We start from the raw sequence: 135,854 nt of genomic DNA, 5'->3' as shown, positions 1-135,854 counted from the left end.
TCTCAAATAATTATCTAAAATCATTACATTTGTATTAATTCGTTTAACAAAGTAATTGTAATTGTTATATGTAATAAGTAAAGTATATAAAAATATTGTTTTTAAATTTTTAAACTTACAATCAAGAAATTTCTGTAAGTTTGTACAAAAATAAAAACTTTTGGTCATATTTAGTACATATATGGTCCATAAATGTAGGACATAAAGCCATGATTAAAGACCCAAAATATCAAAACCATCAAATCTATGTATTACTATAAAAATGTTAAAAACACAGAAATATGAATTTAAGGAAAATAAGTCTTTTGTGGCTTTAATTCGTGGTAATGATATCACAATGGTGACACAATAGTATGTCACTTAACAAAAGAAATTAAAAAAAAACCTTGATTTTTTTTTTGGACGTTGTTTGTTTGGTGTAACAAAGATTCTCATATCTTTTACATAGTCTTCAGAAAATTAGTGAAGGTCAATTTCAACATTAAGCATGGTCACTATTTTTCCGACGCAGTCTGTACAGTTTCGCTTTTTACCCTTTGACTTTAAAGACTCCCTTCCATGGACACGTAAGTCACCTGATCTAAATTTTTTACTCGATTGGCCCAATACTGATAACTTAGTTGTGTTAGAAAAAACTGTATCGAAAATTAAAATTGCGTGCCATGTGTTATTTCCTGAGTGAAATGTAGAAATTATAAGTAAAAAAGAACAAATTTTACTGCGTCAGCTATCGTTTTTTTAAAGATAGTACTTGATTAAAATGCCAACCCTTCCGGTACATTTTGATTCTCTTTGTTTGTGATGTAATGTTTCCCTCTCTGGTTTCCTTGTTCCATATGTATCGTTGTAATACTATCTAACCGGCTTGTTTTGTTTTCACATTAAAAAAAACTTCATTTGACACTACTGTGTTATGTTCTTAGCCTTCAACATTTAATGATATTCTAAATCAATTGATTTTTCTTGATTTAAAGGTATTTTTATCAAATGCTGGCTAATATTGTTATCGGCAAAAAAAGTTTATTTATTATTTGTCTCAGGATTATCTTTCTTTAACATATCTTTGATTATTTTAATATTATAACACACACTTAATATTTATTTGATATGTACAAAACAAAGCGTAAAGCATAACACATATCTCTTCCCATGCATAATGTCATAATTAACACACATATCATAAAAGTGTCAATTCTTAAGCATTTTTAAACTACTTTTACATTCTTCTGGTTACCGCATTAACCTTGGTTCTCTTGATTACACTTTAATAATACGATTTTGCAATCATATTGTAATGGCGATCACGTTATCTAAAAGCTTTCCTTGTTTTCAAATATAATATAAAAATAGGAGATGTAGAATGGCTACCAATGAGTTAGTCATCCATCAAATGCCAAGCAATGGATAATTAAATTTCTACAGGTCATCATACTCCTCAATGATAAGCAAACCCCATGCCTTAAACAAACCGTATAATGCCAATTTTAAATGATGCGAAACTATTCATCAACTAAATATAACTGTGAGCAATCCTCAATAGATCTATACCCCACTACCCCCAAAATGGCCATATGTACTGAAATCTTAATTGTAAGCCAGATACAGTACAAAACGATCAAAATATATAAAACTGTCAAAGAATTCTGATATTTTTTTACTTTAATTGGGTCATTGTCTCTTTGACAAATCATCAAAATCCATTCCTGTTATATTAAAAAAATGAAATGTACATGTAACCTTTTGAAGTATTGAAGGTTGAGAAAATGTCCTCAATGGTGTCTTGCTAATAAAACAAATTTTATAAATATTGAATAATATGTAACATAAAGCTGTATAAAGAATTATCTTAAAAGCTCATCTAATCACTTTATCCCCGAATATCTAATCATTCCTGCCAATGGGTGCATGTACATTACATGTAAACATTTAAAAATGTCTCATAAAAAAGGAGTTACATGACCTAGAAAGCTGCAAAAATGATACGGTACAAATCAGCATGCTTAAGCGATATACAAAACAGCTGAGTGCTGAGATTTCTGCGATGGACAATTCCAAAAATCCGCACATGTAAACATTCTAAGTCGCTCAGAAAACAATAATTACATGACCTACAGAGTTAAAAAGGCACGACACGATACAAGTCATCATGCTTCCGAAAAATACCAATATTCTAATAATTCTTTCAAATGGATGCTGAGAAATCTGCGACATACAATTTCCAAATAATTTCAGATGTAAAAAAAGTCGCTCGGAAAACAGGAAATACATGACCTAGAGACCTGAAAAGGAGAGACAAAAAAATGTAATCATGCTTCAGCAAAATACAAAAATTCTTATATATATATACAGAGGAAGATGTTTACAAAATGCTGGAATTTTTAATCGACAACATATTTGTCCAGTGTGGTGGACGTGTTTTTCAACAAACGGTCGGCATTCCAATGGGAACAAATTGTGCTCCTTTACTAGCTGACCTATTCCTTCACTCATATGAGGCTGACTTTATAGCTGATCTGATCAGAAAGAAAGAATATTGTTTGGCTAGATCCTTCAATTTCAGTTTCCGCTATATAGATGACGTGTTATCTTTAAACAATCCTAATTTTGGGGATTTGATACATCGCATCTACCCAAAAGAACTTGAGATAAAGATACTACAGACACTGTGAAGTCAGCCTCATATCTTGACCTACACTTAGAAATCGATGGTGAAGGAAAACTATTGACCAAACTTTACGACAAACGTGATGACTTTTCATTCAGAATTGTCAACTTTCCTTTCATCTGTGGCAACATCCCTTCGGCTCCTGCGTATGGAGTGTTCATATCACAACTCATACGTTATGCCAGAGCTTGCCGAAACTACGCAGACTTTTTGTATCGCGCTAGAACTCTAACAAATAGGCTTCTGGAACAGGGTTATGTTACTACAAGATTGAAGTCATCACTACAGAAGTTTTATGGTCGTCATCATGAACTCGTGGATCGTTATGGTGTATCCATCAGCACAATGAAAACTGATTTATTCAACGGGTCATAGTTTTCCTTTCCTCGTTTGTATACCCCGGACTTGACGTTATATGAGCAACTCGGCGGGTGTTTCTAGAAAAGCAGAGGACGCTTACCCTACCGGTCCACCTGGCCCATGCTCCCAGTTTTTAGTGGAGTCCGAGTTGCTCATTTACTTTTGTTACTTTGTATGTATGATTTTAGTTACTTTATGTTTTTGTTGTGAATGTCTGTTTTCCATGTCTGGTCTTTGTCCTTGGATTACATTCTTTTGATTACCGCTATAACCTTGGTACCCTTGATTACTCTTACCATTCCTTTCAATAGGTGCTGAGAAATCTGCGATAGACATATTTCCAAATACCGCACATGTTAAAATTCTAAGTAGCTCGGAAAACAGGTAGTAGAGGACCTAGAAAGCTGGAAAGAGTAGACACGGTAGAAATTATTATGCATAAGTCATATACCAAATATCTAATCATTCCCTCCTGTAAAAAAATAATTCTGTGACGGAAATATTTGTTACGGACGGAAAGACGGACGGACGGACACCTCCATCAATAATAGCCAAAGCCTCACTTTTCATGTTAGGAAAATAAATACAAATCTTGATCTAATCTATGAAAAACGTAAAACGAATAACAATGAAAGTAAAAACAACGACAACTACTGGAATACAGGTTCCTTGGTTTTGGCAGGCACATAAAGTATGTGACTGGGTTTACCATGTTTGTGAGCGCTCACCCTTTCCTTATCCTGGGACAACGGTGGGAAAATACAACAATAAACGAATATTGACATTTTGCATACCAAATGCTTAAGCTAAGAAATAATACTATTTTTATCTTATGAATGTGATAATTCAGAGTCTATGTTTTACTTCAACCAAGTGTATATGAATATTTGTGTTTGAAATGTCAGAAAATCAGGTTCTTAATAAAAATACAGGTTATCATTATTGTTTGAATTATTCTTTCAGAAAACCTGGTAAACGGATATATTATACTTCATATTAAATTCTAGAATTTTGATTGGATGAAAGGATAAATGGTATTCCAATATACCACCCTTCCTTCGAGTATACCACACGCTCCGACCGGAAATGTATCTTGTCCTCACCGTTGCGCAGTTCGGTATTACTGTACATTTTCTAGTTTCTGCCTAAAACAAAAACATCAGACGACATTTTTAAGGATGGTTTTGCAGAGAAAAAAGACACTTCACAATGTGAAATATTAATGGATCTTCTGATATTTGTTTATCAATAGAAGGGTGGTATACTGGTTAAAAAGATATTCAGTATAATATAACACATACCGCCTGCAGTTGAGGGTGGTATACTGAATCACCACACTTAGGAAAGAATGTCGCCCTCGACTACGTCTCGGATGATATCCTACCTTCGTGTGGTAATCCAGTATACCACCCTCAATTGCAGTTGGTATGTGTATAATCTCACCCAACCTTTAGACAATGTAAACGACTTTCATAGTTTTTACTGCTTCTGTGCTTCAGTTGTTTTTTTTTAAGATGAAAGACGGTAAAGTAAACAATCAGTATTCTGGAAGACTTAGCGACCACAATGTCACCATATGTTGTGAAGATAAATTGTTTGAATTACTTATTCATATCAAGCTAAAATATATCTTATAGAAGAGTTCTTCACATCAATAGTATAGATAAATTGACAACTCCTTCTATCAGAATTTGAAGAGCTTCGATAACAAAAGATCTGTTGCACACTTATCTAGCCTTGACTTAATCAGTGGACAGATATAACACGCGTGCTCCATACGTATTAGGTATGCCTTTTTATTATGTATTATATTATGTCTCAACTATAATTTTATTGATCGGTATTCCATCATTAACGCTATAAGGTTCTATAAGAGTTGATCGGTTACTATTGTTTTTCTGTTATTTTTGTTACATTAGTTTCTTTGTTGTGTGTATTTCTCTATTCATGGTCTAGTCACAGGGATAATGTTCTGGTTGAGTACCGTTTGAATCTTGATTTACTTGATTTTCTTTCCATACAGCTAGTTTGACTATATAGCTCTATATAGCTCATTTCTTTGATAATGATTAAGAAAATGAAACTAAGTCTTGAAGTAACTTTTTTGTATGAGAACCTTCCTTTAAAAAAAAACAAAAAAAAAACAAACAAAAAAACAAAAAAACAGATATTTTCTAGAAATTTGATAATTGTTAAGGATTACAACAGGGTGGGAAATTAATTTTTATTCCTGCACAGGTATTTAATCGCTGTATTTTGCCACTGCCACAAACCATCTAGCAAAATGAGAACTTGTATACTCACTAGTTGAAATGAAACTTTATAAAATAATTGCACCCATTCATCCCTTCCGATTTGTAAATGTCAAATACATGTAAGTGGTTCCCTAAAATTTTACACAAACTGGCGAGTGTGTAGGCGCTCCTCCCAGATATATTACTTTCTTGCAAGCAAAGCAACCAAAAAGGGAAAAAAATCAGTCTTTTTAAACACTAGAAGTAAGTCAATTCAAAGCAAAAATATTTAATTACCTTTGAACAGTTTTATCAGGAATTTCAAACTGTATTATTTGGTTAATCTTAAATCATGCTGATACTGAACTACATGTAAAGTGTTGTTTGTTTTCAGAGATAAGTTTGTATGGGAATGCAGCTACTAACAATTACATATCAAATTGACTATTCGAAATTCATATTTAGAAATGTGATTAAGAACATGCTACATGCATTTATATCCACATAACATGTTATGCTTAACAAGTTTTTAATTCAACATAAAGGTATGGACACCTAAACCAATAGTGGCCACCTTGCGGAATATACCTTTATGACAAAGCATGGTAATATTTTATATTAATATATAACGACACCTATCGCGCACGTATACCTCGTCGTATTGATAGTATTCATTATGTACATGAATAAAGTTGAAGTTTCCGGAATCGGACTAATACAATAAAGATTTAAAATGGCAGATATATAAACAAGAACCAACAAGATAGATTATGCATTTGCTGTAGCATGCAGAGTATTGAAAATGAGTTGTTAGTGCGCCCAGCATACAGTGAGTTACGTTTCAAGTACATTTTTCCAGTTATTATTGTTCGTGGCCAAATGTAAACAAATTGTATAGTCTACTGAAGACAAAATCAAGAAAAAAATACATGGCATTGTATGCTTCTTAAAAGAGAGTTGAGATATAAGAGCTCATATATTTTCATAATTATTTACAGTATACCTTTTTGGTCTATGTAGTTATTATTCCACAATGTATGTTTTATTACGTATGATTTTTCTTCAATACAAGTTTTGTGTACGGTGTATATACATGTTGTTGCTTAGTATTGATGTGATATGTTTTGTAAATGATGCTTTCTGCTGATATGGTAGTTTCCACCATTGATAATTAATAACAATGTTTATATCTTCGTTAAACAGTATTACTCATCACCCTGATGCAATCAATTTTTTGTAATAACCTATTTTGCAGGATAAAATGAATCATCAATGCAATGTCTGCGATCAGCAATTTATGAATTTAAGTTGTCCTATATGGTGCCTTCAGTGTTAGGAATTACTTTGTTCTTCGTGAAGCAATCACCATAGCAGAGCCAGGAAAACCAAAAATCATGAGAATATTTCATTTGGAGAATATTGTAAACTACCACAGTTTATAGTTAACATCAAGGACATTTGCAAGGAACATGATGAAAAATTTCAAGAGTACTGCATAGACCATAACAAACCACTGTTCTGAAAGATATCACTGATGATGTGAAGAACTCTTCTAAAATGTCGTGTTTAGATACTGAAGTAGAAGAAATCCGAGCCATTCACTTGAGTGCTTTACAGGATCACGAGAAAAATTTGAACGAATAACGGGATTAGAGTAAATATATTGCGTCGAAGGTGGACGACACCTTCGAAAAAATTACTCATTTTTTTAATAAACTCCACAAAGAAACCTCAGCTAAAGCAAATGAGATATTCATAGAAAATGAATAAAAGGTAATTGAGGTTGTTATGGACCTAAAAGACAAGGTAAAGCATATCGAAGATATTCAAAGTCAAGTGACATATATGAAAAAATATGCCTCAAATTTTCAAACATTCATCGGTATAAAGATTGTTGAGGATATGAAAGAAACATTAAGGATGAGGTACAAAACACTGTTCGATGATGGACAATTGAATACAATAAAAATATCAATGACAGAAGCCAATGAGACTATATTTCGGTTTCGCCCTTTCGATGACATTAAAGTAGAAATATGTCCAACAGCAATATCCGATGTGAACAGTAGCAAAAAGTCGAACGTGAATCAACAAATTTCTTCTTATGAAATTAGCAGCGATGTTGAAAATATCAGTAAAAAAAGTTCATTATCGACATCAATAACATGTGTTGATTCCGACTTTTTAACTGAATGCTGTAACGATGAAGCCAGCAACAACAAGGAGACAGGGACACTTTTTTTCAAAAATGCTAAGAGTCGACTACTGCAAAAACTTGGAATTATCAATGCACCTGAGCAGGTATTGATACCATTTCGTTTTAGGATCAATTTTGAAAAAAAGTTTTATATACACAAGGGACACCTCACAGGGTGCTGCCTACTTCCCGGTGGACAGATGGTAGGAACTAATTATGATATGTATACTTTGACATTATATGATTCCCGTGCTAACATAAATTGATTTCAATGGTTTTGGCAGTGTTTTCGATGTTACAGTCTTAGACGGGGATCGTGTTGTAGTATCTAATCCGGGTACAAAAACAATATCAATCGTTCATATCGACAAGTTTAAAGTAGCCAAACGCGTTAGTACCGAACATGAAGCAACTGGAATCGACTATATGAATGGAAACTTAACTTTTTGTACACCCGAAAAAGGACTTATGAAAATGCAATTAGATTCGGGGAGAGTGGATACGAATGTCTCATTTCATTCTAGAGTCAAGACAGGTGGATTTAAACTTTGTTACTCATGTCCAAAAACCAACACAATTACCGTTCTGAATTCATGTTTTGGTGTGCTTTGCAAATTGCAAAATGACACATTGATAAAAAAATCCGTGCGGAATCGCAATAGATGACTTCATGATAAGAGAGATGGAATTGAACACCCTTTAGCGCTACTTTTTGATTATCATTCTCGGTTATTAATGATCGTCGGTCGAAGTTGCTATATTCAGAGATACAAGTTAATTTAAAAATCTGAACTAAATCAATTGATTGTGTATTGAAACTCAAACTCATTTAAATCACCAAATATAGGACTAATTCTAAAGTTTTGTATAATTCATCCATTCGATTGAATAAGGATTATGATAAAGACAGTTATTCAATTTCATTACTCATTCATAGTTACCTGTGTGGCTATCAAAATTATGAAAATAAATTCTTTAACAATGCCTTAGTTTTCCCTCTTTCTTTTCTGACGATTTGACGTCAAATAGAAGAAGGAGCAAATATGGTGAAACGTAACAAATATACCACCGTAAAACCCTATCAAAAATAGTAATTAGAGAACACCAAAAGGTCCTTAATATGTGTAAACTGACAAAAGGTGTCAATTACTGTCTAAACAGATAAGGGTACGTTTTATGACAGTTAAATGATCTCTGAGGACCATTCAGATGATGAGGGTTATCAATGATGATTGACAATTAGAAAATGAATCCCGATAGGATCTACGACTATTTTATGAAAAGCCAATCATTTATTTCAATCATTTCTACTCCACAATTAATTTGACAAATACTGTCAATTTAACAGGTCTAACATTTCTAGAACCAAGCATGTAAACAAATTATAAAGTTACCGTTTTTTTAAATACAAAATAGGTTACCTCCCCTGACGTCTTCAATTCATTTTTCACATTTTCAGTGATTTCAACAGTGCAGTATATTTGCCAAAAGTTTTGTTTGCAATAGTTAAAAGAAATATCATTTAAGTAGCGCTCCAACTAAACTTTATGAAAATGTGATTTATGGTGTTTTTTTTATATTTCGTTTGAATTGCAAAAGTAAACAGAACTTAACATTCGATTTTTCATATAACCGTGTTCTTAGGAGATAACAAATATATAGAATGCACTGTAGATTTCAAAAATAAGGGAAATAACTGCGTAAATGACACTCAAATACAATAAAATCTACTGGCTTTTAAATGTTGAATATCTTCTAAGAGCAGACAGATTGTAATGAATAATTACACATTTCATAATATAGACCCATAAAACAACTAAATTACAAAAATAAAAATATGTATCACATTTTTCACCTAGATACAAATATATAGTTCTTGGTAGAGATTCCTCATACTTTGTAAGAAATATTTCCACATCATATCCAAATAAACAGAAGAAGATGTTTTCAAAATGCTGGAATTTTTTATCGACAGCATATTTGTCCGGTGTGGTGGACGCGTTTGTCAACAAACTGTCGACATTCCAATAGGAACAAATTGTGCTCCTCTACTTGCTGACCCATTCCTTCACTCATATGAGGTTGCTTTTTAGCTGATCTGATCCGAAAGAAAGAATATCGTTTAGCTAGATCCTTTAATCTCAGTTTCGCTATATATATGACGTATTATTTTTAAAAAATCCTAGTTTCGATGATTTGATACATCGCATCTACCCCAAAGAACTTGAGATAAAGGATACTACAGACATTGTGAAGTCAGCCTCATATCTTGACCTATACTTAGAGATCGATGGGAAGGGAAAACCTTTGATCAAACTTTACAACAAACGTAATGACTTTTCATTCAGAATTGTCAACTTTCCTTTCATCTGTGGCAACATCCCTTCAGCACCTTCGTATGGAGTTTCCATATAACAATTCATACGTTATGTCAGAGCTTGCCGAAACCGACTTTTTGTATCGCCCTAGACTTCTTACAAGTAGGCTTCTCGAAGAGGGTTATGTTGCTTCAAGATTGAAGTCATCACTACAGAAGTTTTATGGTCGTCATCATGACTCGAGGATCGTTATGGTGTATCCATCTGCACTATGAAAACTGATTTGTTCAACGTGTCATAGTTTGGACTTGACTTTTAATGAACAAATCGGCGGGTGTTTCTAGAAAAGCAGAGGACGCTTACCTTACCGGTGCACCTGGTCCATGCTCCCAGTTTTTAGTGGAGTCCGAGTTGCTCATTTCCTTTTGTTACTTTGTACGTATGATTTTAGTTCTCTATGTTCTTTGTTGTGAATGTCTGTTTTCCATGTCTGGTCTTTGTCCCTGGATAGCATGCTTTTGATTACCGCTATAACATTGGTTCCCTGGATTACTCTTTCATATTTTGCATGATTCCTACAAAGACTACTACTTTTAAAATATTTATAAGATGATTTTGAAAAGTAGTGGAAATATATTTTAATATAAATAAAAATGTCTCATTTATTGTTTTGGATTATAACTTCAGAATTTCAATTAAGCTTGGAAGAATCCACCACTTAAAAGGGACTTACAAAGTCAATCTGCAACAGTAAATTCACATGTTATACAACTGAAAAAAGACCTTGAATACAGTAGTCGTTGTCTCATTTTTATTACTACAGTAAAACCCATGCAATCTGCAATTGTAATAGAGAAGCGTAGTGAATGCAATGACTTTGTCACTTTAACTAGTGTCGAAGGAGTTACTCTATTGTAGCAGAAGGTGTTATATTATGTGGGTAGATAATCCGGTAAGAGGTCGATTCTAAAATGAACATATGATGAAATGTAATGAAAATTCAAAGAACGACACGAAGACTTATTAATGACCAACAACTATTGACAGTGGGCAGGAACATGTCTTTGGTGGTTAAATACACCATAAAATTCACTCAGTATTATATCCTTTTCTTATTTAAGAAATACTTCAAAACACACCATATAGAGAAAAAAATGATATACGTGTATCCAATTTAAGAACGCTCACAGTTACTGAAAGCTAGCTATGGGCACATTAAAGAATGACAGTACTATCCAAATTACCGGCATTAGAAATAATCGGTCAGGACCATTCCGTTACAATAAATTTGGAGTAGTAACATTAGCTACTGAACATGTAAAATTAAATGTAGTATAATACTGAAGAATGACAGTTATTACATATGGTTGCAATAAAAGGCCAAAAATCTGTATTTGTGAAAACAAGGTTCAAAGAACAGACAATGATTTGAAAATCGTATCTCTTAAGAATAAATCTATTAATGGCGGTTGATAAATCCAGCGGATTTTGTTTGAAAAAAATGTGCCTTATGGACTATATTTCCATAAAAAAACCTAGTGAGCAACACCAATTTTAGTTATAAACCTGCAAGTGCTATCATATTTTTGAAATTTTGCAATTTTGAAAACGTAGTATATGTAAATGTTTCTACAAGTCTGTTAAATCGGTACCCCTGATGTAAAAGCTTTTCTGTGAGGATTCTGTTGCTTTTATTAATGTGCAACTCGGTCGTCGATGTAGAAAAGCAAATGACGCTCATCCAAACGGTGCACCTGGTCCATCTCTCGTTTTAGTAGAGACCGGGATGCATATTTAAACTTTCTTTATTAGTGAATTTTTCCAGTCAATATGTGTTATGAATGGGGTTTTGTCTGTTTATGTGATCTTTACTGTGTCCTCACATCATTGTTATCATTTGTCATGTTATAAAACTGGACTTTTCTGCTTGTCTTTACATTTATTCTAACCAACCTTTTTTTTTTTAGCAACGACTGAAGTATATACTATTTTGGATTAAGTTTACACGGTTGTGCGTTTGTTGCTTTTCATTATTCTTTTTTTGCATTAAAAAACCAAATTCAAAAACAAAAACAAAAACCAAAAACAAACAAACAAACAAACAAAAACCAACATGACCTGTTTACAATTAAGCTATGACGAGCAAAGTAAATGTAAAATTGATATGGTCATGGTGACAATGAGGCAGCTATAATTTTTGTTGTTATTGAATCTTCTAAAGCGTTGTAAAAGTTCCATTTATTGAATTGTCTTCGTATGTTAACATGGAATTAATAATCTACGATATTTTTGTGCATAATGAACTGGTGTACTAAGTTTATAGTTCAGTGGACTGATAATTTCAACTCTATCTTTTACATTCTAGTGAGGAATCTGACAATCTGAAACAGAGAAAAATCCAACATTATCATATAAAAATAGAAATAGATTAAATAATAAATTAGCATCTTTTTGAAAAATTGAAAATTTATTTTTATCCTAAATATTTCCCGCTCATGGCGCAATATCACTATATACTTCCTAATTGAATTAAGATAACTTCGTTAAAATTCAACATTTGTTATAATATTTCCCTGATTTCTTTCTTCTTGATAATAATGGTAGTTATAAAAGATTGCGATAAAGAATATAATCAACAAACCTCCTCTGAATGTCAATATCTTGTCGGGTACTAGGATGAATTTTCTTCATTCTTCGAAAGTTTATTATATAGCTGTATAATATCAGATGAAATAAATAAGTATAATGAGAACTCATAGAGAATTCTGGAATTTGAATGTGTCAGTTCCAACCGAAAATATTTAAAATTTTACATTCGTAAATTGGTTTTCATTACAAGCAGATATTTCAATCTTTACAGCGTTAATTTTATAAGAATGCATATTTCAATCTTACGAAACTTAGATTATAAAATTTGCGTGAAGACGCATTTTTATTGTAAATAAATACAGCTATTGAATGGTATAAACTTTCCATTTATTCCATTTACCACCTAATTCCCCAATACTCCCCATTTCCACCCCCATGAAATCCCAACTGCACTTTTCCTTATAAACATTTACACTATCAAATTAAATTTCGTATGTTTACTTCCTTCACATTTAAACATTTTTTTTTCAATCCAATTAAATATATTTTCCATTTAAATAAATACTTTAGAATCTAATTTTCTTATCCAACATCTACATCTCATCATACATCATATCCCCTATTCCCTATTTCAAATTCCACCCTCCCCATGTACATATACCAAAGAAAAGAAATATTATCATTACAAGTACTGTAAATATACTTACGATACACTGTCAATCTCCAACAGCGGTCTTCCATTAGGGTTTCTTGAGTAAAATTTTTCAAGCCGTATATTTAAATCCGATGAAAATTGTTTCCACTCACCATCATCTTTGTACTCCCACAAATACTTTACTGTAAATATAAAACGCTGACATTAAAAACTGGCACATGTATACATATCACCTCTACAGGGTAAATGTATCGAATCGCTTTATAATAAGACATCATAAAGGTTTTTAGACTTTAAGGCTATTATTTTTTTCCAGACAATCCAGTTATATTTCATTAATCCTCAACAAATGATTTTTTAAAGAATTGTAGCATTTGTATTGTTTTAATATAAATGGACGTAGTGTTTTCTTTCAACAAATTATTACTAACGCAATTATAAACAGGAAAATATAAGTTAATTCTCAGGCAACAAGAAAAAATCATCGGAAAAAAATTATGTGGAATTTCAAGTAAACAAAAAACTTTCTAAATAAAATTAACCATCAGTATTTGATTTGGCCGGAATGATGTATCCATAAATTTGGACGTCCTCTTGGTTGCCTCCATTGTTTCCCATCTCTTCCTCGTTGACTGTATCGGGACTTCTTTCCATCCTGTTATTACTCTGCTTAATGTCATCTTCATTAACTACATCTGGATTGATAGTGTTTCTCTTTCCCACCGAGGAAAACTTGCTACCAATTATAAATCAAAGCATTATCAAACCTAATTATGTATTATAGCTACTTGTTAGACATTTAGTCGTGGATTCAGAAAAATAACAGACTGTTTCTAGGAGAAATCCAATTGTTTTGTGTATTGTGTACATACATTTTTTCTCAAAACAAAAATATGTCAAAGAAAACATAATTTAATACTTATGGTTACTCAGCTCAATGAAATTGTTATCAATGAAAATATTTATATTTAGTCAACTTATCTGAATAGCTCACTTGAATGGTTGTATATATGTAGAGGAAAGATAAGATTTCCATATAACTACAATTTACTTGTGCTACATGTAAAACCGCATGCCTAGAACAAAAAAAAAAAAACAAAACAAAACAAAACAAAAAAAAAAAAAAAAAAAAAAAAAAAAAAAAAAAAAATTTCAAAGTCTTCAGTTTTTCCCGTTGACAATGGACGATAAAGTTTCAAAATATAAGCTTAGCTGAAAATTTGTTTTTTGAGACTTATTTTGAAAGCTATTTTTTTTTAAAAAATTCAAATCAGTCTTACCACAACTGAATTTCCATTACTCCGTTTTTTCCAATTTTGTACAGTGCCGTTTTTCTGCAATCCCATCGCACCTGTTTTTGAATATGACGATATAACACTTAAGGCCCATATGGTATATACCAAATGGTTTTGCCACTTCTTTGCCAAGCTTTAATAGAGTCCTTAATGCTCATTTACTTTTGTTTCTATGTGCGTGTAGTTTTGGTTGTTGTTTTTGTTCTTTGATGTTTGTGTCAATTGTCTTGGTATATTTGTTTTCCCTTGATTAAGGTTTTTTTATAATGTTCAAATTCTGGTTCCAATGAATTCTTGGGGCCATAAAGTCCTTCGATAAAAACTTAAGCAATGCGAGCTGTGAGTGCGGAGAATCGTTGTGGAAGTCATTTGTGTAAACACTAATTTAAAATAATTGACTTCTGTGTTTTTACTGTTTGCCTTACCGATTAAGAAAATGATTACAGAAATTTGGTTTGTTTATTGTCGTTTTACATCCTCATTAAAGATTATGTGTATGTTATATAAGACCTGTCAGTACTTATCTACATTTGATGAATGACTATGTTTTAATAAGAAATAAGCACTCGTAAAACCAAAAAAATCTTCGAAATAGCTTGCTGGAAAATCCAAGTAGCTTTTGCAGTGATATTCAGTAATAGTCTGTCGAATATACATTTATTTAAATCAGTCGTAAAAATATTTGAACTGTAATTATACATACTATTTATGCTGTACACGAATTTCTAGGATTACAATCTCAACAATAACAATAGCACAACATTGGAAGTTCAAGATGAAAGAGTAAATTATGTACAAGAGTAATCAAGGGAACCAAGGTTATAGTGGTAATCAAAAGAATGTATTCCAGGGACAAAGACCAGACATGGAAAACAGACATACACAACAAAGAACATAAAGTAACTAAAATCATACATACAAAGTAACAAAAGTAACCGAGCAACTCGGACTCCACTAAAAACTAGGAGCATGGACCAGATGCACCGGTAGGGTAAGCGTCCTCTGCTTTTCTAGAAACACCCGCTGAGTTGCTCATAAAAAGTCAAGTCCGGGGTAGACAAGGGAGGAAAGGAAAACTATGACCCGTTGAATAAATCAGTTTTCATGGTGCTGATGGATCACCATAAAGATGTGCTCAAAACCAAAAAAAAAAAAAATACCAAGAAGGAAAGCTACAACCAGCAGAGTATGTCAACGGAACTATATGTTTTATATGTTTTATATAAGAAACACAAGGGACAAAACCTCAGTATTTTATGTGTTTCAAATTGTAGAAAATTTCGATGAATAATAAATCATGTATAGTCCGCAGTCAGTCAAGTCTAGCTACTGATAGTCCACTAGCAGTGACATTGCCCAAGTGGTTTCAAAATAAAAAAAAATACAAAAGATGTATTTTTTGAAAACTGCGGTATGCTATACACACATGTGAATGATTTACCTCTCATTAGCGGCATTACAACCACGAATTAGTTAGGTTTTTAACCAACACTTAAAAGTTTCTTTGTAGATCATCTCACCTTATTAGAAAATCAAACAATGAAATATCCAAAGATTGCATAAAATGGCTTGACAGTTTTTGATAGATATGTTAAAGGTGCTAAAAGGTTATGACAGCCCCCCCCCCAAAAAAAAAAAAATAAATAAAATAAAAATAACAATGATAGATGGGCAAAAAGTTTGGTCTTGGAATAGACAGATTATAACATTTTATTGTTAAGAAATTCATGTACTAGTTAAAGGTTGTTTTGGAAGCTATTATTTACCATCGACTAATCATTGACACGGAGTTCGATCCTTACCACAGCCGTTCTGTTGTCTTTGACATTGAGTACTGTCCCCTGACATCCACGCCCTCCATCTTCATCGTCATACTTCCAATTATTACCTTTTAATTTTACATTCGGATACTTATATATATACACATTACTTTACGGCACAACCAATTCACAACTAGGTGACCAGTGGCTAATGGCTAGCATCCTGGCGTCGAATTCACAAAAAAATCGTAAGAGTAAAGTTGATCGTAAGTAATGTCGTCACAACCTAAAATAGTATTGTAGTGTCATAATTTCCGATCAATTTCTTACTTACGGCTGTTTGTGAATTCGACGCTTAGACGTCGTTCGGTGAGATAGGATGCGTCGTATGGGAAGGGTTCGTATTTCATGATTATTACACACAACTATTATCATTGTTAATTGGAAAAGATGTTGCGCATCGATAATTAATAGTAGAAAATGAATAGGTAATGCTATATAATTCCTTGTAATTCTTAAGTTCTACTAAAAAGTCAGTTGCATGTGTGCATTTAACAAAGTGGACATTCGTTCGGGTACGGTTAACATAAAATGTCAACCATAAGAAATATTCTCTTTTCGGAGACTTGTTAAGGCGGGAAATCGTGCAAGAAATTTAAACATATAGACAGACTTATATATGATAATCTACAATGTATAGGATAGTCACAATTTGGTATTGTGAAACATCTATATTTTTTGCAAAACTCATGAGTTTAAGATATATATATACAGAAAAAATTACCTCTCTCTACACGACAACCAACATCAACAGTATTGTCATATGTTTTTCTGTAGTCACTGATCTTCATAATGTTGTATCTTTCAACACTTTCATCAAACATATAAAAGTTAATGTAACCGCTGTCCCATTCAACGAAAACGTTTCCTACCCAAAATAATTTGTTGTTATAAAACTAAAGCTATTTTTGTTTACACAATACTTGTTTTTTTCTATGTGTTTGTTAAATATGAATTTAAAGCGTCACAAAAATACTTTCTGTTCAAACTTGTTTTTATTCAAATAAAGTTTTAAGAATTTTAAACAAGGCAAATACATAAATTTTGGAACCTCTGCATACTGAAATAAAAAAAATAATGTGTAAACCAGCATTTCAATTTTTAGTTCCTCTTTTACAGAAAAAAAAAGTAAATTTAATTTTATTCAAGAAGGCGTTCAAAGAAAACCCATGCCAAATTTTGTTTTCAATTTTTTTATCCATTAAAGATCACAAAGTCATGTCTTCTAAAATGAATGATGGTTTGTAATTTACAGAAATAATAGGAATATGTGTTATTATAAAAAAAAACCAATAAAATGTTCAACAAAGGGAAACAAACTCTTTGTTCTGTTTATTTAGTAGTGAACATTAAACAAACAAATTCCTGTTTTCCCTGACATAATTAGGAATTGTAAATTACTCTAAATATTAACGTTGCATTTCGCGTCGCGGCAGCTTTGTTTGTGACGTGATTTACATATGTAGCATACTCTGGAAAATTAGAATCTTGCAATGGAAGACGCCTCTTTTTTACGCCCTGCTATAAAGTGACACAACGCAAAGTCTTGACTACGATACATTTGGTGCCGTGACAAGGATAAACGAAGGATGGACGACAGAAATCCATGAGAGCAGGGAACAGAGCAGTTGTGACGAAAATACTAAAGAAACTGGATGATGCCATTGAAGAACGCACTGTATGTATAGATTAGAACTTTATTAAAAACTGTGGACAAGAAGATATCTACGTTGAAAGGTCTGGACGAACAAATTCTGCACAACACTGATATGGAGGGAATCGAAGATGAAATCATCGAGACAGATGAGTATTACATAAAGTTAGATAACAAATTACACAAATATAAGAAATGTTTGATTCCAAAGACAACCCATGTGTGTACTAGTAATCCAGCACTTCGATATAATGCTCCAGAATTCACTCCGTTTTCATTTCAAAATTAAACACCTTCACAATATTGTTCATCGTCTAACCAGAATCACCGTCTTCCAAAACTGTCATTACCTCACTTTAATGGAGATATACTTGATAGGCAATATTTTTGGGATTCATACGAGTCAATCGTCCACTTGAATCACACCCTAACTGACGTCCAGAAGTTCTCATATTTAAAATCCTTAGTTTATTGTGATGCCGCTAGTTGCATATATGGTTTAACCTGACAAATGCTAACTACCACAAAGCAGTAGATGCACTTAAAACTCGATATGGGCAACCACACAAAATCACCAACGCATACATGAGATCCCTGCCAGACCTACCCGCACTGCATAATAATCTTGAAAGCTTGAGGTCATTTCACGACACACCTGAGGCGTACATACCTGGCCTCGAATCCTTTGGTCAAGGTCAAGAGATGTTTGGATCCTTACTGATACCAGTAATACTTGGAAAATCACCCCCTGAATTTCGAAAAGCAATAACTCGACAAAAAAATGGAAATGATAATTGGCACATACAAGCACTTCGTGAAGCTATCACAAAAGAAATTTCAATCCAAGAATCAGGGTACGTAGATTATACACAAAGAACGGAAATGATTCTTTCGAGTGCAAATTGCGTGACAGGAGTAAGACGGGAACATGGAAAAAAGACCTACACCCACAGGGCATCAGTAAAACAACCAAGGTTGACGAAAAAAAAAAGAAATGCACTTATTGTGATGGAAGTCATTGGTCAAATGAATGTAAAGAAGTCGTCGACTATGATAAAAGAATAGCAATTGTAAAGGAAAAGAAACTCTGTTTCAATTGCAATGGTACACATAGAGTAGCTGAGTATAACTCAAAATATACATGTAAGTCTTGTCATTGCAAACACCACTAATCCTTATGTGAAATGACTAGATCCTTTATAACCGAGGACTTGGCCACAAAGTTGGAAGGTCGTTGGGCTCCTTCATCGCAGTTTTTCGATGATTTGATGGTTAATCTCCGTTCTTGGAATTCTAACAGCAAACCCGAGCCAAAAGCGATAATACTACAGAATTAGACGATAACGTGAAAATATTAGGCATGAAATGGAATACTGAATTCGACACATTAGGGTATCCAAGTGTAAGAATGATAGAAATGGACAAAGTAGTGACCAAACGAGAGGTTTTGAATGCGTTAGGGCTAATAACACCCGTGACAGTGAAAGTCAAACTCTTTAAGCAGCAATTATGGAAACTAAAGCTAGAGTAGGATGACGTTCTACCAGACGATCTCAAGAAAAAATGGCGTGAAATCACTATATATGTTTATGACGCCACTCATTTGAATTTTCCACGAACTCTGTTGAAATCGAAAAAGCTTGAAGACACATACCTACACATATTCACAACTGCCAGTAAATCAGCTGATGGAGCGTCCGCCTATTTAGTAATCGGAAATTCGCAACTGTACAATAGCTAACATTCAGGAGCGGTATTGGATACCAAAAATACGACAAGTCGTTAGGTCTCAACTCCGAAAATGTGTCGCAAGTAGAATGATAACCGGTAAACCTTATTCTGCCCCCGACCCTCCACCATTACCCAAAGATAGACTAAATTACGAATTTCTGTTCTCAGTCATTGGTGTAGATTTTACAGGTGCTATGATTACGAAAGGGAAAATTAATGAACTCACGAAATCGTATATATTTTCATTCACATGCGCCGCAACTAGAGCTGTTCTTAACGATTTAAGCGAAGAATCCTTTATATTAGCTTTCAGAGGATTTTGTGCCAGAAGATCTGTTCCTAGAATCATGCTTTCGGACAATGCTACTACTTTCAAAGCGGCGGTCGAGCGCATTACTAGATAAAAACAAACAGTAGAATTCGAGAAATACTAAACAACTACAGAACCGAGTGGAAATTTATTCCTAACCGTGCGCCGTGGTTTGGAGGCTTTTGCTTACGTTTAATTGGTCTAACAAAGATGACTATTAAGTGTACTCTAGGCAAAGCATGTATCAGCACGAATATGCTCGAAACTATTGTGACCAAAATCGATGGAACGATGAACAACCGAACGATTATCTACATATCGACCGACATACAAGATCCGACAAACCTCACTCCATCACACATGTTATATGGACGTAGACTAAATTCTTTACCAGACGAAGCGACTTAAAAAACAGTGTTATATCCGAGACTTACACGTGAAACTGAACAGAAACGTACAAAGACTGAACGACCTTTCACAACACTTCCGAAATAGGTGGAAGCACGAGTATTTAACGTCCCTCAGAGAATATCATCGTACAACAGGGAAAAAAAAACGATCAATCGATACAAGTTTAAGATATAGTACTCGTCCATTATGATTCAAATCGTATAAAGTGGAAACTCGCCATTGTCCGAGAACTTATAAGCGGAAGAGATGGATTAGTCAGGTCCGCCGTGATTAAACCAGAAAATGGAATTACAAATCGCCCTATTGTGAAACTTTTTTCCGTTAGAAGTGCGAAACAGCGAAAATGAACCAAAATAAACCACTGTTGGCCGGAGGAAGAAGAATCAACGACATGTTATTGTGAAATAGACAAAATTTCCATTCTTGAAAATGGAGACAATTGAGTAGCGTTTAAGTTTGAACATTTTATTACGACATTTTAGTTCACTTTGGTAATTGATATTTTTTCGTAAATACTTAAGGAAAGACCGAATTTTTCAAAATATGTATTGTATATCATGTTTGATTAAAGATCATTTTCGGCGGCCCCAGGATGTTGTAAATTACGCTAAATATTAACGTCGCATTTCGCGGCGCGGCAGCTTTGTTTGTGTCGTGATTTATATACGTAACGTACTCCTGAAAATTAGAATCTTGCAATGAAAAATCTTTTTTTACGCCAGTGATAAAGTGACACAACGCGAAGTACGATACATTACATTGCAACAAAACCAAATTTTGGTGGAATGAAATTTACTTTATGTCGCCCATAAGTTGCATAACATGGGATTTCCTTGTTTTTTCATGGACAAAAATGGAATAGAAAGAGATTAAAATGAATACATGTGTTGTTTTTTTTTTGCCTTCCTTATATTTACTAATCACCTTGATACTACAATTAAAGATCCGATATATTACATTCGTTACATCAAAGAATTACAATTATATCGTAACGTATGCATCTAATTATCATAGACATATGATGTCTATTACCATTAACATATATTATCTGTTCACATAAACATGTAAGGTTTTTTTTTTTATGAAACACCTGTGTTGCCTTTTTATTACAAACAATCTGAAACCGTTTTGGTTAAGTTTCTATGTTGTGTACGATTAGGACACTACACGGTAATGATCACTTAGAGCGTTTAGTATTTCCCGGGTGTTAGGATATAGATTATTGTCCATTGTTTTTTTTTCTCTGTCTCAGTGCTGCAGTGTTTCAGACTTAAAAATATGTTTCCGTCTTTTTCACTAAATCTGTATAAACCTACTTGAATCTCTTTGTCCAATAACTGTTCCTGGGAGTTCTGAATCTTGATTCCCAACGATCCAACGTCTTACTCTATCACCTAGACTTAATGTTCTGCAGTTAGTTTCCGTGTAAAAACCCCGGTCGGCTCGGGGATCTGCTAATTCAAAAACCAAGTCTATGCAATTTTCCTATTTCAAAATGAATACAAAGCACACTTTAAATACTTTATATAGTTGATGAAAACAACTTACATGTACATTTACAATTTAAAGAAAGTTAATTGATGTAAAATACTTGTATTACATGAAGTTCAAGGGTCTACGTCATCCCATTGGTCATATGAAGTTTAAATAATGCTTTGTGTAAATTGTTTGGTTATTCTCTTGCCGACTTCTTTTTTCGTACCGACACGTATCTACGGTGTATTTACTTAATGAATATGTTTTCTAGTATAACAAAGGCAACAGAAATTCAATTCTGTTAATTAAAAATAGAAAGTTTGTTTTTGAATAAGTGAAAACGTACATGTGAATCAAAGTTTGACCTCTGTGCTACTTTCTCTTTAACAATATCCCTTGTAAACTGGGGTCTCATAAACCTGACTTCTGATGCTACATCTGATCCTGCATACTTTAAGTAAAAAAGGTTTGACGTAAATAAATGGAACAAGGGTACAAAAACTAAAGGCCTAAGAGACAAGTTCTGTTCGATTTTTTGTCGCCCGAATTATTGCTTTGTGGTATCAAGTTCAAGATCAAATTCAAAAATTTTCAACAACAAACAATTGATAAATGGCGCACGTTTTATTGTGATTTTTCGTTGCCTGACTCACAGTTGGTCAATTTTGGATGTTTCCCACTTTTTTTCAAGTTGTCAAAAGTGTCGGTTACCGTGGATTTAAAACTTTCCTTGTCGAGGTCTTTTAGAGCTTACTTGAAGGCGTGTTTACACTTATTGAAAACTCTTTGGTGATCTCTGTAAGTGCTTACTATTTTATAAAGGTTATGCGATTTGTTGCAAATCACTATATCTGTTACTTTTTCTAAATATTAAATAATTGATTGGTTGTGATCTTGCCTCACTTGGCGCGCAGATATTTCATTTTCTGCACGATAATTTTCTACAGATCGGACAGACCCTGCTTCAAACTTGTTCTGCGTATTAAGCTTTATTTGACTGTACTAGCCCATAGAAAAAACAGCCCGGTCAGGCATGTCACACAACTCGAACACATTACTCTGACATCGATTTAAACATTCATCATTCTATCTCTTATTTGTCACGTTCGTTACGGAGAGCTAATGACTATCATTGTTAGTGTGACCTGGCTGGGAAGTCACGTTCCATTTGTCTACCGAGTCTGTAAAGACGAAGCATAACAGCATAACAACGGGGATAGAACTATAATATCGGAACTAAATAAAATATCGACTAAAGTGTTTTTCTCCTATCTAAATACGTTATGATGTTGCGTTAAACATAGGGCGAAACATAGCGATGTAGTACAAATTCATCTGTCTCACTTCACCTTTCAGTTTTAAATCAATAGCTAATTCACAGAATGTCTCAAAAAACCGGCAGAGAGGGTACGGATTTGCTATGTTTTATGTTAACAAAAAATTGCAACATATAAAAAACTTTAAAAGCAGGCTGCTATTAAGACGAATGATTCATTTCCACTGTTGTAATATATCAGGAAACAAAAGTGAGGTGTTCGTTAATTTTAGTCATGGGTTATCATTTATCGATTCCTAAGAATGAATCAAGTTGTAAGGAATGCTTGCTTTGGTTCATTTAGATATAATTCTGGCAATCAATGAATCAAATATCGTATTATGTTAAAGTTCTTATTTACGGTGAAAATTATAATGCGGCCACATTAGACGCCATTTTTAAAACTATTTGTGTTGGATAAAGTATCTAATTCCGTTTTTACTTTTTGAATAAATGTAAATAATACGTTTTCTATTTCAAATATATGAGTTCATATGATTGTATTTGATGAGCATAATTCAGACGATTTCGTATGTTAACTTACGAGTATCCGTGTCATGTTTATTAATCGATGCATTTCATTCGGTTTTATCATTTTTCCTTTCGTATCCCGAACTGCAATGTCCATGATCTGATTTATTGTACTATAGTACCTGCACGAGTTACATTGTTGTTAACATCTATTCAGAAAAGGTTTTAAAAAGTGAACGACCATTTTTACACACACTTTTCATGATAAACAACATGGTAATTGTATCGGAAGTCAAGAAAACAATTTTTTGTTTTGTATTAGTTGAGAGCCGTTTCACTTGGGGTGTATAGTAAAACAAGTACATAAATCGATATAAAGGGATGTGAAAAAAAATCCTGACATCGTATTGAAAATTTATTCCTGTGATAGAAATATAGCGACCACAGAAAGGAACAATATTATGGAGGGAAGACTGTACATATACAATTAAATCTGTCTAGGATCGATGCAATGTTGCAAATTTCCAAAAATCCATCCCTCATCAACAATCGAATAAATTATTTTTCTTCTCTGCCTCTGCCACCTGCTGTTTGTTCACTGCAAGACAACTAAGCCACCTAGGCTCTTTAAATGTTTTCATAAATAGATCAGGCAACTTTCTAAAAATATGATGTTTTAATGTATTGATTTTTTAAATACCTAACCTGGTTACGATAATTTTCTTCAACAGGAACAAAAAATATTTTTGTATTAGTGTCTGCTATCTGATTAATTACAGCTTGAGGCTCGGCATAACTCTGAAAACAATAATACATTCATTTATGTGGTATAAGCTATTGAATGCTATTGAATGATAATTTTTGATCGTTATTGAACATAAATCATTCCTTGCTAAATAATGCAAATATTTTTTTGGTTAAATTTTGGTTGGTTAAAACATTATAGGGTTTAAGTATAAGGACATCGGCGGTCACACATTCTTCTCAAGAAGAAAGGCAATGCTGTTTTGTTTTATATTTTGATATTACATTTTAAACAGTTTCAACAGAATTTGTTTGAAAAGTGCATCCAATACTTATAACAACAATTATACTAATTTTACTTACTTGAAATGCCACGAAAGCACTTTTTTATTTTTGTATATAAATTCAAGATGCAGTTACAAAGGCTTTTGTGCACTATGAGCAAATAAAAATAAAAAAAAAAAAATTTCTTTTTGTTGTCTTTCTTTTGGTGACCTTTCTTTTACTTCATGATGGTTTTTATTATCGATCAAATCGTACGAATGTTTATTGAAACGACAAATAAATCATCGTCATTTTTTATTTTATTGTTTATTGAAACGACAAATAAATCATCGTCATTTTTCAGACCTTTCTATACGTTTACAAATCTTCCTCGTATCAACAACCAAAACAAAATTAAGTACATGTAATATTGTGTTTCATGTCCAAAATGAAATTCATAAAACAAATAGTTATAACAATGTCATTGGTAAGGTAATAACAATAATGTAATGTTGCGTTTCATGTTCAAAATGAAATTCATAAAACAATTGTTATAGCAATGTCATTGGTGGGGAAATAACAATATCAGCAATAGATACATAAATTATACCATATTTTCAATTTATTTCAAGTAAACAGGTGAGATCAAATATAATGTTAAGTAATAAAGTTTTTTCTTTCATTTCACAATATAGTGAATGTGGTTGCTACAAAATCGAGGTAGACAGGCAGTCATTTTCATGAATGATGTACCCTGAAAAAAAAAAAAACAAAACAAGAAAACAGTGAGTTTATTTTAAGCAGCAAAAGTTATATTAAAATTAAACTTTTGGTTTTAAAACTGTGTGAATTACTTTTATAAAACTGAGACGTTGACTTTGTATATATATATATATATATATATATATATATATATATATATATATATATAGAGAGAGAGAGAGAGAGAGAGAGAGAGAGAGAGAGAGAGAGAGAGATCTGAAAAATTCCCAACGATGTTAGAACTGTCAAATTTGCGATGCAAATTTTTAGTCGTTCCCTTCGCGGGACTCGAACTAGTGCCGCTGTGACATCTATGGCAACACCGACCTTTCTATACGTTTACATATCTTCCCTGTATCAATTTGATCCGATGGAGCAGTGTAGCGAATAGATTCGTCACATTCTGAGACGTTGTATAATATTGATTTGTTGTGACATGCATCATTAATTTGATCCTCTATATATATATATATATATATATAAGAATTTGCGTAAAACCAGGACTTGTCTAATTTGCTAACGAATACATAAATAATGAACAAACCTTCTCTGTCTGTTGGTTTGATACTGTATTGAATTTTTTTTTTCATTCTGAAACTGGAAAATAACATGAAAATTTATTTCATTATTACTAGACAAGTGTGTTGTAATAATTTATAAATATATCAATTCAATACTCTTGAATTGGGGCTGCGACTATGGGATATCTGGTACGCATAGAAAAACTGTACGTTACATGTATGTGCATATTGCTTCGACAACATTGTTAAATGAGCATGTTGCATGATCTTTTTTCCTTCCCAATTTCTTAAAGTAAAGGACAAAACATTTCTGATTATAGGTACCTATTTTTCGGCTTCCCTTAACTGCAATTAAGAGAGAAATGAAAACATTAAAAATTATTAGCCATTCAGAAGAATTCTAACCGAAATATATATGAAACGGAAACATTTACCAGCAGAATTCGGTTTGATAATATATCTGTCAAACTGATCATCATCCTGCAGCTGCCCACACCGGTTGTTTCCCAAATCATCCTCATTGACAGTGTCTGACTTCGTTGTTCGATTGTATTCGTGTAGGGATATTTCATCCTCATTAACGATATCTTGGTTAATTGAGTTTCTAAAGCCCATTGAAGAACTGGAAGGATCGCTTGAAACATAAAAACAACCGTAAAGAAATTATATAGCTTCACAGTTACTTTGGGGATACAATATATGATCTTATTTAACTCACCGGTATATTTCAACATTATAAGTGTTGTTATCTTACAGTATGTACTTGTTCAATGACATAAACACCGCAAAAGAATTGAAACTAGTCTTTTTAATGACTTGCACATTCGTAATGACACCTAAAGAAAATTCTGTTTCCTCATCAATTGAGAACCTGTAGAGGAACCTCGTGAGCTTGCTGTCTATTGTAGATACAAATAGTTCAATATTTTTTTCTTTAAACAATATACTATATTTACTATATTCAACAGTTAATTATCAAGTTTTACTTGCTCGAAATTTGTCATACAGAATTCACACTGTTGTGGTTTAATATATTCATACCATAATTGTACTTCTATTAAGCCGTCCATTCCAACTTTGTATAATCTTGTCTCCTTGCAATCCCATCGTACCTTTAAGTGACAAAAGTAATATGTTAAAAAGAAAATCCTTTGTTCATGTACAAAAGTTGCCTAAAAGTGATTGTTTCATGCATGGTGACCTCCTAAAGTATTTACCGTTATGAATTCTAGTTATACACTGGGAAATTTGTTGCATTTTACCATATTCAATAAACATATTGAACCTTTCCATTCAATAAGTTTCGAAAATAAGGGTCCACTTGAATGAAAATTGATAAATTCTCATTTAAAACAAATATGTCTTACTATTGATTTACCATATATTCACCTACCACTACTGATCCGTTATCCCTGACCTTTAATACAGTCCCTTGAGCTCCACGGCCTCCATCTTCATCATCATACGTCCAATCTATTCCTTAGAATTGAAAGTAAAAATAAATCTGAAAGATCATGTGGGCATGAATCGTCACCTTGAAATATAAGGAATATCGGCTTTGCATTTCAAACTTAAAGTTATATTTGCTTCTGTCATTAGTATTATTTCATATATTTTCAAGATAAGAAAATTTGGCAGATTAACGGTATATCCATTTTTTCATGAAAATAGTCACGTATACCATTCAGTCTGAAACATATTGTGTATCTACGAATACCACAAACCGTAAATGTTTTGATTTCAAAAGGGAAAAAAAACTGTACTTCGATTTCTTGTAGATTATCTATAGATCAATGTTTACGTAATAGTAACCGTTTATAAAGGACATTTTGTCTACAGTACCTTAGCTTAGCTTAATATAGGATTCATATTTACCTCTTTCAACCCTACATCCAACAGCGACCATTTCATCAACCACTTTTCTATATTCGTTTACTTTACGTATGCTCTTACTATTGCTATTTTCATCATAAAAGTAATAATTAGAGTATCCACTGTCCCACTTAACATGTACACTAGCTGTAATATCAAAATATAAATTACAGAATATTAACTGTTTAGCCGCACGTTTTTATTGCAATGATTATTAAGTAAAATAAGACAACAAAAGAGCGTTATTAGACAAATGTGACAAATAAACAGTTGATTTGAACATGAACATATAAGGAGAATAGATATGGCGAATTTGTCAAGGAGACAACAACCCTAATGTATTTTTCATTTTTTTAAAAACGACAGAACATGTTCACACCTTCACTGCGGTGTGAATTTTCCATAAAATGGGATCATATTGCTAAGTGATTTTAAGATTTTTCCTGTTGCTAATATAATTCTATACAGATATGTTTCATTGAATACACGACAAATATTTACATGCATGCAATTAAATAGCCTTAAGAAGTATAATCTAAATTGATTGGCATGTACATGTATCTAACTTATTCAAAATCTAGTAACGAAGATGTATTTTCTATATCATCAAACCAATTTGCTGCTAAAGTTCAATTATCAAGATAAGGGTAGATTTTTATATCAAAATAGTCAACTAAAAAGAATGTTCGCCCAAAGCAGAAACATATGCGACAACTTTAAATGAACAATGTCAAAATTGCTTATATATGTAAATAGTATATCTGAAACCCATTCCGATGTTTGATCTATCTTTATAAGCACTTTCTAATCTACATTATAATTACGATAATAGTAATTTAAAAGATATTATACTCGAATTTTTTTTCCCTATGACGGTTCCAGGCAGCTCAGAATCCTGATTATTAAAAATCCAGTCAGGACCTCGTCTTACTCGATCACCAAGACTTAATGTTCTATAAGAGGTTTCAGAGTAAAACTTTTTTTCTTTTGAATCCAGCTCAAATACCAAGTCGATACAATCCTCCTACAGAAATGAAAAAGATACACGGTTTTTCACATGGTATTGGTTGTCATTTAATCGTCTTTTGTTTTTATCCATAATTATAATTCAATGTGTTTTACACTCAGGTCGGTATTGCCTATTTTTCATAGCTGAGTTGAAAAAATAAATAAAATGTACAGTAATGACATCAAAAATTGAACATGAGTTTTAACTTGCTTTTTAATACAAGTCTAAAATAACAAATTTGCAAATGCATGTATTGGTCAAATGTTTGCCGCCTTGTACAAGTATTAATGACTTACTGATTATTATAGTGGTTGATCAATGAAAAGTTTTGATATACAAAAAGAAAAGTGCAAAGAGTGGAACATTATTTCTACTATATTAAGAATCTTCAAGTGCACATGTGAACTGCAGTATATTAGGCATAATGGACCTTTAAGGATTTTTTAATGCAAAAAATTCGGTTACTTTTTCCAGGAAATTCAATTGTTCTACCCCATGCACTTCCTCGCCGATTGATATGTCAAGCATGTTTATCGACTTCTCCACTGTTGAGACGACAGGGTAAATTAGATGATTATAGTTTTTTTTTATTCCGCCGATTGATATGTCAGGCATGCTCATCGGCTTCTCCACTGTTGAGACGACAGGGTAAATTAGATGAAAATAGTTTTTTTTCTACACTTACTTCAGGATCAACTGCAGCAGCATATATAAACAATATAGATTGTTTTGTGTTTTTAACACTTACGAGTGGATCAAAGCTGTAAAATGTTTTTTGTAATATCTTTTCTATCACCAAATCTCTCGTTAATCTGGTCCTGATAAAACTCACTTCTGATGCCACATCTGTTGCTAAATGCTTGTTAGCATAACGAAATGATAGAATAAATTAAAAGAAAAGAAAATAACAATATATAGAATGATTTGACATGGATATTGAAATGTATCATTAAATATAAAACAGAAATCCAAAAATTATAATTCGACGGGTAATCAAAAACAACTTAATCAAGGGATGAAGACCAAGAAAATTGACACACACAACAGGGAACACGACATAGCCAAAGCAACAAGCGCACAAGTAAATTAGCAATCCGGACTAAAACAATAGGACCATGGACCAGGTAAGGTGAATGTCGTTTGCTTTCCTACAAAGCTTTATAATACACTCGAACATAAATTGTTCACATTTGGAAATAGGTAAAAAGAATATATGACACGATAAACAATTGGTTATCACGGGGCATGTAATAATTAAAAAAGTATCTTTTTATTTAGACTGTTTTCATTAAAGTGAAACATATTTATATATATGCGTTTCATCTGTCTAAGAAATTAAGTGCTGGAACAAATCTATATTGAATATGTGCAAAACTACTTCAATTGTTGGCAATACACTTTGAGTTACCATATTTAAAAGCTGAGAGGATGAATTAGTTTCTTTTTCCTTCTTACCATTGTCTGGTTCATCTGAATTAGACGTTGCATTTCACAAGGTTTCACCACTTTTCCCATTGTTGAATGCAATCCATAATCCATTATCTGGTAGGAAAAGTAGAGAAAAGATTACTTTTTCCTTATATAAGATCCATTAATGATTCATACGAAAATTATGTATTAAACAATTTACACAAATAAAAGAATAAAATTGTATGCAAGCCTTTTTTTGTACCACTTTCGTAAAATTTAGAAATCTTTGTGATATTTTTTCATCAGTGCGAAAGAAACGACTGAATTCAATTCCCAAAAGGTTTACTGGCATTAGAAATATTTTGATATTACAGATGAGACATTTCCCGAAATGGTAAGAATTCAAATATCGTTTTCGAGAGAGAGAGAGAGAGAGAGAGAGAGAGAGAGAGAGAGAGAGAGAGAGAGAGAGAGAGACAAAAACAAAAACAAAATTGCAATTATAAATGCATGGGAAAACCTTTTAATTTACGGTACATCGTTATCAAATAAAATGAAATACTATTCAAGTGCAATGAGACATTTACAAAAATGCAATACAAAATAATATTCAGTTAAATTGAGAAATAATATGCATTTGAACTTAAAACAATTTCATGCTTTCGGTGAATAAAGTTCATCAACATGACCTTTTTTGTGGTTTATTATAGTGGTTCATTATATACACAAACCTCGTTCCTACCATTTTCCTCAACAGGGACATAAAAGAGCTTAAAACCAGAGTCCATCATATGTTTGATTACTTTTCTAGCTTCGTCTTGACCCTATGGAAATAGATATTGTAACAACTTTAACAATAATATAGTTAGATTCATAATAATTTCAGATTTCAGAAGTAAGTTTTGTTTTAATCGAACGTATTGTAACATTTTTACCCGATGGGGCACACGTGTACTTCACATGAATTATATAAATATCTTTTTTCACTTTTATTTATTGATGTTATTTTTCTTAATAGCGTTATATGAATGTTTTTTAAGTAAATAGGAAACCTACTTTTCCTGTATCGTACGTTGGGTTCATACCATATCCTTCATGATTTGAACTTGTATTTTGTGACTGATTATCGGTAAACATGACAACAAATGGAAAAAAAGTATAGCCACCAATACCTGTGGAACATGCAACTGCAACAGAAAAGAATACCTTTACATTGTACTTTTATTTCAGTAAACTGTGCTTTTTGTATGATATAATCTACAATCCATAAGCTTTAGAAAATTGTATCTGAAACAGATTTTTCACCTATATGATATAGATCTGTAAATCGATAAAGAAAATTATAAAACGGTAAAGGTTTATCATTAAAAAAAACTATATTATAAAATGATTGAATTCATTCACATTAACAACTTTCTATTTTTTGATTTGTGATTATCATGAGGATTCCGTGAACTAACAAAACGAAACAAGGTTTACCCCCTTGGGCTCCAGCAAGACCCATTAATAGTCCTCCAAATAAAGGTGCGTTTCCATGCGGTGTCAGTTGTTCTAAAATGAACATTAAAAACATGAAGACAAAATAAAAGAAGACTAATGCATAATACATACCCAACGTCTTTTTTGTCCCTTGATACTTCATTTCATAAAGTAGAATTATTATATGAAAATAAAACAATGAATCCAATCTTCAGTCTGCAAATTACAAATTGGCAACGTAAACCGGATGAGCAGATTATTGAGTTGAAATCACTTGACACAATAAATTCAAATGAAGATATATTCGCGTTACTTGAAGTTGTTTGTGAATAAACTATATAATTGTCTATTGAATTGATTTATCATTTTAGGAACTATTGCATTCAAATATGTGTAAATACAAAATAAAATTTTAACATAGCTTACCTATTTGCATCATCAGCATATCATAGTCGCATGTTGGCGGCGAAAGTAATGTGGAAGTTCCTCCAAATATAGCCAGACCTATGTTATCTCTCGCAGGGCCATGCATTGTTGTCTTGATGCCTAAGTTACAGTTAAAAGTATTATTGTTAGATTTCTTCAATCGTTTTAGAACCTTTTCACTATTTTCATGTGTTATTTAGGAAGTAATAAATGTAATATGACGTCTTAAAAATATTACGCTTATTAAATATATGTTTTCAGAAAGTTTTCAAATTTGACTTGCTTCTATTTCTTTGTTTATGGCTTGTACTTGTAAAGGTGATTATGACGTATGTGACCAAACTACTAATTGTTCGAACAAAGTTTAATTCAAGGTAAAAACACGAATGAAAAGTCAAAACGGAATTAAAGTTAATTTTATTTAAAAAGGTAGACATTTTTTTGTTTTTTAAAACCACTTGAACTTACACATTTTCAATAAACGATTATTGATATTTTGTATTGTTTTCCTATAACAATATAATATCATCTCTACTTTTTGATACATAGAGAATTTTACCGTTGATGTAGAATTTGGCAGCTTTAGTCATCGTCTCGAATTTCTGTCCTTTCATTCGAGCAGAGCAGTCCAATACCAAAATTATACTAAATCCACACTCACTTCTAACTACATATTTTGTGTCCCTTTTCAGCTTTGCTAGAATTATAGTTTTATGTACAATTTGAATTAAAAATTAACATATGAAGGTAGATTATACCTATTATATCTATTAGATTGATTCTCCTAGTTTTTCGCGGAGATGAATTTGAATGAACTTACTACAGAATTTTAGGTAACCAACCTTAATTTGAGATATTGGAGCCTTAATAAAGGTAATTTCTTTACAACATTTTGAGCAAATTATTTATTTATAATCTGAACATAAGTTGATAATGTCCATATGATTTTGAAAAATGATAGAAAAGAATATTCTGTGTAATAGGTAAAATCCACCTTAAACGTAAAAACTGACGTTCATACTTGGTGTTCAAAATTTGTTCAAATTGTAATTATGATATAATTTTTAGGGGTTTGCTATAATGATATTTCAATCTCTATTGATCTTCGATCCTCCCAAAGAGGGAAAGTATTTCGAGGTTTTAGTTAAATGATTTTTGGACTTCTTTGTTCAGAACTTAAGTAAAAAAATAAAATAAGTAAATGAACTGATCTTATTCAAACTTCCATGAAAATAAATAATACATAGTCATATATTATGCAAATAGTATAAATTTGCTACCATCTAGTCTTATTTGTTCCGCATGTGCCCGCCATTCCATGATTGTGTTTGGGTTTGGATTTTCACGTATTTGTGGATCTACAATAAAAAGAATTGAAATACTAGAAAGGATTAAATTACAAAAAAATATATGTATATAATTAATATTGATATAAAATATATTAAAATAAAACATTGTAGTATGTTGTTTTTCAATTTGATTGATCAAATATTACATATAAGCCTTAGGCTTAATAAGCTATACATTCTCGTGTACATTAATAGATGGATGGACAGGATAGTTGTTCACTTACGTCTACGTTTACAAATTTATTTTGAAAACCGTGTCATGGTAACTGGTTTCACTCACTATATGAAAATCCTAGGGACTCTGAAGACTCTGCCGATAGCGATTCAGCAAGTAATCTGCAATGACACATTATACACACGTTAATGAAATTAATTCTTTACATACGCCTTTAATTTAAAACAAAATAGAATACCAAATAATATTATAAAATCATACGTACTTAATCTTATAAAATCATACGTACTTAAAGTGATAGTCATATATTAGAGTATATTTTATTTTAACCCAGTTAAGGCATTTTCAAACATCTCCAAAACTAGTTGAAATACTACCTGTCTACTGATATATAGTCCTTGTGGTTGTCGACGAATTGTACTATATTGGTGTTTGATGAATTCTGTGTATCAGATCCGCATTCCTCATACGTTGCTATTTCTTCACCTTTATAAAATTGTTGTCTACAGTGAAAAGAAATTCGGTTGTCTACAAATAAATCACATATTTTTTGTTTATATGCATAGTCATTTCTGTACACATGGCGCTTTTCAGGCTCGTAAATGTGAATCCTTGTAGGTTGACTGTTAGATTCAGCGTAATTCACCGAGGTGCTACCAATAGACTCATCACAAACATCAATAGTTGTCTTTGTGAATTGGCTACTTTTCTTATGTTGATTGTTTCCACTATTGTCAGATGATTTGATAATTGAGCTGTCATAAATACTAGTATCACCATCGAAATACTCTTTCTGTTCGATTTTAGCCGTAGACGATGCGTAATAACCATCATCATCATCATCAGCAGCAGCAGCAGCAGCAGCAGCAAATGCATCTTTTGACGTATCAGATATTAATGTTGATAGGTCACGAGAATTATCCTTCCGATTCATTCCAATGTTGTGCTTTTCTACCATATTGTCTGACGAGTTACTGTTATTATCTACAATGCTGAGTTTGCCACATCTGCATTGATTAAAAAATCTTTCATAAAGCGTTAACTTTGAATGGCAATTTCTACAACGTTTATTCTCTTCTTGTAAATGTTTTGCACTACTAGAATCATTATGCTTTAGACCCACATCCAAAGTAAGATTGTCATCATCTCGGTCCCAGTTGAAATAATTCGGGTGTTTCTCACGAAGGCTACTTCCAATGAGATTGTATTTGCCTTCTGCTTTCCGCTTTTTCCCCACTGATTTCAGTGCCTTTACATCTTTTGAGGCTTCAAGCAAGGTTGCTTCTGTTTTTAGTTTTTCCATCAGCTGAAATTCCGAACAATTTCCAAATGATAAGTGTGGCTTTCGAAATGAATTATTACACTCTAAACTCTGAAATATCAACAATTACGTTACATCAACAGGGAGTATTTTAGTGACAATGGGCATTAACATTGTAATACAAATATCAAGAGAACCAGTATAAAACGAACGGTAAAAAAAATAATAAAATCGGCGAGACAGTGAAAATATGGTCGAAAGAATTTTCTTCAGGCATTGGAACATTTAGTGTTTATCGTTAACTTTTACAAACATCAACCGATCTAAAAACATTAAAGAAGAATGTTTAAGTCTTTACTTTAATCAATTGTTAATCACTGATATCTCTAAATATGAATATCTTTTGCAGATTGTACTGTACTGACGGATTTGTTTAAGCTGCAAAGAAGTACAATCACCATAGAGATTTTTATTCACTTCACAGCTCGCGTTTTACACGAAATAATTTAATAAAAAGATTATTCGTCTTCATTACAAGGAAAAAATTAAAATTTCAGTCAAATATTATAAAGGTCGTTATGTTGGAAATATTTAATTCACTTTAAAAAAAAATTACCGTTATAATAGGGTTACAACTGAAACAACAATAAAGTAATGTATAAGAAGTCTGAATATTTATATGATAATAATAAAGTAATTAAAAGTTGAAATATTATTATAAGTAATACATTATTTGAGTTTAGAATTTTATGATCGATCGTGACAGTTACATTTTTGTTTCCTAAGATATTTTTTTACATGCTGTTACTTCCGACATTGTCTGATATATGGAATACAGGTGGAAATAATAAGAATGAAATGACATAAAACTAAATGGTTCTATCTTTCCTCACAAAGGGAAAGGTATGTGACCATTTTCTCTCACTGTAACTAAAGCCTTATTAAATTTTAATGACAAAAATATATTGTAAATAATATAAATATATTCGTATTATTTAAATGTTACTTTGACGAAAAAACGATGTGAAAGAGTTTGAGTATGACTGAAATTTACATGTAAGTTTTGCTAAGAAAAAGATAAAACTTCTTCCAAATAAAACAAGTTAAAATCTTATATTTTATTATGTGACTTACTGTCATTATGATTAGAAAGTGCTTTATTAACTTTGAATTGATCCTTTTTTAAGCTTTTCTATAAAACATAATATATGAAAAAAGAAGTTAACTATCTTAACTGATACACGAATCAGTTAAGATATCCTACTTTAAAACTTTCCTAAAATGGTCCATAGATTTGTTACAGAATAAACGTTCGTCATAAAATATTGCTTTTTCCTACAAGTCGAATTTAATATTTGATAAAGCGAAAACTTCAGTGTTATCAAATTTCCAACCTTTAAGAAAACCTAACGGAACAAGGCAACATCTTATATATTTTTTTAATACCACAGTCATTTATAAACAATAAAAAAATATCAGCTTTGCGGAAAAAATCAACAAAGGAATTTACAGTAAACGTTTCCTAAATACCTCAAACTATTTATAAATATTCACAAATTATCAAAGTTAAGGAAAAAATACTACAAACCAATTTATGGTGTAATATGAAAGAGGATATGTGACATGATACTGCTCATATTATCAAAAGAATATGTAAAATTATTCAACCCAATTATAACTAAAAGCAACGGAATAAAGGTTACGAGAATTAAATAAACAAATAAAAGGCAAATAATTTATGGGTCAGTTGTCTGTTAAACCCAACATTATATCGATTCATTTCGTTACATTTCCACGTAATAAAATTTTCCAAAAGTCTATGAATAGTTCAAAAATATTACATCGAAACTTTGATAAAGAAACTAAAACGCGATTAAGTCTACTAGAATAGTTCTATGCTCAAAAGCTTCAATTTATTTTACAAAACCAAGTCTGTTTAGAATGTGTGGCATTTACCAAAACGGATTATTTCTGTTCTTCAATGGAAGATATTGTCATTTAGTTAAATGCTTTTCAATAAATCTTTTCGAGTACAAAAATCTGGGTTTTTTTCCGACAAACAAAAAACATATCGAAGATTGAAATTGCGTGCCATGTGTTATTTCTTAATGAAATGTAGAAAATTGTAATTAAAAAGAACAAAATTTTATCTTTTTTTAAAGAAGGTTCTAGGTTTCTATTTGTAATGAAACCTGCGTATTTTAGTTTTTTGTTTTCACTTTGGTTTTCAAAATTTTAATTTGATATATTAATGAAAATGACTTTATATCTACAGGTTGTGTAAACTGCACTTTTTGGCTATAAAAATGTGCATTAGAAAAAATGAAAAGTCGAATTTTTGTAATTCATTTTGAAGTATTTTTTTTCATTGCAGCACTTGAATGATATAAACTTCTGTCTTACACCTTTGCCATCCACAATTTCCTGTTTTCGCCATCTCCATTCCTTATTGTAAATTCCAAACACCAAATTGTTATATCCCAATCCCCAATAGAAATCCAATTGCACCTTTTTTTAAAAAATATTTTCATTTCCATATTGACTTTTTTATTTTTCGAATTCCTCAATATTTAAACTATATTTGTATAAAAAGTTATATATTTTGAATACAAGAATTTAAACTTTTAAAACGCTTTTCCATCCTCTCCATATAAAATCTCCATCTCCATACAATTTCCCCACTCCCCATTCTCCATATACCATAGAATGAAAGTTTTATCCCATGCAAGTGCTGTAAGAATAATCCAGGGAACCAAGGTTATAATGGTGATCAAAAGAATGTAATCAGGGACAAAGACCAGACATGGAAAACTGACATACACAACAAAGAACATGAAGTAATTAAGATCATACATATAAAGTAACAAAATCTAATGAGCATCTCGGACTCCGCTAAATACTGGGAGCGTGGACCAGGTGCAATGGTAGGGTAAGCGTCCTCTAATAAAAGAAATGACACTACATCATGTTAAATAAGCTAACAAGCATTTCCCCACTCATAGTAGAGAAACTTATCTGGTTTTCTGCAATGATGCAACACAAGAAAAGTGAAAGACATTAAAACCGGAAAGGGCTAAACATTGATCTTTGTGCCTCTGGGTGCAGCAGGGACTAGATAGATAAGTTAAAAGTTATGTTTGATATGAATAAGCATCTTTTTGATTCACAAACATAGAATATATAAGTATTCATGATAACAAAACTATTTACAAACTAATGTAACTACATGTATTACCTCATTACTTCATATCTAATTTGTCATTTAGGAGTTTCGTCCAGAATGGGGAATTCCCATGATCTATTTCAAGTGTTCTATGAGGTACACGTTCTGACGACATCTATTTAAAGTTCGTAAAGTCGTGCCTTTCGATTCGGATCGACTTTACATGTTACTATTTCAATGCTTTCCGTGGTAAAGTGTCTTTAAAATTGAAACACATATGATAGAAGGATATCATTAAAACAATGGTTTAAACTTCTATGTTTGTTTTGAATTTAATCATTCGAGTTAGACATAATACATATTTTTTTACATCATTTGTTTAAAAAATTCTCAATTAAAAATTTAAAGTTAGTGGACCTACACTAACATTACATGATCGATTTCCCCTCCCATTTAATTATAAGACGTAACGAATAGTTCGTATAGTGAGTGTGTATTTGGCAAGAAGGATAGAAATTTGAATATTTACACATAATACCATGTGTAAAACTTTAATAATACTGTGAGCATTTGATATTGAACATTTCTTTTTTTGTAAAAGGAAATATCACACAAAAGCATGCATGTCTTTTGTTTCATATGAAAGCAAACTCTGTTGTCACAACTTATATCACATCGTTTCTGCTTGAAACCATAATCGTTCGTCTCGAGATTTCTCTTAGTTTTCGTGCAGTCTGGCACGGATCGATCACCATGCTTTGCTACACCATCAATAAAAATTACCTCTTCTTCCGTTTGAAATAATTTTTTTGAACTATCGTCATTACTTTCGTCTATATCGTTCCTCTCACAACGATTGGTATCATTTGAATCATTCTGGAAATCCTTGTTGTCAGTAACACCCTTCCGGAGCATCTGAGTTTACACCTTTTGTGGAGTCCGTATCGTTTGTCTTTACTTCCTTTTTTGTCTATTACAAAAACGTTTTGTTCTTTAGGTCTAAGTATGGCGTTCTCTCCGTTATCTTCCCTACGTTACAGAACTAGTTCTCCCTATTCTCATATACAATTCTAAACTTTATCATTAAATTTGATTGTTATTAGCAGAATCAGATGGCTTTTTACTCCCAGGATGCACCATCATTAACCATATATATCTGCTCTCCTGGATATTTCCACTTGCGTTGTCTGTAGTTTGTATATAACCTGACTGAGGTCATACAGCTGAAATGCAATTTGTTATTTTTATGATTCTATATATTCATACATAAAATTTTTACAGAGGACGTGATGGTTGAAAAATGTATAATACGTATGGATAGTATACTATAATATCTATTTATTATTTTATACATTTACGACAACTTATGTACTTATCTATATCAAATTCAGACACTGTCAGTGATAGTGGTTATTTAATGGGCAAAAAACCCCACCTTTTGGTCTTCATATGCTATGTGGTTACGTCACAGTAACCATTCTTGTATACAGAGCTGTACTGTTCTGGAAACCATACATGTATTTCCCACTTAAATCATCCAATCTTGATTTTTCACAGATTTTACCTCAAAAATTCAATTCCATGAACAGTCCCTAAAATCTGCCCCTGATACATCTAAGTTAACAATACCATACCTTTATTTTGACAGATAAATACATTTTTTAAGTTAGTGTCTTGGCCTTTTTTAAAATATTCTCGAAGTTTTGTTTATTCAAAAAAAAATATATAAAACATATACAACTTGTATTCTTTGACGTTCGGGTACTTGTTCATTAACAAAACAGTGGTAAACAACTCGATATATACATCTTTTTTATTTCTTAAAGTACATGGATGTATTTTTGTTATCATAAACTCATTTTGAGACATTCATATAATTCTAAAAAAAATATAAACTAATTCAACGTCAGATCAAGTTACGAAAAATCTGTAATTTACAATTCTCTTGTCACAAGGAAATTGACATAATACGTAATTCATTTTCAGAAAGAAATATCCTGTTTTAACAAAGCCATTTCAATGTATGTTTAAAAAATGGTGACCGGTGCGATAAACTCAGGTATTCAGGGGGGATTTCTAGTTTGTTTTATCATGAAATCACAAAACATCTTTTTGGAATTCCCATTCATCGTAATAATAGTTTCGGTTTTGCTTGGTTTGTACTACATAAGCGAGACTTTGAGTGAAAATAAAACGTATATCAATTAACAAATTAAACATATTGGAACATGGACCGTTTACACACTCTAATACTCAAACACTTGCTATTATCGTAAAGAACTTCAATAATGCGTATCTTTTCATACAACTTCAACAACCAAACGATTTAGATTTTGATTACAAACGTTTGAACATAGACTCCTTCTGTATACTCATCTTTCTCATAGTAATGCCTTTCACGAATAGTATCACGGGTTTAAAATTGTAATTTGAAAAAAGGAGAAAATATCTAATAGAATGAATATCTGGAAGAGATATCGAAGAATAGAACAGAGAAAAGTGACTTCAATCACTATGTGATGCATATCACACACACGTCCAATATAACTTGTTGTTTATTCTATACAATCTAGTATGATTATTGTGCTGATTAACCCTGTATCAAGCTAAGATAAACAACAACAATTTGGAAACGTTCTATTTGAATGTGTAATTGTCATCAACGATATTTGTCATAGTTCCCGGATACTTAATTTAAAGCTGCGGTTAATACATTGAAAAAAAATAAGCTAGCATAAAATACCGTTTTGGAAATATTCATCTTATTTGTCTCCGAGTTGTAACATAAGTAAATCCTGTCTTAGCTTTATCTGGAAAGTATATAAAAAACCTTTCATTATAGAGAAATCATATTCTGTTTAAAAGATAAGTGTCTAGTAATTTTGATATAGTTATTAATAAAATACTTATACCCGTATTTTGGACTCACATTTTTAACATTTGTTAAGCACAATAATTCAATACAGCTTTTGAACTAAAGAACATACTGCTTATTCTTTGATTCAAACTAAAAAAGAGGCATATCACTGTAAGCCATATGAAAAAAGGTGGAAGTGCGTCAAACAAACAACAGCTGCCTATAAGGATAAGAAAACCAATGTTGTTCATGGGCCTACGTTGAAAGACGAGACATTTCCAAAATCTGGAATCCATTTTTGTATGGATGGAAATAATAAATGTACTGCTTCAGCAAAATAAACATTGCGCAACATATACATCCTATTAAAAAAGCCTGAAATAATAAACGCTTAAGTTTGCTAAACTTGAAACAAGCGTATACAGGCGTTTCACTTAGTAGATGGGACTCGATCCTCCTTCACCTATAGCAGAGGCGGACAAAAGGTACTATTTAGTGCAAAGACTTATATACTTAGATATATCATACAAGGATGGTATAACTCGTATCATTACCAGCAACTCGGTCTATTATCTCCAACATCGGTACAACTGACAACCACTTGAAGGGACTATAATTATTGGTTCCGACTTTGACACAAACAAATCGAATCAAGCGCAAAACTGAATTTACGAAGCGAACAGCGGATTCTCCAAATCTACGAACTCTTGATTTTAAATACTATGCTAATCTCAAAAAGGTAATTAGTACTCATATGTACATCTATACTGTCTTATCCTTACTCCGGTGGTCAAAATGTTATTCGAGTACTATATAGAATCTATTTTCTAAAAGTAATTATTTGATCGATATTGATTTAGAATGGAAATCATTTAGAATATTTTTAGATCACTTAAATTGATATACTGCTGGGTGATCTCTATCATAAGATTATCGAGACTTGCTAATTTCTAATTGACTTTTTATGAGCAACTCGGCGGATGTTTCTAGAAAAGCAGAGGACGCTTACCCTACCGGTGCACCTGGTCCATGCTCCCAGTTTTTAGTAGAGTCCGAGTTGTCCGAATTTGTCAAACCCTCAGAAACGTTCATTTTTTTCTTATTCAGGCTTTCCGTAGTTTTTTTTCTGATTTTGGTCATGTGATTGTTGTTTGGGAAGCTTTGCAAATGACAGACGATAAATAAATATCGATTGATTGGTTCCAAGTGTATTTACTACATTTCTAAAGAGAATGAATAATATGGCATACAGAGGTTTCGGAATAGTTGGAAATAATCTATGTTGAGCTTAAAGCTATAAAATTACCTGCAATGCCGGCTATCTGACCTTTGTTATTATTTTGATGAAACAAGCAGGTTTCAGTATCGGCAACCTCTGACATGTATCCCAAGCACGTGCAATCAGTTCCGTACAAAAAGAAATATAAATAATACACCTGATCTAGTTATAAATCTGTATCCGTTGCACTCTTTTTTTTAAAGACCTTCTTATTTAATAATTCGCAAAAAAAATAAGAGAATAAAATGCATTGTCAATAGTATGTGAAGTAATAACTCCGCAAATTGGATGTCTGTATCACCTACTTTAAAACAAACACACTATGATTAAGGTATTACGTTTTGTTTCCTGGTTGGGGTTTTCATGATTCTTTCATAGAATTTTCGTCTAAAAATAAATAGTTTCCGTTTGATAAGACACGACAACCATTCTTTAGAAACAGTTTTTAACAAACGTTTAACTGACTTATTAAATATCAGTCCACATAAAGTTCAGACACTGTCAATGGTAAAGTGGTGATTCATTGTAAAGAAAAAGCCACCAAACAAACGATGCTTTTTCCGTCTATTTACGCTATACTTTCACATAACAATAATCATTTCTGCATTCAAATCTACACTTTTTAAAGGATCATATATTCATCTCTCACTAAAATCAACCGGATAAACCCAAATTAAGAACAATGGCCCTTGCAAAATGCCCATTTCATATATGAACAATATATTTTTTATCTCAAGAGCGCAACAACCAAATGAATAACTAAGACTAGTATTGTGATAAGTAACTGTTTCTGAACAAGGAATAAAACTGAATTTTGTGGATTTTTGACATGCATTAATCGTTTTATACTTCAATACACAAACTTCCGCTTGATGAACTATCATGCAAAAAAATCAGATACGTCCTTTGTCCCTAAGATAGCTATGTGAAATCTTATAATATACAGTAACTTTACAAAATGTAATCAGTGAGTCTAAGTTCCGTATTGTTTTGAATCATCTTTGTTTTTTCATTTCAGATTTCATTGTCCTTTTAAAATATCATGTTAGAAACTGATTTTGCATTTATATACAATCAATTACTAAATATAAAAGAAATTACAAGTCATCAATTATATAATTTCTGAGCCCCTAGTTTTTGTTTTTGTATTTTGTTTTTCATTAGTCATGTGTGCACTCTTTTTGTTGAATTGAGAAAAAAAAAACAAAAAACAAAAAACAAAAACGGTTTTTAATTTTCTTTTTTTATATTAAAATCTTGTGAAAACATACAATCATTCCATGCCAATTTGTGTACGATTTGCGATTTGTTGATTTGAAATAGAATTTCGAATGGAAATATGAATTGATTTTTTAATTACACAATTACAACAATAACAAAAAGAAAATTAGAGAAACAACAACAAAAAAATGTTAAAAAAAGAAAATGGGAACACTCTATTATATATAAAAAAAAAACCCAGACACTTAGTGATCATATTGCGGAGCGTAGAATTTGTACGATGACAGACATAACCTGACGACAGAATTCCTCCAAGTTAACGTGGTTTTTGTTTAGAACCACTGTCATTGTGGATAATTAAAAAAATATTGTAATTACCGCGATAACAATTGAAACGGGAGTTGTGGGCTAAATACTCAATACCCTGGGGTAGCTTAAAAAACTATAAATACTACTACAATTGAAATAGAAAAAATATATCGAAGTAATCATGGAGGCCTTTTAGAACATTTATCTCTTAAAATTGGAAGTCACTGCTTCTCTGCCAAGAACTTGGTATTTAAAGATGTTCGGGTGGGGTGGCGTGCCTACCTTGGGTGTGTTGCTTCCGTTATCTATCGGAATAAAAATCCGGCTCAGCGTGTCGGACTAGTTCAAAAGAGTTATCAAGGGAACAAAGGTTATAGCGGTCGAAACAGTGTATGTTCAATTGTTTAGTCTCGTCCTAAAATGCATGAAATATTTGCCATGGACATTAAACCACAATTAAGCAATCAATCAATCAATTAATCAATATTTAGAACAATACTTTACTCACAAGAAATCCATATTGAAATCTGCAGCAAGCACTTTATGAATGGTTTCAATGTAATCAGCATTTCTACTGCGGTAAGCTCTGCAGCTGTATTATCAAATCAATCATTTACCTTAAAAAACGACTTTTCATGTAATCAAACAATGACCTCTATATATCTATATAAGTTTCCATTACACCAGTAAATTTTTGTATCTTCTGAGAAAATAAGGTTTAAGGACCCAACAAGGAGTAATAGTTTTCGCTTTTCTGTCGTATTTTTAAACGCAATGTGAAGCTTGTTTTAACAAAATATTTTTATTATCAAAAAAATCTTGCGATAGTACATTGAAACAACAAATAAGTATCATCGTTAAAAGTGAAACAACAAAACAATAGTACATTTAATTATTGTCTAACTACATGTTCTAAATAATACTCGTAAGACCATTAGTTAAAACTGTATCTGTGGTAGTTATAATATCAACTAATGATACGGTTTATCTAAATTACACCATTAATGCAATTAATTTTTCCTTTACTAAAACGTTAAATGTACCTGGAAAAGAAAACAAAAAATGTGTTTTTAAATCAAAAGATATATAGAAATCATACTTGTAGTAGTTTTAAAAATATGTTAATTAATGTTTTGATATAAATACGCAATTACATTAAACTTATTGTAAATAAAAAGATATACACAATATACGTATGCGTAAACCTTGGCTTTAACCTATATGTTAACGAAAACATATTTGAACGAACCTTTTTTGTGTGTTGAGTTGCTATCGAATAAATGGAATATTTTTTTTTATTTATTATAAACCTGAAAGAAAAATAAGATATATTAAGATATCACGCACATACTATGCTAATAGGTTGTAGTAATTTACAAATACAACATAAAGTACGATGCACATGAATAAGAGATGGAGCAACGAGCAATGGGAGATCGGAAACGGAGCAAAATGAACATAAATAATTTTAAATAGGGATTGACACATACTCTTTATACATTCAGCTAACGAACGTTTTTAATATAAAATGAGTAGTTAAAAAGAAGAAAATACAGAATTCGTATTATTACTTTGTAAATAGCGTTTTAAAGGTATAATTATAAAAATATGATCGTGTATTGGGAATAGGGCGAAGAGGAATTATAATGCGTTGTTAGAAGTTTACCCCTATATAAATAGAACGTGGACTGAGATAACCCCCGTACAACCCCCTCCCCCAAATCATCAACCAAAATATGATTTTCAATTACCTACACAGTTATGAATCATTTTGCTACCTACCAAAAAAACAAAACAAACAAACAAAAAAACAAAACAAAACAAAACAAAACAAAATAATAATAATAAAAAACTGAAGCATTTTTTGTGTTTTTTTTTTATCACTTGTAGTACCTTGTTGTGGCAATTCCTTTTTTTTTTTATTTTTCTAACTTCTGCGTTCTACAAAATGATGTAGACTGAAATATTTAGGTATCACCAGGTAGCAAAATGTATATATTTTCCAATGGTACAAAAAAAATAGAGGTTTTGGACTTAAATGGACCTTAAACCACAGACAAAAACACATATAAATGTTCTGGATCATACAAAAACTTGTTCGAACTATGATATTAAGAAACAAATGACAATGATATTATAAAAGAAAATTTGAAATTCTGAAAATTTCCCCTTTTGCAATTTTATGATAATTGTAAACCCAAAAGAAAGGAAAATCTTAGCGCCCGAATCAATCAATATTTTGGGTTTATCATTATCTTAATTGTGCATGCCTAAAATAAAAGTTTGACAGTTTTGATATGCTGTGAATGATAATTATGTTGGATACTAAGACCAGTGTTCTATGTGTAGGGGTGTATTTAATTTCTCGAAAACATTTTTTTTTTGTTTATGAAAATTAGGTTTTCTCGGATTAATAAAGTAGGAAATTATATTACTTATCGAAAGATACCACACTTGAGACGCTTTGGTTAAGCAATTACTTGAGGAATCGAATTAATGCGACTTTTAATAAGAAAATCGAAAATCCCATTAATTCTGACTATGAAAATCAACGTAAGTCATAAAAAACCAGAAGTATAAATTGTGGTAGTACTAAACAGAAAATACCTAATAAGGCATTAGTTTCTGAAGCACAAATACTCTAAGAGTTTTGACAGCGACACAATGTCAATTTAAGCCATTTTTTTTGGCTTGTTCCCATTTCGCCTTAGCTGTCAAATTTGGTAGATATTTTTTCCCGTTTCGCCGTAGTAAAATTTGGAGTGAACTAGGGCAAAAAGGGAAACATGTCCTAAAATGCTACTTTTTGTCTTTGTAGCAATTAAACCTATTATACACATATTACATTAAACGGATATGTAGATCTGTATATTCTTTATATCCTGTTTTTGTCCCTGGATTACATTCTTTTGATTACCGCTATAACCTTGGTTCCCTTGATTACTCTTTAATGTCGAAGTTTTGGTTATTTCATTAATGTTTTATTCTGTGAATGATATAGTCGAATTCGTTGATTTGTTTGTCATTTTTAAGAATGGTCTTTTCCCCCGATTTAAATCACCTGTTTCTTTTTCATTTGATAGATTATATTATTAATAATTGTGAATAACAAAATTCAAGTTAAATATGAAAATATGAAATGACTGAGCACTTTCATAATAGGTAGACAAGTCCAAATATCTATATTTATAAGCACACAGAAATGAAGAGACAATTTAAAATCTTCATTAACATACAATAAAATTGAGCAAAATCGTAATAAAGTATGATTCCAGCCGTACATAATTAAAAAACAACAGCTGAAGACAGTTTCAGGCTGAGCACAGCTGAACAATTGTGAAGGTTCATAGACCATATATAATAACCAATGAAGCTTCCACATGGTGAGACTGCATCTCCAAAATAGACGCAGTTCTTCTCACTGCAGTAGTAAGACTGGAGATGGCAAAAATATCTGGTTGTGACACTAGCATACATGCACCTCAATGGTTAGAATTGTTAGAGGGTTTTTAGGAACAAAATTACAACACGTTATAAAGCTTTAAGTATAAGCTAAATAACTTTCAGTTAAATGATGTTTAGTTATCAATTATTTATGCTCCCAAATAGATAATGTCAATTTATTGTTACTGTATTTGCAAATAAATAAGGAATATGAAGGTTACAAGTTTGTTATAAGTACTTTGATAAGAACTTCACTAGTTTAGTCCAATAGTATGCATATACATTCATTAAATTCATTTTTAAAATATCAAATTTTATTTTTGAACTCAATTTTTTGCTTTTTTTTTCTTGATTGGTCTCTGAATTGTATGTGTACTCATACATAAACAATAAAATTGCATATATTTTAATAGCATCTTTTAAAGCTTAAGAAGAAGAACAAACTGATAAAAAATGTTTTTTTTCCTAATTATTTTGTCTTAATCATTGTAACAACACCTCACTTTGTTTTTACAACAGAAAAATACATAAATTTCCATTTCGCCTTAGTACTTTTTACCCTTTTTTTCACCTGTTATTCACAGCAAAGGCGAAATGGAAACACAGCTTTTTTGTAGGGTAGGGGTATATATGTTTCCCCAATTCAATAACTGTTAATGCAATTTATTTGGTACGACATTTGAATACATGATGACAACTATATATATATATACAACGTCTCAGAATGTGACGACTCTATTTGCTACACTGCTCCATCGGATCAAATTGATACAGGGAAGATACATAAACGTATAGAAAGGTCTGAAAAATTCCCAACGATGTTAGAACTGTCAAATTTGCGATGCAAATTTTTGGTCGTTCCCTCCGCGGGACTCGAACTCGTACTGCTGTGACATCTATGGCAACATCGCCTGCACAAAGTCCAGCGCCCTAGACCACTCGGCCAGCTAGGCTATATAAAAATATAGCTTTCGCTGGCCGGGTCATTCCTCCTCGTAGGATTAATCTAGGGCTGTAACTTAGTACACGAAGTAAGGTGGTACGGGACAGTTCATTTAGATGTTAATATGTAGGATAGAGGATCAAATTAATGATGCATGTCACAACAAATCAATATTATACAACGTCTCAGAATGTGACGACTCTATTTGCTACACTGCTCCATCGGATCAAATTGATACATAAACGTATAGAATATATATATATATATCTATATATATCTATCTAGCTTCTTTACACATGATGCCCTAAGAAGACTGGGGTGCTCGAATAAATAAATTACAGAAGTCTTTGCTTTTTGTGCCAGTCGGGTAGAAATATTGGCTTATGCAGTAGAAGAATCCGCAAGAGTATTCTTTTGCGACAAATTGATTTGGTAATGGGAGGTATAAAGGTACCAGTAAAATATATTTTGGTTGATGAAATAAAAGGGGCGTTGCACGGAGGACCTACCAAGCCCATGGACTAGAACACAACCCTATGTGTATACTTCAAATTCCTAAAATCATCAAAAAAGTTTTTTTGTTCATAATATCTACTTCCTTTATTAGCTTAATAGAAAAATGCAGTTCTAATAGTATTTAAATATTTTGTCTGTCATTATTACATCATTAATATGCAACAAAAAGATTTAAAAAAAAAGAAAAACTGAAACAGCGACATTTAAACCATACAGAACAATTTTCCTTTTGACTATTGCCCAGAGTTTTTAGTTCGGTAATTGTATCATTATCCTTCATATCATTACGATATATTTACGAAATAGAAACTTTTACCACCAGTATAAGGTTAGATAATATATCTATCAAACGTATCATCATCCTGCTGATGACTATATCGGATGTTTGTCAGAACATTGACGGTGTCTGAATAAGTTGGTTCATTGTTTATATGTAGAGGTATTTCATCATCATCTGTGTTAATTGAGCTTCTATTGCCAACTGAAGAAATGGAAGCATTGCTGAAAACGAAAAAAAAAACAAAAAAAAAAACTCATAGGAACTTACAACTTTACAATTGTTTTTCTTAGTCACTTTTTTTTTTTTTTGGGGGGGGGGGGGGGGGGGGGTATTTTTCGATATATTGTTTTTACCGACATGCATTATTAGCAAATGTACTATTCTCTTTTAGTTTGTGCTTGTACAATTCCACGGTAATAGCAATGCAAAGAAAGTATATATTTGAAAGAGTAATCAAGGGAACCAAGGTTATAGTTTGGTATACATTCGTAATGTCATCTTACAAATATTCCAAAGCATCATCACTGTTTAATAATTATAACCCCATTCTTCCATTCTTCCTATTAAAAAATTAAAAAAAACCCTTTAAGGTATTTTATGCTTCATTATTGCGTATTTTAGAACAAGAGAGTTTTTTTTGGCATATTTATTCGAGAAATGTTTTGACTCAACACATACCTTCCATAATTTTACTTAATTTAACTGTCCATTCCAACTTTGTACAATCTTTTCTCCCCGCAATCGCAGCAAACCTTTTTGGCGAAAAAAACGTATGAATTTTTGAAGAAAACTTTGGATCACGTGCAGAGTATGCTTTCTATGTTTTGTTTCGCAGATTCGAAAACGAAAGTCCAGTGGAATTGGTCTTGAAACGTTCTAATAGATTTGTTTAAACCACTCTATTTAAAAACACATGTAGCATTCTATGTATGAAACAAGGGATTCACCATGAAATTCTGACGATATCTTCATTATTCATTTCGTAATGCTGTGCAAAAGTTGTAATTTAGTATCTGTCATCGTAGATATATTTAACATCGGAAGAACATTAAAATGTAATGGTATGAGGAAAAAAGACACGTTTTAATATTGATTTATCTTATATACACTTACCACTACTGATCTGTTATCCCTCAACTTGAGTACTGTCCCTTGACTTCCATGTCCTCCATCTTCATCACCATACGTCTAATCTCTATGATAACAAAATAATTAAAAATCTATAACCCAAAGTATTTTGAAGGCATGAACCTTTCACCTTAAAATATAAGAAATATATGCGTCGCAGTTCAAAGGCAAAAGTTATTTGATCAAGTACCTGTCATTGTAAGAATCATGCGAAATCTGACAAATGTGATACACCCCAAAAAAGGCAACACATTTTTATACTTGTAATTAGGTTTTTTTTGTGGGTTTATATTATGAAATGTGTTATTATTCATTAAAAACTGCCTGCTCTGAGGAGATAATCAACATTGAAAATCCAATAGATTCTATTGTATTTGAGTGTCATTAACAGAGTTACCTCCATTAATTTTGAAATCTACATTGCATTCCATATAATCTCCTAAGAACACGTATTTTATGAAAACCCAAGAGTTAATTTCTATTTACTATGGCAATTTAAACAATATATCAAAAATAAAAATGTATAAGCTTTTCACCCATGAATCATATTTTGCATCATTCTTAGCTGGAGTACTACTTAGTACTTTTTAAAGAGTAATCAAGGGAACCAATGTTATAGCGGTAATCAAAAGAATGTAATCCAGGGACAAAGACCAGACATGCAAAACAGACATACCAAAAAATATATTTTTATCATCATTCGTATAGGACACATACTTTCAGGTTAAAAGAAAATTTGGCAGATTTATGGTGTATTCTTATTCATATACCAATCATTCTTTCACATTTTGTATGCCTTGCGACAACAGTCATTTGATTAATCAAAATTTCTTTCTGTTTATTCGGTTTCCTATTCTATGAATACAACAAAACGTAAAATTTAGAGTTTTTAAGGAAATACCTTAACATGAATCTCTTGTAGATATATTCAACTGGTTTATGTCTTCGTATTTGTAGCTATGTTATAAATGTCATTTTGTCTGCAATAAAGGTCATCCTAAGATGCATATTTACCTCTTTCAACCCTACATCCAACAGCGACCATTTCATCAACAACTTTTCTATATTCGTTTACTTTACGTATGCTCTTACTATTGCTATTTTCATCATAAAAGTAATAATTAGAGTATCCACTGTCCCACTTGACATATACACTAGCTGTAATATCAAAATATAAATTATAAGATATTAACTGTCAAGCCACCTTGCAAAGATTATAAAGTATGGATAAGACATATAACGCTTTATAGGAAAACAGTGACAAATAAACAATAGATGGAAGCAAGAACATATAACAAGAACAGATATGGTGAATATGCCAAAGACACAAAAACGCCACCGGAATGAAAATGATATGAGCTCAAGGCCATCCATGGGTCTTCGATGGATGATGAAGAAAACTAACACCACAAGGCAGACTGCAGCTGGCCCCAAAACAACATTATTCACATGTACAGTGGAATAATTGTCCCATATTATCTAGCAACATAAAAGTGAACTGAAAGTGAAAACGAAACAAAACATAGAGAGGCCAGAAATTTCTGACTGAAGACAGGCGCAAAACAGTGCGGTGAGTTTTAAGTACTTTGGCGTGATCATAATTAACCCCCCGGTCCTTTTAACTTGCAAATCGTGCTAAATTATTTTCGCGTTTCATACGCCTCGATTTTTTTTCGTCAGGTTCATACAAGACAGTGGGGAAGAACTAAGATAATAAGGTTCTATTTTATTGCAGTTAATAGGCATTTAATTTAAAGAAGTTATTGCAATATTTATAATAATTACATATTCTACACAAACCTTAAAATTGTATTGATATAATGAGCGCAAAAATGTTGTCATCTCATGTTTTGTTTTGGTAAATATATACCACTCCTAAAAACTACAGGACATTTTCACAGCGGTCATAATTCTTAATAAATGTATTCAGTTTTCCCTACAATGGGATCACATTTCTGAGTGATTTTGAGTTTTTTACTGTGGTAAATATCAATTATATTATTACAATTTCCCTAAATACTAACCGCAAAATCTACAACTGATTAATCGTGTTTGAATTGAATGGATTTTGAAGTAAAACTGTAAATCCAATGGGAATGTCTTTAGTATAGTAAGTGCATGTATAATCTTAATTGGTTGATATATGTCTAATTTAGTCGACCACGTGCTTTCTATATCATAAAACTGATTAACATGAGACTAGCTGCATCAAAGTTTAATCATCAAGATAAGTGTAGATTTTTATATCAAAATAGTCAACCACCAAAGAAGTTTGCCACCAGCAGAAGAAATGAAGTCAAAATTGCTTATATATGTAAATTGTTTGCTCTATCTTTAGAACAGTTTATAATATACATATTCATAACGACAATTGTAATTCAAGTATGATATACTTGAATCTTTTTCCCTATCACGGTTCCAGGTAGCTCAGAGTCTTGATTATTAAAAAATCCAGTCAGTGATAATTAAAGAATTAATGAATAACAATTATATGAAAAATAGAAAAAGACACAAGGAGTTTTAAAATCGCTATTTTCTAGTCTCGTCTTTCAAGAGTAAAAATTACATAAAGGCCTATGCTCACAGTTGGCAGTTATATTCCAGATAAAAAGAAAAGTCAAAAGTTTTTTTTTTCCATTTTTAAGAATATTCACACAAACCCTTAAAACACAAATTGCTGGTAAGCATTTGAAGAAGTAATATTGTTTATAATGTTTTAATTGGTCAATACATTCAAACCAATAATCAGATATTTCCATTAGTTAATGATATGCCTCTTACATTACTCATGTAATGGTATTATTTAGTTTGTACACACCATTTAGGCTTAAGCATAAATTTGACAACACGTAAATCAGCTATAATAGGGATCTCATATGAAGATAATTATTCAAAACCTAAATAAACACAGGTTGCTTAGGAATAAGTTGCTTAAAAGAGTAATCAAGAGAACCAAGATTATAGCGGTAATCAAAAGAATGCAATCCAGGGACAAAGACCAGACATGGAAAACAGACATACACAACAAAGAACATAAAGTAACTAAAATTAAACATCAGCAGATAAGCAACTCGGACTCCACTAAAAAATGGGAGCATGGACCAGGTGCACCGGTAGGGTAAGCGTTCAACGTATGATAATAACAGTACTTGGCTATAACATGTTGTTTGTAGAGTAACTTTTCTGTATCTAGAATAGAGTGAACATACAACTTTTGTTGCAATACATTGACATTGAGTAGTAGAGAAATCTTTAATATTCCTTAGAGCAATCAATCATGGAAAGGGAAACAAGAAGTTTGCAATCAAATCAGTAAAATAGGACACGGTAGAGAAATGGGTAACTAATTGACAGTTACAAATTTTAATTAATTTTAGATTTTCGTTTCATGTGTTTACCCCATTTGTAATTGATATGTTTGTTTATCACAGTAGTATCTAAGTTAACTCTAGAATTTGAATGAATCTGTTTTGTCAATGAACAAAGTAAGCCAAAATACATCTAGAACGCAAATACCAAACCTTCTTCGTATGTGTTTCTAGTACTAGGATGGATTTTGTTCATTCTTCGGAAATCCATCCTATATCTGTAAAGTAATTGATAAACGTAACACAATATTATTGTGAGCTGTTATTCACTGCAAATTTAACAAGACTTACTTCCTAAGTTAATTGTGTCTATGTTTTATGAGGGTATTAGGTTCCAATTATTTTTATTTAGAATTTACTCTTTGAGAACTGAATTTAAGAAATAAATAGAATAAGCGGTGTTGTCAAGCCAACAATCTTATAAGATCCTAACGTAACATTGTTTGTATATTTTATCTAGTACTCTTCATTATGAATTATATTATAGACAGACATTCAATACTTATACACTAGGTTGGATATTTGGTAAATGCAAGGGAGTAACAATAGCACATTTATAATTTGAATATGGAAATTTGTACAAGAAAGAAATATTAACGTTTTCAGGTACATGCTTAAGTCCAACAAGGGACATAAAATACTTAATTAATCAAAAGTACACATTAATTGTGGTTGCTTTTCAATGTTTTTTAAAAAAAATTTCTTTTAAAGCATCATGCAAAAGTAAACAAAGTGTGCACATTTTTGCGCTTCATACTTTGGTTTGAAATCCTTCAGAATGGCTAATAGGTAATTTCTTATACAAATGAAAGGTTTTTACCGAAGTTGCTCATAAATAACTTATAACAAAATATTTCGCTGGGTGCAGCTTGATACGACTGCAGTTGTCCAACACTGAACAGTTTTGGCAAGTATCGTATATCATTCAAATTTGATATAGCTTTGAATTTGATTACTATAAGATATTTAACACGGAAAAAGAATTTGACCCGAATCGAAGTAGTGACTTTTTAGCCCATATTCCTAAATGGTTCCAGTTGAATTAAGCCAAGCTTCTTTTGCTGGTATGGTATATGGTAATAAAATTTTAAAGAGACCCATTCTCTATTAATCACGTTATGGTATAGATGCAAGGAAAACTCTTGTTTCAGTGTTCAAGTCTTGATCCCTAAAATAAACACCAATCTAAACATTGTTGTATACAATATTGTGGATCAATATCCTGGACATGCATATGCCTTTACATGATTATATATCTAATTCTATGCAATGCTTTTTAGGCCCATATTTGGGCCCTAATTATAAAAAGGTTAGGGCCATAACATCAAAATCGAAACTAAACTTCCTTTTGTGGTTTGAAATCTTGATATAATCAAAATTATATAAAGATTTATCAACTAATATTTAATATAGTTCCCGATAACTAAGAGTCTACGGACGACGACGACACGGGCGACAGCGCAATACCATTACACGTATAAAAACCAGTGAAACAATTTCTCATTTGTACTGTTCCATAAAAGAAACAAATATTGTAGGGAAAAATTAAGAGGACTATCAAACACATCGCGACTGTTAAAAGTAAACTATTAAATATGTGATACTGTGTGATAGTTGAAAAAAGGAGTAAAAGTTGTCTAATACATGTTTTCATTGTACTTAATCTGTTTTGTTTGATGTGTACCTATATGTCTCAGTAATGATACAATACATTGATATATATTCAGTTCTTTAAAACGAAACTTCTTTATTTTTATTAACACATTTGATATAGTACAGTTTAAAACCGCCCTAATATCATAAAAATCAAAACCTTAATTTCAATTAAATTTTGATTTCTTTTGTACATTGAATCGTAATTCATAATCATGGAATTTATTTCGACACTTTAAAAACCCATTCAACCTTAACCGGTTGATCAACATATAAATAGATACATGATTTAAATTTAGAATGGAAATTTCCACAATATGATATGACAAATGACGTTTGAAAGCAAAGTGAGTAAAATATATGTTAAAGTAGGAAAACCAAGGACAACATTCTGGTGTTTATGTTGTATTTTGACCCTTTGGTTTCCTCAATCCTCCAGGGTTATTACATATGATGTGTATATAATGAGCATGTGTATCATTAATTTATCAAATCATTTTCAACTTTCGGTTTAAAATACTTATTCAGCGAGAAGGAAATAAAATGGTATACATTATAAGACAACGTGAGTTCTAAATTTTGTTGTTGAAGAATTTATGTAAAAACTTGGAGTATGAACATGGCACACCGTTTTCTATTGTCATGAAACGCTCGTCGAATAATCGAGTTTACGGTGACGTTCTTTAAAAAGATGTTTCATTGTTTGCACTTTTGGTATTACTACTTCTTTGAAATTATACCATTACTACCAACAAGTTTCGAAAGACAACTGCGACGATAGATTAACAAGCGAGATCGGTTCCCTAAGCATACCTTTGAATTTTAAAAGCGTGATCGTTGGGAGCTGAGACGAAACATAAGGAGCAAAAAAATAATAATAATAAAACAAATAAGGTTATGAACTGCAAAACAAGTTAAAAACGCGTTTTTTACTAATCATTTAGTGATGCATTTGGTGATATTAAGACGCTATACCCTAAAAAAAACTTGAAAACTGTAATGTAACATGCATGCTGATCAGGGACGAGAACTTGACTAAAGATTTGTCTCATTTTGCCATTGTTAGACCTTCAAATTAGCCTAGAAGTCTGTGGAGAAAGCGAATGTTTTCAATCGATATTTCTGCAATATAACCGAATTAAATACCGATGGTACATGAATGTAAGAACAAACCTGTCTTCTACGATAGGTGTGAAAATAGTTTGAATAATATCTCGGTTAGTAAAGGAAATGTTATCGATATATTATTCACACTTAATGATAACCATGAAAAACTGTGACCAAAGCTTACTTGTAGACATCCCCCGCTCATCTTCTAAGACACCATATATAATACCTCATTCAGCTACTCTTCAATTTATGCAGAGTCACTACTCTATACTGAGGAAATTATGTAAGGAACAAATCGTGAAATTCAGATATCAGTAAAGCGTTTTTTTATTATACGGAGACCTTTTTTATTTTAAGTAAGAACATGGAATCAAGTGCCCTTTTTTTTCAACAGCTTTTCATTGTTTATGTATCAAAAAGATGTTTGTCAAATGTTGGTAAACAGTGGTCGGTGTGCCCTGAGGGTGCCGGACTGGATCTGGTATTATTCAAAACTATCTGCGATGTCATTAATAAATATTTAGTACTGATTTTGCTATATTATGTGATGAAGATTTTTCTGTTATTCATGTAATAGCAGATACCAGAGACTAAAATAATTTTGTTACCCTTGATGTACAATACATAGAAAATTGGTCCGAGAAATTGGGTGTTTTCTATTAAATTACAAATAAACAAGGACCTTGTTCTTTACAATAACTTGTCCTGTGTCAGTTTTTGAAAATCATAATTTTAATTGCAAAAAGAAAGGGCATATGCATATATCTGTTTTAATTTCAAGATGTTCTTATAAATTTCATCAGAGCATTTTATAATATACTGTCATTTGTCTTAAGAACAACTAATAGTACTGTTTCAAACTGTTAATAATGTTATTAATTCTCAAACCATTGATTTCTTATTGAAAGGTGATGTATACAATGTATGTACATCTTGAGAAAACTGTGTGTTTATGCTGTACAGAAATCTATCAACTGTACAAATACTTACTTCGATTGAACGATAAAATGTCCTGTTAAACGTTTCATACGTCTCGATGACTTTCATTTTGTTGACGAACATTACAGACCTAACATTATTAACTTGATATTGTTTATAAAATCAATATAGCATACAACAGAAAAAAAAACGATGTGCTGTATTTTAAGTTGCACATGTAAAGTGTCCGCTTGAATAGTTAACATAATAGCATAATTTTTATACTTTATATGCAGTTATATTGGGCATCGTTGATTAACCCATGGTTGCACTGAAAAAAAAAAACGACGAAAACGACGTGATCTTGTGAGGTTGCTGGGGTGTTATAAAATTGAATATTTCAGACTAACTGGGCATAATCTATTTTAAAGATATTATCATGGTGATTGACAATATGAAATGAAGGTCTTTATACTGCAAAATGTATCAAATATCAATATAGAACTGGGTAGACATGGCGATGATTAAACTACTGCTAAATCAAACTCGTTTATTTAAACAGAACAGTAACAATACATCATTGTAGCAACTCTTCTAAATGACAAATTACATAAAATTACTTTATGCTAGACAGCATAGGCCACAACACAAAAAATGTCGAAATGCCTACCATACATTCACGTCGTGCTTTCAAACATGTAATCATGATTTACGTATGACAAATCCAAATTAAATCGTTCATCTTACGTAACTATTGACACAACACTTGATAAATGCGTTTTTCTTCCTTTTATCAGAATACACTATTCATACAAAAAATTAAGTTTATCTATTCGATTAATAAAGTAAAGGAGCAACCAGGACTATATACACTATATACTAGGAGCATAAAACCAGATGCAACGGTATGGTAGGCGTCTTTTTCTTGTGTAAAAACAACCAGATTTGAGCGGAAATCAAACGAATGTATTGCAAGGATAAAGACTAGGCATGGAAAACAAAAACAAATAACATAGGAAATAGGAGCATGGACCAGATACACCGGTAGAGTAAGCATCCTCTGCTTTTATAGAAACACCCGCCAAGTTGTTCATAAAATGTCCCCGTCAGGATAGAAAGAGGACATGAAAAAAAAGACACAAAAAATCGGGGTATTTTCCGCAACCTCTGGCGTAACATACGAGTTGTGATATTCAAACTGTATGCGTAGGTGCTGATAGGAATGAATCTTTGTTTATGTAGAGTAAGCAAACCATCGTATAAGACATGTAACAAAGTTACGTGCGTTAGAATCTTCAATTATCCTTAGAATGTGTAGCAATAAAGTAATATAAGTACATGCCTATTCCTACTCTTAGTTGAAATACAACATATAAGTCTCTACAATTTTTCAGTTGGAAGCCTTTAATAAAGCATTGTCGGAGCTGCAAGGATCCCAGAGAGATATTAAAGATACTCTTCGACAAACATGGTGATTTATGCTAAAGTGTATATTGTGTAGTAATTGATGAAAAACGTATTTAACATTTACATCACATGTAATTATAATTTGACACTTTAACAAATGCTTCTCTTACACATCATGATCCATCACATTTTAAAGGCTTAAATTTTAAATCGCTAAAGAAACCCTTTCTTTGACCTTATTTTTCTATGAACTATCCACAATTGGAGCCACTAAAATTATAAGAATAAAATAAGTTCTGAAGTGGCTCTGTTAAGCGTAAATAAGAATACAAAAAAGGTACTGTGACTACTTTTCATTTGTTGAGAACTCTCATTCAAATTACAACTTATTCAAAGCTTTAAAACTAACCTCTCTCATTTACTTTCGCATAAATATACCTGAATTTATTCTTATTCGAAGATGAATTATATTGTAATGATCAAATTATACACTTAAACACTGAAAAGGAAAGTTTTAAAAGATTATTTTGTTGCTCTTTTAACAAATAATTTGTAAAGCAGACAAATACTATCATTGTATATACAATTAGACAGTAACGTTTATGAGAAACTTAGCTCTTCCAAATTTTATGCGATATTTGCTTAGGTTCGGATTTTATAAAACGTTTTTATCTAGATGCTGAATATTACGAATATTAAACTTCACTTATTTATGATTTTCAAACTTTAGTGATATATGGAGTTTAACCAGTAAAACAGTGGAGTCCGTTGAAGGTAGGTGTATACATTTACATAAACATGCAATGATCGTGTCGTGTCGGCATTTATCATGACATGTCCTTACAGATGAAGTTCTTTTGTAATCGTTATGATTATTACCAAAATATTTATTTTGTTTATCTGCCATTGGTCGCTGTGGAATACTTTCAAAATTATATTTTATTTTTTATTTTAAACCTACAATTCGTAGACAAAGCTAACCATATAAATTAGAGCTTATATTTCAGAAACAGAATTATAGCGCATTTGGCTCTGAAAATCATTTTTCGTAATTAATTTTGTTTAAAACGTAAGTAGTCGTCAGGTGACATGTCGTATTGGTGTGACTTATAATAACAAGAACAAAAAATAAACATAAAAACAAAAATTGTTATAATGAAAGATATAGAAGCTGCAATAATAATGTGAAAAATTGTTCAACATTATTGAAAAACAAAAAAACAAACAAAGATGCTTTGATTGTCATTATCTTTGAAGTATGCAAACAAAATCACATGGTGCATACTATATATCCTGCGAAACATTTGATATTCACACTAAATAATCTGCGAAGAAGTGAAGTCTCAAGTGTGCACCACAGGCCATGAGGATATTTCAAACCAAGAAAATATAATTCATTCCTGATAATTTTGTTTAGTATTAAAAAATAACAAATAATGTTAAAGACGTTTCTTTAAATTGTTTATGAGTTGATCGACGAACTTTTTTGAACGTATTACAGGTATTTCCGAAATTAAATTAGTCCTAGGCAATCGAAATTTAGGAACACAAGAATTTGTAACATTATCGAGTTTTCAAGGACTATGTATTAAATGTTTACCCAGAAAAGTTCGATGAACGATATACTTGTAACGCCTGTTCGATTTTATTTATGTAGTTCTTCAATTATACCTGATACACGGTCAGCTACGGTAAAGTAAAAAAAAAACAAATTGAAGATAACATAAAAACCTTCGACCAATCAAAAGTCGTCGGTTGCCTTTAGCAGTGACATTGCATCATAATTGTCTGTAGTCCATGTCAAGCATAAAAACACACAGACTCATGTAATACACAATGAAAATAAAAAGAGCTACAGGTTTTACTTTAAATTAAGAATATGTTTATAAATGTTCTTCTACAACTAATGCATTTGTTTGTACATAGTACTTCTCATAACTGCAACCTTTTTTATGTTAAAATCTAAAATTGAAACTTTAACTAGACGCAATATAGGTTGAACGTCAATAACAAAATGACTAAATTGTCATACTTTACATACTTACACGTTTTCGTATAAACTTGAATTCTAGCTTTGAAAATTAATCGATGTTTTTAATTCTCCATTTTGTTATTTTTTATCTAATTCCTTGTAGTCTGCAAAACACTTTTAAAATTAGATTATGTTTTTATGTTTCAATTTATGAAGCTATAGATAGAGTTGTCACAGATCTGGAAATACAGATTCACGAACAGTCTTGTTTAATAAAACAAATTACTCAACTGGCATTGAAACTTGAAGAAAATGTTAATGATTTGACCAGCAAGCTCAATAGGTCCAGTTATATCACTAGAAAAGTTACTAAAAGAAAAGTCGACAAGCCAATTTTCGCCAACAAGGTGAGAAATCAAACTGAAAATCAGACATGTGTTAATCAACATATTACTGGTGATACTTCTAGCTTTAACCAACTACATCTGCAATCGGAAAGTGGCAGTAGTTGGAAGCGAAAGTCTTTTTCGGAGAAGCATGATGTCTCGAAAGTCACAGTATCACACAAATCAACTGATCAAAAACGTGAACCAAATACACGTTGCCCAAACAGCTTTCAAACAAAAACCTGCGAAGAAGTAAAAATAATCGAAAGTTCAATCAGACATGAAACAACAAAGTTGTTAACACCAGATCATTGCAAAAGAACCAGTAATGTTTTAACAGCTCGACGATCAGATAAAAACCATGATCAACATTACAACAAAGATAAGAATAGTAGTAATTTAAAAAGTCAAGAAGACAGAGCTGCAAATGAAGACAAAACCAACACTACCAAGATAGGACAACAAGATACTGAAAACGGCAGTGACACCCAGAAGACAGCTAGATTTACGGTTCAGACGACGGACAACCTTGATGGTAGGTTCCAAAGAAGACGAGCGCGAAGAAATGACTTTGGATATAAACAAATAAGGTGTGATACCCAACGTGATAACCGAGTTAGATTTCATGGGAAACAGCAGTGCTTCCAAGGTGATAATTTAGCTACCGACACTGATAGTACTTTTGATCCACAATACGAGCCAAACATTAGAATTGATAGACAATCCACTGACACTGACAGGTAATATTATTTATTTACATGCATTTTCGAAATGTTTAAAACGAAAATTATTGCCGTTACACAAAATTTTTCCCTTCACATTTTCAAAGTCGATAAAAATATTACGCGTAAAAAGTTACTATGTTATTTGTAAATAACTTTCTACAAAGTCTTTCCTTAACGTTATATTTAAGTTTGGTGTTTAGAAAGTAAGTTTTTTTCCTATTTTTTGCAGCTTGCTTGCCGAGGCATTATCACAAGAAGACACTGAACAACGCCCAGAGTCTGGTGGTACATCTAGTAAGTAAGAGGGCCTTCTTTGAATTTTATACGAAGAATAATGCTGAATCAAATAACCAGAATTTTCATGGTTATATATAGTATGTTTAGCTAAATTGACAGATTAAACCGTTCATGTTAAAAAAATGTTGACTGTTTAAACCTTCTTAACGCAGAACCAGATATTAAACCGCATTTAATTATGTATGCATAGTTTATTTAGGTTTTAATATGTTTTGTTGAGAAATATTTACACTGTTTTAGTATTTAGTTAATTGTTTTTAATGTCAATGTACTATTTCTAATTTTCCATGAAGTAAATACTGCAAGTGCGGTCTATTTTTTTTTAATGAAAAGTTCTATGATCTATATTTGCAGGACAAGGATAACAAACGTTTGCTTCCATCCATATCTTCTGCTGTGTGTCGTGTAAGGGTAAATTGACATTTTGTTATGGTAATTTTATGTCACATGTCACTTCGGTCTTTTTATATATTTAGATTCCAAACCATTTGATAAACCAAAAACATTTGAAGATTGGTTGCATTATGCAGATGAGGTTAGAGTAACAGGTAATGTATCTATCATTGTTACAAAAAGTGTTGTTCTTGTTTTTCCATGCAAAGATAAATTTCAATTTTGTCCATAAAGAAATTGAACCCAGTACACCTTTCGGCTATTGAGATATGTTGTTTCACTCATCATAGAGTTCTTTTTCAAGTTCCAGCCATAATATAAACCTTTTGATTGTCATTCGTAGATGTTCAACAAAGGACGTAATTACGAAACAATTTTTTTTTAGTATTTCATAATTTTCTGATCTTCACATGTTGTGGCGGTCTCCCCTATTTTCCCCTGATTTTGTATGTTTAATTTTTTTTATAACTCTTTAGTAAATATAAAAAACGTAGTTGGATTTTGTGAATTATTTCTTTTTTAAGGACTTGCAAAATGTCAAGCTGGTTTGATACAACGTGGAAATCGGGGTCATATCTATGTTTTGGTACTTGACTGCTCTGCTCGAATGGATGGACAGAAATTTTCGACAATGATCAATACTGTTAAAACATACATAAACGGTATTATATATATATATCATATAGAAAGCCTCAATGTGATGTAGGTAGGCTGTGATTTTAATGAGGTTTTTAATCGTGTTGTTAGTGGTGCTGATTGTTCGATTTCTGTTTTCACTCATGTTTGACATTTGTAATATCAGTATATCTCTTTTTTTCAGGCCAGACAATTTATAGCAGTTAGGATACCATTTTACATCTTTCCGTTCGTCGGTCACACTTTGTATCCTTAACTCCTTTTTAACCACTTTGAGAGTGTTTTATTTTTACATGTACGTCTCACCTCCTGCCAGCTGTTTATAAAACTTTTATATTGATATTAAATGCTTTCTATTGTATATTAAGGTATCAAAGAAATAGCTATTACCTTTGATATTCACGATAACATAGGACTGGCTGTTTTTGGAGAAATGTCAACTGTGATTGTTGAACCAACATGTGACTACGACAAGCTGTTACAGCATATTGGTAAAAAAACAACAGTACTTTGTGGTTTAATTGCTTGTCTTATAATGCAGGGCCATTTCTTGTTTAATAACTTAGCGGACAAACATTTAATCAAAATTATGTTTTTAAATATATCTTTACATGTAACAGTAGCTGCTCATAAGATCAGTTTCTTTAACTTTTCAAACGTTGAACTAAACTCACTTCAATCTTTTTAAGCGACTTTGGTTGAACAAACCCGTTGATTAATGTATGCCTAATTAGGATTATAATGTTGCAGATAAACTTAAACCATATGGAGATGCTCCCTTGATCGGAGGACTACTGATGGGTCTTGCTGGAGTCCTTGGATGTAATGTGTCTTTAATTTTTTAACATATCTTTCGAACATAAGTAAAATAATTTATTGATGTATAAACATCAAATAATAACTAAAACAACTTGCCATTTCGATAATATAACGAAAATGAAATAGGAGCATCGTCTATTTAAGCAGGTCGTTCATATTAACGTATACACGAGTAAAATGTCCTTTTGTCTTGTACCCGCAATAATCCGGAATAAACCATAATTAGTAAATACATTTGAAAGTTTAATTGCTACATTGCATGTTTTTGAACTCTTTATTTATGTTTGACCAGATCAGATTGCCTACAACACACGAATAAAGGAGTAATCAAGGGAATCATAGTTATAGCGGTCATTAAAATAATGTAATCCAGGGATAAACACCATACATGGAACACAGATATACACAACCAAAAACATAAAGTAACTAAAATTATATATACAAAGTAACAAAAGCAAATGAGCAACTCAGACTCAACTAAAACCTGGGAACATGGACCAGGTGCACCGGAAGGATAGGCGTCTTCTGCTTTTCTAGAAACACCCGCCGAGTTGCTCATAAAAAGTCAAGTCCAGGGTAGACGAAAAAGGTAAGGAAAACTATGACCCGTTGAACAAACAAACCTCCACGGCGCAACGACCCACGGGTCCACGATGACGACCACAAAACCTCTGACTTCAATCTTGTAGCAACACACCCTGCTGTAGAAGCCCACCTGCCAGAACCCCAGCGCGATGCAAAAAGTCTGCGTAGTGTCGGAAATCTCTGGCATAACGTATGACGCGATATGAATACTCCATACGGATGTGCTGAAGGGATGTTGCCACAGATGAAAGGAAAGTTGACAATTTTCAATGGAAATGCATCACGTTTGAGGCTGACTTAACAGTGTCTGTAGTATCGTTTATTTCAAGTTCTTTGGGGGTAGATGCGATGTATTAAATCCTCAAAATTAGGATTGTTTAAGAAACACTTTGACATAAATTGTGCTGTATATTTATTGAATAATATAAGCATTATTTAAGTTTTTTACAGCTGGAAGAACAACAACATTTTTGGATTTTCAGTTGCAAGGATGTTTTATTGTTTTTACCGATAGTCTGTCCGAAAATGTTACAATAACACCAAGTTTAAATCCAGCATACAATTTCCTTGACGCCGTACCAGATGTAGTGAGTATTCATTCCCTTTAAAGATCTTGACCTACAGGTCATCTAAAATGTAGATTTTTTTCTGTATCAATGTTTGTTAGTTTTTTATTGGCCATTTCCATTTTGAATATAATAATTCTCTGGTAAAACTTTGGTATTTCTGTTGTTGGCGTGCCGTTTATAATTGTAAAATAACTTAATTGTTTCTTTTTATAAATTAGCTCTCAAAACATTGGAATATGTACAATTAATATCTTTAACTAAACTATTTTTAAAGCGACTGAGAGAAGCTGTAGCTGTTATAACTAATATAACAGTCCGTGGTGTTAAAATCTACTATGTTCCAGTTGAAGAAAACAGCAAAAACCAGGTATGAAAACTCTTAAAAGGTTTGAAAAAAGAAGCAATTATGTTTTGTATTTCATTAGAAAACCTGTATTAATATAAAGGTGATTTAGCATAAATGTCAAAGGAACTCGAATTTTCTTTCCGCAGTTCACAGTATACTAAAACAAAATTTATATTGCTTAAACACTTTTCATGCAGTTTATTTGAATTTTGGTACGGCACCATTATTTCAATCAACTGCTGACGCTACGGGTTTTTTTTTCGATATCAATTTTTTTTATACAGATAATGGAAATTGCTATTCGCCAAACCAACGGCAAAGTGGTAAAAACTCACGAAATATACCGCCTGGTGAGAATGACACAAACGCTGGTAGTTATAATTTAATTTCTTTTCCTGTTTCAGTCGTTGTTAAACATAATTGCTGAAACATACATTCACAATTAAAATATTTAAGTAGTTAAATTCACACATACATATTGATACTGCCTAGAGCGGCAGAGGATACATTCTAGTCACTTCTTTTAAATATTTTAATATACTTTAAATATTCATTTTATATGAACAATACCTAATTTAATATGTATAGCAAAACAGTACTTATATAAGCACATATAAGTGTCATAAAATCTTTACCTAAAAACATGTAAGTGTTTCCAAATCAACACTTACAATTCAGTTGCAATTTGAACATGACCTTATGGAGCACATTTTGGGATTTTATCTGATGTATTATGATTATTGTCTCTGTTTCATACGGAAAGATATTTGGGATGGCAAATTGATAAAACAATGAACAGAAAAACGTAAACATTTAACATGATGGTTCACGGTGTAAAGAAAATAAAGATAGTCACTATAAATTAGAACGGGAAAGCATGATATGAACTAATTGAAATAATCTTTAAATTTTTATTTTTGTACTTTGTAGTATCTAGCGTCAAACGTAGCATTAAACCTAAGATTTCAGAGGTCTCCATTAACCCGAGAGATAGTTCAGCAGAGAATCATTGGGTTAACTTCCCCTTATGACCAAAATGTAAGATTTTATTCTATCATTCGAACATGAAACTAAACTGTAAGGAATTTTTCTATACTATCTGTTTGATAACGCTTTCATACTGTTTTTGTAATTGAGTAATGCACACAAAAAATTTTCGGTATTTTCGCAGTGGACAGAAAAGCCCGAAAAATAGTACTTGCAAATATTTTCACTTGACAGAATCTGCGAAATAAATATATTATGTATTTATCTATTTTGTTATATGGATTTGAAAGCTTTTTTATGGAAACGCCTACTATGTTCTATATTTAAAATTCTGTTGAAACATGTTATATAGTACATCATCATTGTTATATACCGCATTTTTTATCCACGTTTTGCACTTAACTTGTATTATGTCTAAAATTCTCCAACCAAAAAGATTGTAACAATATTTTGACGGTATCAAGGGTTTTGATTCTGCATTTTTGATTGGGTGTATATTTGTATCTGAATTTTGTTGCATTTACTGAACATGTTTATTTTGTAACTTAAAATTTTATAATTGTCGTCGCAACAGGAAGATTGTATCGACTTGATTTTGGAATTAGCTGATCCAATCCCTGTAATGGTTTCAAGGGGATTATACACTGAACTGAAGTGCAGAACATTAAGTCTCGGTGACAGAGTAAAACACAGGCCTGACTTGGCATTTGGTGCTGAAAATTTACATTTTCATGGAACAGTTGTCGGACAGAATGATATAAGTGTGTTGTGTGCCCATTTTTATGACATTTCTAGGGAACTTTAGTAATTATTTGATAACAATAGAATCTTGTGACCTTGATTACAAACACGGTTTCACCTTTTTTGTTTAATGTGCACTTTTTGATTGTACAATAGTTTAACGTATAACACAAAACTATTTCATAATATTTGTACTAAAATGCTACCATTTAAAGTAATAAAAAAGTCGCCTTTGCATACTCTCAACTGAGATTTTCAAGGCATAACTTGCTTTCCAGGGAAAATAAATCTAACGTTTCCAAAACAAAAAAAACGGTTTTTTTTTCGGGAAAAAAATCCAAGGTTATTTAACAAAAAATGTATGTTAAGTTATTGTAAAGTTCTTTATGTTATACGACTTCTCTTTGTCTACTGTCTGCTTTTTAATTTCGATTTAATCTGTGGATTACCCATGATCCCATCGTTGTCATTATGATTTTATTTGTCGTAGCACAGTACTACGTTTAATTTGATTTTATTTGCTTACTTATTTATTTTGTATACTAAAGTTTTATTTTGTTAAAACTGCAGACCTCATATGGGTCAGATGGGACAATGATCTTCTTGACACTTATTTGTTTGATGAAAGAATCGGAATATTTCACATTGAAAAAATCCGAAACTACAGGACAGTAATGGACGGGATAATAGCTGTGGGATGTAGAGTAGAAAGAGGTACTTAGTAAGAAAATAGCAAGCTAGTACAAAGTATTGTGGAACAATTTCTAATCATGGGGAAATAGATATCTATAAAAAAAAAGCAAATAAATACGTGTACAGCATATCGAAATAAATACGGTTAGCATTTTTTTTGTATTTTCACTAAATGAAGGCATTTTTTAAACGGTAATCATGTTTCACTGATGAACATGACAGTACAATAAAAATACATAATTTTTATTGTAATGATTTTTCATATATAACTGCTATCTTAATCCTCCCTATTCAAACATTCAAAAAAAAAACCCATACATTATCCCTATCCCCATTCCTCATCATCTCATTTACCAACGAATTGGAAGTTAACCTCTTTCAGGTAAATGCCTATTATTGCTCTTAATCAATTATAATTGACGAATCTTTTTTCGTTTTTTTTTGTTTCATAATTCATTACGATGATGATCAAATAATAAAAAAAATAAATTAAAAAAAGTTAAAGGTTTAAGTTCAAAATTTCATTTTGATTGGGTAAGCTTTAATTGGATTTTGTATATTTTATTTAAAGTTTCACAAAAAAGAGCTACAGAAAGGATTTATAACTTATTTTCATAGGGAGTGATTGGACATATGATAATGAAGATGGAGGTCGCGGATGTCAGGGAACTGTTCTCAGTGTCCAAAGAAACGACTCTGCCATTGTGAGTCCAAATATGTATTCAACAAAACGCAATTTAAACTATATTACACAATAAAGTCATTTATTGAAACAGAATAACCGAAGTTAGTTCAAAATATGGCCCTGCATAATCAACATTATACCGCACATTTTAAAGTGTCATATTAATAAGTAAATCTTAAGTAACAAAATCAATCTGAAGACAAGAGTTGAACCGAATATATATTAATAACAATATCATTTAATAATGTTTTACAAAAATAAGTTTCTTCAAGGACTCAATTATTTGAAACTCTTTGATTTTCAGTGAAATAATTCCAGAAGTGATTTCCTGAGATGATAAAAGAAATCCCATGATAATAAGCTTTCGTTTCTAGTACATAGAGCAAATGTTGATCACTATGGTTTATAAATCGCATGTGAGAGGCATTTTTTTTCAATTTTTAGCAAGTAGCAGTCTTTCGAAATCTAGACAGAGGGTAATTCATGCATGATATAAACCCAAATTCAGTCTTATATTTTGTTCAGAAACTGTTGTGGATCACATAACCAGTCTTAGTTTTTTTTTCATTTGACGGTTGCGCTTTGAGTTAAAATTGATATAGATTGTACATAAAATTAGCACTTTGCAAGAGTTGTCTTTCTTCATTTGGTTTGATTTGGTTGATTTCGGTTAACGTGCAGTTTTCTCAAAAGTACAGATCTAAATACAGAATGAACTACTGCCACATAAACGTATAGCATATGTAGACCAAAAAAGCATAGGCTGATCCATGGATTTTTTTACACCATGTATCACCTTACAGTAGACAATGTCTGAATTGTATATGGACTGATACTTAAGAGCTTAATTTGGCCCGTGATGAAAGTGTTGCTGTTCTGTGTGAATATCCGTTATCGGAGTATTAGTAGCCTAATGACAATATCGTTTAGTTCCTCTCCTTGAACAAACAATAAATGTCAGAGGTAATCAATCGATCTTTGATATTAATTAGGCAGACTAATAACTCAAAATAACTTTTGTACACGTGAGTAAAACGCAAATAACCAACGTGTGTCTCCTTAAGCGTATTGTCAGCATATTAGACACATACATTTTAAATCTTTATCTTACTTTTGTATTATTTCTTCTAGCAATAACCTTAAATTCATGAAAGGCATAACTTGCAAGCTCCACTGTAAATTACTTCGAACTACTTAAACGTTAGAACAAAGTCATGTGCCGTTATTAGCCGACCTTAGCCGAGTATGAAAATATGACAATTAGTTTAGAAATGCAGTAAGAACATGCATAACACTGATGATATTTGAAAAAAAAAATATCACAGCTGTCTATATAATTATAATTTTCTGTTGACAGGTTCGTTGGGACTGCAGAACAGTTGTAATGTACAGAATGGGTCAAAAAGGTCTTTTCGAAATTAAGTTAAGGTATTTATTTTATAGTATTCATGCTAAGATTCAATTGTTTAATATAGTCTCACTGCATATATACTTACATATCGACATAATAATATATTTCAATTACATTCAAATATAAATTTGTCATTCTTCAATTAACTACAGGAGAATGTCCTAATGTACAAGGACGACACATTGTTATATACATGGAACATCATAGTAAAATACAACGATGTACATACATTGATAAAATAGATATATGAATATGCATTGACCAAATCAAATACATATATGTACATACATTGACAAAGAGTAATGAAGGGAACCAAGTTTATAGCGGTAATTTCATGATGACGACCATAAAACTTCTGTAGTGATGACTGCAATCTTGTAGCAACATTACCCTGTTCCAGAAGCCTATTTGTTAGAGTTCTAGCGCGATACAAAAAGTCTGCGTAGTTTCGGCAATCTCTGGCATAACGTATGAGTTGTGATATGAACACTCCATACCTAGGAGCCGAAGGGATGTTGCCACAGATGAAAGGAAAGTTGACAATCCTGAATGAAAAGTCATCACGCTTGTCGTAAAGTTTGGTCAAGATATGAGGCTGACTTCACAGTGTCTGTAGTGTCCTTTATCTCAAGGATAAAGTAGATACATATACAAACATTGACAAAATAGATATATGTACATACATTGACAAAGTAGATATATGTACATACATTGACAAAGTAGATATATGTACATACATTGACAAAGTAGATTTATGTACATACATTGACCAAATAGATATATGTACATACATTGACAAAGTAGACATATGAACATACATTGACAAAGTATATATATATATATGTACATAAAAAGTATCAAACAAACAATGATATAAAACACATCTTTGACGTAGAGCAGGAATTTGGCAATATAACTACCATTATTTTCATTAATGAGTAAAATATGGATTTATCATCATTTTATGAAGTTAGGAAGATACCTGCTTTTTGTAATATATAAATAAATATAGACTGCCTTTAGATCCTTTTACATGTTAACAATTCACATTTTTCTCCTTGTATACCAATGTTAATTAATTTTAACCTGGTCTCGTTATGATCGAGTTATTTTTTCACTTTTTGTCTTATTTAAAACAATTAGCATTTTACTCCAATACTCCAATCAGTTATGTATTATCAACATAAATTTTAACTGAAAATAATCATTATTTGATCACTGCATTTTTTGTCGATATCGATCTTTTTAATTAACCGTTTGAATAGGTTCTAACTTATCTCAATCAAAGTCAAATTTTGTACAATTGACCAAAATTAAACATAAGCCAATTTGTTTTAAGAAATAGAGGTTTCCAATTCATGACAATCTGATACAGCATCATCAGGATATATTGTCCAAATACCATATTAAAACATAGGCTCGGTTCTAATGAAATGAATGAGAACTGACAAGTATCCAAAACAGCTGACCAATAATTGATGACTGACCTAACTGAATTGTACACTAATGTGGTGAAGATAATTTGTTGGATGTCAAGATGGGTGCATACATTTGATAATGAATAGTTTTTATGCTTGACTAGCTTACCTGACAACAGCCTTTGATATGTTTTTGTTATCTAAAATTTCATTCAGTACCAAACTGAATTTTGAAAGCTAGATTGAATATTTTCCCCATTTAATTCGAAATCTGATTATAACATCTGATGAGTTTCCAAATATGGATGTATACACTATCAAAATATCAATATCATTATCATTATTATCACTTTTCTTGTTCTCCGTTGAATTAATACATATTCATTTCATCAAACATTTTAGAAATAGTATAAGAATCACGATACATAGTTTTGTATCTCGAAAAGTATGAACATTTTTTTTTCTGTTTTCAAGTAAGTCCACTATTGAGTCTTTGATTTGTTTGAGAAAAGACAAATTATTACATGAATATAATTAATTTCGTATGACAGTTTAGTTTAAAATCTCTTCAAGGAATGCCAAAAATATCAATACAATTGATTAAAAAGACTTTTTGTATATTGTAACATGTTTCTCGATTATATTTGTTATGTATTTTAACATTTTTCAGCGAAGATTCGTGTTTAACAACGAGCCATGCCGATGCGAGGGTACACAATCCTGACATAGATAATGAGGACGATGTACAATTCGATGAATATATCATCCCAACCAACTGAAAACGTGAAGGTTAGTTTCATTATGAATATTTTACCATTTCTTAATTTCTTTTTGTTTGATGAGAGGTTTAGACATCAATGTACCATGTATGAATTCGCGATTTTAAAGAAATATTCTATTATGAATTCATACACGTTAAATGTCTTTTATCCATCTTTTCTGCATTTACGTATTAATTCAATAAAAAGACTACCCACGGTATGGGAGACCTCTGCTTGAAATTGATAGTGTAAGTAAACTGACAAACCAAGTATATTAAACCAATGACTGAAAACTATATGGACTTCCATAAAATGACTATGGATTTATAAAGCATATACCGTGAAAACTGTCTAAAATCTGACTTTGAATAATCAAAAATCAGTCTAAAATATTTTTAAATCTTTAAACTCCTTATATCAATTTATATGTTTTTTTAACCTTGGCTAACCGAACACATTTTTAAGTCTAAGAGAGTTTGATTTAGACAGGTTTCACATTTAAGACAATATTTTTAGCTATAAATTTTTAACAGTATTCTTTAAGTATGATATAAAGATGAAAACAGTACAATTATGGTTTTTATCTTTATAAACAAATTACGAAAATAAAAAAAAACAGACACATATTCAAAAATGCTTTGCTTCATAAAACTTTTGTTTTGTCGTTTATATTATTATATTACATCAAGCCTAGAATAATTTCAGCAATTATTATTCTTTAAGATACACTATGGCTTTACGGAAAAAGAAGAAAATCCATTCCTCAACCGAAACAAAATAAATGATATACGCAGGAGAAGATTTGTTCATCGAATGCAATGTTTCAATGACCTCCAGACAGATGGATTTTTAAAATCATTTTGATTATCCGCTTATGGAATAAAGAATAAAAGAGTTTGTTACTATGTAAATGATGCTTTACCACTTTCTAATTTTCGCCGTTGTGCGTATGCGCGCTGTCAAAATGTAAAACACTAACGGATGAATGATTAAAAGTCGCTTAAATTGAATGATAAAAAAATAATAACAAAATTAGAACAACATAAAATATTAGCAAAAAAAAAAAACAACAAACAAACAAACAAAAAAAACAAAAAAACAAAAAAAACAAAAAACAAAAAGCATGACAAACAATGCCGACCTTTTAGTGCTCGTTAAATTTTCCGACAACTTTATTTACTGTTTTTTTTACTGTAAAAGTCCAGCAACGCAACCAACGATAAATTGTCGACTCAAATTTTGTTACGACTTAAATGTTACCTTCTAAACGAGTGACTTCGTGGGCAGAAGGCAGACACTTTTAATAATGACAGGAAATAAGCTGAAAGTATGGATAAGTTATGAACAAATTTCCAAAAATAGTAAAATAAGAAAAATGTAAGAAAAAGCAAGTCATAGGTAAAGGGAAAACAACAAACAAAATACAATGACCGAAATAGAAACTACTAATAAAACTGTTTCTCAAAAATATATAAAAAAAAACCAAACAAAACAACAACAACAAAAAACAACACTAGACAGTGGACTGCACATCTAGCGCATCGATCGAGCAACCGTTCTATCTTTCTATAGAAAATCAATTAGTTGCTTATGTCATTTGTGATTTCATAGTGAAATGATTGGTAAAAAAAGGTTCTATGGTTATATATGTAACATACATTTGACGAAAACATTATTTTACATGCAATTATTACAGCTTATTACGATTAAATAAAGAAATAAGCAGTAATTGTGACAATTTTACATATATAACGAAAACTTGTATCTACACTTTCCAAAAAGTAGTTTCATCTCAGAATATTATGCTTGTGTGTATATGCAGGATATATGTTTCGTATATATTGTTATTTGTACAAGTTATTACTTGAACGAATGAATGTATAAACACGTTATTACAAAAGAAAACAAACAAACATAAAGGATTTTCAAATCAAGTTAAAATTAGCTTTTTCTTTTCGATTTGTCAGCAGCCTCTTTCTTCTTTTTGAAAAAATCAATAAGATTCGCCACCGCTGAGGGACATTCATCTTCTAAACCAGCATCTCGCAACATTCCCAATACTCTATATACATTTGTTATACCTTGCTCAACTGCCTGTCGTACAATTCGAAATAGTGGTGGTTCAAGGTCGCTGATTATATCCTTCATTGATTTAACAACAGACTGAAAAAAATGCTATTAATTATGAAAACATATCCAAAATCGACCAATGTTCAAAGATATTCCTTTTTAATTTTGGATGTACCATTCTGTATAAGAATCAGGCAATGAGTGGCACATCATAATTCTCAATTTGGTATTTTTTGCCTGAAATATATTCAATACATCTAAAATAATAACTACAAATCTATTTAAATCAACTCTGAAGCACCTAGATCTTGAAAGTGTAATTTTATTATTTGCACCATTAGATTCAAGGAAAAAAGACAAGATTTTCTATAGCACTTTGTTTAATTTCGTTGAAATGCTCTGAAAACGAATATTTCAAGGACAGATAACTTTGTCATAAATGTTTTTTTTCAAATATTATATTGAAAAATTTCTGGACAAATTCAGAGATTCTGAGATCTAATAATGATCTTTTCAAATAACGTGAATTTATATTGTCAGATCGGTGGGGTTTTGACATGCATTTCTCTGATTTCTCCAACTTTGCCTGATACCTACAAAAACTCGTGAAAAGATATGAAAATGTTTTGACACGTCAAAACGTTTAACACAAAAGTCCACGAATCTTTATTGATTTTGTATTCATAAAAAATCACAAACCACTTTAATAATTCTTAAGGGCTTTTTAACCAATCGCAACAACCCGAAAGGCAAAATTAAAACGATATTATTTCCTTAAGATACTTCACGTCTCTCCGAATGTCCATTGAGCGTAACCTATTAGTCAGTTGTCCATGAAAGCTGTTTTTAATCCAGACAATGAGTATTGTACTTGTAATCATTCTTTGAGTGCTTGAATGCAGTAATCAAAAGAATGTAATCTAGAGACAAAAACCAGACATGGAAAACCGACATAAACAACAAAGAACATAAAGTAAATAATATCATACATAGAAAGTAAAAAAAGCAAATGAGCAACTTGGACTCCATTAAAAACTGGGAACATAGACCAGGTGCACCGGTAGGGTAAGCGTCCTTTGCTTTTCTAGAAACACCCGCCGTGTTGCTCATAAAAAGTCAAGTCCGGGGTAGACGAAAGAGGAAAGGAAAACTATGACACACTGAACAAATCAGTTTTCATTGCGCAGATGGATACACCGTAACGATCCACGATTTCATGATGACGACCATAAAACTTTTGTAGTGATGACTTCAATCTTGTAGCAACTAAACCCTGCTCCAGAAGCCTATTTGTTAGAATTCTAGCGCAATACAAAAAGTCTGCGTAGTTTCGGCAAGCTCTGGCATAACGTATGAGTTGTGATATGAACACTCCATGCGGAGGTGCTGAAGAAATGTTGCCACAAATGAAAGGAAAGTTGACAATTTTGAATGAAAAGTCATCACGTTTGTCCTAAAGTTTGGTCAATAACTTTCCTTTACCATCGATTTCTAAGTGTAGGTCAAGATATGAGGCTGACCTCACAGTGTCTGTAGTATCCTTTATCTCAAGTTCTTTGGGGTAGATTGGATGTATCAAATCCCCAAACTAGGATTGTTTAAAGATAATACATCAGCTATATAGCGGAAACTGAGATTAAAGGATCTAGCTAAACGATATTCATTCTTTAGGATAAGATCAGCTGTAAAATCAGCATCATAAGAGTGAAGGAATATGTCAGCAAGTAGAGGAGCACTATTTGTTACCATTTGAATGCCGACCGTTTGTTGGAAAACGCGTCCACCACACTGGACACATATTTTGTCGATGAAAAATTCCATGTTTTGTAAACATGTTCTTCTGTATATTTGGAAGATGATTTGGAATGTATGGACAAAGTATGAGGAATCTCGACCAAGAACTATATATTTGTATCTAGGTGTACCATCTTTTTTGCAAAAAAAAAACAACGATGTGTAATGTTTTTGTGTCGAGATTTTAACTGAGTATGGGGAATAAAAGTATACAGTGTTGAAAAACCATAGGTGTTAAGAATTTTATATTCTGATAATAGTCTTGAACTAATTGTCTCCAAAAGATCTTTCGAATTTTTCAGGATCCACATTGAATTAATACTACTACGGGAGAAACAAGTATTGTGGTAGGACTGCAGACTCTCTTTGACAGCTGTGAGTATAGAAGTTCAACGTTTTGAAAGAGGTTTGGTGCTACATTTTGCAGATCCAGCTATATAACGTTGTTTGTATGGATTCTTGTGGAGTTAAGATGTTTCCAAAGTTAGTGCAGTTTTGATTGATATATATACTGTAACAAAATTTCTTTAAATATCAACATGTACCATCACATTTTGCAGTAAAATTCTGATGAAACACATGTACATTCCAAGTGCATCACATTAGATTTAGCAATACTATTTAAATATTAATTCTATATTCAAGGATGAACAATCCTGAACTTATTCCTATATTATTTGTATAGTATATTTGAAGAAGGGGTAATTATCTATAGCTATGAATTGTGTTTAAATTGGCATTCAAGAATATGGGAAAGATGGCCATTCTCAAGCCTGTCCGTCTACTTTGAATACGTTTGGTTTCCGGGTGAAAATTCTATAGATGTGTAATAAATCATTATTTGTTCTTTCTATTATACAATATCTCTGCTTATCTGATTAAAGTTCGTTAGTCATTGAGAAAGGTTTCTTTACAATTTTAGCTTTTAAAGATAATTCTAAAGACAATACCTCGTTGAATCTACTCTGCCTTTCAGAACTTAAGTCTTTTACATTTTTAGCAGACACTAATTTTCCTTTGGTCATCTTTGCTAAAAAATGCATAGGATCTTTCGGGTAGCCATCAACCATTTCAACCAATTTGTCAATTGAAGTCTATTAGCAAATAGAAGTAATGGTAAATTGAATAATAATTGTTACAGAAAAGGAGAAACAGCTAACATTATGAATTTAAACGAAACACCCAAAATAAAATAGTATCAGAATATCCAAATCTGCATAAAAAAGCAAACTGACCAGAAAAGGAAATATTACGAACAAGCAGTGAAAAAGGAGAACTGATATAAACAATAGGACAAGACAAATAGATTTTTCGTCCTTTAAATGCTCAATAAGAAACTCAAACTAGAAATACCAATACAAAAATCATAATTTAAAAAGAATTATTCAAAACAACATAGTTTTACCTTCAAATTTTAATGAAAAGCAACAAAGATAAAGAAAAACAAACAAACAAACAAGCACAAGTTACCATACGGTTGTTATCATACTTACCTCATCAAAACCTCCCACTGGTATGCAGTTTATTTCGGCATTGTTTTCTTCTAAAAAAGTGCAGATTTCTACAATGTTTTTGTTAACCTTCAATAAAAAAAAACCACACTTATGAAATTACATGACGAGCTTATAACATCAACTACATTTCTATAGTGTGATTTGAGTTACATGTACCTGTGTAATCTACATTAAGTGTTGCGATCGATAAATCAAAACGCTACGTCAAAAAGTAACAAAATACGTTTTCTAACAACCCAAAATCAATAATTACAAGATAATATAAGGAAAGATATCACAAATTGATGAATAAGCTACAATATAAATGTAATCGTCTTAAAAATGTTGTCTGTGGTTTTTTCTTTCTAGTTGTTATGCAAAAGGTAAATCCAATACCGGTACAACTCACCTGTTTTGTGGTTTAAACGTTTGGTAGCGGGAATGTTTACTGCAGATGTTTATAAGATTTTGCTAGCAGTTGCTTTGCTTTGATTAATGTTTTAGTTTTGTCGTTTCTCAAATATTTTTTATACACTATTGTTATTCTTTATTCATATTTTTATCATTAGTTGATACCTCATAGTTTTCATCACTATCTCTACATTTTATGAATGTGTCTGGAGTAAAAACGCCGTCTGATATTAGGATGATTCTTATAAAGTTTGACAATGAACGTCTGTTTGTACCTGCGTTAGGAGAGAACAAAAAACAAGTTACCCATATCAACTTCGGTAATTTAAAATTTAGTATTAATAGATGACAATTACTCAGTATATTTATTTGCTACTTGGAAAATAATATCACATTGTACCCGTAACCATATGTCCAGAGGTAAAGGTTGTTTAATAAATGTACATTTGAAAGCATAACTCGTTACTACTGCACGTGTCTATGAGATTTTCATTTCATGTGTAACTATTTCCCCGTGTATAGTTTTTTTGTTTAAAAATCCATTTATTTACTTTGTTAATAAATTTCCTCTTGTGCAACGCTTTATTTTTACTTTGTCAAATCAGACTCTGTTTCTTTCTCATTTATTTATATGGTTAAAAATGTAGGTATAACATATTATCATGTTTTGACTTTTAAATACAGTAACCCTTGTTATCATATGTCTCATATGTCGCCGTACCGAACTATACATTAGATGTAATTAATGCATTATTAATCAATATGTTTTTTTCAATTGCCTCTAGGTATATACAAGAAACAAAGATGATACTCTTCCTACCCGAAAATGACACACGGAATATTTAAAAAATACATATTATGAAATGACAACATGTTCTAATAGACATATGTGTAAATTACAGCATTCAAAGTTATTTTTCATTAACGCAAATGTGTATCTCTTCAGTTGCTTGATATTTTCTATACATGTTCATGGCTTTATTTTATACACATGTAATTTAAACAAAGACTATGATAAATAGATAGTTTTTTTACTAGATATTGACAAATACAGAAAATTTAACTTCGTGATAAAGTTGTGGAAAATCAAGATGAATAAAAAAATCCCAGAAAAGGCAAATCATATTCCTCTCTACTGGAGGTGTTATACAGTTCAACTGTCCTACATGTGATCCAACAAAACTGTCATTATCACGTCTTGTAATTAGCTATCAAAACAAATAATCCGTAAAAAATGGTTGTTTATTTATTTCTGAGCTGCAAATGGTTTTGGAACAGTGACTCACGATGAGACAACAAGTTTAGAAAAAATATATTTCGAATGTCTGTTCTCAACATAAATATTCAGCTTTAAATGTTTGAAATTTCTACCTTATAAGAGAGAACAATAAATAAAAAATGTACACTGCACAAGAAATTCCTTGACACGTTTGAAGGCTGAAAAATGTAGAGATAATTTCTCCTGAAAACTACCCCCAATTTTTGTTACAACAAGCTCCACTTAATTAAATCAAAAGGAGAAAAATATTCCTACTATAAGCAGTCGCAGACATATGCTTGCTCACACAACATTAAGGAAAAAAAGAACTGTAAATTAGAAAATACACAAAGCTGCAACAAAATCCTTATGTGAAGAAGCAGATATTTCAAACATGAATTACATCATACCAACATTTCATCTAATAAATTTTTAATCCCCTACCGATTAAACATTACATTTAATTAGAGTTTGTGGCAAGAATTTATTTGTGAGATTATTTAATTGAAAAAACATTCATGTCAAAATTTCAACTTCTTTAAGATTTCTTGAATAACTGTAACTTATAAATACCGTCTGCATCAATTAATGTCCTACACAGGTCTAGCGCCTGTATGATATCAGAATGTCCCATTGGTTTAGGAAGGTGCTCTTGAAATACAAGACAGAATATTTATTTTCACATTTTGTATCTTTTCTGAATGGTTAATAAACATGTTTGCGTATAGGGTCTTTTATAAAATAATAAGTCATGTTAAAACAGTAATCATTCAGTCGTGGCCTATTTTATTAACAAATAGATGTATATAATTGGTTAAATGTACACGAAAGAAACGATGAATAATATATGATGGTATTTACTGTATATGCATTTTTAATATAAACGTGCAATAACAGTCCATGACAGCTCGGTTGTTGTATGTTTAGTTCATTTTAAAAATGTATGGAGCACATATGTTGTCAACTTTTGATATGCGTAGATAATAAAAACTTCCATTCTACATTTTACTAATACAAGCTCCTGGTAGCTTGTTGTTCAAGGATGCAAGTTGAGAATGCTTGATGGTTACCGTTGTTTAATTGTTATAAATTTCCATTTGTTCAGACAAAATTAGTTTTTATTGATTTAGGTGCATCTTTATGAACTAATTGATCAAATTATTGTAAATATTCATTCAAAATTTCGGATTTCTGAAATAATAATTTTTATCTTTTTCGTTCAAAGTAACCTCCTTTTCATATCTACATTTGAAACTAAATTTACTGCATGATTAATGATTATATTATATTGAAAATTAAAAACAACAACAACAAAAATATTACCTTAATATTTCAAGTCTTGTTTTATAATAATATCCGTGGAAATCATGACTTTTTTTAGTTTGTGACTTGTGACTTGATAAATCAAAGTGTTGTATTTTAAATACGAAAAAAAAATAAGAAAATGGAGACAACGGATAAACTAGCTTACAATAATCCAAACCAGAAGTGTCCTTCACTTTATAAATACGCACGTTTTTATAAATTGCGAAGCAAGATGCAACTTTGAACGATTAACTTTGGCAAAATGTTTTTTTAGTAATTTGCTTTTGCTTTTGTATCAAATCAGAACCTACCTGTAAACAGCTTGGCAATTTGCAAGTTACTTCTGAAATGGTGATAAAGTTTAGAATCGTCACCAAAAGCTATTGTTGCTATGTGTTCTTTCTCGCCAGTTTTATCGCAGTGTGCCGTAAGGGCTATGTAAAAAAATAACAAAAAATCCCCGAAAAGTTGAAGTCTAGGCAATGGTCAATTCAAAAATTGAAGTATATATAACAGGTGAAAATATCAAGGTAAACATCGGAGGAAAGTTGATCTGTATTCCTAGGATAAGTGATCTTATAATCCATCATATTTTTCAACTATTTCAAATAATTTTTTTTTAGTTGACCGAAGCAAATGATTTGTACTTAGCTAACACATATGTTTATTGTTTCTGTTCAATTAAAACAGCACTTTAAACACTTGTTTCTGCATTCAAATAGAGCAAAAAAGATGATTGATCGGAAAACAAATCTAATTGATACTTGTAAAAATTGTAAAAAGCATATTTCTGTATTTAATGAGATAAACATTAAAACTACTTATTGCTAAAACTATATATGTTAGTATTCACAGAAGTACACTTGCCAACCTGGGTTCCTCCGAAAAAGGAGTACTAGGGCATTATTTACCATTTTTGTCAGTTTTACACATGAAAATGACAAATGTTCCAACCCACTGCCCCCCTCTGGATCCGCCACTGTTCCAAGCAAACCAGATCCTTATAAAAATGTTGTTAAGGAAGTTCAATGGCAATACAACTTCTCAGATTTTTTTCCTCTCAAAAGACTCCATTCTTAGTAGCCAAATGAATAGGACACAAATGTAACATAGTTGTTATAGAATATTAGTTCAAACATCATTTTCCATGGCAGGGGCGAATCAAATACACAAGAAAAAGACATTGGCTTTGGTCAAGACGTTTATAAACAAGGGACTAAATCAATCATTTGCTATTTACTGGCTGTAAGTTTTTATACACTTACATAAACATACATGTGCAGAGTTGTAGTAAGTGGTTTGTGCTATAAGAAAGTATTTTTACTTCTGTTGTCATTCTTTGACATGGTTGAAAATTGGTTTTGAACATTTGGGCAGCCAATCACGTCTATTTGCTTAACGTAACAAATGAATAATAGTGCCACTTCATAGTTCATTTCACGAATTCTAATTTGTTATAAACTAAAATCCGACAAAGATTTAACTGAACCTGGATTTATCACAAGTTTAGAAGCATCTTCGATGGCCATGAATTACCTTCCTGTCCTCTCTCTTCACGCAAAAGGGGTGGGGGGAATTTTGCCGAGCGAAGTTGCTGTAAAAGCGAGGAATCGGAATAAAGCCTCTCATAACTTAGAAACTTTTGATTGGTCTATATGATTGTAAGGTTAATCTTATTTTAAACAATCCATTTACAAAAAATATTCTTTATAACGCTCTTCATCACCGTCAGATAGTAGACGACTTTTAAGCAAGTTTCTCTCCTTCGTTTAAAATTAATATAAGAACAGATCGACGGACGCTTGATGAATAACAGAGAAAATTGGTAAAATTAATAATCTACCAATAAATCTGGTCAATGCCCCCCTTTTTTTTTAATCAAGGCTGGGTTTTTAATTATTTTTTTTTTAATTTATATATGTTATTCTTATGACTTGTTTTGTATCATTGAGATTTGTCTTGACTATGGATATTCTGTTTGTTCCAATTTCCTTAATTTCCTTAGCCGTCCGCTGCACTTATACCAAACGAATATCAAACAGAAAAAAAATCCAGTGTAATATTCAATTTTATATTCAAATTCGTTCTATATTTAATATATATACCGGAAACTAATGTCAAATGAATATAAAACAGTAAAGGATAACCGTTTAATATTCATTTGGTATTCATTTACATTTTTACATTCCAAAAACTTATCAGAAATGAATATTAATACGAATTTCAAATGGTAAAATTTTACCGTTTGATATTCAGTTTGATATTGAAAAGTTTGAGATTCGAATAACGAATATCGAATATCAAACGTACTTGATTTTGGTAATATATATGTAGAAGTTAAGGTCATTCTAATTGTAATAGTTGGTGTGACGTAATAGAAATGTTGTTTTTGAATTTATCAAAACAACTTTGTTACGTTCGGAAAAAGAAAAATATATTAAATAATAATATTGAATACATTAAAAATTATAAGATTTCAAATAATGTCTAAGAACCTAAGTACATGAATAATGTGTCGTACATAGAAGGCTTATCAGTGTATATTTCAACTTACATGACAAAAAGTCATTAACAACAACTTTAAGTTCCGAGGCTCCTTCTTGCTGTTCCATGGATGAACCAACATCTAACAATAGTATAGATTTCGAGTTGCACCCAGAGCCTTAAAAGTTAGGAAAAATGACGTCATTAATGGAACTTGTAATAAACAAAATTCAAAGATTTAGTATCAGACAGAAAAAAGAGGAGATCCGAATGTACAAACACAATTTTTCCCTTTAAAAACCCACACCGTTGATCCTACATTTAAAGGTCAAGGCTATATGAACGCCATCGTGGTATGTCAGAAACCACTTAAAGGGGCTATATTTGTTATATCCACAATATAAATGACTTGGGTGAATAATTGTATGTTTTGCAGATTTCCCGCTCAAATAATACAATTGATTTCAAAAGTACAGTAAATTGAACTTGAGGCCAAAATTGGACAATAAATGCTGGTAGTAATGATAACTTAAGTGCCTCATCTTCCACATGAAACATATCTGAAGCCTTGGTCATTTTTATATCATAAATATTTCCCTTAACAATGCTTTTAGTAGCTCTTGATGCCAATGATGAACTATGCACGAAAGTTATTTTTTCTTCTTTACATAGCAACCAAAGTATTAAAAACGTTGATAATCTTATATTTACGACATGTTGAGATGTTAGATCGACTTCGGAAATATACATTGACAAACGTGATATGGAAGCAACATAAGCGAAGGTTTAATAAATGTAGTTTAAAATAACCAATACAATTTATAATTACCCTGGTTAGGAATTATTTCCTTGCAGGGTATCAAATATGAATCAAAGTAAAAAAAACTGTAGTGCTTTTAACATTCTTGCGTTATTCGCGTTATTGTAGTAACTACAATAAAGTCAAATTATTAATGTCAGAGCATCACCCGAACATTTTTGCAGTTATTTGTTAATTCTTGTTGATAATCACAAAATAACTTAAGTTTTCCATAAAACGTCGAAAACAATGAAATTTAGAATGTGCCCTGTACGAATTAACCGGTTTTTATCATTGTAACCAGGGTTAACAGAATAACAAAGTTAAGAAAGTTTTAAAAAATAAAAAAAACATGATAGACCGATTTTTTTGGATAGAATACTTTGCCTGTTCCGGTCTGTATGACGTGCACCAGTTTGCTTTATGCCAATGCACTTCATTGGTTGTGGAATTAAATGCACTTTGAGTGGTCCTATCAGTTCTTAACAGACCGGTTTCTTCCTTTTTAACGAAAAAACCAAACAAACAATCATAAACTTAAGCATTGTGTTCATATTTTCGTATGCAATGACTAGACGATTTCCATAAATATACATACTATTTCTTAATACGCAGAATTGAAGTTCTAACTCAAATAATTTTCTGTCATCTGATGATTCATCCTCAGTTTTATCGCCTACAAGAAAAATCAAATTATAGGAAAATTTAAATAAGCGTGAAATGATTGTAAAAGTTACTAATTATTGACTCTCTCTTTAGGCTAAAAACCACTAATTCCACTTCCCATAGGCTTCTATGCTAATTTCACAATATTCAATGGCTTCTCTGGACTTTACCTTAACTTTAACCTGCAGAGGACTATATATCAGCATGATTCTACATATGTCAGCTCACAATCCTCAGAATGGCATGACAGGTTAGCAGACTTGCAGTGCAGTACTGGTCACCGGAGGTGAAGGGAAATCCCAGTGTTTTCACAAGATAGGGGTATATTTAAAAATCATTATGGAGATTAGGCTTCACATCACAAGAAGCAAAATGCACCTATAAAATGTACAGAAATGTTTTTCCTTTCAGAAACTGTTTAAATTTTTTAAATAAGATGAGAACTTTTTTCACAGCACTATGAGGAACAGGGGTAATTTCTGCGTAGGACTATTTTTGCGTACGTTCCAAATGCTCATTGGTTGAATTGGTGGTCTGTAACCTTTATGCACATCTACAAATATTGCCAAATGTTATGTGTGAATAAACCCATCTTGACAGTTTTTGTGGTACAGTATTTTAAGGTATTTTATACGACTAACGGAAAAAAGTGACATATAAATAAGTAATTGCCGAAGGGGCTCAACAGTAAAACAATATTAGTCTTTACAACGCGAATTTGACGGCACAGCCCAGAATAAATTGGTGGAATAATTTCGTTCATAGCTCAATTAACCGTATATTCTTATAACACTTTTGTTAACTCTGATTTTGAACTTGTTTCTAATCTTTTAATTCTTTGTTTCTATACATTTGTGAAATCTCAGAAAAATAGAAATGTTGATGATGATGATGAATAATCAATACTTCTAATATGCAATATATCTTTCCATATTAAACGAATATCTCATTTTTGTTCTTAACCCTGATCATCAAAATAGTTATACAAATGAATTTGGGTCCAGGTTTTCTCGTTTCTAGATGTACCGACTAGAGCCAGGTGTTGTGTTTTCTTTAACAATATAGAACTCAGTTTGTATTTATGTGTGATTATAAAGGTTTTCCTGTACTAATAATTTGCTATTTTTTATACAAACAGCATATTATTGAAACACGTTACCTACTAACTGTGGTTTGTTTTGCACCATGTTTCTAATTAGTTCTATGTAAATATCGAAGCGTTTATTGTTACATCTTTTCACTGCTTCGAGAATGACACAAGCAGCATCATTGCTGCATTGAATAATATCTAGTAATATAGCTAGCATTTTGTCCTTTCTGTCCGTGTACCGGTTTGATTCCATCTTTTTAAAGTACCCCGGATCCAAAATTCTTCTGTCACCAACAATTACTCGTAAGGAATGTAAGTTTACTTCTTCAGCAATAGTTTCGAAGTTTTTTATAACAATACTACGTAGTACTGACTTATCTGAAATATCAAATGCAAAGAGTTAGGACATAACAACGCAATTTATTATTTTTAGAATCTGTTTTATTTCAATGAATTAATTACCATTAAAATCTACATTTAAGATATATTATCTAGTCATACATATTTTAGCACTATTTTTCAGTTAGTTCAACAAAACGTATAAATTTTGCAGATGTTGTAAACAAAATCTAGCAGAGTTTCAGAAAGACATAACATTTTTTGGCAACATTCGCAATGAGATTCTTATTGATTTTGTTACTATACTCCCACCTTGAATTAAGTGGGTGTATATTGTGATAGGGCTATCTGTCTTTCATTCCTTTCGTTACACAGAGTGTACCCTTCCTATAATACACCCTAGAGGTGATTCATGGTGTTGAAAATCCAAACAAACATTGTCTATAGATGTTATTATTCACATAACAATAGTTTTTTTTTCTGCAATTAGACCTGCATTTTTGAGAAAATCATACACATTCATTTTCCAAAAAAAATTTACCAACTCAAACAAAATTCAAAAACGATTACTCTTCCAAAGTGCAAATTTCATACACAATCTTTAAGGAGTATGGACCAGGTGCATCGGTATGATTTTTCTCGAAACATCCGCCAAAATGCACATAAAACATCACGTCCGTGGTAAACGAAAGAGGAAAGAAAAGCTACGACGCGGTGAACTAATCGGTTATCATTTTTATACCATGACGATACACGAGTGCATGATGACGTCCATCTAATTTCTGTAGTGATGACTTCAAACTTGAAGCAACACAAACCTGTTACACACACGGAGAAAAACTTAGTAGTAAGAAATTAAGCAAGGTACAAAATGTCCACGTATTTACTCCATACCTAAGTGCTGGAAGAACGTTGTCACAGATAAAAGAAAGCTGACATGAGAAATCATTACGTTTGTGGTATGGATCATGATTTTTCCTTTAACTTCAATCGATTTTAAGTGCAGGTCAAGATATGAGGCTGGCTAAATTGTGTCTGCAGTGTTTGAAGTTATTTTGGGATAGATGCAATGTTTAAAGTCTCGGAAACTATGATTGTTTAAAGACAATACGTCATCTATATAGCAGAAACTGAGATCAAATGACCTAGCTAAACGATGTTTCCTCTTTTGGATCAGATCAGCAATGAAGTACGCCTCATGACAAGAAAGAAGTAGATCAGCGAGTAGCTGAGCATAATGTTTTCCCATTGAAATGCCGATCGTCTGTTAAAAAATACGCGTTCACCACGCTGGACAAAGTATGTTGTCGATCAAAACTTCCATCATTTTGCCAACATTTTTCTCGGAATATTTAGAAGATAATTTAGAATTGTTTTTAACAAAGCATCCGGAATCTCTATCAAGAACTATGTTTTTGTATAAATTGTATTTTCTTTTGTTTTTAATGTTTTCAAGGTCAGGATATCAACTGCATAAGTATCAATCTGTTGAACAATACAAGGGATTGACAAAGCTATTGAGACACTTAAACTGACCAGTTGCTATTAAAAGAATTGATGACCATTCACCTATGAATCTTGAATAAAAATAAAATAAAATAAAATTTGAAGCAGCTACCTGGGATATTCTTTTTTTTCATTGGTAAGGGGAGTTCAAATTTTAATTAGATTTTGTTTTGTATTTTGTTGACAAGATTGAAAACTGCGAGATTCAGAATAATATTTTAAAATATTTATTATTTTCTGAACAACACTGCACAGAAGTCTTAGATATCATTATAAAAATGATACCTAAGTTAATATTTATACTCTCCTTCATAAAATTGGAAGAGTCCTGCTAAGGTGTCCTTTTTAATGACAATTATAGTTAAGGAACAAGGGTTGTACAAAATGCAAACAGTTCGAGGTTCACGTGAATAACAATTTTTGAAATAGTGCTATGAGTTTATTGAGTGAATTAAGTGCTTTATAAAATGTGAAGTATTTCCGTTGGAATTATATTGTTCCGGATTAATTGCACTGGTATTCAAAGTTTAGGATAAATGTCATGTTAATAGTAATTTTCATTAGTGTTATAGTTTGTGATTCAGTGCTTTGAGTTCGATTGAAATTAGTACTTGGGATTATAAGTGCAATGATTTTCAATGAAATTTTAGATTTGGATTGAGTATAATTTACATTGAAACTTTTTTGTTTTTGGATTGAGTACAATTAATATGTAGTTTGTGATTTAAATGTAGTGCAAACTTTTCGAGGAATTTTGGATTTAAATGCTTTTTCCCTGAAACTTTTGTGGACTATTGAAAAAACAATGATTTTCATATGTAGTTTGGGATATAATGCAATGGTTATTTTTAAATTTAAAATTTGGATTAAGTGCTATTTTCATTGGAATTACAGCTTGATATTAAGTGCAATGACATGACTGGAATTATATGGAGAATATTTCTTAATTTTTGTTCTGGATTAAGTGCTATTATTAACAGCTCTGATTTGAGTGTTTTATGTGAAAACAAAGATTTTCATTGGATTTGTACTAATGGATTAAGCACATTAAATTTCATCAGAACAGTATATACATGTACATGTATTTCTTAAATAATACAAAAACAAGTGCAAGAAATTTATAAGAATCTGAACTATAGTTACAGTAGATACTTTGAAGGAGTATATCTCACATATTTCAAATGAAGAAAGGCTGTATTCAGTGGATTAAGATTTGAGATTGGATGATTTAAATGAATAGCAGCATAACATTGTTACTTCAAGTTATTGTTCATTTGATGAGAGTGTTACTATTAGAAGTACATGTACATGTTTTTCTCATAGTTATTTCATGTTTGGTATCAACTTGGAGGCCTGTGAGTTTAACGATTTTTTGGGGAAAAAATATAAATATTCACAATCATTTGTTTTCCACATTAATATTTTTCCTATGTTGGCAGGTACAAAACAATGTATTGAACATGCTTCTGTCAACTGCTAAAGGCAATAACTAAACAAATAAATCATACATTAAAAAAGCACAATGATCATCTACAACATAACGTAATATTCGTGAGCTGAGAAAATTCCTAATAGCGTGAAACATAGAGGATATTGGTTGCCTTACATCCGTCCAGGTAAATTTTCATAGGTGAGTGGGTAAATATTCATCAACTCTTACAATAACAACTGGTCAGTTTAAATGTCCCAATAGCTTTGTCAATCCTTTGTATTTTTTCAGCAGATTGGTAACAAAAAAGTGTCATGGTTGTAGGAAAGTCACTATTACACCACCACGGTAGTAACGAGTGTGGTGGTAAGACTGAAGATCATCTTTAACAGTGTTGACAATATAAGTTAATAGTTTCGAAAGAGGCGTGGTAGTACATTTTGTAGATCCCGCTATGATGCGTTGCTTTTAGGGATTTCTGATGGATTTTTCTTATTACTGATATTGTTTTCTATCATTAAAGCGGGCAAACGTGGTAACAAGTTAGTTACCATCACTCACAGTTTTCTAGTTTAAAATAAACAAACCTAAATGCTCCAATTCGTGTTGAACAGTAAGACAATCATAGACGTAGACCATTTCTTCTTTCAATATGTCCATGAAGGCTTGTTCTAGAGTGTTGTAATTAAATTCTAAAATGTCAAGAACCAACTGCACCCTTTCCTTTCTACCTCTAACTTTATAGACATTCATTCCATCAAAGCATGTAATTCCACGTTTAGAAAAACCGTTCATCAAAGTCACGGGGTCGAGTTCATCCAATAGAAATTGTTTGTTAACAGATATTGTGTTGTAATGTATATCGTCTTGTACCATTTGGTAGTCTAAAGATCAAAATATCAACATAAAGATAAAATCATAAAAAAAACGATTATATTTTTTATTCAATATATTGTGAAATGTTATATTTTTATGTCTTTTGCATGATTCAACATTTTTTTTTTATCATTGTACAGTCATTATTAATGAATGTAACGTTTGTACATGAAATGAAACTTTTGCAAAGTGAATATACTGCCAATCATAAATACGGTCATGGTTTAACTATATGAACATTTGAGTAAAATGTTTCATCTATACAAAATTTAGGCCTGATAATTTGGTATCTAGAGATTTGTTGGGAATTAATTGGACCAATCACCTACAAATATAATTATTTCTGCCTCATGTATTGAGTTTCCTATCAAACTCGATAAAATTTTTAGAAACAAATTAGTTAGAGGTCAGAGAATAAGAAAAGTGTCTTGTATGATTACATTTGTTTGAAAATGATTTATGATTCAGAACTATTTAAATTCTACTTGTGTGTTTTCAAAAACAAAATAAATTTGTTTTCATCACGTGCTTATTGATTTATGCTTACCGCTAACTGTTGATTCAAACTTCGATTTTACTGCAGTTATTGTTACTGAAAACTGTCCTTGTGGGAGCACTTTTTTAATGATCGAATCATTAAATAATCGTCGGAAAACAGCAATGAAACTCCCGTTTCCAAGGCTTTTAATAATTTGATCTTTCAAATTACCAATTATTGACTGCAGATAAACGCATATAGATCCTTTAAAAACTTTTTTAACAATTGAGAATAAAGATGATAGTATCCATTTGCAAGCTGTACCAAATCGTTCTATGACTGTTTCTTCTATCCGTTTATCATGAACAGAACTGATTTCAATTTTCAGATCAAGACCACTCGTAACGCCATCTAATGACAAAACAATAACAGAACAGAATTGTTATTATCAAGTGTTAAGCATTAAAAACCTTTTCAAATAGTATGCTAATTTAAAGGAAATCCAACAGGAAAAAACCTTAAAACAATAAAACTGGCAAAAATATAATAAGAAAAAATATATCATGGGTACCACTGTCATCTGTAAAACTTAGGACTCTGATCTTGATTGATTTATCTGAACAGGAAAATAATGAATAATGCTGAAGCTTCAGATCAAATCTTAAAACAATTTTTTGCTCACCTGGCCGAAGGCCACGTGAGCTATTGCCATCACTTGGCGTCCGTCTTCGTCGTTGTCCGTCGTCGTTGTGGTTGCCGTTAACAATTTTTAAAAACTCTTCTCCTCTAACACTACTCGACCAATTGAAACCAAACTTAGTGTGAATGTTCCTTGAGGTATCCTGCATAAAATTGAAGTTGGGATTTTTGATCTGTAATTACTAAAAATAGAAGATCGGTGTCAGAAAGTAGTTATTTGCATATATCTCCTTAACCATTATGTCTAACCAATTTCTGACAGGGTAAAAGTGTTCAACAAAATGAGATCTATCAAATTTTTATATTAATCTGTTTAGCCATGTTGGAGCTGTTGTACTTTTTTTGACTTTTGTATTTTTATGTTTTTTTTTCTTTTTTGTGCTATTTGTAATGTCATTTCTTCCCAAAATCTTCTCCTCTGACACTACTTGACTAATTGAACCAAACTTGGTATGAATGTTTCTTGGGTAATCTTGCAAAAAACTTAGGTACGGATTTTTGATCTGTCGGAAAGCATGGTCTCCGTTACTAAAAACAGAACATAGGGGTCAGACCATTGCTTTCGCATATATCTCCAAAATCCTTAGGTTCAGTCAAATTCTGATTGGTGAAAAGTGTTCAGCATGTCAGCAGTCAAATTTTCAAATTAATCAGTTAAGCCATGTTGGAGTTATTGCCCTTTTTGAGTTTTTTTTTTCCTATTTTTAATGTGATTTCTTCTAAAACTATTCTTCTCTGACACTACATGACCAACATAAACCAAAGTAGTTATGAATGTACCTTGGGGTATCTTAAATAGAACTAAAGGAGGAATTCTTGATCCGTTGAAAAACATAGCCGCCGTTACTAAAAATATAACATACGGGTCAGACAATTGTTTTTTCGCATATATCTCTAAAACCGTTAGGTTGAGCAAAAATCTTCCATTTGCTGAAATGATTCTAATTATAAGATCTTCAAAAGACCTTAAGGATGAAAGTTGTCAGGTGACTCCTTGTAAGAATTATTGTCATTGAAAGCTAAAAAGTGACAGTTTTTTTTTACAGTTTTCAGCCAATATCTTGATAGATAGAATATAATAGATAGAAAGAAACTTTCGATTGCTGAAATAAACCTTATGATAAGTCCTACAAAAATCTTCTTAAGTCAAAATTGTTGGACGACTCCTTGTTAAATTCATTGACATTGGAAGACAAACTGTTACCTGGTGAGTGATTCGGGCTCCTGGGAGCCTCTTGTTATTTACAACAATCCGGTAAATAGTTGCCCAAATTTCAACAGAACCTATGGCAAACGATTTTTGTACGATCAGATTCAAACGCAAAGAATTAGTGTATCAAAATCCAGTAATTAATTCCAGGGAGCTTGAAATAAAAAGACGAGACTTAATTTGTCTCGTATACTGACCTTCATCTCAAAATATACAAAGGAGGAACAAAAAAAAAAAACAAAAAACAATAAATTGTTACGACAATTGTCAACCATCCATTTCCGTGTTGTAATTTTCCAGCTGAAATGCCAGCGTATGGAGTTTTTAATTCGCATTTGATAATTTTTGTATCATATTGTTTGCACTTTGTAGATTTGTATGGGACAGGTTAAGTGGCTCGCACTAAATATATCGAAACATATATATTTTGTCCAAAGACAATAGGCATCGTCTTTATCGTTACCCCATTGATCATTATGAACTGTCTTTCAGTTACTAGAATGACTTATAAACTACATTTGTCAAAGATTTTCTTACTTTCAACCTACCTAACATGACCTTCATCAAGCAGCGCGGTGGGTGTCCTGTAAGTAGGAACTGTTCATCTTTTAAACAGTGTTTGTTTTATGATACTAATAACAGTGAACCTAAAGCGTTTAAAAGACCATATACATTTTATCAGTCAAAATCAAACTATGTAGACGAGATTTACAGTCTACAGTACTATTTATACATTCGAACCTACCCATTTTGAAAGTCTTTAAATGTGCAGTCTCTAGCTCAACAACAGTTTCATCTGCAAGAGATTTTTTCTTTAATAGCTTTTTTTATATATATCAAACATTTTAATATGAGCAATTTTCAATTATGATGGACAATAACAAAAGTACCAAACAGATAATCTCTAGGTTATAGTGTAAGAAATATTAAACAAATGAGGCGCAGGCAAGGGTATTGTAAATTTTGATGAATGCAACATCACTATTTAAAAATAAACTACTTATAGATGCTGCCTTCAACATACGCATATTGTGTTTATCTCATTGAAAAGTCTATAGTGGGCATTACTGTTCGCCAAACTTTATCATGTTGCAATTGCTCTTGTCAATTTTACAAATCATAAAGCACATTTTTAAATAGCAGATGACCATCCTGTCTGATATGATAGTGATTTTTCTTGATAAATTGTTTTTCGAAAAATTATTTCAACTAAAATGACGATAAGGACAATATTTGTATATTTGCACCTTTCTTTTCGTCGGCATCTTTAGCAAAAAGTAAATGTCATTTCGATTTTTTGCACACAATTCGATCACCAGAAGGGTGTTTTTTAAACTGCCCTGCTGAGCGGTTCTGATTTAGTTAAAAAATTATCTAATTGAAACGAAGTCGTTGGTGACTTTTTACTTTTAAACTGTAGGTCATGGACAATTTTTACCCTCACAATTGATAATGCATTTAAAAAGTTATGGTCAAAAGTCACCAGTAACATTGAAATTTAACCTTGGTCTTGTTATAAAAAAACTCGTAAACGGTAATAGATAGAATGATGTTGGATGTTAGAAATATGCATCTTGATTAGATCTGTATGCAGCATGTAAAGTTCGTACGTTTTATAGTTACAGCTATGAAGCCAGCACTTTTAGTAATTTTTCCGACTATTAAATTAATTCAAACACTGTTATAGATAGAGGACTACTTTGAAATACGAATACGAATATGTTTAGAATGGAAAAATCTTAAAAGAAAGGTTTCCATTTAGATTTCTTTCAAACTTGTAAGAGCTCTAAACATATTTTTACTGCTATTTTCATAGCAAATGTCATTTTTAATTTATGTAAATTAAAATACTTAGCAATGATGTATGTTTAAGTTGTAATCTTTTAAAATGGTCACATGAGAGTCATACTGCGTAATTAATACGTATTCAATACACGCTTGTATCATATTAATACTAAGATGATTATCTCATGTTCATTTCTTGTACATTTTTTCGAATCGATTACTTTTGAAAATGTTATGAATAAGCACCACAATTTTAAGAATTAGATGGTTAAAATACAAGACTTGCCTAGAACAAACCGTGATATATGTACCCCTGATAAGATACATTTGCACGATTTTCATTTTGATAAAACATTTCACACGTATCAAAATTGTTTAACTTGGTAGATATGCTGGGTATATTATTATTGCCGTTTTGTGATGATCTAACATGGTTTGATAAAAAAAACATTAATAATAAGGTAATTTTTAAGAAGGCACCGCGGGCATAGAGGTTGTGTTCAAAAGACCGAAAAACATAACAATCATTCCTCATAATTAATTTTAGTATCAAAATTCAACGAATACATCATCAACAGAGGTTGATGACGTCACAGTCACTTTACAAAATCTGGTCTATGAGAAATAGACAATTCATTTTCCAATCTGAAAGCCTGTTACTTCTGAAATCATTTGGTAATAAATATTTGCATTCTATAACAATATAGACCCTCGGAACAGTGACTTGAAATATGCCATTGCTTCTGGATGGAAGCCTTACTTTCGGAAAAGAACCAAACGTTCCGAAATGTACCCCGAAAATGTATATATAATATTGCTTTGTTGTCAGTATCAAAATAAAATGGCGGATGCCGTTCATTCAAAAATGCATTTTGTTTGTTGTTGAAACTAAAAGATGGGTATCAAATAGATGAGAATTATGTCAATTAACCGTCATTTTATTTAAAAAAAATGGCTAAGTTAGCGAAAATTCTGAGGTAAAATGTGCATTTAAGTAGTTCAAATCTGAAGTTCAATTCGATATCTATATAACTAGTTAAATCTTAATTAAATATTAAATAGAATATTGCACGAGCAGCTTAAGAGTGCAATTTAATACTATGCGAGTATAACCCTAGAATGGGGTACAAACATGCTTTGTTATTTTTCTTCTTCTTTTTTTTTGGCTTTATCACTTGCACTTGATAATAGTTTCGATCTATGTGTGTGAAAAAATTTTAAAATACATTAAAAATAAAATCAATATTTGAAAAAGCCATACCAGTTTCAGGAGATGTTGGCGGTAGTTCTTTCTTCAGTAGGTTTCCTACATATTCAAACTGGCGCGCCTCCATAGAGTTTTCTAATAAGTATAATAAGCAGGGGTATGAACCTTTTTCTACATTTTCGATAAGTGCCTCTAATAACAAATTAGACATCTCTTTTTCTGTAATATAGCGTCGACAAATGTTCTCATGGTCCTTTAACGTTATGATAAAGTGTTCTACCATATCATCCACTAATTCTTCGGGAGCAAGTTCTTCAGCTAAAGCAGCAGAATTATTAATCAACGTGTACTTTTCGCGCATTACGTTGTTGACTACAAAACAACAAACAAATCTTTATTGACACAAGAAATATCAGTAAAATATAAAAAAAGATATTGAACTTATGTTCGTTACTAACGCAAATCGTGATATTTCTTTCTATTTTAGAAGACCCGTTTGTTCACATCCCATTCCGGTCCTTCTTAATTACAACACTGAATGAATGTATATTGTTATGTTCGAAATGATAACTGTTGAACTCTTGAATTTATTACTTTTATCATGAAATTACAAAATCATTCAACAGAGGTTTATATTTGAGGGAAGTACATGTGCCTTTCTTAAATAATATCAAGGCACTGCAACGGAACTGCTAACAAATGAACACTTGAATGGGGGAACATAAGTATGATCTTCAGAAAGTATTTGAATACATAAAATGTGTTTCATGTATGTATGTAAAAAAATGTCAATGCTCAAACAGAAAGTCGTACAAAGATGCTCTGAATGAATAAGTACCACTAATCTTCGAACCTATATATGACCAAATAACGCAGGTTTTATTGTCCAAAGACATGTTGGTAAACTATTGAACTGCATTATCTTCGTCATTACCTTTGTTTTGCCAATCAATTGTTTCAGCCTCTTCTTGAAGCTTCTCAGTAATAAATTCATTGGACTTATTCAAAACTTCAAGGAAGCTATTGTACCCTTTCTTATTTTGAATTTTCTTTACCACCCTGTACATAGTTATGTAAAATCGATTTCTGATTTTTTCTGTTTTCAACTGCTGTAAATCATAATGTTCTTCAGTTGACAAAAACTTGTTCTGTAATAGCAGGTCAAGCACTTCATGGTCAATACTTAAGTTTTCTCGAAGGTACTTCCAACTTTTGAGAATTTTTTTCCTAAACAAATCTCTCTCTGAAAAGAAAACAAAATAAGGGAAATTTCATATAAAGTAAGAGTAAAACTCCAAACATACTCTACCTGTACTAAATTGGCAAATTCGGATCAGCGGAACCGAACATGCGAATTTGATTTTTCTGTGTATATGCAAACTTGCTCAACAGTATAACACCGCGAAACTTTACTTGTGCAAAAAATTGTCGGTTTACAATATATTCTTATGAAATTGAAAAAAAAAAAACAACCAGGCAAAATTTAAAGTGACACATAATGACAACTTAACTAGATTAGAAGCAAAACAATTTTTATATTAGCTCAACTAAAAACTGGGAGCATGAACCAGGTGCACTGGTAGGGTAAGCGTCTTCTGTTTCTTCTAGAAACACTCACCGAGTTGCTCATAAAAAGTCAAGTCCGGGGTAGACGAAAGTGGAAAGGAAAACTATGACACGTTAAACAAATCAGTTTTCATGGCGCAAATAAATACATCGCAACGATCCACGAGTTTATGATGACGACCATAATACTTCTGTAGTGATGACTTCAATCTTGTAGCAACATAACCTTGTTCCTGCAACCTATTTGTTAGAATTCTAGCGCGATACAAAAAGTTTGCGTAGTTTCGGCAAGCTCTAGCATAACGTATGAGTTGTGACATGAACACTCCATACGCAGGTGCTGAAGGGGTGTTGCCACTGATGAAAGGAAAGGTAACAATTCTGAATGAAAAGGCATCACGTTTGTCTTAAAGATTGTTCAATAGTTTCCTTTACCATCGATTTCTAAGTGTACGTCAAGATATGAGGCTGACTTCACAGTGCCTGTAGTATCCTTTATCTCAAGTTCTTTTGGATAGATACGATTTATCAAATCCCCGAAATTAGAATTGTTTAAAGATTATACGTCATCTACATGACAGAAACTGAGATTAAAGGATCTAGTTAAACGATATTCTTTCTTTCGGATCAGGTCAGCTATAAAGTCAGCCTCATAAGAGTGAGGGAATAGGTCAGCAAGTAGCGGAGCTAAATTTGTTTCATTTGCATGTTTGTTGAAAAACGTGTCCATCACACCGGACAAATATATTGCCAATTTAAAATTCTAGCATTTTGTAAACATCTTCGTCTGTACATTTGGAAGATGATTTGGAATTATTTCTTACAAAGTATGAGGAATCTCTACCAAGAACTAAGTATTTGTATCTAGGTGTGCCCTCTTTTTTTGGAAATAACAATGATGTATAATGTTTTTAAGTCGGGGTTTTAACTGAGTATGGGGAATAGAAGTATACAGTGTTGAAAAATCAGAGGTTTTAATGCTATTATATTCTGATAATATTCTTGAACTGATTGTCTCCAAAAGATCTTTCGAATTTTTCAGGATCCACATTGAATTAATACCACTACGTGAGTAACAAGTGTTATGGTAGGACTGCATACCCTCTTTGACAGCTGTGAGTATAGAAGATTTGAAAGAAGTTTGATGTTAGATTTTGCAGATCCAGCTATGTAACATTGTTTGTATGGATTCTTGTGGAGTTTAGGAATCTTTTACATAGACGGTAAATCACAATCATCGTCCTTGGTCGAGAGACCAAAAGAGGATAGCAAAGATTTATGGTTTTCCACAATCTCTTCTTTGGAGAGTGTGGTAGCAGTATAGGTCTTATCAGTGCTATTATTTTCTACGTCTACCTCTGATGATAAACATTGGTTGTAAAACGTTTTGCAGACAAAAACAATGTTATTTTAGGCTTTGTCTGCTGGTACGAAAACATATTTGTCATGTATAGTAGATAATATTTTTGCTACATCCGGGTCTTTGAAAACTGATGTATCATTGGTATTCATTGGCCCACTTAAAATTTTCATTCGTTTCAAAATTAAAGATATCACGGCCTTCTACCACTCTGACAGAGAATCAATGTCTTATTGTTCTCCTTTTATCGATTTTCTTCCGTAGTCCTCGACGGCATCCATAAGAACCTTAAAGTTATAATTCTAATTTATGGAGCGTGGTTCACGGTACTTGGGACCTTTAGAAAGGACCTTACTCAGAGATTCGTTTTTGATGTTGGATAAATCTATGATATGACGCCCGTCGTTTTTATCGACCATAACGTTTTTTATAACAATATTTCCCTCTGGAAACACGCACCGGCCTGAAACCAGATTTGGTGACCAGCATTACGTGTCGTTGTTGCCGAGCCAGATTCAGCGTCAAACGTGGCCGCCATATATATTCATGGAACACATCGATAAAACTACCTATTTCGATGTATATCTCAACCTTGTGAGAATAAATAGGAAAAAAAGTATTACTAAAATAACTCTACGTAAGTGTCGATTGGATCAAAATAGTCAATTTGCAGTTTGTGGCTAATATATTCAGAATCGTAGCAGATAGCAAAGAGGTTTAAATTGCTCGGATATTCTTATTTTCTTTGCGTCAAATATCCATTAGGCGTAGCAATGAGTTCCAAGTGGGCTCTTAATGCCTTCTAAGTACTATTTCAATATTTCATTGTTTCATTGATAAATAATGATACAAGAAGTTTATAAGCGAGGATTCTGATTTGAGGTGACAATTTCTGTAGGAGCAAAGATAGTTTGTTATGCATTTTTTGATTTAGCATTTTGAAAAAAAAATCAATAGAATAAACAAAATATTGCAATTCTATGTTTTAACTTACATAAAAATATACAATGTCACTCTGTTCCAGAAGCCATATTATATGCTTGATACCAGAGAGGAGTTTAAAGAGAAAGTAAGGGATTTTTTTTCTGATGACAAAATTGGCTGTTCATATATGATCAAATACCAAATAATCGTTCAGAGAGAAATAATGTGACATAAATCCCCACCCTGTGGTAAAATGATGATAGAATGGGGTTTGCGTGATTTATACAGATTATATTATTGACCAAGCTTTTCGATAAACGTCTATCCAAATTTGTCAACTTTCTTTTAATCTGTGGCAACATCCTTTCAGCACCTGTGTATGGAGTTTTCATATCATAACTCATACGTTATGCCAGAGCTTGCCGTTACTACGCAGACGTTTGTATCGCGCTTGACTTCTTACAATTAGACTTCTGGAACAGGGTTATGTTGCTACAAGATTGAAGTCATCACTACAGAAGTTTTATGGTCGTCATCATGAAGTCGTGGATCGTTACGGTGTATCTATCTGCATCACGTTTTGTTCAACGTGTCATACCCCGGACTTGACTTTTTTATGAGCAACCCGGCGGTTGTTTCTACAAAAAACAGAGGACGCTTACCCTAACAGTGCACCTGGTCCATGATACCAGTTTTTAGTGGCGTCCGAGTTGCTCATTTACTCCATATGTATTATATTAGTTACTTGATGTTCTTTGTTGTGTTTGTCTGTTTTCCATGTCTGGTCTTGGTCCCTGGAATACATTCTTTTGATTTCCGCTAGAATCTTGGTTCCCTTGATTACTATTCCAGAAAGTATTTTATGTTTTCCTCATTCAAGTATCTTTGCTGATTCAGAATAATTTGCAAATGGTAATTGTCAATTTAACTCAGAATAATGATATATCCTTATTGAAAAGTCTTCAAAAGCAATACATACATGTATTATGATATAAAAAGAACATCATAATATAATAACTGAGCAACTTCCTTAAAAAAAGACTTGCCCTAATATGGGGTCAATAGTCCCCTAATAAGAAAAATGTATGAGGTCGTGTAAACAAACAGTAAAACTACAGAATTATTGCAAATTACAAATGTATTAAAAATGAAAACTAGATGGCATTCATTACAATGTTAGAGCAGTATAAGTACAATACAAGTGCAACAACATTTACACAGTATTTTACTAGTGCTCAGTATAAAAAAAAAGTTTCATGAAAACATTTAATAAAGAGGCAAAATAAAGTAAAATTGCTTAGTGAAAAAATTGGTCAATTGTCTACTACATGGAAAATTAATTAGCTTCTGTAATAGTATGCTAGCCACGGTAACTTGATATCATGCATCAATTATCTTTACAAAAAATTGCAAAATATTAAGGGAAATGAAGAGCAATTCAGATATTAATCAGACAGATCATTTGTCTACAACAAATCATATCAGTTTTCAAAATATTTATGATTTCCTCGTTGAAGAAAATAAAGTAATAATTATAGAGACCAAAGTTTAGAGACTTCTTGATATAGGGCATCATACTATTCGATTTGAGTAACTTAGAATTTTTTGTGCTATCATTCATATGATGACAACTTATCATAAAACATCTTTGGTTGCAAACATCTAAAGTAGAAAAAATGCAATACACATCTAAGCAAACACTTTATTCAAACAAAAACATGACTCATTCCAGCTATCAGTTAAAAAATCTTACTCTTAGTGTTTGTCATTTTTAATATTGATGGAGTCATATTGTTCATACTACCACGACCAACGTCTTGTTTTGATTGTCATTCGGAAAGAAAAGACCAATGCATTGGCAGAATTAACAGTGTTACACGCACAAATACTGATTATTACTTCAAAATAGTTGACTTACAGTCATTAAGTTCTACGCATTACAAATATATGCGTGATGCATTTTCCGTTTAATCATAATATACCTTCGAGAAAAACGTTGTCAGTGGAAACCCAGCATATTTGTTCTAATGGTTTGGCATCAATGAGATGGTCACTGAGTCTTTTTGTCACTTCTTGTACTAGGTCTGACTTGGTTAGTCTATTGGCAAGTCCAATATCCTGTCTTTTTATCCATCCAAAAGAATTGAACATTCGCAGCAAATACTGCAATTCCATCAAATTCTTGCCATTTAGCACTGCATTTATAATATTACTCAGTATTTTTGCTTTCGTATGCCGCTGACCTGAATATCAATACAAGAAAGAAAGCTATGTAAAAGGCACATGCACACTTAATAATATCCTTTTTCATAATTTTTTGTGGATTTTTTTAATCATTATATATATACAAAAATACCAAAGCAGAAATACTGAGATACCAAATTTAGGTTTTTAACATGAAAATATGAAATAAAACAGACATGTGACTGTAAAACCAGCACGCCTATAATGCGTAAAAAAAACAACAGGCTGCATTGACAAGAAACGGGAACAGATAAAAAAAAATAACGATACGGAACGATTGACAACGCAACATTCTAACTTTATTGTTTTATTTTTATTTTTTGTCGACAGTTTATTTACTTATACTTTCAGCACAGCCTGGATTCTAAATTTGTATCTTAGGTTTTAATAGTATATTGTTGGTCTCGTTTGTAAAGTTTCAAAGGAAGATATTATGAATTCCAACTTTCATGCATACACATTGTATTTACATCACAATGTTTTATTGTGTTCCGATGTTTCATGTCCTTTTTATGTAGCTCTGAATATCATTCAAATTAGACTTGTCGAAAAAGTGGTATATCTTGACCTAAATGTTAAGGACTGAACGAATGGCAACAACTAAACTGGAAGCATAGTCTTAAAGTCATAATGGATGTTGAATATTGTGGATTGCGTGGCTAAACAGGTATACATGAAAAAACAGATATTTACTCAGATTTGGTCTTTTGTACAACATTGCACTCACAATATCAAGCCTGCATGAATGATAAAAGTATAGTAGGTGGTTTAGTCTTAGTATTTTTCGGGTAATTTAGGGGATTGACGTCACTTCCGGTGGTTGTGGACCGGGTGACCAGGAGAAGAAGGGGACCGGATGTGGACCTTTGGCGTGCCCGGAAGTGGACCTTGCGTGACTTAATGTGGACTTAGATGGGAGATCCATGACTAATGAAAGGAAATGAGGACCCTTGACCTAGGAAGGGGACCCTGAAAGGTTTGGGCGGAAACGACCCAAAAGAACCCCTTAAATGTTCTAATTAGTCATATTCAATGGTTTGTCGTTCTATAAACAGGCAAGTGTAATTGGGATCTATGATTAGACTTATTTTTCTTGGTTTAATTTGTTTTATTTATATTATTTTTAATTGTTTTTTATCATATCAGTATAATGTTATTATTTGTTTGTATGTTTGTAATGAAGTTTAATTATTTTGTTGTAATAATGTTAAATTGAATGTGTAATTCACTTTGAATAGGTGTTTGTGTTATGACCTTAGCACTTTACACCGTTTTTATGCTAGAGTTATTGATTGAAGTCGCTTTGCATTATACTTAATTTATGATTAACGGTTGTATGTAGATAATGATATCTTCTTCATATTATGCAATATTTTCATTTCCGATGTTTGATTTTTATCACACAATTGTTTTTGATCATTTTGGCATAATTCAATTTTGCGTTCGTGATTTAATTATTTTGGTGTAATAATTTAATTGTGTAATTCAGGTTGAATACTTAACTAAGTGTCTCACAGAATAGACATTAATTTTAAACTTTCCTTTTTACTTTAGATTTGAATGGTTCTTTGTATTGATTTTTAGTCGCCTTGTATTGGACTATATGGACGAATACCAGTTATGACATCTTTTAATTTTTGTTAATGTTTACAACTGGGAAACAATTTTCATCATTCTTTTTTTTAAAGTTTTTTTTTGTAATTACATTTTTTGTACAACTCAGTTTCAATACTTATTGGGGCTTTGCCTTACACTGTATCGAATGTGTTATTTCTGATGAAATATCGTTTCATTGTTTTCAGTGCATCTGATTGAACTTCTGTAAATTCTTTCCGCTCGATTTAAAAATCATTCAGGTCTTTTCTAGAACGAGGACATCTGAGCGGTCAAATGGTGATCCACTCTCAAATCCATGTGTTTCCAACGCATCTGGTTGATCTTTTGTTTATAATAACAAGGATATTTGTACGGTGCTCCGCCCTGGTTTCCACCAGTATTTTTAATATCTTGACGTTGTGCCACTTTATTTAGGTTGTAAGACGTCTGCAAGCTCTTTGGTCTAGAATCCTCTCTATACTGTTCCATTTGTAGGCTTCACATCTGTTTTCTAGTCGGGTTTTTTCTTTACTCAGACTGGTCCACCATCAGGACTTTTTCGGGTCTCACTCCCATTCATTCCTCCAGTCCTTGGTTTGCATTTTTCACACTCTTTTGTCTATTGCTGGTGTATGGCATCACGACTGCTGTCCTCTTCTGAATGAAATCCTCTACAAGGACCTACCTAGTAATTCTTTACTGCATTCGAGACGTCAATTTTCTTTGTGTCCAAACAATATTTGCCATCTCTTTTTAACGTTCTCTGCATCCAAGAACACATCCTGATTTTCTCATGAGAAAATGTTGCATCTTACTCTCAATATGGCTGGGGTACCCTGCTTCATGTCGATCAGTAAATATCCATGGGGTCTGGCGTAGGCACACTCGTACGATTTCATAAAGTTGTTTTCTTGGAGAACATTTGTTGGGTCATGGTCATGACCTGTGAAACGTCTTGGGGATTTTTTTTAAAGAGGAACAAGACAAGTTATGGGCTTCAGACTGATGCTGCTTCTGTGCTACTTGTTTTTGTTTAACAGACTCTGGACCAACAACATGACACTCATATTTTGTTAAGTTAGGATACATGTGTTTCACGATTTGTACGAATTGGCGTACAAACATCGTGTTTCTACTTCCGGTGGCCCCTGCTACAAAAATGTAACTATGACGCTGGTTAAATACCGACGGCTTGAAATGGTCGTCCAAGTACCCTCCGTTCATCAAAGTATCTTGGTGTATTCCTTTTGTATAGCATATTGGTGTAGTCCTGTCAACAAAGTATCATTGTTCAATAAACCAGTTTGCATGGGTTTAGTGTTGCTTAGGCTGACTTGGGCTGGAATGTGTAAGTGGACTGTATTGATCTGTTTCCGTGGTTCTCGCGGCTTGCCAAATTGCTCCTCATCGATCCTTGCGACGATTTAGAATAAGGAGTACACCTGGTTTCGCTTCGTTGGAGTAAATCAGGTAATGTATGATATCCATGAAAGGTTCTAAAATAACGTTTAATCGACTTTCACTTTTTAAACTATTTTTCAAGTCACCATTCTAATATATGTCTTCTGTACTCTTACCCCCACCCCTTTTAAACTCTGTTTGCCTGTTTAGTCCAATTCTTGACTCTTGACCCCCGATATTGCAGTTGACTCTCACTCCCGACTCTGGACTCTACCTCTTGACTTTTGACCTTCGGTATTGACTCTGGACTCTTACTCCCGACTATCGACTCCAACTCTTGACCCTGACCCTTGATACTGACTCTTGACTCGTACTCCCGAATCTTTTCCCCAACTTTTGTTCTTTTTCCCGACTTTTACACCAATTCTTGACCCTTGACCCTTGATATTGACACTTTACCCTTACTGCAGACTTGACTTATACTCTTGACTCTTACTCCCTACTGCTGACTCTTAACTCAACTCTCCTGATTCCTGACACATATAATTGACTCTAAATTCCTCTCAATTCTAACCTGTTGACCGAATCTAAATTAACGATAAACCTGTAACTATTTCTATCTCGAACTTTTAGCCTGTCTTGAGGTATAACTCTGCAATGGTTCTCACTTAAACAATAACATTTATACCACAAAGCTCTAACACAAAGCCTAACCTAAAAACAATGGTAAAGGCAAACTATTGACCAAACTTTACGACAAATGTGATGACTTTTCATTCAAAATTGCCAATTTCCCTTTCATCTGTGGCAACATACCTTCAGCACCTACTTATGGAGTTGTCAGTTGTAAGAGTTTTCCGTAAGTACACAGACTTTCTGTATCGTGCTAGAATTCTTACTATTAGGCTTCTCGAACATGATTATGTTGCTACAAGTTTGGAGTCATCACTACAGAAGTTTTATGGTTGTCATCATAAACCCGTGTATCGTTACGGTGTATCCATCTGCACCATGAAATCTGATTTATTCTACTAATTCGTAGTTTTCCTTTCCCCTTTCCTCTACCATGGACTTAACTTTTTATGTGAAATGCAGAGGACGCTCACCCTACCGGTGCACCTGACCCATGCTCCCCGCTCTTAGTGAAGTCCGAGTTGCTCATTTACTTTTTTACTTTGTTACTTTTCATCTTTTATTTTAGTTACTTTGTGTTCGTTGTCGTGTTTGCGCAGACGTCCTTGCACAAAAAACGACCTGAATACATTTTACGGAATAAAAGTAACAAAAGGTGAATTGAAAACCACAAATAAAGATCGGTTTATGCAACAGAGAATTAGAAAGGAACAGGATCCGGATTTATAAAACAGACAATTTCACGATAAATGATGAGTTGTAAAAAGCATGAAAAGAGTAGGTCAAAACCAACGACAGCTTTTAAAATAGTTCTCATTAACCTCATATTAAACATAGATGCGTTCACAATGGATACAACCGCATAACACAGGTCAAATCAAGTTTGAGTGCACGCGACATATACATATTAAAAATATTAGACTAGAGTAGTCAACCTAGAATCGACAAAAGCTCATCTAACCATTATACAGTCAACCATAACTACATTAAATTGTGGCACAGAAAGATACAAAAATGAAAATATGGATAGAAAAATAAAAATCATTAAGACAAAAGCCCATAACATAGATGAAAAACGATGAAAAGGTTGAGTGAGTCTGTTAAGATTAAACATGTGATGAAAATATCGAAAATAAATATCTATTGATAAAAACGAAAGTCCATACACCACTCAAAAGTTCTACTTAACTTTCCGTTTTCGACGAAAACTTTATTACACAACATAACAAGAGGGTAAAATTACAACCGTCAATATCATTCTATTCACTTTAGATACGGCAAACCCCAAATGATTATTCAAACTAACTGAGTTATATATGAAAAAAGACTTAGTTACACAAAAATAATTAAAACAATTGAATGATAATTTCCCGGTTGTAAATATTACACAACATGGGAAAATGTTATAATCTCATCACAACCATAATTAAAGTAAAATAAAGTACAATACAAAGTGACTAAAATCAATACAAAGCACCATTCAAATCTCCAGTAAAAAGGGGAGTTTACAATTAATGTCTAATCAGTGACACATCCACTAAAGTATTTAAACTGAGTTACACAACCAATGTAAGAATATCACACAAAGATAATTAAATCAAAAACACAAAATTGAACTACACAAAAGTAATCAAAAATAATTAAATGATACAAATCAAATGTACTAGTTGTAAACATTGAACAACATGAGAAGAGATTAAAAGCTCCCTACAACCATGACACACGTGACACATTCACAAAGTACAATACAAAACGACTTATATCAATAAATCTAAGAATATGTATATTATATTTAGACATACATCTGTTGTAATGGTCACTACAAATGATAACATTTATTACGATTGAATTGCACAATCAATTTAACATAATTACAAAAAAAAAAAGATAATCAAATTTCATTACAAATAAATAATAAAATTTCAAAAAAAATTATTCAAAACAATAAAAAAAATTATAAAAGTGTGGAAATAAAACAAACAAAAAGTGTCAAGAAAGATAGCTCTAGTCATAAGAACCTTTTTATACTTACCTGTTTATAGAAGGTACGAGAACACAATTAATTTTGTAGTGCATTTCAACAGACCCATTCTGACTTAATAAAACTTCACCAATATGGAAACATGACCAAAATTCCTAAATTTTGGCCTTCTTCCACAGGACCAAATCACAACTTCCCCAAAAAATTTCAGAATGACAAACAAATTTGATCCTTGTCCTACATTTCTGCAGCCAATTCTAAACAATAAAGTTTAGGACAAAAGAGAAAAAAAATCAGGAAGAAACACACTAGAAATCTAAAAATCAAGTGAAATAAATTGTGATCTCGAACAACCATTGTTTTTGAATGTTTAACAAATAATTAAAAATGTTTACTATAATGATCAACGAAAACTGAAGTACTCGGTACTTTCGACAAGGATGATATCCCAGCAAGCAACAAGTCTTTCATGTCCTCGTTGAACATTCCTTCCATTGGTGAATTTGATGTCGGTATTGGATTCCGTAAATTTATACAAATAAAATTATTAAAACACAATTATTTACTTGTTGAACAAAACTTTGTCTGATCAATCAATGAACATTTTGTCAGCAGTGTAGAAGTTAAAATAAAGTAACTGTAAAAATGTTTGATATTCATGGGTTGAATCTCAAATACTATGAAGCTCCTTTACATCACCTTAAATTCCACTCTTTTAACCATATTTAAAGCTTTTGCGTTTTCAACATTCTATATACTATCTTATCTCATGGATTTACTTGTGGAAATTTGTCTAAAAGATAATACTCTAAAGGGTTTAATGAGCAAGAATATCTATTGTCATTCTTCAATTCTTACAAGTACGTCATTACAAATCCTCTATTTCATGTTTCATATATGTGAATTCTAAGTCTACCCTGGTTATACATCTTATTTCGTTTTTAATTTTGATCATTAAAGCAGTAACTAATTAAAATTCCGTAGAAGAATACAAATTAATTTTGTGGATATTATAGTTTTTAAATATTAAAAATAAATTGAAATAGTCGTGTCCAAAAAAGGGTTTGAGCTGTATGTGGTAAGGATTATCATTTAAGAATGACACTTGTTGGTTTTGGTATGCTTCATTATCATTTATAGAGATTAGCTGATTTTTTAGTTCCAACGGATGGGTTCAAAACAAACAATTCACTAATTATGGGCTTTTGACATAAGTTCTTTATTCCCACATACGTTTTAAATCTTTAAGTATTCAGTATTCCGATATTGCCAAATTGATAAAGAATTCCATAATAACCGAAAAACATACACTACCTTATAGTAGATCCTTGAGATTAAAGTTGGAAGCTATACAGAAATGTTCTAAAAACTTTGAATAGAGAAAAAAAAGATGACACTGGTGTGTTTATTTGTTAGAATTAATCATGTTTTATCGGAAATATTTTTTTTCATCATTAAAAATCTATCAAAAACGACATATAAAATTTGTAATGTAATATCATAAAACATATGTTTGTAGTGCATTTTGTGCTATATGATCATTGTTAAAAAACATTCACATTTCGGCGGCCAAAAGAAACTAAAACATTTCATTGTAAATTTTTTTGGAAATTTCTAAATGGCCTATTTTTAAACGAATGACAGTTTTAAGTAGGTCCCATGAGTGCCAAGGCTACATCTGTTTTCAAAGACCCGGATGTAGCTAAAACATTGTCTACTATACATGACAAATATGTTGTCGTACCAGCAGACAAAGCCCAAAATAACATTGTTTTTGTCTGCAAAACGTTTTAAAACCAATGTTTATTATCAGATGTAGACGTAGAAAATAATAGCACTGATAAGACCTATACTGCTACCACACTCTCCAAAAAGAAGAGATTGTGGAAAACCATAAATCTGTGCCATCCTGTTTTGGTCTCTCTACCACGGACGATGATTGTGATTTACCGTCTACGTACTGGATTCTTAAACTCCACAAGAATCCATACAAACAACGTTTCATAGCTGGATCTGCAAAATGTACCACCAAATCTCTTTCAAAACTTTCAACTTCTATACTCACAACTGTCAAAGAGGGTCTGCAGTCCTACCACAACACTTGTTACTCACGTAGTGGTATCAATTCAATGTGGATCCTAAAAAATTCGAAAGATCTTTTTGAGACAACCAGTTTTAGATTATTATCTGAATATAATAACATGAAAACCTATGATTTTTTCAACACTGTAAACTTCCATTCCCTATACTCAGTTAAAATCCCGACTTAAAAACATTAAACATCATTGTTTTTCCAACAAGGATGGTACATCTAGATACAAATATATCTTTTTGGTAGAAATTTCTCATACTTTGTAAGAAATAATTCCAAATCATCTTCCAAATATACAGAAGATGTTTACACAGTGCTGGAATTTTTAATCGACAACATATTTGTCCAGTGTGGTGGACGTATTTTTCAACAAACGGTCGGCATTCCAATGGAAACAAAATGTGCTCCTTTACTTGCTGGCCTATTCCTTCACTCTTATGAGGCTTACTTTATAGCTGATCTGATCAGAAAGAAAGAAGATTGTTTGGTTAGATCCTTTAATCTCAGTTTCCGCTATATAGACGACGTATTATCTTTCAACAATCCTAATTTTGGGGATTTGATACATCGCATCTATCCCAAAGAACTTGAGATAAAGGATACTACAAACACTGTGAAGTCAGCCTCATATCTTGACCTACACTTAGAAATCGATGGTAAAGGAAAACTATTGACCAAACTTTACGGCAAACGTGATGACTTTTGTCAACTTTCCTTCCACCTGTGGCAACATCACTTCAGCACCTGCGTATGGAGTGTTCATATCACAACTCGTACGTTATGCCAGAGCTTGCCGGAACAGGGTTATGTTGCTACAAGATTGGAGTCATCACTACAGAAGTTTTATGGTCTTCATCATGAACTCGTGGATCGTTATGGTGTACTCATCTGCACCATGAAAACTGATTTATTCAACGGGTCATAGTTTTCCTTTCCTCGTTTGTCTACCCCGGACTTGACTTTTTATGAGCAACTCGGTGGGCGTTTCTAGAAAAGCAGAGGACACTTACCCTACCGGTGCACCTGGTCCATGCTCATTTGCTTTTGTTGCTTTGTAGGTATGATTTTGGTTGCTTTGTGTTCTTTGAAGTGTGTGTCTGTTTTCCATGCCTGGTCTTTGTCCCTGGATTACATTCATTTGATTACCGCTATAACCTTAGTTCCTTTGATTAGTCTTTCGGATATTTGTGGTCACAAACATTTTTTTACGGAAATAAGGCTTTGTCTGCCCATCGAACGTTATTTATTTTAAATAAATGTGTCATATTTATTCATTTTTGTTCTTTTTTTTTTGGCATATATTAATCAATAAATTAAACTGTTTGGTCGCTACTAGGCAATGTTAAGAGCCGGGTTAAAATTTTGAACTTTATTCCTTTTTTTTTATTATAAAAAAAAACAATCCGGAATAATTGATTTCCTGAAATTTGCTATAATATCATAATAATTCCTAAGAACGTGAATTTTATGTTACTTCAATTAGGCTCCCTGAATGTAAAATGTACATTTTGAACTAATATCGGCGAGAAATTCTTTACACAAGTTCCTAGCCGTAGCTATGGACGTAAGTAACTTATAGCAAGCTTTTTAAAGATAGACAGATATTTTATGCTTCGGTTAGTAAATAAGCATGCATTTAATTTTACAATTAGGATCTGAGATTGGAAATGAGTTATGGTAATTTATCGTAACACAATTATTGTGCTTAGGTATAGAATTAATTTTTCTATTTACTTGAGCAAATCTATTGATCTTGGTTTGTTGATTTATGTATTTACACTTTTGACTATAAGAAAATAATTAAACTTGATTGTTCATTTCACATCTAGGCAAGATGATATTCCATGAACGCATTTTGTACGGTGACGTCATTTACGTCGATCGGTTTGAAGTCTACAATTCAAATAAACCTAACTAAATAAGGCTTTTATGAAAGGACACATCTTAATTTTGACTTTAGTCTATCATTTATTAAATGATAAGGATTGTTTTTAATTTTTGACAAAGTTATGCTCGCACAACCGGGTCAAAAATTAAACACAATCCTTAAGTTCACTTTTATGTATTTTAAGAAAAGCAGAGGGCGGTTACCCTACCGGTGCACCTGGTCCATGCTCCCAGTTTTTAGTGGAGTCCGAGTTTGCTCATTTGCTTTTGTTACTTTATATGTATGATTTTAGTTACTTTATGTTCTTTGTTGTGTATGTCTGTTTTCCATGTCTGGTCTTTGTCCCTGGATGACATTCTTTTGATTACCGCTGTAACTTTGGTTCCCTTGATTACTCTTACATAACTTCATCATTAATATGTGATAAAAAACATGAAAATTGTTATTATTTTGTATTTTTCAAATCACCCTTGTACATGCATCAGCTTTATCACAGTATTAAGAAATGATAATGACATACCTTGATTTTGAAAAGATTCTGTTATAGCAATAGTATGAGTGCAAATCTGGCGAAACTGTGGTAAAGAAGTTACGTAATGTGGATTAGAAAGTAGAGTTTCCAGGAGTGTTGTTTGACTATTTTGCATGTCTTCTGGTTCACACCCAACAGCTTTTGCAACTTGAACCAATGCAACTGATTCACAGTTCAAACAACAATTTCCCTCGCATGGACCAAAATTTTCTGTAAACGAAGACGATACATTTGTGAATGAATTGATTAAATTAAATACTTTGAACGATTAGACTTTAAAGGATGTTATAACTAACTGCTAATACAACAGGAAAACTGTCAATTTGACACACACTACTAAACAAGACAAATATAGAATAATTGGTCCAGTATTGTGGTACAGTAGCTAGCAAATGCTCGAATCAAGACATGCCTAATCATAAATTTGGCAATATTTTCTTTCTTTATTTTTTTTTAATACCTTCATTTCTACGAATTTGAAAATTTGGTGGTATGGCCTTAATTTTTTAGCGTTTTCTTATGCCGATTGTCGAATAGTTGCTGTAAATTCTGTCTCCTGATGAAAACCGGTATGTGATTTTAATTTTCTTAATACGGAATTTCAACATGTGACAATCCGTTTCCGTATTCTCAATAGTTAGCAAGGTCGTTAACTCTTTCTGAAGACCAAATATGAACATAGATAAGTCCGACTCAAAGAAACATCTGCGAGAATTGAAATATCACCGGCCACTCATCATCCTCCATACCTCAATAAGGATATGTTGCAAACTCAACAAGTGTTCGTAGGCCTGATTACTGACGACAAAAGGGTTGCTTTATTCACAAAAGTGGACGGAAAGTCATATTTTCACATTTCCATCTCAGTAAGTATTTCAAAATACGGATCCCTCATGAAAATAATCATACGAAATTTATTTAAATACTCAATTCACAGGAAAACTTTCCCATATCCTGCGTCCAAAAACATACATGATTGTCTTCTACTATGTTGCCTTTTGTAGAATCTGAGGTAGTAACAATGCAAGAACTCTTAAATCCCAACCAGGCCCGGTATGGTAATATGTTAAAAATACAAAAAAAAAAAAATGATACATAAACTTTGAACGGGGAATATTTCAAAGAATTATTAGGATATTACGTATGCATGGTTTATTAATAACTCACGTCTGCCTGTCCATCTTTTTTGTGGGTCAGTGCGTTTTGCTTTTACGTTATCATATACATGTGTCTACCTGCTTATTCGTTTTTTTCTACCGCATACATAGTACAATCATTTTTTAAAAGTTTATTTTGATCGCATCCTCCCAAGTCATGCCTTTGAGTACACATTCGATCCCTCAAACCCCTGACATCACTCATTCATATTTAGCGGGTTTTGTCCAGCGCCGTCCAGTGAGTTACCTCAATTTAACCCGATCCAACATCTAATCAAATCACTCGTAATAGAAATTCTTTGATATAACTTACAAAATGGGTACACATAACGTCTTTTTTTTTCGGTAAAGACTCTAAACACAATATCTAGTTATCATCATTTGTGACATCTTACAACTACCAGTTACTATATCACTACCTCGTGTTATTGTTTACCGTTTTACTGACATATATGTGTAATCGATTTTTACTGGTGCTTCTTACCCGGAATTGGCTGAACGATACACGCTAAAAATGAATGAGTGAACAGGGGTTTGAGGGAGCGAAGATGGACTCAAAACTCAGACTTGGGAGGGTGTCTGGATCGAAAAACAGAAAATTCCATGCAAGTTAGTTATAGGAATGTTCACTGTATGTGATACTAAATTTACATAGCTTCAATATTTTGTGCGTATCGCTTCTATGTCGGCAAATCCGATGCAAAGGAAAAAATATTCTCTTCTGCAGCAATGACTGACCGGAAGAACTTACGAAAAAGTATTACGCAAAGTATTACGAAAATCTTTCTAATCACAGAAGTTGTTTGGTAGCTGGGAATAATTTCTTGCGTGTAAAGAAAAGAAACGTATACTCCGTCATTAGCATGTTATCATTGAGTCATTGGAAGGATATTGCTAACAACATATATGGTAATAGAAAGGTATCCGAAGTCATACTGCTGTGCAGCAAACATGAGAAAACACATAGAGGAGCGGAGTAATTTCATCGCTATCTTTCACGAGATTACCATGGGCGACAGTAAGTTCTCTGACTGGTTGGCGTCGCACGCGGGTAGTCGAAGTCCCGATATTCAAAACTAAATTATTGATATCGTTGTATAACATATACAGGACAGCATCATCAATGCCTTTTGGGATGCTTGATGCTTTGTGATAATTGCAGACGTATTCACGGATGTTTCAACGAAAGAACAGGTGTCGTTGTGCTTTAGGTTCTTGGATAAAACGAACAACACCATCATTGTACGAGAAGAGTTCATTGGCTTTAAGCATGCAAAAAGGGTTAAGGGCGATATCAGATATTATTGTGCAATTTCGGGAAAACGTCAATCTGGATATCAGGAACGTTCATTCTCGGTGTTAAGATGGAGCCACAAATATGTATGGCAAAGACAATTTGGTATAGACAAAAATACTTGAACAGTCAGCAGAGGCAACTTATGTTCATTGTAAAGCACACCAGCTAAACGTAGCCTTAGTTCATAGCAACAGAGAACTTTATGTGAGAAACATGACTGGAACGGTTCAGGAAATAACCTTTCAATTTGATTTTTCGGCCAAAAGGTTAACAGCTTTCACAGAAGAACCAGCGAACAAAGCTAGGAACTGTATATGAGTCAAGGTGGTCCAGCCGGGCAGACTCTCTTAACACATTTAGAACAGCATTTGATGATGTTGTTTCAGCCTTAGAAACATTGAAGGCTGACAATGATGTAAAAGAAGCAAAAAAATATGAACGCCATGCTCCGTTTTAAAAAGATCAGTTGTCATTCAAAGGCTTTCAGAAGAAAGAAATGACAATTTTGTATGGGATGCCTTGTTCGCTAGAGCTAGTGATATGGCAGCTGAACACGAGATTAAACCATATATTCCTCGTCTTGCTGGCTGTGATGAATTAGCACAAAAAACTCGTGGTGATATGCTCTGAGACCTAGGAAGCATTCATCCCCATTTTTTTTACATGTAGTGGTTTAAAAGAAAGACCTCGATCAATATGAATTCGGCACGCTCATTTCAGACTCATTTTTGAACACGTTTTATTATTGTTAATAGCCTTTGTTTCAATCTTCAATCTGTGTTCAAGTTTGAGAATCTGAAAAAACTATTGAACAAACCATCGTCATATCAGTTCTTTACTGGTAAATTAATTATGGCTCAGGGTGACAATATATATTCAAGGGGAAACACACTGCTCTATTACCCTGTTAGCTATATGTTAATTCCTGTATTATACTGAGTGTGTCATTTCCATGAGAGGGTAAAAGACATCATGACCGAGTGCTTATAAAGCATGTGATGCATACTATGTAATAATCTGTTTATGTTTTATTACAAAACTAATTCATACATCTCGAAACAATTAAAAGACGGCTGCAATCATTGTGTCCATGAAATTTTGAAATTTCCGAAGACGAATGACGAAGAGGAATGCAATATGAGTTCCGGAAGTGTGTAATTATTGGCCAGCTGTGTCTTTTTATTAGGAAACGTGTTTTTAAAAATTGGGATTTTTTCAGCAATTATCTGAAAAGGGTGTGATAAATTTTCCGAACAAAGACAAAAAGGCATTCGATAAATTCCGGAAGTGGACCTATGTCGGCCCACTGTAGACCATTCACGTTTTAAGATTTATCGAGAGACAACATTTTGCCCTTCTATATGATAAAAATTTGATACAGCAGACTATTACCCTCGTATTGAATCAATCATAATACCGCAAATTGACTTGAAGTATAATAATTAAAAATATGATGCGTCTAATCTCAGTAATTACTGTGCAACTGACTGCTAGATTCATTAAGGGATCACTAATTTACTTTGTGTGCAAAAATATTTTGTACTTATTTATGCACAGCGAAAAATTAGAAAACATTAAACATTTACCTTAACAAAACCTTATCTAATGAGGTTTCATTTTATTATAACTTTAAATGCAATATAAAGCGCAGTTCGATAAAATCGCATATACCGAACCCTGAACAGCTGTGGCAAGTAGGAACCTAACATCAAACTTGATACTCCTTCTTATTAGAATGTGATTAAAAGGGTAGCAAAATTTTGACCAGCATGAAAGTCAAAGATTTTTTAATGTGTATCTTAAAATAGGGTACATATACAAGCAAGTTTTAAAAAGTTCAGGAAAATGCTTTTTTCCCATAAAAGGTAAGGGTAATTATACTTTAAATCCATACAAACCTTTTTTTTTTTGTTGTGAAACGTGATAGTACAATTTACAGTTACATTGCATCACTTTTACTCAAATTACCGGCTTAAAACCCAAACAAAATATGTTTGGTTTATTCTTTGTTTGATCCTTAATTCCTTCATGGAAAAGTTAAGTCAGTCCTATTTCAAAGCTATCGGTACACCTGTACATACTTTTTAAGGTTGAGGTTAAGGTTAAGGAAGTATAAATTACTCGTTGTAGCTCCTTTTTACCATTATTTCTAAGTAATACAAATCAATTTAACCCTACTTTTGTGCTATGAATCTATAAAGTACAGACTCAAATATACCTAAACGCTTTCTTTGACACAAATCATTACCCGACATCTTAAAAATGCTTGCTTCTTTTTCTCGACCTTTTATCTTAGCGTGTCAAGTCACAACCACCAAAATCAATTCTAACTTTCTTTTTCTGACATGAGAACCTGTCGAACAGTTAAATGTTTGTACTTGCAATTTATAGTAAAGGCTTATTAATGGATTATATCTAGCGTCTTTTGTGTCCCATGTTCAAAAATAGTTAGACCATAATCTACAGGTTAAAAAAATATCGATGAATTTCTTGTGTTTTTTTACACCTTTTCGTAGTTTTTATTCAGACCTATCAAGTACTTGTTCATTAATCTAAAGAAAACCAAATGTCTATTGACGATGTCTGCAGCTAGCGCTTTAACATTATAAAACCAATTGTTATTACAGAATGTTACAAATTAGATGAGATAACTTGTTTTTTTTTAAAAAAGGTTGATAAACTAAACAGCTTAAGAAACGTAGAAACATCGAGAAACATCGAATCGTATGAAACAAGGAGAAATCTTAAGTAAAAACGAAAATCGGTAACATAAAACAAATAAAGAGTAAATAATTACATTTATACCTCCCAAAGTATATTATTTAACACAGACAATTTCCTGAGAGTAGAGACTGACATAAATGCAAACCATTAAGTTAAAGTAGTTACTCCGTTTAGAGCAAGTTAAGTATTCAAAGCTTTGTCTTGTAAGACAGACACAAAAAAAAAAACCTACGCCTAATTACATCATAAATCATACATTAATATAAAGATAAAGTAATATTACAAACAATTTAAAAGGTATACTCACGAGATGAAATTAACAATGTAATCGTCTCAATGGCACGTTTGAATTCCTTCAAGGTGGATTGAAACCTTTCTATACATATCAGATTTGGCTTCAAAAGTTCAGTTAGTTTATCAACGACCTCTTTCTCTTGGATACTTCTTACAGTTGAATTTTCTTCATCGTCTAATAGTTTGGATGAATGAAGTTTTTGTGTAATAAGTTCAACACCATAAGCCTTTACAAGAATTGTCAATTTAGTGCGCAAATCTAGAAGACAAAAAAAAACCCCACACTATAATAATGTAATAAAACCATGTTATAATCATTTCTGTCTACAAGAACTTACGGATTTCTTTTCTTTTATATCACTCTTTCTTTTTTCTTTTTTGATTTTTCTGGACATAAAAAAGTGCTGGTCCTTGTTGACTCTTCATTCCTAAACAGTCAATTTACATTTTCCATTTTGAGCCACAAAGATCTTAAACTAATACTTAAGTTTTGTCTTGTCATAAAATGTTTTCGGACGACGACAGACAAAATCAATGTGGAATACAACGCATATAAATAGATACCGTTTTTCTTTACTAAATATTCGTCTTTATTAGCATTAGTATTTTTTTTGTACAGATAGTTGAGGAAATATTCCAAGAAAGACGCTTATCATGTTCCAAGAGTTTAAAGGACAAAAGCACGACACGATTAATTCTGGTCATATTTTGAAGGAAGAGAATTTTTGTTTAGCAGTTTTCAAATATTCAAGGTCCATGGTCAATTAAAAATGCTCATTATTTTTTTCAATTCTATTTCAATTTTATTTTAAACCATTTGGCTGCTTTTAATGTTACACTAATGTCAATATCTAGGACATTTCTTGTCGAAATGTTTTCCTTTGTCATTTGAACTATTCATTAAACGTAGCCTTGAAATTTTGGTGTATACACCATGTTCCATTCAACACAAAAATTCATGATAATATTTTGAAAATATCTTAAGACTTTTTTCACAAGCATTAAAAATGTATACAACATATCTTTAAATAAACGGAGCCACTTCACGACATATGGTACTTTAAATTGATATAAATCTAGGGCTTTCAAATTTCGCTTTAACAGTAAAATCTGGTGAAGGTTTTCAAATCTGTGGCCCCTTGCCATGAACTAGATGTATAGGCTTCAGAATATATGCATATCCACACACAAACATGTGTGGGTAAGCCTATGATTTATTTTTTTATGTTTATACCTATATTGTTTTGATTTATGAAACCATTCTTAAAATTGTGTATAAAATTAGTTTGATAATTTAATTTTACTGGAATCTTAATACAATATTTGTGCATATTTTTACACCAAATATATCTTTTTTATTGATGAAATTAAAAATGCTCATGCCGGAAAGACCCAAGACATTGAGTTACTTTGAAACAAATGCAACAACTATGGACAATGTGTTTGTTATCATAAGGTTTTGTATTAGTAATGCAACCAACGATAAATCAATATATATTTTTTGGAGACTTTTAATAGAACCGATAATATAACAAAACGACAAATATGATGACAACGTATTATCTTGTTATATTTTAAGTGTACGTTTTTGTAAGAATGAGGCAAAATGGGAAAATCATAAACATGCATGTCAAAAGCCACCACGCTGACAATATAAGTTTATTCAATGATGCTTTCTCTATTTGAAAATACCATTATTTGATCTCTGCATCACTGGATTTGCTCAGAAATTTTTCAATACTATGTAAGAAAAATGAGGCTTTTGACAGAGTTATCTGCCCTTGAAATGTTCATTTTAGTACATTTAAAAAAATTATAATTCAATTTACCAAAATGATATGGAAAATCCGGTCTTTTTCCCTTGGTTCTGATGGTGCAAATAGTCAAAACTACACTTTCAAAATGATGAGTTTTTATACCAAGTATCCCGTTCTGCCTGATTCTTACAGCGACTGATACTTCAATCATAAATACGATATTTTCCTTGTATTTAAAATAAAAACATAGTTTTCAAATACGACAGAATGAAATATATGTAAGATTTATTACCACATGTCATAAGTGCTAGATATTGCATAATTTGTATGTAACTTAAACCACATTCAAATTTCATATTGAAGTATTGTACAGATTCATTAAAATAAAAATGTAAATTTTAGGATTTTCACAAAACTGGAGGTAAAAAGGGGATTTAAATACCTTCAAAGCTGTTTAAATGTTGGTGTGCCATTCCAATCAATCTGTTCTCATATAACCATAACCTAATTGAAAAATAGTGAAATCATAAATAAGAACTATGTATAATACAATCAGTCTATTCAGGAGCATGCATATATACCAGTATCATATCTTTTAATTTGTTTTTTTTTTCAGTTTATTATTATTATTATTATTATTATTATTATTATTATTATTATTATTATTATTATTATTATTATTATTATTACTGTTATTATTATTATTATTAATAATTATAGACTAAAACAGATATTTATTCATTACACGTTTGACGATCATCTTGATCAAAGATTCTTTTTAACTTTATTCTATATTAAATTTCACTTATTTGTAATATGGGCGATTTTAGGACACCGTGCTTATTTTCTTTTTTGCTTAGCCAAGAGGAAAAATTGGAACTGAGATTCGAATGGTAACCAAAAGAATATATTCTAAAGATAAATATTGGATAGGGAAAATAGACACACACAACAAAAAACATGAACAAAAATAACAAAAGTAACCCCAGATACCACTAAAAACTGATAGATAGATTGATGGAATGGTGTTTAACGTCTATGCAGCAATATTTCAGCTATAACCGGGCGATGAACATGAAATGGTTGATAAAATAAATATGAAATGACGGTGAAATGAAAAATGGGAAAGGACACAAGGGTAAGAGGACCGAAGAGGACCGACGAGTTTCCATTGCCATTGAAAATTGGGAGAGGTGGGTAGGGTCGGCTTTAGTCTCCTAGTACGCGAAGACGAAGCTCCTTTTCCAGTCGAATACCACATCAGGGGTTCTTGAACGTGCGAGAACACTGCACCAGTATGGTTTACAATCAGGTTTTCTAAATTATGGCATGACAACCCCAACATGTAGCATGCCAGGGGTACCCTATTCAACCCTAGGATTAACCTAGGATACACAACTTAGTTGTTCTGTGGGCAGAGCGGCCTGGCCATAGGCCATAGTTCTTAGCGCTATTAGGTCGCCTTTTATGATAATCTTAGCACTAAAAACTGAGAGCATGGACCTTGTGCACTGGCAGGATAAGTGTCTGCTGCTTTTCTATAACAGCCTACGAGTTTCTCACCTAATGCCACATCCGGGGTAAACCAAATAAAAACTGCCATTGTGAATAAATTGATTCTCATGGCGGAGATGGATATACCAAAACGATTCATGGGCTCATGATCACGCCTGAAAAACTTTTTTTGCTGACGATTTTAATCTTGTAGCAACAAATCCATGTATATAAATTGAATATGCATAGGTAAGCGCCAATATCTTATATCCCCTATTGTCATAATTTTAGTTATCTTTTTGCCATACACAATACCAATACTTCCGCAGCTTCAGCGAGTGTGTTAATTTCCGTTCTAATAGGTTGCAAGAAACCACACAATTTTGCTCATTTTTCTTATTGTAATATCTCCTTGTTACGCAATAGAAAACCTGGTTTAAACCACCTATCATTTTAAAATGCCTGTACCAAGAAGTCAGGACCTTTGCGGTGGTCTTCAAACTTTCCGTTTTTTGCTCTTATATTGCCATTTATGATACTAAAATTTCTGACTACTGCCTAGATTTTATCATTTTTGTAATTTTGTCATTACCCTTCATTGACTACTGACGTTGAAATGCATGGACGAACATGAATAACTTCCAAGATGCACTCGTGATGCGGCATTGATCTCTACCAATTAGCAGCCAAATTAGATGAAATGTTAAGAAACAAAGAAACAGAGTAAAAGTAAAGAGCTAATTTTGCTAGTTATCAACAAGGATATCAGAAAAATGCATACAATTGTAAACAGTCAAAAATATGACGGATAACAGACAAGTCGTTTAAAGCTACTATAAGGACATAACAAAAAAATAGGACAGAAAAATACGACTTCTACTTGTGGAACATTTTTCAAAGAAGATTGCAATAATTTTGGTCGAAACAGGAGGCAACAGAAGAGGCTGATAATTCCACAACTGGGTTATAACCAGAAATTAGAAGTGTTTATTACTGTACTGATGATTTCAAAAACAAAGAGGTGTTTTTGAATAAAAACCTCCCTGATAGCATCAGAACAGAGCTCTTGGTACTTAAAACAGGTACTATCGTTAAAATGATCTTTAAAAAACGAAAGCCGATCAATTTCCTCTCTTTGTTAAAAACAAATCTGATTGAGACTTTATTTGGTGAACTATGTGCTCAATATACAATTTGTTTTTCAACAAATTCATTGGTTCAAGAAATGACTTTTCTCAATTATTCAATACAAAACAAGTCATAAAAATATGTAAAACCGACTGAGATTATTCTGGACACCGATGCCCTAAAGGGAGCATGCAATCCACGGTGACCAGCATTTTTGTCCAATTAAATAAGAGGCTGTAAACTTCATCGGTAACGATTGCCATGGCTAAGCATATTGAGTGTCACTTGATGTCAAAGCGATCTCAATACTGACTACGTATATATTAGTATGCAGCATGAGTAGAAATTATAGGAAGACATATTTAGTTGTAGATAGACAGTTGTACGACAACATTAGCATAGGGTATATGCCATCAGGGACACAGAACCAAATTAAATTAAAGCCCATGATAATTGTAAAAAGAGACGACAGACCATGTAAGAAATAAATTTGTAGACTTGTCCGCTTGCGTGCAAGAACTATATGAAAAGTAAATCTCAAGTCAGAGGTATTGAAGTCGATGATCAGATTACTGATTTATTAGAAATGGAATGTAGACAAGTTGGTAGGAGGTATTAACAAAGGAACCTCTCAACAAGTTTGGAAGCGTTAGTAGGGGATCAATAGCAGATAAAAGAGGAAAAGAGTCTGATGGCATAAGGTCTACAGAAATGAGATTTTTTGCTTAACGCCCAGCCGAAGAGATTGATTGAAAGAAATGGTTTATAATTACCGGTAGATTTTTGTGGGTTTAGAAAATAATAACTCCTGAGAAAATCCCAAATCTAACGAATCACACAGCCAAATTAAGGATTTATTAATCAAGGGAACAAGGATTTCGACAAAACGAAGATAATCCAGGATAATGGACTAGACCAAGAAAATAGAGACAAAAAACAAGGAACATGAAACAACTTAAATTACACGCGCTTAGAAAAAAAAGTAAATGAGCAACCAAGACCCTACGAGTAAGTTAAAAAAAATTAGCAAAGTCGGCACACCATTCGGGTAAAAGTCATCTGCTTTTCTAGAAACACTCGCCGAATTGCTCACAAAATGTCATGTTCAGGAAAGACAAAATATGAAATGAATCATGATGGAGATGGGATATACCATAACAATCCAGGAGTTCGTAATGACGATCGGAGAACTTTTTATAGTAAGGATTTTTAACTTTATAAAAACAAAACCCTATTCAAATAGCCTAATATTAATATATTGAAGGGTGCTAAAATTCCACTTAGATTTGGCAGGTTCTGGCATAACATTGGGGTAATAATATGAAAATCAAAAGACTATTTTTGGTTATCTTTAAGGCAGTCTTAAATTTATTGTCTTTTGCCAAGATAAAGAAACTCTTCCCAAGAGAGTTTTTTCTTGACCAATAAAGGTATTTTCAATTGAATAATTATACATCCATAGATTGCATAAAAAAATAATCGCAGCATTGTCGTGGAAACCAGGGTCCAAATATGATTTCTAAGTATTTAGGTTTAAAATGTTTTTCTTTCATCCGGGTAAAAAGAACTTTGTGTATATTAAAAGGAACCAAAAGGTCAAGATATTTCTCTTTAGTGTGAAGTCCTTAATAGTTGCCGAACATTTTAAACAAATGAATCATAGCATAATTCTACCCCTTATAATTTTAAGGGCTGTACAATTTGATTTGATTGGTTAATACATGCTAAAATTAAACATATGTCAAGTATTTTGATACATTTTTGTCGAACAAATATATTCTAAGGGCTTAAAAGCTTATTTTCGCAACAAATTGTGACCATGAAACCCATTGTCGTGTAAATCTCAATCACGGACATTTGCAAACGTCACTAACGTAACTCTATAGTTACATATATCATAAAGTTATTCTTCTCATGACGTTGTATTCATTTTTTTTCAATACAAGTTGAACTGAACGGTCTCCTTTTCTACACCAGTGAAGTAATAACCTAGCCAGTCCACGCTTTTCCTTTAACTATGGTGCCTAGAATGGACAAGCAAAAACGGTCGAGTGGAGTCCATTACCAGATTGATGTACCGAACAGGAGGGCAAATCGAGAAGGATGAGGTGGTGAAAACATCGAAGATTTCCGCGATCATCGAAAGCTTCGAGAAGAAACAAGAATTACTTTAATTCGGTATTTTACTGAATTGATCCAGTCAAAGCATATTTCCAGTTTGGTAAGTTGCTTAATTACTACCCAGTCCACTTCCTTATCAGATTTTACTCAAGCCGTAAAAGAAAAAAAGTTCGGATACAACGCAAGGATCCTTTTGAAGTTTACGTATTGTGATATAATGTGGCACAGATATGTTTAGTAATTGCCATTATTTATTTGAAAACTAACCAAGAAAGAAATGAAATGAAATGTAAACAAGATTCGTGCTTACCTGTGTATCCGAAATTGTTATTTTTGTTTACCAAGGTGAAAATGTCTCGTCGGCAATCTTCGGAAGTAATGGCGAAAAATAATTAGATCAGAGTTATCGATCTTCTTTGATTACAACACGTTCTTTTCACAATTCTTATCGACATTTATTACTTCAGATGCAATACTACACACTTATTTCTTTAAATCAGCAAAATTCAGTAGATTCAGAATTGAACAAATTTGGCAGCTAATGCAGCTTTAACCGAGTGATATTTCCTCGTAAGTAAATCTATAGCGCGAACATTAACACACAATGTAACTAAATAGGACAACATCTGATGTAATATTTATAGTATATCAAATGTTCTGTAAGTTGTTTGTTATTTAAAAACAAGTGTACCCTATTTTATTAATGTACGAAAATTTATACAGACAATATGCAAAAACAAAACAACAACAACAAATTTACATACCTGTTTTTCGAACTGTATCGTCTATCGACCTTGCCCGAAACTGTAAAAAGCTACAACTCTCGATTTAAGACATAACAATCTAATTTTTTGGTGACAGCGACTTTAATTTCTTATCTTGATTTTTAGATGTGTAACTCGACGATTTCCTGTTGTATCAACTTTTCCCAAGTTCTTTAAATAGATTAAAAAAATTAGAGTAGTTGTACTCTAGTCATATTTAAACGGAAACCTGTACTTATATCTATCTTTGCATGACACATCTGCATGTTGACAAATGATTAAAACTATTTGTAATCATATTTTTAATCATATAGTTATTAAAAATGAGGAAAAATCTTATATTACGTGATTCTTGTTAAACAATAACATTCATGTACATTAATACATATTGTGTAAAAGCCTCTATTAAACAAAAGTATATCTTATAGCTTAGAATACAAAGCACTATAAATTATGGTAATGGTTGAAAAGGCTTTTAAATTATGATATGTTGGTCATTATTGTCCATATAATCGATTTTGTAAAATCGATGGTCAATCATCTTGTTAAGCGCTTTTTTCGATTCACTATTAACACAACTTATTCAGCAAAAAAATCAGGAGCTTAACGGTATAATACAAACACGTCGAAGTCCAAGTACATGGCCTTAACGTGAAAACATGAGGCAAAGTCGATCTACATACATATTGTAGCGGAGCGGATAGTAATGTTACTGTAATGTGTGTAATTGATTTTCAAACATTACATTGTAAATAATCAATATGTATGCATGTGTTTAATATTTGGTAAATGCAAGGGAGTAACAACAGATACCAGTATCGCATTGCATATCCTTGAGCGGGTGTTCGTCAAAACATGGAGGGTATAAAAATATAGTGCGTTTTCTTTTTTCCACTTTACGAACTAACGTTTATCAAAAGAAATGAACAATGACTTATAAAAAAGAGAAAACATCACAATATTAAATGACTAACTTTGTTAAAAAATTTAACATTATAACATAAAAATGGTCCGCTGTACATTTACCATTTGAATATGGAAATTTGCACGATAAAGTATTCAATTTTTTTCACGTACATACTTAAGTCCAACAAGGGTAATTAAATACTTAATTAATTAAAAGTACACATTAATTGTACTTGCATTTAAATGTTTATATTTTTAAACATCTTTGTGTCAGAGCATCATGAAAATGTATACAATGTGTGCATATTACATTTTGTTTTGAAATCCTTCAGAATAGCGAATACAAGTAGGTAACTTCTTTTGGATATAAATGGTGTCGGTTCAAATTTTATTCAGATCATATTCACAGCCATACATTTGTTAAAATCGGGGCAAATGTTTTCCCCGAACTTGCACATAAATTACTTAAACAAAAATAACAACACAGCTGGCAACGATTGCAGAAATCGAATCCTAAACCGTTGAAGCAAGTGTGGGCATATCATCTAAGCTTAATGCAGCGTTAAATTTTGATTACTATTAGATATTTAACACAGGATAAGAATTCGATCAAACATCAGTTTAAACGGTCACTTTATAGCCTATATTCCTATTCCTAAATGGTTCCAAGTCTTCTTTTGATGGTATAGCACATTGTGATACAATTTAAAAGAGATCCATTCACTAATAGTGAGGCTAAGGAAAATTCTTGTTTCTTGGCTTCTTTTTGGCCCCTAATTTAAAAAATTAAATTAAAATAAAATAAAATCTTAAATTAAAATCAGACTTAACATTGTTAGAGTAAAATTGTCATCTTCAACGCAGTGCTTCTTTTAGGTATATTTTTGGGTCCTATTCATAAACGGTTAGGGGCATAACAATCAACATCAAAACGGAACTTCCTTTTGTACTTTGAAACATTGTTTTAAAATTTATTTAAATTTTACTGACTAATATTTAATATTTTGCCAGATAAACAAGTATCTTCGTACGAAGACGACACAGAAAACAGGGCTATATAATTTTACGTATTAAAACCAGTGAAATAATTCCTCATTTGTACAGTTAACAAAAGAAACAACTATTGTAGGGATGAATTGAAAGTACTATGAAACACATCATTGCTGTTTTAACTGAAATATAAAGTGTGTGATCAATAACCTCTGTGCGATAGTTCAAAGGAAGAATACAAAATTGTCTTATTTATGTTTTCGTTGTATTTGCTTTGTCTTGTCTTGTTGTGCATATCTGTTTGAGTAATGATACTATACGATGATAGATATATATAAGTTTTTTTCAATATAACATACACATTTTTCACTTGTTTATTTATATTAACACATGTGAAATAAGAAACGTTTAAAACTGTCCAAATATTATAAAAAAAATCCAAAGCTTAATTTTTTTATTCTACCAAGGACGAAGATTGTGATTTACCATCTATATACTGGATTCCTTAACTCCAAAAGAATCCATACAAACAACGTTACATAGCTGGATCTGCAAAATGTACCACCAAATCTCTTTCAAAACTTTTAACTTCTATACTCACCGCTGTTACTCCTGTAGCGGTATTAATTCAATGTGGATCCTGAAAAATTCGAAAGATCTGTTGGAGACAATCAGTTCAAGACTATTATCAGAATATAATAGCATAAAAACCTATGATTTTTCAACACTGTATACTTCTATTCCCCATACTCAGTAAAAATTCCGACTTAAAGACATTATACAACGTTGTTTTTCCAGAAAAGATGCTACACTTAGATACAAATATATACAAATGTAGTTCTTGGTAGAGATTCTTCATACTTTGTAAAAAATAGTTCCAAATCATCTTCCAAATATACAGAAGAAGATGTTTACAACATGCTGGAATTCTTAATCTACAGCATATTTGCCCAGTGTTGTGGACGCGTTTTTCAAAAAACGGTCGGCATGACAATGGGAACAAATTGTGCTCCTCTACTTGCTGACCTATTTCTTCACTCTTATGGGACTGGCTTTATAGCTGATATGATCCGAAAGAAAGAATATTGTTTAGCTAGATCCTTTGATTTTAGTTTCCGCTATAAAAAATGACGTATTATCATTAAACAATCCTAATTTTGGGGATTTAATACATCGCGTTTACCCCAAAGAACTTGAGTTAAAAGATACTACAGACACTGTCAGCCTTATATCTTGGCCTACACTTAGAAATCGATGGTAAAGGAAAACTATTGACCAAACTTTACGACAAACGTGATAACTTTTCATTCAGAATTGTCAACTTTCCTTTCATTTGTGGCAACATCCCTTCGGCTCCTGCGTATGGAGTGTTCATATCACAACTCATAAGTTATGCCAGAGCTTGCCGAAACTATGCAGACCTTTTGTATCGCGCTAGAACTCTAAGAAATAGGCTTCTGGAACATGGTTATGTTGCTACAAAATTGAAGTCATCACTACAGAGGTTTTATGGTCGTCAGCTCGTGGATCGTTATGGTGTATCCATCTGCGCCATGAAAACTGATTTATTCAACGTGCCATAGTTTTCCTTTCCTCTTTTGTCTACCACGGACTTTACTTTTTTATGAGCAAATCGGCGAGAGTTTCTAGAAAAGCAAAGGACGCTTACCCTACGGATGCACCCGGTCCATGCTCCCAGTTTTAAGTGGAGACCGAGTTGCTCATTTACTTTTGTTAGTTTTTATGTATGATTTTAGTTACTTTATGTTCTTTGTTGTGTGTGTATTTTTTCCATGTCTGGTCTTTGTCTCTGGATTACATTCTTTTGATTACCGCTATAATCTTAGTTCCCTTGATTATTCCTTCAACATGATGGTTCACAGTGTAAAAAATAAAGATATTCTTTATAAGTACGGACGGAAAAGCATGATGTGAACTAATTGAAATAATCTATAAGGTTTGTTTTTTGTACTTTGTAGTCTTTAACGTCAAACGTACTATCAACACTAAGATTTCAGAGATCTCCACTAACCCGAGAGATAGCTCAGCAACGAATTGTTGGGTTAACTTCCCCTTATGACCGGAATATAAGATTTTATTCTATGATTCGAACATAAACTAAACTATAAGAAATTTATCTATACTATCCGTTTGATAAAGCTATCATACTGTTATTTCAATTGAGTAATGCACACAAAATAATGTTCGGTATTTTTGCAGTGGAGATAAAAGCCCAAAAATAGTATATGCGAACATGTTGACTGCAAAATTAATACATTAGCACTATTTATTTTTCTATCTGGAGATGTGGATTTGAAAGGTTTTTTTTATGGTGGAAACGGTAACTACGTTCTATAGTTAAAATTCTGTTAAAACATGTTATGTAGTACGTCATCCTTGCTTTATATCTTATTTTTTATCCATGTTTTGGACTTCAAATTAATATGTCCAAAGTTATCCAACCAAAGAGAGAGTAACATATTTTTGACGGTATCAATGAATACTTTGTTTTTGCTTTTTTAAATGGGTGAATATTTGTGTCTGACCTAAATTTTGTTGCATTTTCTAATCATATTTATTATGTAACTTTAAATTATTTTATCATAGTTGTCGCAACAGGAAGGTTGTATCGACGATTTTGGAACTAGCTGATTCTATACCTGTATTGGCTTCTAGGGGTTTTTACACTGAACTGAAGTAACATATGCCTGACTTGCCATTCGATGCAGAAGATTTACATTTTTATGGAACAGTTGTCGGACAAAATGATATAAGTGTGTTATTTTCCCTTTATTTATAACATTTAAGGGAACTTTAGTTATTATATAATAACAGTAGAATTTTGGTTCCTTTGATTACACTTACATGTATGTGATATGTATAAACACGATTTCACCTTTTTAATGTGAAGTCCACTTTTTGCTTGTACAATAGCACCAAACTATTTCATAATCTTTGTGCTAAAATGTTACCATTTAAAGTAAGAAACAAATCGCCTTTGCATATTTTTTACTGGGACTTCAAGCGATAACTTGCTGTTTTGGCTTGTTACGTGTCTGGCATTCGGCATGACGTTTCCGGGTTTAAAATTTGTTTCCAGGGAAAATTAATCTTACGTTTTGAAAACAACAACCTAGTTTTTTTTCTGGGAATAAAAGAGCAAGGTTTTTTTTAACAAAATGTATGTTAAGTTATAGTAAAGTTCTTTATATTGTACGACTCCTCTTTGTCAGCTGTCTGCTTTCATACTACCGGTTAAATCTGTGGATTACCAATGGTTTTGTCGTTGTCATTATAATTTTGTTTGTCGTAGAACAGTACTACGTTTGATTTTATTTTATTTGCTTACTTATTTATTTTGTAAACTGAAGTTTTATTTTGTTAACATTGCAGACCTCATATGGGTCAGATGGGACAATGATCTTCTTGACAATTATTTGTTTGATGAAAGAATCGAAAAATTTCACATTGCAAAAATCCGAAACTACAGAACAGTAGTGGACGGCATAAGAAAAATAGTCGGACAATACAAATTAGAGTGATAAAAATGTTCAATCAAAGAAAAATAGATATCTATCAGAATAGCAAATAAATACGTATATACAGCATATCTAAATGTATCTGGTTGGCATTTTTTGTTTTTGTTTACTAAATGAACCATTTTTAACAGTTATTATGTTCACTGATGGACATGACAGTATAATAAATTTACATAATTTATATAATGTAATGATTTTTCATATATAACTGATATCCTCATCCTCTCTATTCTATTCAAAATTCCTTACCCAATACACTATCCCTATTCCCCATTCCAGAATTGAAAGTTAATCTCTTTCAAGTACTGAAGTAGAGGACCTATTATTGCTCTTAATCAATTATAATTGACGAATCTTTTTTATTTTTATTTGTTTCGTAATTTATTACGATGATGATCAATGATCAAATATAAAAAAAATAGTTTAAAAAAAATTAAGTTTTAAGTTCAAAATTTCATTTTGATTGAGTATGCTTTATTGGTTTTTGTATACTTTCGTTAAAGTTCCGATAAAAAAAGCTACAGAAGTGATTTATAACTTATTTTCATAGGAGTGATTGGACATATGGTAATGAAGATGGGGGTTGCGGATGTCAGGGAACAGTTCTCAGTGTCTAAAAACAGGATTTCGCTATTGTGAGTCCACATATTTATTCAACGAGTCACAACTTAAAATGTAATACACAATAAAGTCAATTATTGAAACAGGTTTACCGAATTTAGGTCAAATATGGCCCTGAATAATGAACATTACATCTTACATTTGAAAATGTCATATTAACAATTCTTACATAACAAACTAATCTAACGACAAGAGAGGAACCGAATGTATATTCATAACCATATCATATAATAACGTTTTACAAAAATAAGCTTCTTTCACGACTCAATGCCTTGACACTCTTTTTGGTTTTCATTGAAATAATTCCACAAGTGATTTTCTGAAATGATGAAAGAACGCCCATGACAATTGGTTTTGGTTTTTAGTACACGAAGAAATTGGTATCACCATGTTTTGTTAATCACATGTGAGAGATGTCCAGGGACAAAGACCAGACATGGAAAACAGACATAAGCAACAAAGAACATAAAGTAACTAAAATCATACATACAAAGTAACAAAAGTAAATGAGCAACTCGGACTCCACTAAAAACTAGGAGCATAGACCAGGTGCATCGGTAGGGTAAGCGTCCTCTGCTTTTCTAGAAACACCTGCCGAGTTGCTCATAAGAAGTCAAGTCCGGGTAGACAAAAGAGGAAAGGAAAACTATGACCCGTTGAATAAATCAGGTTTCATGGTGCTGATGGATACACCATAACGATCCACGAGTTCATGATGACGACCATAAAACTTCTGTAGTGATGACTTCAATCTTGTAGCAACATAACCCTGTTCCAGAAGCCTATTTCTTAGAGTTCTAACGCGATACAAAAAGGCTGCGTTGTTTCGCCTCTGGCATAACGTATGAGTTGTGATATGAATACTCCATACGCATGAGCCGAAGGAATGTTGCCACAAATGAAAGGAAAGTTGACAATTCTGAATGAAAAGTCATTATGTTTGTCGTAAAGTTTGGTCAGTAGGTTTCCTTTACCATCGATTTCTACGTGAAGGTCAAGATATGAGGCTGACTTCACAGTGTCCGTAGTATCCTTTATCTCAAGTTCTTTTGGGTAGATGCGATGTATTAAATCCCCGAAATTAGGATTGTTTTAAGATAAAACGTCAACTATATAGCGGAAACTGAGATTGAAGGATCTAGCCAAACGATATTCTGTCTTTCTTATCAGATCAGCTATTAAGTCAGCATCATAAAAGTGAAGGAATAGGTCAGCAAGTAAAGAAGCACAATTTGTTCCAATTGGAAATGCCGACCGTTTGTTGAAAAACATGTCCACCTCACTGGACAAATATGTTGTCGATTAAAAATTCCAGCAGTTTGTAAACATCTTCCTCTTTATATTTAGAAGATGATTTGGAATTATTTCTTACAAAGTATGAGGAATCTCTACCAAGAACTATATACGTGTACCATCTTTTTTTGGAAAAACAACGATGTATAATGTTTTTAAGTCGGGATTTTAACTGAGTATGGGGAATAGAAGTATTCAGTGTAGAAAAATCATAGGTTTTAATGCTATTATATTCAGATAGTAGTCTTGAACTGATTGTCTCCAAAAGATCTTTCGAATTTTTCAGTATCCACATTGAATTAATACCACTATGGGAGTAACCAGTGTTGTGGTAGGACTGCAGACCCTCTTTGACAGTTGTGAGTATAGAAGTTAAAAGTTTGAAAGAGGTTTGGTGGTACATTTTGCAGATCCAGCTATGAAACGTTGTTTGTGTGGATTCTTGTGAAGTTTAGGAACCCAGTACATAGACGATAAATCACAATCATCGTCCTTGGTAGAGAGACCAAAAGAGGATAGCACAGATTTATGGTTTTCCACAATCTCCTCTTTGGAGAGTGAAGTAGCAGTATAGGTCTTATCACTGATATTATTTTCTACGTCTACCTCTGATATTAAACATTAGATGTAAAACGTTTTGCAGACAAAAACAATGTTGTTTTGGGCTTTGTCTGCTGGTACGACAACATATTTGTCATATATAGTAGACAATGTTTTTGCTTCATCGGGGTCTTTGAAAACCGATGTAGCCTTGGCACTCATGAGACCTACTTAAAACTTTCATTCGTTTAAAAATAGGCCATTTAAAAATTTTCAAAATATTTGCATTGAAATGATTTAGTTTCTTTTGGCCGCCGAAATGTGGATTATTTCTAACAGTGATCATATCACAAAATGCACTACAAACATGTTTTATGATATAACATAACAAATTTCATATGTCGTTTTTGATAGATTTTTAACGATGAAAAAAATGTTTCCGACAAAACATGATTGATTCTAACAAATAAACACACCAGTGTTATCTTTTTATCTCTATTCAAAGTTTTTAGAACATTTCTGTATAGCTTCCAACATTAATCTCTAGGATGTACTATAAGGTAGTGGAGGTTTTTTCGGTTATTATGGAATTCTTTATCAATTTGGCAATATCGGAATACTGAATACTTAAAGATTTAAAACATATGTGGGAATAAAGAACTTATGTCAAAAGCCCATAATTAGTGAATTGTTTGTTTTGTACACATCCGTTGAAATCTCTATAAATGATAATGAAGCATACCAAAACCAACAAGTGTCATTCTTAAATGATAATCCTTACCACATACAGCTCAAACAATTTTTTTGGACACGAATATTTCAATTTATTTTTAATATTTTAAAACTATGATATCCACAAAATTAATTTGTATTCTTCTACGGAATTTTAATTAGTTACTGCTTAAATGATCAAAATTAAAAAACGAAATAAGATGTATAACCAGGGTAGACTTAGAGTTTAGGCTTGAAGTCCTCAATCTCGAGGTTCTACAATAGCCTTTTATAATTGAAAATTTTGGATGCGATGAGTGAAGTATAGGAATATGAAATAATTGGTACGGATTTGTCTTTGAAATATGGGGGAATTTTGTTGGTAACGTTTTTTTGATGAAGGATGTTAGCCAAATTAATTGCATCTATACCTTTGTTGACAAACGGTAGTTGAAGAAATGATCGTTTTTCTTCATCTTGACTTTTCACACAAACTGGTGTAAAGAGTCTGTGGACACCAACATCCAAAATGATGGCAACAAGTCTGTATAATGATGAGGTGGGGTCAGAAACAGGAGTGTCAAGAACTGTTTTGTAAAGGGAGTGTAGTAGAGTGAGAGGTTTAGAATAAAGTTTGGTTCAAATGGCATGAAGCCCAAGAGGTTTTTTTATGAAAGGAATGAGACCATCTATGGAGACATCATGTAACTTAGGTGACGTATAGTGGCGATGGCCATGAATCCTTGAATCCATTAATGATTTTTGTCAAATAAATTCATCACATTTTTGGTATGGTTATTTTGGCTTGAAAGGTTTCCTATACTTTTGATGTTGTCATCAAAACCCACTAAATTCAGTTTTCATATCTGTTTGGAAACAGTTATAGATCACACCACCAGTCTTAGTTTTTCATTTGAGGGTTGCGCTATTGAGAACAGATTTATATAGATTGTACATAAAATTAGCACTTTGCAAGAGTTATTGTTCTTGATTTGGTTTGATTTGGTTGATTTCAGTTTTAGTGTAGTTTTATCAAAAGTACAGATCTAAATACAGAAAGGACTACTGTCACATAAAAATATAGCATATGTAGACCGAAAAAGCATCGGCTGATCCATGTTTTTTTACACTATGAATCACCTTACCATAGACTGTGTCTGAATTTTATATGGACTGATACTTAGTGAGCTTAATTTGGCCCTTGATGAAAGTGTAGCTGTTCTGTGTGCATATCCGTTTTTATTGCTCATTATTGCTTATTTGCTTGAATTTGTTTATAGTGTACTCATTTTTATTATTCTTTTTGGCTTTTAAGTATGCGCATGATTGTTTATGTATGTCTTGTAGTGTACTCTCATTACTATGCTTTCTGTTTTATTGCCAATCTATGGATTTATGTAATGTCTAGTACATGTATGTGTGTTGTATATTGTTATTATATTTTTAGCTTTGCATGTCTTATCAAATGTGCGGTTGAAACATGCTATGAATGCCCTGTGTATTTGATGTAATTGTCCACTCTATAAAAAAGCTCACTAGAGCTGCGATAGGTGTTACGTATACTGTACCGAATCAAAATAAAGTTTTCTGATATCGCATGGGAGTATTAGTAGCATAACCTTGCAAATGAGTTTCCTAATGACAATATTGTTTAATACCTCTCCTAGAACAAACAATAAATGTCAGAGGAAGTCATTCGACGATTATGATAATTAACTATAAAAAAACACTTTTGTACCTGTGAGGAAAACGCAAAGAACCAACGAGTGTCTCCTCACACGTACTGTCAGCATATTTGACACATACATTTTAAATCTTTATCTTTCTTTTTTGTTTCGTTTTCTTTTCGTTAAACAACAACCTAAAATGTATGAAAGACGTAATTTGCAAGCTCCACTGTAAGTTTTTAGTGGAGTCCAAGTTGCTCATTTGTTTTTGTTACTTTGTATGTATGATTTTAGTTACTCTATGTTCTTTGTTGTGTATGTCTGTTTTCAATATCTGCTCTTCGTCCCTGGATTATATTATTTTTATTACTGCTATAACCTTGTTCCCTTGATTAGTCTTACTTCGGAGTACATATACGTTAGAATAGAGTCGTGTGCCGTTATTGTTCGACATTAGCCGATAATGAAAATAGGACAGTTAGTTTGTTTAGAAATGCAGTTAGGGCATGTATAACACTGATAATATTTGAAAAAAAACAAATCACAGTTATCTTTATAATGATCATTTTTTGTTGACAGGTTCGTTGGGACTGTAGAAGAGTTGTAATGTACAGAATGGATCAAAAAGGACTTTTCGAAATTAAGTTAAGGTAATCATTTTATAGTGATCATGCTAAAGTATAAAGATTCAATTGTTTAATATAGACTAGCAGCATATATAGTTTAATATAAATATTTTTTCAATCATATATAACATAAATTTGTTATTCTCAAATGAATTACGGGAGACTATCCTAGTGTACAAGGATGACACGTTCTTATATACATGGAACATTATAGTAAAATACAACGATGTACAATGTACATAAATTGAAAAAGTAGATGTATGTACATACATTGAAAAAGTAGATATATGTACATACATTGACAAAGTAGATATATGTACATACATTGACAAAAAAGATATATGTACATACATTGACAAAATAGGTATATGCACATACATTGACCAAGTTGATATATGTACATACATTGACCAAATAGATATATGTACATACATTGACAAAAGTAGATATATGTACATACAATGACAAAGTAGATGTATGTACATACATTGAAAAAAGTAGATAAATGTACATAGAAAGTATCAAACGAACAATGCTATAAAATACATCTTTGACGTAGAGTTTACATGGCAGGAATTTAGCAACATAACTACCATTATTTTCATTAATGAATAAAATATGGATTTATCATCATTTCATGGAGTGAGGAAGATACCTGTTTTCGTATTATATAAATAGTTATACACTGCATTAGATCATCTTATAATTTACAAGTTAACAATACACATTTTTCCTTTTATACCAATGCAAATAAATTTAAACGTAGTCTTTCGTTACAATCGTGTTATTTATTACTTTTTGCCACACCTAAAGATTAAGCTTTTTTCTCCAATCAGTTATGTATTATCAACATAAATTTTAACTAAAAAATCATCTTTTATCAAATATATTCTCATGTACATTACAAAATCTGTCCGTGACTGTTTGAATACGTTATAATTTATTTCCATTAATGTTCATGTTTGTACAACTTGACCAATGTTTTGTATGCTATTTAATAAACCATTGTTTTAAGAAATATAGGTTTCCATCTTATGACAATCTGATGCAGCATCATTGGGATATATTTTCCAAATACCATATTAAATCATAGCCTCGATTATGAACTAATGAAATGAATGGGAACTAATAAGTAACCAAAACAGCTGAGCAATAATTGGTGACAGACCTAACTGAATTGTACGCTAATTTGGTGAAGATAATTTGTTTGATATCAACATCGGCGCTTACGTTGGATAATGAATAGATTTATGCTTGACTAGCTTACTTGAAAACAGCCTCTGAAATATTTTTGCAATCTACAACCTTTCATTACC

At 32.0% G+C, this 135,854-nt stretch overlaps 4 protein-coding genes and 2 long non-coding RNA genes across 16 annotated transcripts; 2 read left to right on the top strand and 4 right to left on the bottom strand.

Moving 5' to 3' along the window:
• Positions 1 to 4,175: 4,175 nt before the first annotated feature.
• LOC148621597 (uncharacterized) lies at positions 4,176 to 8,440 on the top strand. 2 transcript variants are annotated; one of them, XR_015921212.1, is made up of 3 exons: positions 4,206 to 4,811; positions 5,805 to 5,864; positions 6,515 to 8,440. It is a non-coding gene; the product is annotated as an uncharacterized LOC148621597 (long non-coding RNA). The 2 variants fall into 2 exon arrangements; XR_015921211.1 differs by lacking the exon at positions 5,805 to 5,864 and having other exon boundaries at positions 4,176 to 4,811.
• Positions 8,441 to 11,489: 3,049 nt separating this feature from the next.
• Positions 11,490 to 13,830, bottom strand: LOC148621596 (uncharacterized). The gene is made up of 4 exons (XM_088574002.1): positions 13,561 to 13,830; positions 13,071 to 13,200; positions 12,416 to 12,487; positions 11,490 to 12,155 (listed from the first exon to the last, which is right to left on the bottom strand). The coding sequence occupies exons 1-4, from the start codon at positions 13,670 to 13,672 to the stop codon at positions 12,122 to 12,124; spliced, it is 348 nt and encodes a 115-aa protein (XP_088430128.1). The 5' UTR covers positions 13,673 to 13,830; the 3' UTR covers positions 11,490 to 12,121.
• Positions 13,831 to 15,529: 1,699 nt separating this feature from the next.
• Positions 15,530 to 21,622, bottom strand: LOC148621595 (uncharacterized). The gene is made up of 3 exons (XR_015920854.1): positions 21,556 to 21,622; positions 16,858 to 17,001; positions 15,530 to 16,201 (listed from the first exon to the last, which is right to left on the bottom strand). It is a non-coding gene; the product is annotated as an uncharacterized LOC148621595 (long non-coding RNA).
• Positions 21,623 to 24,820: 3,198 nt separating this feature from the next.
• LOC148621594 (uncharacterized) lies at positions 24,821 to 42,392 on the bottom strand. 4 transcript variants are annotated; one of them, XM_088576137.1, is made up of 20 exons: positions 42,100 to 42,392; positions 40,680 to 40,746; positions 38,720 to 39,159; positions 33,890 to 34,818; positions 33,618 to 33,673; positions 33,269 to 33,346; positions 32,548 to 32,685; positions 31,989 to 32,108; positions 31,563 to 31,634; positions 31,140 to 31,270; positions 30,815 to 30,907; positions 30,129 to 30,215; positions 29,422 to 29,532; positions 28,517 to 28,688; positions 27,668 to 27,811; positions 27,171 to 27,271; positions 26,834 to 26,904; positions 26,227 to 26,426; positions 25,816 to 25,868; positions 24,821 to 25,263 (listed from the first exon to the last, which is right to left on the bottom strand). In XM_088576137.1, the coding sequence occupies exons 3-19, from the start codon at positions 38,849 to 38,851 to the stop codon at positions 25,858 to 25,860; spliced, it is 2,646 nt and encodes an 881-aa protein (XP_088432263.1). In that variant the 5' UTR covers positions 38,852 to 39,159; positions 40,680 to 40,746; positions 42,100 to 42,392; the 3' UTR covers positions 24,821 to 25,263; positions 25,816 to 25,857. The 4 variants fall into 4 exon arrangements, with proteins under 4 accessions (XP_088432263.1, XP_088432266.1, XP_088432264.1 ...); XM_088576140.1 differs by having other exon boundaries at positions 27,186 to 27,271; XM_088576138.1 differs by lacking the exon at positions 40,680 to 40,746.
• A 12,807-nt stretch (positions 42,393 to 55,199) lies between these two features.
• On the top strand, positions 55,200 to 78,582 carry LOC148621593 (uncharacterized). Of its 4 annotated transcripts, none has more exons than XM_088576134.1 (19): positions 55,200 to 55,281; positions 58,357 to 58,433; positions 59,100 to 59,143; positions 60,558 to 61,467; positions 61,682 to 61,746; positions 62,226 to 62,297; positions 62,667 to 62,804; positions 63,147 to 63,269; positions 63,529 to 63,600; positions 64,633 to 64,769; positions 65,026 to 65,118; positions 65,382 to 65,468; positions 66,028 to 66,135; positions 66,659 to 66,845; positions 67,396 to 67,539; positions 68,137 to 68,222; positions 69,561 to 69,631; positions 71,703 to 71,821; positions 78,347 to 78,582. In XM_088576134.1, the coding sequence occupies exons 1-18, from the start codon at positions 55,264 to 55,266 to the stop codon at positions 71,809 to 71,811; spliced, it is 2,541 nt and encodes an 846-aa protein (XP_088432260.1). In that variant the 5' UTR covers positions 55,200 to 55,263; the 3' UTR covers positions 71,812 to 71,821; positions 78,347 to 78,582. The 4 variants fall into 4 exon arrangements, with proteins under 4 accessions (XP_088432260.1, XP_088432259.1, XP_088432261.1 ...); XM_088576133.1 differs by lacking the exon at positions 78,347 to 78,582 and adding an exon at positions 72,517 to 72,704; XM_088576135.1 differs by lacking the exons at positions 69,561 to 69,631; positions 71,703 to 71,821; positions 78,347 to 78,582 and having other exon boundaries at positions 68,090 to 68,224.
• On the bottom strand, positions 73,248 to 123,845 carry LOC148621592 (uncharacterized). 4 transcript variants are annotated; one of them, XM_088576129.1, is made up of 19 exons: positions 123,646 to 123,845; positions 118,581 to 118,642; positions 116,395 to 116,640; positions 110,898 to 111,119; positions 100,525 to 100,785; positions 95,627 to 95,935; positions 94,747 to 95,064; positions 92,446 to 92,496; positions 89,861 to 90,202; positions 89,025 to 89,321; positions 85,233 to 85,541; positions 84,006 to 84,083; positions 82,679 to 82,786; positions 80,436 to 80,558; positions 79,393 to 79,470; positions 77,727 to 77,836; positions 77,151 to 77,237; positions 76,608 to 76,751; positions 73,248 to 73,956 (listed from the first exon to the last, which is right to left on the bottom strand). In XM_088576129.1, the coding sequence occupies exons 2-19, from the start codon at positions 118,609 to 118,611 to the stop codon at positions 73,735 to 73,737; spliced, it is 3,336 nt and encodes a 1,111-aa protein (XP_088432255.1). In that variant the 5' UTR covers positions 118,612 to 118,642; positions 123,646 to 123,845; the 3' UTR covers positions 73,248 to 73,734. The 4 variants fall into 4 exon arrangements, with proteins under 4 accessions (XP_088432255.1, XP_088432256.1, XP_088432257.1 ...); XM_088576130.1 differs by lacking the exon at positions 123,646 to 123,845 and adding an exon at positions 123,192 to 123,474; XM_088576131.1 differs by lacking the exon at positions 100,525 to 100,785.
• Between the last annotated feature and the right edge of the window lie 12,009 nt (positions 123,846 to 135,854).

Source organism: Perna viridis, chromosome 3, assembly GCF_037379345.1.
Source record: "Perna viridis isolate PV_CMFRI_1.1 ecotype Kerala chromosome 3, ASM3737934v1, whole genome shotgun sequence".
Taxonomy (NCBI): domain Eukaryota; kingdom Metazoa; phylum Mollusca; class Bivalvia; order Mytilida; family Mytilidae; genus Perna; species Perna viridis.
This window is presented reverse-complemented; position numbering and strand designations above follow the sequence as displayed.

Bases quoted from the DNA above. Each gene is read 5' to 3' on its own strand.
- LOC148621596 (XM_088574002.1), bottom strand. From the start codon at position 13,672: ATGGAAAGAAGTCCCGATACAGTCAACGAGGAAGAGATGGGAAACAAT. The intron at 13,201-13,560 runs GTTAATTTTATT...TTATATTTACAG, and splicing joins GGCCAAATCAAATACTGATG to TAAAGTATTTGTGGGAGTAC. The intron at 12,488-13,070 runs GTAAGTATATTT...GATATTATACAG, and splicing joins TTGGAGATTGACAGTGTATC to CTATATAATAAACTTTCGAA.
- LOC148621594 (XM_088576137.1), bottom strand. From the start codon at position 38,851: ATGCTCCGGAAGGGTGTTACTGACAACAAGGATTTCCAGAATGATTCA. The intron at 34,819-38,719 runs GTAATTTTTATT...TCGGAATTTCAG, and splicing joins TATTTCAAACGGAAGAAGAG to CTGATGGAAAAACTAAAAAC. The intron at 29,533-30,128 runs GTAAGAAGGAAA...TATGCTAACAAG, and splicing joins TTCAGATGAACCAGACAATG to CATTTAGCAACAGATGTGGC.
- LOC148621593 (XM_088576134.1), top strand. The intron at 62,298-62,666 runs GTAATGTATCTA...TTCTTTTTTAAG, and splicing joins AGATGAGGTTAGAGTAACAG to GACTTGCAAAATGTCAAGCT. The intron at 66,846-67,395 runs GTGTGTTGTGTG...TTAAAACTGCAG, and splicing joins TGTCGGACAGAATGATATAA to ACCTCATATGGGTCAGATGG.
- LOC148621592 (XM_088576129.1), bottom strand. From the start codon at position 118,611: ATGGCACACCAACATTTAAACAGCTTTGAAG. The intron at 100,786-110,897 runs GTATGTCATTAT...ATTGATATTCAG, and splicing joins AGAATCTTTTCAAAATCAAG to GTCAGCGGCATACGAAAGCA. The intron at 95,065-95,626 runs GTAATGACGAAG...GTTGTTTTGTAG, and splicing joins AATTGATTGGCAAAACAAAG to TCAACAACGTAATGCGCGAA.